Source organism: Corvus cornix, chromosome 1 (assembly GCF_000738735.6).
Source record: "Corvus cornix cornix isolate S_Up_H32 chromosome 1, ASM73873v5, whole genome shotgun sequence".
Taxonomy (NCBI): Eukaryota; Metazoa; Chordata; class Aves; order Passeriformes; family Corvidae; genus Corvus; species Corvus cornix.
Window position 1 is genome coordinate 89,959,062 of NC_046332.1, and position 144,179 is coordinate 90,103,240.

General features: G+C 40.8%; 2 protein-coding genes across 3 annotated transcripts; one reads left to right on the plus strand and one right to left on the minus strand.

Moving 5' to 3' along the window:
- The first annotated feature begins 18,405 nt into the window (after positions 1-18,405).
- On the plus strand, positions 18,406-37,167 carry ECRG4 (ECRG4 augurin precursor). The gene is made up of 5 exons (XM_010394273.4): positions 18,406-18,596; positions 31,241-31,363; positions 32,036-32,083; positions 34,566-34,717; positions 36,780-37,167. Exons 2-5 carry the CDS (start codon positions 31,273-31,275, stop codon positions 36,939-36,941), a joined length of 453 nt encoding a protein of 150 aa, XP_010392575.2. The 5' UTR covers positions 18,406-18,596; positions 31,241-31,272; the 3' UTR covers positions 36,942-37,167.
- A 7,549-nt stretch (positions 37,168-44,716) lies between these two features.
- On the minus strand, positions 44,717-101,975 carry UXS1 (UDP-glucuronate decarboxylase 1). 2 transcript variants are annotated; one of them, XM_039549269.1, is made up of 15 exons: positions 101,796-101,975; positions 89,739-89,766; positions 86,995-87,043; positions 84,848-84,891; positions 81,297-81,357; positions 76,375-76,555; positions 65,629-65,733; positions 64,215-64,274; positions 62,074-62,195; positions 55,356-55,475; positions 51,815-51,858; positions 50,711-50,771; positions 49,230-49,287; positions 46,816-46,919; positions 44,717-45,563 (listed from the first exon to the last, which is right to left on the minus strand). In XM_039549269.1, the coding sequence occupies exons 1-15, from the start codon at positions 101,890-101,892 to the stop codon at positions 45,432-45,434; spliced, it is 1,266 nt and encodes a 421-aa protein (XP_039405203.1). In that variant the 5' UTR covers positions 101,893-101,975; the 3' UTR covers positions 44,717-45,431. The 2 variants fall into 2 exon arrangements, with proteins under 2 accessions (XP_039405203.1, XP_039405211.1); XM_039549277.1 differs by lacking the exon at positions 101,796-101,975 and adding an exon at positions 101,337-101,528.
- Positions 101,976-144,179: the final 42,204 nt, after the last annotated feature.

The following is a 144,179-nucleotide window of genomic DNA, read 5'->3' on the forward strand; positions in this document are numbered from 1 at the left end:
TGTAGGTCTGGACAGTGCAGGTGTGGGGGCTGCACCCCCTGGCCCTTTCCCCATGTCCCAGCAGTGCCAGCAGCACAGTGTCTGCAGCCTTTCCTTCCCTCTTTCCGCCCAGAGCACCTCAGGGATGCCACCCTGGCACAGAGCTGCCTCCAAACCACAGGGGTGCTTAAGATGGCATGTATTTAAATGTTATTTAGCATGTGGTTTGCATGCTGTCTAGTCTTTTCTTGAAAGAGCAGTGTATAGGGAGAGAACCAACAAGTGACGCTTTTTTATAGTCCTGGAAGAGCTACAAACCCAACACCTCCAAAGTAACACAAGCCACTGATGAAAGGAAGAGCCATGTGTCAGTACTACAGGTGAGCAGCCAGGCATCTGCTTTAACAAGGAGTGTTTAAAGGCCCCCAGTGAGCACACCCTTGCTCAAGTTCCTATCAAACAGAAATTCAGTCTCAGGAGGATTCCTTTTTTTTCCTTGGGATGTTTTCCAGCCATATGGTGCCAGTCTCAAAAATTCATGTCTGAATCATTTATTTTTAATAGGTAAATATCTTCCTTCTGTCTCTCCTTTATTCCTTAGTGGGACAAGAACCTTTTTTTTTTTTTTTTTTTTTTTTTTTTTTTTTTTTTTTTGTAATAGAGAATGAGCTTCCCTGTCTGGCTCCCTTGGATTTCTGGAAGTTTTTCCTTGAGAAGTCTTGCCAGAAGGGGAAGGCAGCCATGCTTGTCCCATCCCATGGGGTGGCTCAAGGAAGTGCCACTCTCACCTCATATGCAACACAGGGCTGCTGACAAATATCCCTGCTGAAGCGAGGAAGTCCCTCAGAAACTTCATTTATGTGATAACATACTTTTGTTACAATATATGTGTCCAGCTCCTTTTACAAAGTTCACCGTGGTTTTCTTTCTGCTGCTGTATTGCAGCACCTTGGAAGACACACTTCATCATCACTTCAGTGGCCCTGCTGTTCTCCAGGTTGTCTGCCACCATCTCTTGCAAGCTGGAAATGAAACCTTTTATGTCATGGGAGGCAATACACAGATGGTGTGTGGGCCTGGATGGGTGTGGGTTTAAGTGCATCTCCTGTTTGGGTGCCTTAAACTCACCAGCTACACGAGAAAACCAGCACTGCATCTGCCCTCCCCTGGCTCCTCTCACTGGGCTTCACCATCTTAGTGCTAAAATATCCTCCCAACAGTAGGCTGAAAGCAGTGGTGGGAAGGTGCTTTCACGTCCAACCTGATGCACTGAGTCTGGGCAATAAAAGGGCCCGAATTACACCCTGCAGCTGGGTTGTTAACTGCAGCGATTAGATATGCACCTGCATGTGTGAGCAAGTGGATGTATCCAACTTTGGGAGAGATTTTAAATAGGCAGCTCTGGCAATCCTCTCAGTTTCTCTCAACATGAGGATATTCTGCTTTACTGGTTTATTTTCGGACATGCAGGCTGCAGAAAAAGGAATTTTGTTAATAGAGGCATGCAGTCTCATTTGTGAAAATAACTTCATAAGTATGGGAGAACATTGTGCTGTTTTACTTAAATCTGCACATGTTTCGCTGACTTAGAAGTTGGTACTGCATTTCAAAGACTAACTCACTAAGCCTGATTGGTGTCCTTTATCTTTTGATGTTTAAGAAGTTTTTCTTTCCGAAGTCTTCTTTTCTTTCAAGGCACTTCAATGAAAAGTCTTTCACCCACCTTCAGAACTGCACGTAGCATCCTTCAATTCTCCCTGATTTATCTTCTGTATTCTCTTGACTCAAGACAGATCATAAATTTACCCTAATTTATGATCTGGTATATATATATATATATATATATATTTGTGGGTTTTTTCCAATTCTGCATTTTCTGAGACATTTATTTCACCCTAATGAAAATAATGTATCTACTTGGGTATGCTTGTCCCTCTGAAAGTAAACTGTGGTGGCCTACCATGGCCATAGGGACAATAAATGCATCAACTGGAAGCTGAATCAACTGATTCCTTGCTGATATTTCATCAAGCATATGGACCTTTTTATTTTTCCCTTGAACTACTACTACTTACATGTTCAAGTGCAAAAAAGTGTGTTTAAAAATAAAGTGAAGGGTCAAACTCTGACCTTGTCTTCTGTGGGAACTGCACTGACTTGGTGCTCAAGACCATGTTCTGGTCAGAATTCCAGAGTAGAAAGAAGAGTCTTTTTTATTTTCTTTTGATGCTTTTTTTGGTGCAGCAATAGCTACAGGCTAAAAGATCCACTTAGGTCTTGTTTGAAGGCTTTATAACAAACCACAGTTTTCAGTGACAGTTCTGGGACTTGTACATCACTTCATTTTTCTACTTTTCTTCTAGCTTTTTGTCACCAAAGGTTTTGGCAGGAAAAGAGGATTATTATTACTATTAACTTAAAGAGGTCATCTGCTCCTGCTTCATATCTCTCTCTCCTGAAACCATTATTTGCTGTTTGTGACATCAAGTTGTTGCTGTGGTAGCAACTCAAAAATAGAAGAACATGACATCATGCAGGGAAATAACAGCTTATCTGAGGAACTTTTATAGGTGTCCTCATTTTCACTTTTTGTTTTCCCAAACCCTGATTTTAATCTGTTTGCCTGAAAAAATAATTTTGCAGACAATAAGCATCCTACCTACCTACCTACCTACCGTGTCCCTTGCTGACGTGTATGGCTACCCAGAGTTTTCCTGTTTCAATACGAGATGTTAAACACTGGCTAAAGGTTTAAGCTCCCAAATCAGCATTCATCACAAAAATGCAACTAGATCCTGAGCCACAGATTCCCTGGCAAAATGCTCCACTGATTGTGACTTCTGCCAGGGTGGGATAAAGATTAGTTAATTCCATTGTAGGACCCAGGGTGCATTCTGTCTTCCCATAATGCTCAGTTTATCTGAATATAGGGAATAGGGAAGGTTTGGACAAGATGCTGTGCTTGGTGTTTCTCCTCCATCGGGGGGTCAGAGACTGGCTACAGCAGGAGGGGGAGAGGTGGACAAGAGGCAAAGCTTCTTCCTGTAGGACCAAGAAACCTCATGAGTGATTGGTCATCTCTCTGGTCCTCAAACTCAGAACTGAGATGATCACCAGGTTAGAAACAAGAAGCAAATCAAGAGCCAATGAGTTCCCTCCAAAGGTGTCATCTGGGCTTTTTCTGCTGACATGCTTCTTACTCTGGCACTGTCCTAAGCCATTAGGACCCTCATTGCTACCTTTCTGTGGTCTTTTGGGGTGGCTGTACCATACTTTATTTCTGCACCGAAGATCTTGATTTTCTCATGGATTAATGAAGTGTTTTGTGGCAAAGCAAGGAAAGGGTGTAGGTCCTTCCTTTATATGGTTGCCTGTGACTGCCAAAAACTGGATTGAATCACTCAACAGGCTTCTTCCAGTTGTATTACTGATACTAGTAGTTCAGGCTGAGCTTGTAGGAGAATCGAGTTTATTGCCCTGACAGTGCTTTACTCGCTTTCAGACCTGGGTTGGGAGCAGGACTCTTGTAATGGGTTCTGAAAGTTGCAATTGACCCAGAGGAAGAAGCTGAAGGGAGCAGTCTACTACCTGAAGTCCACAGACATTGGGGATTTGAAGCCTTTTGACTTTGCATCCCAAATTCTTCTTCTGAATTTGCTTTTTTAGAGAAAGACTTTCTCATTCTCCATGCAGCAATGGAGTCCCTTTGCATATCACAGTCTTAAACTTGGCTGAGGCCTCTCAACACTTTAATCGTGAAACAGAAATTCAAGAATCAACAGTGAAGACTTTTGGCAGCCACCACAATCCTGCAGATACAGTCCCTTCCTTATTTTCTCTATGCATTTGCTGTGGAATTTGGCTGAATTGGCTGTAGGATTATTCCTTCATGCCTTCTTTTCTACTGAGGTTTTAGAGACCTCATCACAGTTCTACTTATCACCCCCTCCATGCCCCTGCTCCTCTGTTCATCATGTCTCTTTCATCACCTTTCATCAGGCAGGATCATGCAGTCTCTCAGACACTGGACATGTAGAGGCATCCTCACCCCACAGACATTTAACAGGTCTGCAGGGCTGCATTACTATTCTGGCCAGGAGGCATTACCCTGGCATGGGAACTGGAGAGCAAACAATCAGGGCACGTGAAGGGACTGAGGGAGAGTTACCAAAGCTGCTCTTCAGTGCCTCATCATGGATTCACATGGCCAAATGGGTCTGAATGCAGCATCAACTATGACAGACCAGGGGTACCACCTGCACTACACCCTCAGTACCTCTGAGTGTCTCGGTGGCTTTTCTAAAGGGGAAAGCACAGGGAACTGTGGTGCAGTCTTCTCAAGGTAGCCCCATGGAAGGTCTATGGGAGATGGTAAGATCCATGCTGGTCCTGTGGTAGTGAGCCCTGGCTTCTGGAATGACTTATAAGGAAGGAAGCCACCTCTGTCTACAAAACAAGAGAAGAAAATATGAGTCAAAGTGTTGCCACAGCAATTTTACAGGCCTGCCTTAGAGATAGCTTGATAGAAAAAGCAGGAACTAAAAACACACACTATAATGGGAAATAGAAGGTTTAGAAAACATCAATTGGGCTGCAGAGATAAAGACATGCCAGTGAATGTATTTTAAAAATGGGAGCTTTATCCTCATCTTTTTTATCTAATAGAAAAGTTGATTGCATTTTCTTTCATATGAAAAATCATAGAATCATAGAATGGTTCAGGTTGGAAAGGACATTAAAGATGATCTCATTCCAACCCCCTCCTCACCATGGGCAGGGACACCTTCCTCTAAAACAGGTTGCTCAGAGCTCCATCCAACCTGGCCTTGAACACTTCCAGGAATGGGGCATCCACAGTTTCTCTGAGCAAGCTGTTCCAGTGCCTCACCGACCCCACAGTAAAGAACTTCTTCCTAATATCTAATCTACACTTGCTGTCCTTCAGTTTAAAGCCATTATCCCTTGTCCTGTTACTACATGCTCTTGTAAGAAGTCCCTCTCCACCTGTCCTGTACACTCCCTTTAGGTACTGGAAGGCTTTTATAAAGCCTCCCTGGGGGCTTCTCTTCTCAAGGCTGAACAACCTCAATCTCTCTCAGCCTGTCTTCACAGGAGAGATGTTCCAACCCTGTAATCATCTTTGTGGCCCTTCTCTGGAGTCATGTCAGCAGGACCACACCCTTCTTATGTTGGGGCCCCAGAGCTGGATGCAGCACTCCAGATGGGGTCTCACCAGAGTGGAGGAGTGGGGCAGAATCCCCTCCCTCGCCCTGCTGGCCATACTGGTTTTGATGCAGCCCAGGACACAGTTGGTTTTCTGGGCTGCAAGTGCACATTGCCAGCTCATGTCCAGCATTTCTTTCACCACTACCTCTAAATCCTTCTCCTCAGGGCTGTTCTCAATCCATTCTCTGCCCAGCCTGTATTTGTGCTTGGCTTACCCCAGCCCAGGTGCAGGACCTTGGCACTTGGCCTTGTTGAACTCCCTGAGGATGAGCTCACATGGTCCCACCTCTCATGCCTGTCCAGATCCCTCTGGATGCCATCCCTTCCCTCCAGCATGTTGACCACACCACAGAGTTTGGTGTTGCCAGCAAACTTGCTGAGGGTGCACTCGATCCCACTGTCCATGTCACTGACAAAGGCGTTAAACAGCACTGGTCCCAGTATCGACTCCTGAGGAACACCGCTAGTTACTCTTCTCCACTTGGGCATAGAGCCATTGACCACAACTCCTGGAGTATGACCATCCACCCAATTTCTTATCCATCCAGTTGTCTATCCATCAAATCCATGTCTTCACAGGCTACCTGTTCTTGTTTCCACCCACTCTAGGCTTCCTTTTTGTGTTTGAGTTTGTCCAGGAGCTCCTTGTTCATCCACACAGGTCTCTCTCTGGTGTTTCTGCCTGACTTCCTCCTTGTTGGAATGCACTGCTTGTGAGCTTGAAGGAGGTGATTCTTGAATATCAACCAGCCTTCTCGTGCTCCTCTTCCCTACAGTGCCTTATTGCATGGTACTTTATCAACCAGATCCCTGAACTGCCAAAATCTTCCCTCCTGAAGTCCAGGATAGCAGGAGTATTACATGCCCTCCTCACTGCTTTGGGGATCTTGAGTGACTTTCATGATCACTGCAGCCCAGGCTACCCTTGGGCTTCACATTTCCCACCAGCCTCTCCTTGCTGGTGAGAACCAGGTCCAGTATAATATCTGTTCTCGTTGGGTGCTTATTAAATTTTCTTGTTTTGTTTCTTTTCTTCTTTGCCTCTGCCTTTGGAGCTCCTTTACTCAGAGTTTGGATTAAAATGCAGGAGATGCAGAGTTGTTCTTCAGACTCAGATGTTTATTATTTCTTATCTATGGTACAGCTGCACAGAATGTGCCTCTAAATTAACAAGATGGAAATGGCCTCTGAGTGCTACCTTCCAAGGTCTTTTAAATCCTTAACTGTCCAAATATGGAATGCCAACTCATTTATTTTTACTTATAATCCAGTAACTAATCATTCATGTTCCACATTGCAGGTTATTTGAACCAATACCAGATCACGCAGGCATGTGGAGAAGAAGGAAGAAGAATGAAGAAGAACTAACCTACACCCAAAATCCTCCATCTTGTTACATTATCCCAGAAACCTAAATGTCCTACATCTCTACATATTCCACCCAGTGATATAACTTTAATTAGACAGCAACAACCTCAGTGCTATCACATAAAAAGGGAAGCCTTTCCCAAGGCCCCAGGTCAAATGCATTGTGCTTCTGAGGATCGCTGCCTGTCAGCACTGAAAGACTGAAATTCTCTGAACTCAAGGTTCCAACAGGTGCTCTGTCACTTGGAGGAGGAAGTTATCATCAGTGCATTCAGGAACCATCTGAATTGCTCACACCCTGCTGTGTTTTCTCTCCAACAGATATCAGGGTGGTCAGAGTCCCCCATGAGGACCAGTTCTTGTGAACATGAGGCTGCTCCTATCTGTCTATAGAGGGCTGGGTCTTCTAGGTCAGGTGGCCTGTAGCAGACCTCCACCATACTGTTACCTGTCCCTGCCCTCCCTTTGTTCCTGACCCATAATTTCTTGATCAGCTCTCCATCCATCCCCAGGTGGAGCTCCATTCCCTCCAGCTGGTCACTGACACAGAGAGCAACACCTGCTCCTTCATGTCCCCTGCCTGTCCCTCCTGAGGAGCCTGTATCCTTCCATTCCAACACCCCAGTCACAGGAGCCATGTCTCCATGGTGCTGATAAGGCTGTAGCTCTGCAAGCACGCACACAACTCTAACTCCTCTCATTTATTCCCCGTGCTGTGTGTTTGAACAGAGGCATTTAAGCTGGGCCCCCTTATGAAGATGACTTACTGGCTGGGGCGGCAAGAATTCCTTTGTGCTGCCCTTCAGGTGCTCACCTGATGACCTGTGATCCTTTTCCAGGCTTTGGGCATCTCTTGCTGGCCCTGGCATCAAACTGGAAGGATGCATTGAGGTTCTCCTCCCTGAGAAACTTTATTTTGACAAACTTTTAAAACTTTGTTAAACTTCAAGTTTAATGAACATTTTAGTTTAAATAAAACAAACAAGTGAAAAGGAGGGAGTAGTAAACTGTTAGCCGCCTATTTAAAAACAAGGGAGCTGCAAACAGTTATTCCAAAGGCATTTGCTTCATCCTGCTCACTAACTTGTAACTCAAGTGGAATAATTAATTAATTTGAGGCACTCTGAAACATGCAAATGCGTTTCTCAGCATCTCCTGTAATCAATCACTCTACAGGGAGACAATTAATTTATCAAAATTAGGAATTCCTGACAAGGCTGTTTCATAGTTCCCCTACCTTTAGAGAGGAAAACAAAACAGTAATTAAATAAAAGGGAGAATTTCTCCAAAGCAATGACTCCCCAGCCAAATAAAATTGAACCTTTTGTGGTAATGAGTTTATTTTGGACTTGGTGAGGAAGGTGGTGATCTCCAAAGGCAAGCAGCTTCCACAGACACCAGTGCCCAGAAACTGTATGAGCTCTCAAACTGCAGTGTTGTTGCCAGGTGTCAGCACTTTCTCCTAAGCCGTTTAGCAACACTTTGAAACACCAGCTTAATTTTAAACTCACTTGCTCACTGATTGTGGAGGTGGCCGCAGCTACAGGACATCTGGGCAGCTGCTCCCTCCGCCCGTTGGTGTCACCCCCAGGACTTGCTGGAGGTCACAGTCCCCACAGCAGCCCTTGTTGAAGACATGACTTTTTCCTTGGCCCTGGCAGAGGGGGAGCCACCAGGCCTGAGGCTGCTGAGGATGGCTGCAGGGCTCTGCCGTCTCATAGGCTCCAGCAGCTCTTAGGTGCACATTCACTTACAAAATCTGATGTCTTCATGGATGCTTATCTGCATCTCAGCTCAATGGAACCCCCAGTCTGGGGCTTTTGAGTAATCCTACTCAAAATTTTAGATAACCATTTATAAAAGTAAGAATAGGAAAATGAACTAATCAAATGCTTGCCTCAAATTCTGTTGAAATCAGTAAGGCTTTTCCTTTGAAGCCGTTAGGATTTTGATTTGGTTCTTGAAATTGGTTTTTCCATGAAAGAAACACTGGAAATGTGTTTATTGCTCCTGCATTCATGTATGGGATTCTTCCACATTTTCTCTGCATAATGAAGAATTATAGACTTATTCCTAATCAGTTAGCAGCAAGGAGGGAACAGATCCTACACACTAGGCTGTATCAGAGAGATAATGAAACACACATGACATTTCAGGGCAAGCTTTGAAAGCCTTTTCCTTAGATAAGCTATCATGCTCTTTAAGCAAAATTGTTGTGACTATGGGTTTCCCCCCACCTTGATTTTCATTAACATAACTATTTGCATAAAAAGCAAGATTCTTGTTTCTGAAAAATCCATATTCTCCTGCTGCTTGTTTCCCCCCGCGCCCCCAAATTTTCCATTCTCTGTTGGCAACTTGATAAATCACTTCCACTAAACTCAATTATGGTATCACCAACACAGCTTTATCACTTCAGGTGATAAGGAATAACCAGCAAGCACAGCCACAAAACCTGCAAGAATACAGATTATGTTTCCATGTCATTTGCTCCATTAACAGCTTGTATGGAGTGTTTGAAAAAAAAAAAAGAAACAAAAAGAAGACATGATAGAAAGAGATTATATTCTTTACATATCTCAGATGCTTACAGCCGAGGTAATGCATAAATTATGAGCCTCAGGTAGGGCCTTCTGAGAGCAGTGGAAGGACTTTCATCAGCTTCAGTGCGTTTCAGATAGAACAACGCATTTGGAGTGAAGCAGAGTACCATTATATAATGAAAAAAATTGGAAAGAGAAAAAAAAAGCAGCAAGTGAGAGGAGAAAAAGAGGCTGCAGGCATTTTTGCTGACTTGGATATGAAGGTTCACAGCAGAAGCCGAAAGATCCATATCTAAATGGAAATGAGGAAACCACTACATCTGAATGAGATTTTGCTGATCCAGTCTAATTAACCTGGTAATGTTCAGATACTTTAGTAATTAAACTTTAACTTTAGAAGGTAAATTGCTTCTTAATAAGTTCCTGGGATTTACTTTTGGCATGGAGAACAACAGTATTCTTGTCTTCTACACTACAAGAGTCTGGAGCATGATTCTGACAGACATCATTATAGTCCAAGCCACCACCATGAACAGATTTCAAGAGGAAGAGACCCCTATTTAACTATAGCCGAGAAGACCTGTGCAAAAAGAAAAACATTAAAGAATTGTAACTAGCAAAATTTCATCTAGTATTTCAATCATTAAGTGCTACAATCAACTTGTGCTATAAAGTAAAATGCATTGTGGGAAGGTTAGGGGATGAAACTACAGAGATAATGACAGGTTACTGAGAAAGAATAATGTGTTGTTAATAATCGCCATCCAAACATGTTTAAATATTTCTAAAATAGACTCACATTGCAGTTTGGAAAATATAGGCATTACCTGTAAGACAGGAGAACCTGTCCCAGGCAGGCTGTGAGAGTGATTATGAATAGCCTCCTCAACACAGCTTCCCAGGGCAAGGTTGCACTAGAAGAGGAGCATCAAAGAGAAGCAGTCACACTGCTGTTTGTCTCTGCAGCATGCACAAGACCACTCTGGAGAGAGATATCCACTTATGAAGTCCATGCTGCCTGAAGAATGAGGAAATGAGTCCACAGAAAAACAATCCAGGTGACCCTTAGCCTGGAGACCAAGCCTTCCCAGGTATGACTTGAGGTAGAAAGGCTGTTGTTCTCGCCTAGGAGGAATCTTAGCAGCCTTATGTTCTTGCAGACCGAAAAATCTATGATAAGATAATGGTGGGATGGTATAAAGTTACAGACAAGGGGACAACAAGATCCAGTGGGTAGAAATTTAAGTCAGATGAATTCAACCTTAACACAAGAAGTAATCTCCTACTGCTAAAGTTAATGGGATGTTGCAGTGCCTGAACAGGAAAGAAGGTGGATGCTTCTGTCAGTTTGTGATAACACATGCCCTTTACAACATGCTGCTCTCTTTGGATCAACTGCACATAATCCATACAGAGTCACAGAGGGGCGAGTAGGCAGGAGGGACCGTGGCACAGGTGTCTTGGGGCGACTTTATGATGTTGTATCCCCTATCACTGCTCTATGCCCAGAAATTAACTTTGTGCCTTTCTGTGCCTTTAAACTGAGCCTGAGAGCAGGAAGAGGAAAAAACCAAGGGAACTTTTCAAAGCAGTTGTTCAGGGACACAGATACACACTCCTCTGCTCCTGCTGCAGCAGCAAGAGCGGAGGAAGCGCCCTGCTCGCTTTCCAGCCACCTTTCAGCTCCTCTTCTCCGGAGGGAGACAGAGAGTTGAACTTTGTTTTCCTGGGACTTCGGTTTTTCCCTTCTTCTCTTCTGGACTGTTTCAACATCAGAACACATCCGGAGAATTTTCCACCGAGGCCCCGGCAGTGGGCCCACACCGACCCAGCTCTGAGGAGGAGGAGAGAGACCACACCTACAGAAGGACTCTGAAATCTTCCCAGGTTTCTCTCCACAGTGAAAGGTTTTTTATTTAGCATTATTATCCTTTTCCTGTGTGTTTGTTAAATAAATAGGTTTTTTATCTCTTTCACTTTCCTCCGATGAATTTTTTTCTTTTTTCCTGAACCTGATGGGGGAGGGATGGTTGTAACCTGCCTTATCAGAGGATATTTTCCTCCAAATTTGCCCAAGCCAGCACAACAGGGCATCAGGTGCAGAGGGGATATTGGGGCAGATGAGATCTGGTACAGGCACATACTTGTTATTTGTACTGCTGCAGGTGGCTGCATGGATGAAAATGCAGTGATTGCTCTCTCTGGTGCCTCCTTGCTGCATGGATGAAAATGCAGTGATTCCTCTCTCTGGTGCCTCCTTGCTCCACAGAGAGGCTGGGAAAGGCTGCAAGTCAAGGCAGTGCCAGCATGTGCTGATAGAGCCATTAGTGCAATGAAACTCCCTGCATCCAGGCTTCGTGCAGTTGCCTAGGGGGTCCTGGGGGGATATTTTTATCCTGCCAACGTTTGCCTATTGTATATGTATTTCAGAGAAAGGCAGAAAGAGGAAATTTAACTCCAATGAGGCACAGCAAATCCAAACAGGGTGGATCATAGCACACCAAGGCAATCATTTGGTGCTGGGAGATGATATCAAGACCTCTTTTGCATTTTATTTAGCCCATTGACAGATACAGAATTGGGTCAGAAGAAACCTTTGGGTAACATCTGCTGGGGTTCAGCATTCTGAGGAGAGGCCACCATGGGCATGTTGACTCCTGCTACCCACTCCTGTCTGGCACCACTACAGCATCCTCGGCTGATGGAGCCCAGGCTTTGCTTTTGTCACCAAAGAGGAGAGGGCCAATGGGAGGCAGTGCCATGAAGGGAGTCATCTTGGGTTTCCTGCCCTTTGGGTACCTGAATGCTGAATAGAAATGTTTTCAGTTGAGAACTGGACTCATCCGGCTTCCTGCTGAACCTGGGTGCAGCCCTTTAATTAGTGGGAAATAATTGCATTCAGCAGAGGAAGAGGCTGTCAAGTAGCATGGGAAAAATATTTTTGATTTAGCAGAAGTCATTTTAACCTGAGGTGTCCTATAGGAAGTAGATGAAGATATGAAGCCAGCATTTCTGAGAGCAGGATATGTTGTCTTTTCAAAAACATTCCCCCTTCACTGGGGATGTGTCCTATTGGGACACTGGCTGAAAGACAAGAGATGAAAGGCTGCTGAGTCTGAGGTTTCCTACCAGCTGGCACCACTCCACCTTCCTGCTGCATCAGATGGGTGGCAGCAGCCAGTGGGGTGGGATCTGTCAGGGCATGTTTAGGCTGGTGTTGGACCTGAAGAAGGCTCAGGATGTGCAAAACCTCTTGACTTACTTGCTTATCAAAGCATTTAGGCTGAGCTTTCTAGAAGAAGCTGGCACAGACTGAGCTCTGCTCAGCCCCACCAATATCCAGGAGGAACTGGGCTCCTCATTTCCTGGACCTCTTTGAAAATCCCAAACTTCCTCTCCCCTCCTGCCCCTGGAGGCTGGGACCATCTCGGAGTGCTTACTTATGACTTATTTCGTAATGTAGCAAAATAATAATGATATGGCAGATCTTAAACTCACTAAACTCCAACAACTAGTGTAATGTGGAGTTTGAAGAGCTGGAGATCGTAAATGGTTAACTAACGAGTGTTTACAGTGCCTCATGATAGTTGCTGGCACTAAGACAAGGGCAGTAAAAAGTGGATTAGATGAAGATAAATGTGAGACACAGGCAGAAACAAGTACTCTAGCAGATGTGTGTGGAAATTAATGGGGTGGTGATAATAACAAATTCTGATTCGCCACACAGTAAATGTGTCTCTTGATAATCGGTTTCCAGCCGAATACCAACCAGGCATGCAAGAGACAGAAACCTAAATGGGGTGGCATCTCCACATTGCCAATGCATTGGATGGACACAGAAAACCTCAAAAAAGATAGCTGGAAAAGTTGAGGTTTTTTGGTTCCCTGCAGTCTTCAAGATTTTTTTTTCTGGGTCTGTGACCAAGTCTCATGACAAATAAATCCCCAGGGCTACCAGGGAAAGATTTCTCCCAACTCAAGCTGAGATCTTGGCCATGCTCCAGCCACTGCTGCAGATGTCCTGTCTGACGTGGGGCAGGCAGTCACCACTGACTCCACGTCTGCTCATCTACCAAACTGGGATGTGAAAGCTCCCACACAGCACAATGCTTTGCCAGATGTGTTGTTGAACTTCATGTGTTTATGTTTGCGAAGAGAACATAGGATGAAAGGCATTGCAGAAATGCAAGACATGATTTGTTATGATTTAAAAGCCATTCTGGTTTAGCAATGCTGCTTTCAAATATTTTCATCCTGCAGGCATTTCCAGATAAGAACTTAAGGCCAGCTTTTCTTTTCCAGTACCAATTTTTTTAAAAAGCAGAGTGGCTTTGGAAACGGAACTTTGAGCTTGCCTGCTGCAGCCTGTGTGACCACAGGGACCAGACTGTGACTCCACAGGCATGGAGGCATGGAAAGCAGTCCCTGCTCTTGCCTCTCTTCCCATGTGAACAGACCCTGTTCCTCCCCCAGCTTCACCATGCACACCCATCCTTGCAGGCATTGCAATGAAGGTAACACAAACCGAGCTGGGACATTTTCCCAATGTGTGGAGCTGGGGCTGTAGCAGGGCAGGGAGGGGAGGAGGGCAGGAAGCCCTGAAACTGGTGTCACCATGGTGGAACTGTAAAAAGGACCCACCTCATCATTGGTACTCGGAATTTCTTCCCACTCACCTGAAGTTTGGGTGAATGTGAGAATAAATCCTGTGGGATGTCTCTGAGCCCCTGCTAAAATCCAGTAATTTGAATAAGGTACAGGGGACTAAAGACAAACACAATGGAATGAACAGGTTTCTGTCCTACATCCTAAAATAAATGACATTTTCCATTCCCAGTGAAAGTAGCAAGTACCTCCTTGCTCAAAGTCTTCCTGCTCAGAACCCTCTGGCCACATGTGATGGTGCTGCTCAGAAACTCTGGCCCCTGGCCTCTTTTTCCTGGTGTCCCCATGTTCAGGCACATCAGTCCTGGGCCTCCTTGCCTCGGGCTTGGATAGTGAGGGGTCAGCAGCTGAATGCAGTGCCCAAAAAATCCCTGAAAGCAGTGAGTGGGGAGCTGCTGACTCCAGGCTACCAACAATGCAGCCCAATCAAATGCATCTAATTTCCCAGTCAGTGCTTCTTGCACACATGACCTGTTAAAAGGATTAAATTAAAAGAATTCCCAGAGCCAATCTAGAGATGATATGATGAGAGACAGGAGCTCAAGCACATCCCAGAGGTGACTGATCAGGTTTCCTAGGATGTATTATTTATGGGGCCATCTGCTTTAGACAAGCATTGAAGTCTGAAGGGGAGGAGGATTTTGACGGAATTCACTCATTTAACTGGGACACGGTGATGGTGGAAAAGATGCTGTGGTTTCTCACCACTCCACCACCCCTCTCCAAAAAATGATATTGTAGCTATTTATTCAATAAAGCTGGCAGCAGGGTACCTGTGTGTCGATGCCTTCAACAAAATGCTGCTGAGCTCTGAGAGCTCACCCATGTCCTCACAGAAGGGGCCATTCCTAGCAGGGGCCATTCCTAGCGAGGTCCATTAGCATAAGGGAGAGAGGTGCAAGTATGCTCCAGTCTGAGCTACTGGTACTGTGAAAAATACTGGAGTATAAACAGAGCCATGACTGGAATGTGAGGAGGCAGGGGGGCAGCCAAAAAGAGGCAAAGTCAGCAGGAGAACAGGAAGAATTTCCCCAAAATAGATTATTTAGTTACTATATAGCTCAGTAACTGCAGGATCTGTTTACAGCAATTATAGACAACACAAAGCAAAATCTCAAGTGTAAAAAAGGAAACTGTCTTTCTTTCTGATTTAGGCTGATGTGCTATTTAAATAATATGGGTCAAGCAATCTGAAATAAAATATCTTCATGAACAGAATTCCCTTCTGTCCATCTCCCACAGTGCTAAAAGTAGCCACCTTCTGCTGACATTTCCCCATCACATGTGCGTTACCAGATTTCTAAATATCGATGCTTCCTCAGGGTAATGTCTAAGCCTTTCTTAGTGATCAGGAGTGAAAGTCATCTCAAAGCTTTTGTTGGGAAAGTTCTACTAAACCTTTACACAGAAATTTGCTGGAAGCTACCTGTCAGTTTGCTGCCTACTTTCCAGTAATTCAGACTAATGACTCGTCAACACCCCCTTTTTTCCCCCTTTGCATCTGTCTAGAAGGAGCTTTCTGCTCCAGTTACTGGTTTAATAACACAAGGCTATGTACCGGGGCAAAATTCTCACACAGTCTTACTTGATTTGTCTCATGACTATTTTCCTAATCCTTATTTTTTAGTTTTTGAAAAACATTATCTGAGTGATTGGTTCTAGCTTATAAAGATTTGTTCTTCTGAATTGGGGTATTGCTTCAGAGCTGTTCTTCTGGCCACTGGGCTTATGCAGGAAAGTTTTGATTACAAAAAAATGCAGACTTAGAGTAATAGGCTATAAGAAAGGTGGCTGTGAGCAACATCAGAGATCCTTTCATGCAAAGTTTTTGCTTAGCTGAAATTTAGGTTTCTGTATTATGGAAGGTTTCTCCCAGAGTTGCTACCTATCAGTGTTTTACCCAGACAGACAGGGAGCTAGACTTCTGTCTGATAGGTGATTTGTTGTATCAGCCACATGCTGAATGTTCCGGCTCGGAAACGCAGCCTGCAGAAGGAGCCTGGATTAGGCCATGTGGCAGGGTTGCTCTTGCTCATGAGCTTCACTGAGGTGCCTTTCTGGTGTAGCTTCCATCTCACTTCACCCCTGGCAGTGGCACACTGGGGCATCATCAGGCTCTTCTGGCTGGAGGACAGTCATGAATCATGGGAAGAGGGAGCAGCAAAGCTCCCCCATGAGTTGCCTTCAGCCACAAGTGTAACATCAGCTACACCTCCATGAGGGCCTGTGGCAAAGGGCTGGGTGCCCTCAGCATCCCCTGCTCTGTGGCACCTGGACAATGAGGGTCAGGGTGCTACGAGCTGGGTGTGTACAGTACAGGGAGTCGCATGAAGCCCCATCCGTGGGGCCATGCAGGCACGTGTCCCCTGCGTACTGCCAGAGGTCCATGAAGGCAGCTCCTTGGCACATGCTTCAGTCTCTAAATAGCCAGCAAGGTGTGTGCAGACAGAAACCTGCATGAGGATGAGTGCCTGGGAACAAGCAAGGGCATGCACTATCTTCTGGCTGCAAAAGTTGGAGTCAGCAAGGTGATAAAAAGCAACCAAGCCACTGGAGTCCCTTTTTGTTCCCATTGCTGTAAAAATAATACTAGTGGCAGATTTGTGTCCCCATCTCCCAGCCCAAAAGTGTCCCAAGGACTGGATTCCTCTCCCAAACTACTCTGGTTGGCAGCCCTTCATCTACTTCAGGGAAATTACTCACAAAAGACAAGACTTTGGGGCCAGACAGAGGGCCAGGGATTTTAAAGCCCTTGCAGAACAAAATACTGGAGGGGCTTATCTTCTGTGTGGCTTTTGAGCAGGTGTCTCTGCAGAGGCTTCTTCATTGTCCAGGAAAATAGGCTGAAATGTGATGAGAGCTTCTTAAGGAATACCTACAGCAAGTGAGCCTCCCTGTGTGCTGGTACAGCCCTTACCACAAAGCGTCTTGCTGCTGCCACTGTGCAGTTAAAGCAGGGGTGATTCTTCCATTACTGCTCGGTTAGTTTTTGCTGGATTATTCTTCTTCCAGCTTATTTTTCTGATGATCTAGTGAGTTAAACTGTGCGGGTGAAGACACGTGGTGCTGGAGTCAAGGTGGTATAGGCAGTGAGAGTAGCTCCTGGAAGGGATGAAGGGAGGACAGAGGCTGTTCTTGGTGGTGAGACATCACAGTGTGTCTCAGTCTCATCTGACTTGGCTCTCAACACTGCATGGTGTTTTCCTGTTCCCTGTGCTGTCAGTGAGAGGGTGAATCAGGGGATCGAGTGAAATGATGGGAAGGTTGTTTCTACCTTTTACCTTGGGGTATTTGCTGCCAAAGCTCCTTCCCTGATCCGGACCACTGCATGGCTCTGTGAAGAGCTGTGTGGGCAAACACAGCAATGTGGGGAAAAGCAGGGCAGAGTTTGCTTAACCCACCTTTGCTGTTAAAAATGCATTCACCGCATCGGAGCTTCACAGATCAGCCCTGAAGCTAAATTTTATTTTTCTAAGAAGGCATCTCCTCGAGTAAGCACTGATGTTTTCTGTGGAGTCAACAAAGAAAAGAAAAGGCTTTTAGTGGCTTCCAGGTGCTGTTCGTTTAGGTTTAAAAATCTGTGCCAGGTGGACTGGGTTTTGCTGAGTAAACAGCAAGCCCCTGTGGTGGTACTTTTGAGGTCTGCATGATCATGTTATTTCCAAGTGGTGGCAGTAAGTAGAGCCTCTCCTCCCAGTACTCCAACATGAATGTGGACATGTGGCAGGCTGCCTGGAGGTGAGCCCCATGTGCAGTGTCTGGGCCCTTATGGACTGCATACAGCTGCTTTGCCACTGTATGTGATGGTATGTCCCATAAGCATGAATATTCACCCTAATGTGGCCAGACATCCTGAAGTATGATCCAAAGGGTACGTCCATTTCCACTGAATGTCTGGATATGTGTCCTGTCTTAGCCATTCTAAAAATACATAATGTGCCTCCAAAATACAGCTGCAACTTCATCAAATGTTTGTTTAAATTGATTGCAATTTCCTTGGGCCATTTGCAACATTACTGAGATGTCCCACTAAAAAGAAGAGCTTTTTAATGTACAGATGCCACACTCATTGTCTGTTCCTTGTTAGTTACATATTCAGATAAATTAATTTGATATTATTGACGTCCATCTTGTTTATTCCTCCTGGATCATCCACAACAAGAGGTTAAAACCACTGCACTTGTGGTAAAACACAGTTTTGCTGCTGCAGCCTTGTGAAGTTTTGAGCGTAACTGGTGTTTACCAGGAAAATGGGTCTTTATGAATCCCAGCCTTGTTCCCTGAAGTAAGGTGAGCCTGCTGGTCATGCCTTTGGCCTCTGACCCCAGGTGTGCCATCCCTTCTGGGTCTCAGCTCTGCTGCACCAGCACATACTGGTTCCCAGCACCTGCAAGGAATTAAAGAGCACTAAAATACTCCCTGGAGCTGGGCGCTCATCGTACAGTACAGCGGACACAAAAGCTGAAATTCCTTTCACATGAGAACATGGGTACATCTGCTTGCAATCATCTTCCTCCAGGCAGCCGGCCTGATCAAGGAGAAATGTGATTCTCCACACTTGGTCCAAGGAGTGCTGGGTAGACGCCTACAGCCAAGGGGCTGGGATTTGGGAGAGAAATAAACTCGCCTTTCACACCCGGCATCCCCAGCAGTCCCGTGGCTCCCGCGCTCACAGCCTTGGCCGCTTCTTGCCCTGCTTGCAGGAGGCAAGGCATGCTGGAATAAAGAGAAACTTGTTCTGTGGCAGGAAAGGTCATTTCTTCTGGCCAGGCATTCCCATCCTGGGAAGGAGACAGGAAGCATATTACATTAAAGGTAAACTGATAAAATATTTGTCTGCTGGAGGAAGGGGAGGAATGTCAAAAACATGTTAGTGTTCTTTCGAAAAAATTATTGTGGCATCTTACTCCTTCCCTGACAACAACTGTGGGTGTCATGAAGAAATGTTTCAGCCTTCAGTGATGTGTAGGCTTATGCTGGGCATTTTCCTTGCTGCAAGGATGCTCTTTGTCTGTCTGTGCATGCCTGCATGTGTACACACCGGGGTGTGAATGTGCTCCCTGCAGCGGAGGAAACAACTGAAAGTGTTAGAAATGAGTGGACATAGAGGGCATATTAGCAGAGTCTCTGGGAAATCTATTGTTTGTTATTACTTTCTTTGTTGCAGCTGACCAATGAGAAAACAACTAAAAAAATCACTTCTTTGATGAAATGTGCAGTTTGTAGCACAGATGTCTTATGGTTTGTGTACTGCTGTAGATTTGTCACATTCCATGTTAAAACTTGTTTTTCATGCTGCTACACAAGAGGACTGAAGAAGTAATTTATAGGTACAATTAAGAATGCCATGTTTGGGGAATAAAGGGAGAGTATTTGCAACAAAAGCAAGTTTGACAATTGAGTGGCTCAGCTTCACTCTGATTCCTGAAAGCAAGCTGAAGGCAGCAGCCACAGTGTACTTTTAATTTTCAAATCTGATCATCCATTAATATGTTTGTAAAGGCTTGGTTGCCCCACCTCCTCAGGCTGGTTTTTACCAGCTCAATAGCCTAGGTAGCCTGCAGACCTGAGCCAGGTTTTCAGAAGACATTAAAAACTCAGTGATGCAGTTGTAGCTGCAGTGCTCCAAGGACACGTGCGTCCCAACCCAGCCACAGCATCCCTACAGCTGGACTGATTAAAATGGTCAGAAGTGACAATTCACCACAACCCTGCAGGAAAATGCTGTGCTGCAAGCTGGGCAAGAGGACCTGGGGCAAGGCAGCCTGCTCTGTGTATGCTGTTTGGAGGCATGTGGTTAAATCAGGCATGGTCTGCTCCCAAACTCTTTGAACCGAACTGTTGCTAAGACCTGCTAAGGTCTTGGTTTCAGACAAGCTATATTCTTGGCGCCAAACAAGTGCCTAATAAAGAGGACAGTTCTCATGAATGAGTCTTACTTTGTACATTTTTAAGAATCTATCTTGTTTAGGGAAGTTTTGGTTGGGTGGAAGAACATCACCCCTTAGCAAATGCAGAGAACGGTGATGGACAGATAATGTTTTAAAAAAAAAATTGGCTAGCAGAGGTTCTGCATATTTGACCATTTCAGTTTATTCACATACATTCATGTACACATGCAGAGTTTTAAGGTGACTGTAGAATGTTCTGTGCTAGTGCATGAAAATTCAAAGGGAAACATCTGTCATTAAAAACAATAGGAAAAAGCATTTATTTAGCACAGGCTGAAATGCAGAAATGTTTGCATGCTGTGTTTGGCTTGATTTACTATAGGGAAGAGTTAACGATGTACAGAAGTGCTGTCTGTAAGAAACTGTGCGGGGCCTGCTCTTTTCTGGGGCTTCTCACGTGAATGTTCATTGGGTATTGCAACACACTGACACTCTGTAATAAATCCACCATGTTTTGTAAAAGCCTCACACTCAATGTATTTTTTAAATACGGTTTCGTTCCCTGTGAATACTAATGTGGATATACAGAGATGAGGAGCTTTCCAACGACAGACACAGATGGGATGCCTTTAAGGCTGTGTCAGTGGCCTCTGAAAATATTGATTACCAAGTGCGGTTACTGAGAAAAGATGCTGAAGCCTTTGGAATTGAACAGTTAACAGAGCGTGCATCAAACCTGGATTTTCAGTTATAGGAGGATAAGCCCTTATGTCAGTCCTTCCCTGCGTCAGCCACTAACTGATGGTTGGGTCTCAGTGTAGCTAAGGGAAAAGGCACATCTGTGTTCCTTTGCTTTGTGAAGGCTGTGCTTACGGAGAACATTCTTACCACTCACCACACAGATTTCATCCTCAGCAGGAGGATGAGTTTTCATCCTCGGCAGGAGGCACAAGTGCAAGTCTTCAACTTTGGGGACTAAATGGAATTTGTCAAGGCCTTGCAGAATCAGGTCTCATTCTTGCCTGTTGGTCTTTCTAATGTTATGCCACTGCTTTTGTCTCCTCTGCCTCTTACTTGCAGCCTCTCTGTTCCTCATAGCGCTGTCATCAGCTGCCATCCTGTTTCAGGTATTGCCTGAAGCCACTGCTGAGCAATTGATGGGAAAACAATAATGGTTAGATTGGAGGAAAGTTTGCTTCAGCAGGCATTTTTGTATAAATTCAGAGAAATCCATTTTGTAGGTGACTTGTAAATGTACAAACCCTACACTACCACCTGTCTTTTCCTTCCTTTTACATCCAAGAGAGATGCATTGATTTTAAGGCTAGAAGACATCACTCTGGGCTGACCATGTGCAAAATTCAGGTACTCTGACATCCCTGTATAAAATTATGTTTCAGGATCAAGAAGAGTACCTGTGACAGAGACTGTCTTTTGACAAGGAGAAAAAACTCTCCTTGATTTAGAAAGATCGTGTAGTCCAAGGCAATTCTTTTGAAGTTGTTCCAGTGTTGTTAACATCCGTCTGATATTTCCCCTTAGACTCTGAGCCCATTACACATCCAATTAAGCTAGAAGTGCTTCAGAAGGGAGGCTGCTCCACTACCTGCACATTCATTGTCCATGCACAGAATTCAAATATCAGTAAGCAAAATGCATTTGTTTCATAATTGTAATTGTTCTTGTCATAAACTCAGCCTCAGATTATTTTGGATAATTTGTTCCTGAAGCTGCCTACATAGTCTGGGAAGGAAATAGGAAGATACATTTTCCAACATATTTGCTATGCAGAAAATGTGCTTAGACCTTTGATTAATATTCCTAGTTTGTATTGTTTATTTACACATAAGAGTTTAGTTGTCTGTAATGAGAGCTTATTTTTAAAAGAAAATATATGATGTTTAAGTGGAAACTGCAGATGAATAGGAGAGAGACACCTCGGATGAAATAATAAGAGGTGGAATTTGTTGAAACCAAAATGAAGGAATTCTGTCAGCCTTTGTTTTAATCTGTTCCTTTTTTAAAGCCTTGCCTGGAGTTGCCTGTGCGCTCGCAGGGAAATCAATCTATGCCTTGGGCAGTGGGATCTCTCCATGGCTAGGGAGACTGATTGATTGTTTCATATATTGAGACTGTAGGTTTGATGGGAACTCTATAGGAACGGTGACAGCAGTGGAGATTTGAGGGTTTTGGCTTCTTTATTAAAATACATGCCTTACAACATGTGCTCCTTCTTACAAGATAAAAAGTCCTCTCTCCACTGTGTAGTTCTGTCTTCTTTCTGCTGTGTGTTTCTCTTCTCTTTTGTGTATTTCTCTCCTTCCTCTCCAAACATCTCAGTATGGATTAAGTGCAAAATAAAATTAGTAACTCATGTAAGATTAGTATTATGGAAAAGCTTTTCCATGGGCATATTTAGTGGCTTTGTAATGATTCAGTGATTTGGTTGTATTTGGTGCTTTTTTTTCTAAGTGCAAAATAATCCATGGGCATATTTAGTGGCTTTGTAATGATTCAGTGATTTGGTTGTATTTGGTGCTTTTTTTTCTAAGTGCAAAATAATTTCTCATAACATGGCCTTCTCAAACCCCATGACAAAAATTTCACATGAAATTATCAAGGGTAAAGTGTTGGTTTTACTAAACCCAAGAACTCTTAGATTTAAATCAGCAGAACCAGGACTTTTCTTATCCAGGTGCCTAAAATTTGCACAGTGGCTGACCAGGCTCAATCTCTGAAGAATGCGCTCCCATGATGGGTACAGTGTTTGATTTCAAAATATGGCTGATCTGTCATTTTCTCTTCATTGAAAAAAACCAAACAGCAGAAAGCTTCCTATCTGCTCCTATCTCCTCCCTTCTGTCCAGGGAAGCATTGGAGTCACCATCCCTGAAGGCTTTTAAAAGATGCATGGATTTGGCACTTAGAGACATGGTTTAGTGGTGGACTCGACAGTGGAAGGTTTGTCATTGGACTCCATGATCTTAAAGGTCTTTCCCTACTAAATGTTTCTATGATGTGGTGATCTTCTCATCTCTGGTTAACAAGTGATTATCAACAACTGAAATTCAGAAAGAACTTCACAGAAAGGGTTGTTAAACACTGGAATGGGCTGCCTATGGAGATGGTGGAGTCACCATCCCTGGAGGTGTTCAAGAAACAACTGGACGTGGCACTGCATGGTTTAGTTGACCAGGTGGTGATTGGCCAGTGGTTGGACTTGCTGATTTTGGATCTAAGGACAATATAACATCAAAGTTATATTGCTGCCCCTGCATCTACATTAACCAACATAAAAATGAGAAGTTTAAGTGACCATCTTTAAGAAGATGTTTGTATTCCAGTTATAACTTGAGTAAAAATAAACAGTCTAATACCACTGTGTGGCCTCTCCCAATCTATTATAGAGTCATTACTGTGCTCGTGCCATTTCTGCAAGGTACAAGAGGTTCTCAAAGGTTTGTCTGTGTGTTTACTCACTGCTCTATGGCTAAACCCTAACCTGGACACACACGTGAAAGAAAGACATTGGTGGCATCAGGGCATTACCCAGCTCAGGTCCTCCCCAGTTCCAAATGCTGTTCAGGAATATGTATTAGACTTGCAGCCCATTTTAATAAATAGTTACCAGGTGAAAGCATCTTTTCATTGTAGCCATTAGGTGGTAACATTACCTAATAAAAAGGCAGTCACTGTCTTTCACTCAGGGACAGTACTACAGATCTGCCATGCGGGATGTGAAAATGCATTAAACCAGGACAACATTCTTTAAAGCAAAAATCACTGTGGTCCTCTTTCAAATAAAAAAGGAGTCAAACACAAAGATTTATAATGGCAGGTCTTGAGAGAAGAGGAGGGGAAAGAATTTTGTGTTGGTTTTGGTAAAAGTTTGATTGAATTGCTCATTCCAACTTGAAGAATGACATCCTCAGAAATCCTCTTTCTGAAGCTGATTAACTTTCAGATTAAAATTGATATCTAATGCAGCCCAGAAAGTGAGAGATCTCACCCAGACCGTGGCTGTCTTGCCTACCAGGACATTTTTGATGGAAGGGAAACAGCATGCTGGAGATAGATGGCAGCATCTTAGCTCCTCTGTGCCATCCTGCATGACAGGAGTTCCAGGGCAAAAGAGCAATTATGCCGATGCCTTGAGGAGTGAGCAGGAACTCCGGAGGCCTGTCTACACTAACAAGTGCAGGCAGGTTCTTCTGCTTGGTTGATGAAAAGCCAGCATGAGTTCAGGAGTTGTGCAGTCCTATTAGCATGAGGAGAGCTAATGTGAGCTGGGCCAGGCTCCATGCTGTGATTTGGGATCAGAGACCAGCAGCCTTCCCTTCTGTCGCTCAGCAAACACAGGCCCAGGAGAGCAAAGAGATGGGGATGAAATGCCCACCTTTCCAGGGGAACCATGTTTTTGTACAACAGTGTTTTGTGATATCCAGACGTGGAGTGGGATTTAATCTTTCTGACATAAATGGGATTCCGTGGGGCTCTTGTGATTAAAAATGCATGTGTGCATGAATACTTGCAGGGAGAGTGCCTAAATGATCACAGCAGGCAAAAAAACCTCCCCTCGAATTTCCATACCCTGCAGCCACCCACCCTTTGAAGTCACTGGCATCCAGGGACAGCTGGGTGCAGTGAGGCTTCATGGGGGAAGATTAAAGATGTCATGATCTCTTACTCAGCAGCAGCAGAGAGAGAGTACAGAGAGTGCATTCTCGTGGAAACAAACCGACCAGTAAATCAAAGAGGTAATCCAACATCAGATGAGCAGAGGCACAGGCTTGTTCACAGGCAGGCCATTGGTGAAACTGGGATGCACAAACATAAAGCAGAGCCAGCAAGAGTGGCCACAGAGCAGATCAAGAGAGTTGTAAGGTCATATGTGATAAAGTCAGGAAGACAAGTGAGGTTTCTGCTCTGATAACCTGAGAATCACGCTCTAAGCTGGGATGCACTGCATGTTACTAAGGCTCCCAAGGGCTCATGTTTGACCCGAGGAGAGAGCAGTCACCTGCCCTCTGCTGCAGGTGACTCTGCTGTATTTCATATTTCAGCCTCAGGCAGGCTGGCAGTGCTGCTGAAAACTGCAGCCCGTGTGATTCTTACCTGCCTGAGAACACAGGCAGGGGAAAACAGGTTGTTTTGTTTATGCTGAAAATGCCTGCATACTCCAGGCGATGTTCCAGCTCCTCTGCTTTGAAACGTGGGCTTCACACTGAGCCAAGAGTGGCAGCAGCTCTCTGGGGTGTTCCCCTTTTCCTTCCCCATGAAAACGCACCCACTTTCTACCATTTCAAATAAATCCCCATATTTTTACGGCACATACTCAGCAGGCACATGCTGTGTCCCTGCAGGTCTCTGAGGCTCCTGGCCATGCTGGCGAGGTTGCAGTGGAGATGCGCAGGGCTTGCCAGAGCATTGCTGCAGGCTCCTGGTGCTGTGGGGATTGAGGCACAGGGAGGGAAAGCTTGGGCAGACCTATCACAAATTAACCTGTCACTGTGTCAGGCTCTTTGCTCCTCAGAAGGCAAACCTGTTCTGCTAGTAAACTTTCCTGCACAAGCTGAAATCCACTCCAGAACATGCCCACATTTAACCAGTGTCATCACTAAGGGGTCATGAAGATACTGATTTGTCCTGCAGGGACCAGTTTTAGGCACTGCCAAAGCCTCAAAATGCATGACAGGAGAAGGAAGAAATCAGGTGGGATGGGATCTGTGCAAGTCAGATTGCCTCTCTTTCTGCAGCCATCTGCTCTGGGGACAGTGCTTACCAAGCAGTGAGCTTTGCCAAACCAGCTTCCTGGTGAAGCCTGAGGAAGGAAGTAATGCTGTCATGACGAGGATTTGGTTGAGGGCCCAGGAAGACAGGGCAACCAGAATGGAGCTTCTGGCATTAGTGTTGGACACTCTTCAGGGAAGGGCTGGATCACTGGGAACAGTGACACGGGTGACATGATGTAGTACAAGGTCAGACAGCTTTTTTTATTATATGAATAACACCCACACCCTGAGAAAGCCCAGAGTTTTGGGGAAAGAAGAGAAACATGTACAAACCATTAGGACAGCAATGAGGTATAGGGATGCTAACACCAAATTGTTACATTTAAGATTTTTGAGACTTTGCATTTCCTAATCTTTGAGTAGGTGCAGCTTGTTTGTTGGGTGGGTCTGTCTTTTTGTTTGTTTGTTCAGGGTATTTTTTAAGAAAGTGTGTGTGCATCCTGGATGTGAATAATAAAATAAGGCAATGAACACAAGTAAAAAAATATCTCAAAAATGAGAGTTCAGAAAAAAAAGTTCTGAAGCATGAAAAATAGGTATCCCAAATGACAGCAGTAAAGGAAAGAATGATTTGAATGAAATCAGGCCATGTCAAAAAGACAGGTATTAATGTACTAGAGTCCCTTTCCATCTCCCTTCCTGCTAAATCTGACACGCAGACTTGCTATATGCTACCAGGTTTATCCTAAAAGTATGCTGGAGGCAGTGAAAGAGAAAAAGGAGAAGGATTTCTTAGAGAGAGAATGTTTTTATCCCTCTGTGGAAAGGAAGCAGCCATGATCTGATAACATTGCTGAACTAATCTGCTTCTCACTGAGTTTATCACCAGAGGAATAAGGTTAATTCTGCAGTGAGGGCAGCAAAGTGCTGTCAGTCAGTGAAGGAAGGAGGATGGACAGACCAACAGACACCATTTCTTATCTGGCAGGCTCTGACAGAAGCTGAGAAACATATCAGCAGTAGCCAAGCAGGAGAAAAAAATCCCAACAACTTTATTTTAAGCTGTTTTCTATGGAAAATATGAGCTCTAATATTCATTACTAAAATGGACCAAAGAAACAGTGCAACCAGTTGAGATGCAATGGCTGAAATGTGTCCCAAACCATGTGCCAAGGACAATGAGACTCACAGCTGACAATAAATAAACTTTTCCTGAAGAAAAGGTGTTTGCCCTGGGACTTTGGGCTGGTCCTGTCACTGTCAGTACATCTCTGGGGCAGAGATGAAACTCAAAATATTTTGGAAAGAACTGACTGATGATTTAAATATTCTTCCTTCTGTTTGGAAAGAAAACAGGACTCCTGCACTTTTCTTGGAATAGTGTGCAGAAAATGATTCGGAGCGCCAAGTGCCTCTACCCTAAGGCAAGCGACCAGGACAATATGGCTGAGAGATTTGTAAAAACCTTATTAGCAGAAAGTAATCATTTTCTGGGTGTTAGGAACACTGTTAAAGGCTGCTGTGTTCTTGATCAAAGGGATGATTTTAGTGGATTGTTAAAATCTGCATGGTGCTTCTTTGCAAAGGATGAAGTGTCATCTCCTGCACTCCCTGGCCAATTTCCAACTCATCTATTTTCCTACTAAGTTATGCTGATGTCGAGCCTCGTTATTTTATCTTAAGTCTCACTATATTTGGTGGTGGGGTTTTCTTGGAAATCCAGCTTTGGTAGTCCTGTGATTATATAAGCATTTAATCTACACTGTATTCAATAACATTATTGTGTTGAAACATTTAAAATCATGAAGTCTAATAAAGAAAGAGGGAAAGAAACCAAGATCAATCTTTTTAATGCATTTTTTTTTGTGCTTGGAATTACTGAATACCCTTGAATAGCCATTACTGACACTCTCTCTTACATTTTAATGAATAAACCACAGTTCTCTCAACAGCTGCTGTGATGAGAGGCAAAAGCAGAGGAATCTCTGCTATTCAGGGATTTCTTTGTACTTAATTTTAGGCAAAATGTAGTATAATAATAATAATAATAATAGTAATAGTAATGGTAAAACACTTAAAAACTTGGAATGCTTTGAGCCAGAGATTGCCCCCCTCCCCGCCCCCCCATTTAAATCAGATCAGTTAAAGAGCCACACATGCCCACACCATTTCAGGTAGCTTAATTTTAAACTGCTGGGCTTTAAACCAGTGTGCACAAACTCAGAGATCACACAGATGAAATGGGGTTGCCTGAGTAGTCGGCAAACCTGCTGCAAGTTGAAGAGCTGTTTAAAAATCTAGGGCCTTCTTTGCTTACCCCAAAAAACACACTAAGTCCTGCAGGCTCCAAAGACAAAGCTGGCCAGTAGCAGACTCGGCTATCAGAATTTCTTTAGTGAGCTCCTTGCCTTGCTCCTGACTAGTTTCTCAAAGTCAGGTTCAGAGTGGTTTCCACTGGATTGCTCCCAAATTTTTGCCTCAGGCTTGCAAGACCGTAGTCCTCAGTCGAACCCCATGCCATGAAAGTAATGATCCTGCCAGCTCCACCCTGCTGTCCTGCCGAAGGCATCCCTCCAATTCGTGATCTTTGTTATGCTGAGGGCTTGATGAAGTTTACACCATGTGTGAAAGGGGCCCTGCTCACTGCTCCTCATTCCAGAGCTGTCTGGGGAACAGTCCTGCTGACAGCATTAATTAACATCTTTCAATAAAATTTTGACATCAAAGGTCTACTACTGTCACCAGTGGTGATGAAAGACATTTAACCGAATGACATCATTAGTGCAAACTTGCTTACCTAATGCCCTTGGGAATGCTACCCAACCACGCCAGCAGAGAGCTTCCAGCACTGGTGTGCCAGTGGAGGCAAATCAAGCCCTAAGACAAGCCTTAAAGTCCTTCATGCTGAAGAAAGGGAGGTTTTAAAGAGAGCAATGTCACTGCTGATGGAGACATCCCAGGAAAACACTGCAGTTTCCAAGCTGTACACACAGCAACTGTGGGTTTCATGGCAAATAACAGAAAGGAGTACTGCAGGCATGTCAATAAGCTTGGATATTCACTTGGGGGTAAATACTTGGAATAACAATGCAGTAGCTGCAAGCTCAGCAGAAAAATATGTCTTACTACAATACCAGGGCAACACTGCCTTAGTCCTTAAAACAACCTGAAAATAAAGAGATTGCTACTGGGAAAACACCAGTCACCTTTCACCCTTGCCTTTGAAAAGAAGTGCTGTTATATTTTTCTTTACTTTATGTCAAAAACTTGTGTCCCCTGAGCTGAGAAAGTGACCTCTTCTCAAAGACACTGCACTCAGTTTAAACCTGAGCATTATAGTCATCTGTCAATCACTTCTTCCATCACTAGAGCAATGAATTTCTACAATAACCTTGTACTTGAGTCAATCCATTCTCTGGGTTTCACAAGATTGCATTTTATCCCAGCAGTTTCTTGAGTCATTATGATGCACTTGGTATCCAGAGGAGGTTCTGTGCTTTGTATTTCCCTGGACCAGAGCCACAAAGCACCTGAAGTTCTACTGAGCCCCAGCTCCCACACAAGGCTTGTTACAAACCAACCAGCTGAACACAACACCCTTTGCCATTACCAGTATAGCAGTAAACCATGAATATTCATGACTAATTCCCCTAGTTTTATAAATTAACTCCATCATAGCTTTTTCATGTAGCCTTGCATATGTGTTCTTCACTTCTGTCCCTTCTAGCTATACTCTGCAAGTAACTATCCCAAAAGCTCTGGTGGTTTTAGCAAACAGGCTGTCAGCGTTAAGCTGATGAAAGAGTGCATTGATTCAGGAGAAAGGGCATTTGCTCCAACACACGGTGTTGTCTGCTGACACTTGAAGCATGGGGCTACAGGGAAAAACCACTCAAAAACAGTGACAGAAACAGAAAAGACAAACTAGTTCTGGTTCACATTTGCATGGGAGTTGAGCTGGGACCCCAGCCTCCTATGGAAGTTCTTCCATTACAAGGATCGGGATGGTGCTGCTCCCTCCTGCTCTGCCTCTGTGGGAGGATGTGGCTCGTGCAGAGAGCCAGAGGCACTTTGGTTGAAGCTGTTGTTGCTGCCACTTGGTTGGGATAACAGAATCATAAAATGGTTTGGGTTGGAAGAGACATTAAAGATGATCCCATTCCAATCCCTCCCCACCATCAGCAGGGACACATTTCCAAAGATCAGGTTGCTCAGAGAACCCCATCCAACCTGGCCTTGAACACTTGCAGGGATGGGGCATCCACAACTTCTCTGGGCAAGGAGTTCCAGGGTCTCAGCACCCTCACAGCAAAGAATTTCTTCCTAATATGTAATCTAAACCTATCCTCTTTCAGTTTGAAGCCATTATTCCTTGTCTTGTCATTACATGTCCTTGTAACAAGTCTTCATAAAAAGGATGAGCAGAGTTGCCTCAGCTTTAGCTCAAGGGTGCTGGGGGATGAAGGGCAGCAAGGGAAAAACTTTGAGCACAGATCCAAGTAATTTGTTTCAGAAGAGGAAAGATGTGTGGGGCAAACAGGAGCGATTTCCTGGAGCGATTTCCTGGAGCAGCATTCAGGCTGGGGCTGGGGCACTGCTGAGGGACCAGCCCATGCTGGTGATCCTTCTGCATTTTACAGTGAGTGTAAAAGCGAGCCATGGGATCTGGTCCCACCCCCCACAATCAGCTGTACCTGTATGGCTCCCTCACCATGCGCTCGTGGCTATGTATATGCACACACATCCATATTCAGTATATGTATTTATATACAGTTGCAATATATAGACTGTGCGCTCTGTGTGTGTGTATTCATCTGCAACTGATCTGGAACCGATCCTTCTATCAGGGAGCCAAGGCCCCAGCACTTGCCAGATTTCTCACAAGTAGTTTACAGAGGAAGCTCAGCTCTCCCTTGCTCTAGGCTGGCACAGGTTCAGCAAGAAGGTGAGATGCTCATTATGGTCTCCTGAGTGCTGTGGGTCTCTGCTGCGAGGGAAGAGAGAGGTTTGTGTCTAAGGATGGGTAAGGAATTCATTAGGAATTCATCTGGGGTGTTTCTGGCATCTGCAGGGGAAGGAACTGATAGAAGATTAATTCATGGAGGGAAGGTTTAAGTCTGAATCAGGAAAAGGCAAGAGTATGTTTAGGCACCATTAGAGTTATGAAACTGCCGAGCAAGGGCTCTTAGATTGTGAGTTTAGCTTTTGGTCCCTGAGTTCCTACAATAAACTAAAACTGTCCATATGCAGAAAAAAATTTTCCAAATTATTTTTGAAAGCTAATCAGTTAAAATGCATTGAGATTTTCTGGGGGTTTGGATGGTGGGAGAAAGGGGGACAGAGAAAACCCTGAACTAAGTCACCTTTGGTTGATTCTGTTTAGTTTTTCCATCAAGGCAATCTCTCAATTTCCATGTGCTGTTCCAAGGATCTGACAAACGGGGTTTATATCGAGAACGATGTGCAGTGACATGCCACAGCCATTTAAATTTTTTTTTAACTCCCCTGTCAGAAAAGCCTGCATGAACTGCTGGAAGGTCTTTACCAGTCTCACTGGATTGATTGTGTGTAACTCCAAAAAAAGAGTGCTTCTGGGAAGCAGCCGAGCACCCGGGTGGGTGCCTGGTCCTGCCCGCAGGAATCTCGCCCCGCTCCGAGCGCAGGGTGCGCATTCCCACGGGATCCCGGGCTGGCTGCCGGTGCGGGGAGCGCTGCCCTCGCCCCCCCGGCCCGGCCGCATCCCCGCCCCTCCCCGCCCGTCGGACGGGCCCTTCCCTCCGCTCCCGCTCCTCCGTCCCTCCCTCCACCTCCGTCCTCTCCGTCTCCTCCCGCACAGGTGGGACTCCTCTCCTGGCCGCCCCTGCCGCGATGCCGCCGCCGTGTCCCCGCGGGGCCCTGCCCGGGGCCTCCCTCCTCCTCCTCCTCCTCCTCCTCCTCCCGCTGCTCTGCGCGGCCCCCGGTGAGTGAGCGCGGCGTGCGGGATGCGGGACACAGGGAAAGCATCACCCGGCACGTCCTGGGGAGCGGCAAAAAGCCTTCCCCCGGCCTCCCGCGTGGGTGAGAGCCTTGGGAAGCTGCAAATCTTGTGCAAGTTGGGCATCTTTTTAAAAAGGTGCTTGTTTGCCAGTGACTGAAGCATTTCGGAACAGCCGAGCGCTTGTAGGTCTCTTGTTGCGCTGCCCGTCTGGGGATCAGCAGGATGACTGCTTCGATGTGCTTTGGTGCAGGATGCCAGGCACAATTTTGGGGCAGTCTGATTGTTAGCACAGCCCTCACCCAGTGACCAGGGACTTCCAGCATTATCATGTTGCTCTGGGTGCTGGTACTGACACCAGCTGCAGTCTTCTGATGGAAAATATAATAATTTACTTGGTGAAGAAGGCCATAATTGGGCTCCTCTTGCCAAGAGAGCTGGGGAGAGGATGCTGGAGTGTCAGAAGCTTCCCTGCAGTGTATATTGGGCTCAACTGTGGAAAGGGGAGCAAAGAGAGCAAGTTTCTCCTGGGAGAAACTTGTCTGCTTTGCCTGTTGAGCTGACACTATAACAAAAATACTTCTGGCAGTTTTTGAGAAATAATCTTTTGTTGTTGTTATTTCCTCCTTAGTAAATGTATGTGTTTTATTTGTCTAGATGTTTCAAGGGGCAATAAGCTTAAACTGATGCTTCAGAAACGAGAAGGTAAGTAAAGAGACAGCAAAGTGCTTTCCTTTGTTTTCCTCTGACTCGGTTGCTGTCAGCCGAAGCTGCTGATGAGCTGTCCCTGTACCCCCAGCTCCTAGACTGCCGACAGAGCAGGAAGCTGCAAGCACAGGGACACTCTCACCACGGGCCACACAAAAACCACCTGCTCAGGCAGAGCCTGTGCCTGCGTGCCCGTTTGGGACGTTGGGCTGGAGGCTCTGCTTCCCACAGCTCCCTCTGAAATCTGGGGTTCCCAAGCTCAGGCAGCATGCCTGCCTTTAGCTCTGCACAGCGTGCAGCACCAACCTTTTCCAGTGTACACATGGCAGACGTGGCATTTATCTGGTTTATTCTGGGAAGTCACAAACTTTTCCAAGGAATTATAATGCATGGAAATACTGCTGGCTCAGGCACAGAGAAGAAAATGCGCAAACCTGGATTGCCTATGATGCCTTGACTTGCTCTTTTTATCTTGGCCCTATGTGTGCTTCCTTTTTGGAAGACTGCTCTCTTACGGGAGAGATGATGGCCAAGGGCCCAGCAGTCAGAAGCATGGAATGGCTCACTGGTTGAGGTAAGGTGGTGGAAACTAAGCCAGCTGGGAACAAGCTGCACCATGGCAGATGAAACATCCCAGAAGTTTTGGCCAGCTCCCCTCAGCCTGCTCTGTGGCTGAAGCAAAGAATTTACATCCCCACAGAGGGATGTAAAGCCTACTTTCTGCAAGGCTTTCTAATTTCTTACTGAGTTTTTTTTTCTGGCATCACTCCACACCTCTTACCAGCACTAAAATATAAATCCCACCCACCTCTCTTGTGTGCGGGTCCCTTCCATCACCATTCTGCAGTGCTTGTGTGCAGATAGGAACGACCTTTCTGCACCACAGCAGTGGCCACTTGTTTGTTCAGGTCCCCTGGGGAGAGGGACTGCCTGGGAAAGGCTCTTGGAGCATGCAGACAACATGGCTTAGACAGGAAAATCTGCAAAATTGATGATGGAGGGAACATGCAGCCCCTTTAATTCCAGCCTTGCTCCCCTTCTCTGGTTGGTTTCTAAAGCAAGCAGGCCAAGTGCACAGCACTGCTTCCCTTGCTGGCAGCATCCCTTGTGCAAGGGCTCATTCATGGGGCATTTGCTCAGCTATCCCTCTTCCCAGTAGTAACACCCAGTTCAAGCTCATGGTGAGTTATCAGTTTCCAGCTCATCATTGCAGGACAGCCTACTATTTCCCACTTACTGCAACACTCATCTATCACCTTTATCTCCAGAATCTCCTTCTCTCTGTAGTCCTTTTCCTTCCTCTGTGAGTCTGCCCAGCTCCTATTTCAGTGGTTTTCACATCTCCACTTGATGTCTCTGTCTACCCCAGCCTCTTCCCTCACATCCTCCAAAATTCCCATGCACATCCGTGGTCCTGATTTCTCCCTCATTGTAATGAACCATCTGAAGCCAAGACTCCTCCTACTCCTACACACTTCTTGTTTCACAGCCAGATAACAGCCATATTTTATCATTTCTGTGTGTGGCCTGAGGCTGGCCAGTCACAGAATCATAGAATTGCTAGATTGGAGAAGATCTCTAAGCTTAAGTTCAACCATTTACCCAGCACAGTCATGTTCACCACTAAACCACGTCCCTAAGTGCCACATCTACGTGTTTTTAGAACACTAGCAGGGATGGCAATTCCCACCACTTCCCTAGGCAGCTCATTCAAAAGCCTGACCACTCTTTAAGTGAAGGAATTTTTCCTAACATCCAATCTAAACCTTCCCTGGCACAAATTGAGGCCATTTCTTCTCATCCTGTGTAGTCCTCTCATCCATGCCTTTGGGAGGTGCATCGATTTGTCCAGCAGCCATGGCAAGCTGCTCTTAGGCATGGAACAAGCCAGACGGCACGTCTGTGTCTGGCAGGGTGAGGGCATTTCCATGCATCCCCCACGCAGGGTGCTATGAAAACCTGATGGACTTTTATTTTCAGGCATACAGGGCATTTAGTAGCACTCATTTAAATGCTACTTTTTTACACATCAGATTCAAAAATCCATCTTTTTATGGGTTTCTGACTTCACTCTGTTAGCAGTGTTTCTCCAGCTTCCTCAGTCTTTTTATCTTCTTATCTTTATCCCAATTACTGCAACTCTAGCACTTAGGGCCAGTCTCCTGTTCTCTCCTGAAAACAAAACACATTATGTATACGCTCATTGAGTCTGGGTGTTTTTATTTAAGTTCTTCAGTATGCTGCTGTACTTGTGCTCAGAAATGCTTTTCGAGAGTCCAGGAGAATGAGGGTAGCTGAGAAATCCTATTACATTGGTGATTCCTGGGTTTATTACTGTTGCTCTGCTACAGGCACTGCACTGGCAAGCACAAAGGTAATGGCATGATGTGAGAATCATTTTCTTACTTGCTGCAAGCAGTATGCTTCAGGCTGACCAAAAATTTCCTGGCATGCCTTTTGTGGGGGGAATTAATTTCAGCCCCTGCTGCTGTGAAGCCTGAGGTGTCAGCAAAAGCAGCCAAGGAGTTCCTGAGCAGCCTGAGACGCCAGAGGCGCCAGCTGTGGGACAGAAGCCAGCCCGACGTGCAGCAGTGGTACCAGCAGTTCCTGTACCTGGGCTTCGATGAGCAGGTAAGAAATGGAGAGCAGCATGGAGAGAAGGCGGCTTATAAAAAAAAGAGGGAGAATAGACAGGGATAGAACAAAGGGGATTGGGTTTAAATGAAAGAAGAAGAGATTTAGATTAGATGTTAGGAAGAAATTCTTTACTGTGAGGCACAAGACCAGGATGCCCAGAGACGTGGTTGATGCCCCAGTCCTCTAACTGTTGAAGGCCAAGTTGGATGGGGCTTTGAGCAACCTGGTCTAGTAGAAGGTGTCCCTGCCCAGATTTCTTCTTTTAAAGTGGCAAATGTCACACAGAAATATAAGCTCTGTTACTTGTTCGAGATCCTTGCATTATTACATTAAGATCCTGTATGGAGTTCCTGCCTGCTATCAAACTTAAGCTTAATAAATTGCAGCTGGACACATGAACATAGTTTGCTTTGTGAAATAGGTGGCCAGACTCAAAGCAATCACTCGCATTTCAGGAAAGTAATATGTCAGCCTCAACCTAATCAGCTTCTAAGCATGCTGAGAAATCCAAACCAAGCTGGCTGTGATTGGCACTCCTCAGTGAAATGGCACTGACATTACGCACCCAACACACGCTTGTGCCTCCACAGCGTGGGCAGCTCCTGACCATCATGAACACTGGCAGCTGTGCCTCCACTCTACATGTGAAAGGAAATCCACTGGATAATGTTCAGCCAACCTCCCTTCAAATGAGAAGGATACATTTTTTAAAAACAGTTTATTTGTAAAAACACTGGAGTGGAATCAAACTCTGCACAAAGCTCTACTAAATAGATGCTGGAATAGGGCAAATAAAGTGCATTTGGTTGCAGTCCCACATGCAGAATCATTTCTGCTTTTAATAAGAGGTAAAAATAGTTATAGATGTTGAATTCTTGGCTTCTATCAGCTGCATGAATATGTTTAATGAGATTGCATTGGCACAGGCAAGCTGGAATATATTTTGGAGCTTCATGCTATGTGGATTGCTTGGAAGATGAATGCATTCATTTTCAAAGCTGCAACAATTAGAAAAATAATCCTTTGCTTGAGTTGAAAATAATGAAGGGTACTTTTTTCTAAATTCTCCTGGATATTCTGTGGATAAAAGTCATTTCTTAACAGCATGGCTATATCCCCCTTCACTAATAGGAATAGGAAAAATAGGAAAAGTGGTTTTATACATCAGAAACTGAAGACTGGGGGCAAATACCAAAAGTAACAAGGACAAACCATGCAGATAAAGTGAATTCTCCTCTGAGTTCCTGTATGCATTTCAAAATCTGAAATGAGGCCTGTTGTGGGATACAATGAATCCATTTAGTAGCTTTTCTTGAGTATTAAGACACAGTTTTAACAATGAAATAACTGTTTGTTCCAGCAAAGGACTTGGTCCATACTTATCCATTGTGTATTTTGCAAAACTTTTTTTTTTCCCCAAACCTCAGCCAAAAATATTTCCAAAGAGTAATTCAGATGGAAAGGCTTTGGCTTGGCAAGTATTTGATATCCTTGCACACTATTTTTCCTCTACTGTTGGGAGCAGAACTGAAGTGCTTATTGCATTTCCATAGCTGGAAGGCTGCACTGTACCTTCGTTTTCACCCGTGCAAGGTGGGAGTGAGAGATCATAGACAGAAAGCAAAAGCCAGTTGTACCCCAGTCAGGGACATTGTGACTAAAGGCACAGGACAAGGGAGAATGGAACCTTCGGATTTTTAATTGTAAAACACTGACATAATTCTGCAGTCCACCATTGACAAGGTAATATAAATGTTAAAGGTGCTTAGTTCATGTTTCAGGTGACGGCGCTCTCAGTTTCAGCACTTTGCAGTGGGCAGGGGGTGTAGGGCTGGGTCCCAGGTGGGGCTAGGCAGGACAATTCCTGCACACAGGGTCCTGATAATCCCATAGAGAAGGTGAGTACAAGTCATAAAACCCCTTAGATCTAAAGATTTCCTTTATGACAATGTGCAAAGGATCATAATTTCTGAAAGACGCTCTTGCACCACTTCTGTTCCATCTCATCACTGTAGTTTCAGGCTGGAAAGCAAATGTTCTCTTTTTTTTCTGGCAGAAATTTGAAGATGACATCTCCTACTGGACAAACTTGGGGCGTGCCCGTAATGAGTACTATGGTGGGTACTACCAGCACCACTACGATGAGGATTCTCCCATTGGCCCACGAAACCCACACTCCTTCAGGCACGGAGCAGGCGTCAACTACGATGATTACTAATGCCATTTATCCTACTATAGCTGTGCCTGTAGGGCTGCACTGGGTGAGGCTGAGCCCTCCCTCAGCCAGAGTGACCCCGCTTTTTCTTCTATTCATGTCAAACAGCAAGAGTAAAGGAACAGCCAGACTTTGATGAAAGCAACATGACTTTTTTAAACTATCATTACTTAGTAGTACACTATATATAAAAAGTGTTAGAGAAATAAAGCTTTTTTGATAAAATAAACAGGTTGCCATTATTTAGTAGACTTCATAACAGCAAGTTTAATCCCAACTGTATTACTACAGATTCCTTTTTAAAGGGCTTTTTCATTTGCTGTCCTACAATCAATTGCAAAATTACATTGTGTCATCTACTTTGGCATATATAATACATAATATAAGCCAGTACATTTAAGATGTGCCTGCCCATTCACATTCCTATTAACAAATAAACCAAATTATTCTTGGGAGAAAAGAAAAAAAGGATTCCTGTCAATTGAAGTGCTGCCTTGTTGCCTCCTCTGCCGTTGCCATACCTACAGAGTGCAGCCCTCCAAGCCTGACAAGGCACTCCTGCAGCTCCTGTTGGGTCAAGGACACAGATATTCACAAAAGCTAAATTCAGTGCAGAGGAGCTTGCCTACCTACAAAGCCTGTGAAAGGATTCTCCAGGGAATGGGCTCAAGGCAGGAACTTGACTTCAGCAGTAATTGCTGAGGCGCAGAGCATCCAACTCGAGCAGCCCCAACCCCTCCCAGGCACGATAACCCAAAGGTTATCTTTGCTGAATACTCCCCTTTGTGTCCATTCCACTTAGCGTCAAGCTTTCAGCCTAGCTCAAAATAGGGAATAAAACAACAAAGTAAGCTATTTAAAATGAAGTTAGTGTCAGACAGCATCCAACACAATTCCCTGACATCACAATTTCCTACTGCAAAATTCCCTCTGCACCAATTCAGACTGGAACATGCACATTAGGCTGAGCATCAAAATATATCAGAGACTGGGCATCTGTTAGTGAAACACAGTGGATTAAAGGGGGATTTTTGGTGGTACCATGTATGTTAAGAATCCCAAAACATAACCCATTTTTGTATCACAGCAATATCAGCGTAGGAAGGAGATTTCAGCTGTCAGGGGCTTCAGGAGGAGCTCAGCAGAGGAAAGCACTGCTGGCACTTGACAAATGTAGAGGACAGGGAAGGGGCAGGTGAGGAAGGCTGCCTCCTCCATGACTTCTGGAACTGAAGAATCAGGATAAAGAGATTAAATATGTTCTACCAACTATAGCAGTCAGAGAAGGCAGCATGGATGCTTTAGCAGTCTCTCATCTAAAGCTTACAGGAAATTTCCAAAGCATGGATCATGGCAACACCACTCTTTACACTTCACTTCTTTCTTTCATAACTCTGAGTGCATTTCCCAATCTTTTGCTCAAAACCCTCGTTTTGTGACGGACTGGTGTCTAGGAGATGCAGCCCAACACTATCCAGCTCCCTGCAGGAACACTTCCCAGGAGACAGCTCTTTGCTGAGAGAGCCAAACTGAATGAACACAGTCACTTCTCTGCACACACGCATCCACGCTAGTCTAACATGCTCCAAACCCTCAGCCTTCCCTAGGCTTAATCTTGGCAGAATCCTTGCCAGTTTAATTGGCTTAAATTGGTGTGTTTCCTCACTACGAGAGCCTTTATTCCAAATACGGAATAATCATATTCTGAGTCAAGCACAGACTCTTTTGCACAGTTGGAAAACACCTATTCCTAGAAGAATATTTCCATTTTGTGTATTATCAAAAAAGTACGCTGAATTTGGCAATGTTTGAACCACACTGATAATTTCCATAATTTCCCAGAATTTACAACTGGGAACTCAGACCTGCTGAAATAGGAAGAATAAAAAAAGTGCTGTAAATAAAGACCATCCCTCCCTAGGCCTTTGTAAACTCTGTCCATTCCTGCAGGCTGACTCAGTCTAGTCATCTGTGCCTTTCAGGCTCACAACCAAGTCTACGGTCTCTGTCTTCTGAATTCTCCAAGAGAAAAAATAAAAAAAAAAGGTATTTTCCATTATATTGTGTTGCAGGGTTCAGTAGTGGGACAGAGTTAACTTTCCCTGTAAGAACATGTACGATACCATGTTCTAGATTTGTGACTAAACCAGTGTAGGCAGGACACAAATGTTTTTGCTTTTGGGTGAACAGAGCCTGCACAGCCTGTTTTTCACACTGTTCCCCAGCAGGCAGGCTAGGAGTGGGTGAGGGGCTGGGAGGGGACATGGGGGGGAGAGCTGACCCAAACATTTGGCCAATTCCAAATGATATAATGACTCGCTCAACACTAAAAGCTGGGAAGAAGACTAAGAGGGTGGGGGCTTTACCTTCCAGGGAAGCCATTTCTGAAAGATGGGGTGAGCACCAGTCTTGCTTAGGAGAGATGGTGAGTGGCCTTTGCATCACCTGGGTTTCCCACTTCTTTGCTTCACTCATTAAAGTACTCTTACCTCAGCCCTCAAGAGTAGTCATTCCTGAGTGTCTAATTCTCTCCTGTTGGGGCAGGGGGAGGGAGTGGCTGTGAGGGTACTTTGCTGCTGGCTGGGGTCACCCACCACAAGGCAATAGCTCTGAAGTGAAGGCACCGTCCTTCTTGCAGAGGGGTGCACCTGCTTGCAGTGCACCAGTTGCAATGATGGAAAACAAGCAAGGATGAGCCATCAGGCTTGGGCAAAAGGAAGAAGACTATTGGGGAAAAAATTTCATCAGATATGCACGGAGTACTTCAAAGTTTAATTTCCTTAGACTACTTCTGTCCCAAAACATAGACAGAACTGTGCACCTCCTCTCAGCACTTCCATTCTGCTATGCAGGCAGCACAGAGCCCTTCACGTCACCATCACCCTCAGCCATCCCAGCACTGACATCATGTAACATCTCCAGCAAGACAGAAGAGCAGCAATTGTTCATTGTGGCTCCCTACAGAGCAGGAACACCTTGGCCATGCTCCAGTGCTTCATGTTTCAAAGCCTGATGCTGCAACATCCCCAAGTTTGTTGGTGCCAGCCAGGCAGATCCATCAGACTCACAGGGCAGTGCTGCCTCCTTTGCTGGTAACGCCTGCCAGCAAACCCTTCTGCCAAAGCATAGAAGCATTGCTGCTGTGTCCCCACAGCCACTCTCATACACTTCCCCAAGCCCAGACTGAGATTGTTCTCTCCAAATTCAGTGTCTTCAGCAGCAGCCTCTTTTTTCTTTTTTTTTCTTTTTTGGAGGGTGACAGGTCATCATTCCCTTTAAGTTCTTACTTGTGACACAAACTTGTTTGGGATGGGGGGGTTGAGCGTGTCTATCCCAGGACTGTTTCCCAGGTGGAAGATGTCACCTTCTGTGCTTAAAGCAGCTTTCTCTGCAGTGGGGTGGACAGAGCCCAGACTGCTGTGCATGGCCTGGACAGCACTTAAGGACACTGTTCCCTGTGGCTTTGTGCTTTGGACCTTCCAGCTGCTTCAGCTGTGGTATGGACCACGGCATTCAGAGGATCCTGCTCCTTGCTGAAGAGCATGTCAGCATCTGGGGAAAACACTGCAAGAATAAACAAGCTGGTGCTTGTCCCAGGCTGTAAATGGCAACAAACCAAGATGTAGTAGGGTCCCTGTTCAGGCACCAACTTGCCACACCCATGCTCATGAATCAGATGCCGAGGCAGCGCAGCCGATCCCCGAGTGTCCCACAAGGAGTCTGCTTAGGGCAGAGCACGGATAGCTCTTGTGTCCTCGCTCAGCACCCGAGGCAGGTGTACACGCACACACACACAGGCAATCAGCAGGCAGTACTGGAGGCAAAGAAGTCAGATGGGCTCTTTGTGTAGGATTCCATGAGCAGGGTTTATTCTGAGCATAAAGGCATCCAGGGACAAAGAGCCCAGATTATGGAGGGTCCAGGGATTAAATACAGGGAGGAGTAGGGGCGGAAAAAGGGCCAGGGACCAATGGGACAAGGATCCAGGGGAGGAGCGTAGGCAGGGCCAGGATGCATAAACCAATGGGAGAACACGAAGGGAGGGGTTGGAATACAAGGCCAATGGGGTGTCGAGGAAAGGAGAACATTCTGGAACTGGAACTATGTAAGGCAGAAAGAGGTGGAGGGCCAATGGGCCAACCATCAAAGGATAATCTGCATAACAAAGGGTAATCTACATAACAAGAACGGAGGCCTAAGGGAAGTCACCCTAACCAAGAAGGCACCTCTATACACTGACATCTGCCCACCAGAGTACTGCTGCTGTTTTAGGGCCTTGTGGCTCCTTGGTCAACTCAGTGGTAGCCTGGACCACTGCAACAGACAAAGACTTGTCAGACTTGCTATTATGAAACAAGCGAGAGGACTGAGACAAGGAACAGAGAACCAAAATCTGTTTTTTTTGCAAGAAATAGGAAGTGTTATTTTAGCAAAGCCTCCCTGTTGCTACAGAGTTGCACTCAGGAGCCTCCTGCCATACAGAAGGAGCCCTGCTTTGCTTCAGAACTATTGCTGCTCTTCCTGGTAGCTCTAAGGAGTCAAGAGCTGCAAATAAGGCATTCTCTTTGGTCACCTGAAATCCCTGCACAGGGAAACGCTCACATCAGAGGAACTACGGCTTTGTGGCGGCTACATTCCCAGCAATTTCAGGGAAGGGATGTATGGTTGCTAGGGCTAGCAGTGTCGCGTATACAGTTCCCTTGCTGTTAACAAAGCATCTTCTTCCTGTGGACAAGTGGCCCCTGACCAGCCCCTAACAACCCTCAGGGACTTCCTGGCCTCAAGTAGCACTAAACTCAATACCAGTAAGGCTGGGGACTGGCTCAATCCATCAAACTAATCGAAGCCTCATTTTGTCCTCTGTAGCCTGTTCTCTAAGGCAATTATACCTCTTTCAACTTTGAAACTCAATTCAAACCCTGACAAAAAGTGAAGTTTTTTCCCCAATATACTACATTTCTAAAAACTTATTGAAAAAAATAGATTAAGACAATTTAATACCCAGGTGGCACTGAACTCACTGGCTACTAAACCCACCAGAGTCTGTACAGGTTAGGAGAAGCTACAAACACCTTAGACACAGAAACTATTAGATCATTACTTCCCCATATAGCAAAAAGATAGGCATGAGGCTTCTCTACACATTCATGGAATGACTTAAAATAAATTAGGTCTGCAAGCCCCTCTGTAGCTTGTCTGTAGACTAGCAATGTAACTGACAATACCCCTTAGCAGCCTACATAGAGAAATAAAGGAAAAGTACATCATGCACCAAAAAAAAAAAAAAAAAAAAAAAAAATCCAACTGTGGATCTCATGCTGTAGTAACCTCCAGAAGCAGGAGTGGTCCTCCTTGTGAGGATCAAAGAACACACAGCAGTGGGTGCCTTGCACACCTTTCCTTCTGGAAAGCTGGTCTCACTCACCAGCACCAAGCTGGCCAGCTCCCTCTGCTGCATTCTGTATTTCCTACTGAGAGGGGAGGACTTGTACCTAACACCAGCTGAGCTGCCCATTTGTACAGATCACTGTGAGAAAACAGGCACCTCAAGTTTGGTCATGTCAGTTTTACTGTGTCTGCCAGACCAGATGACAGCAGAAAATTCCAATTCTCAAGTTTTCCCGGGGGGGGGGGGGGGGGAAGCATATCTCAGCTTCATACACTCCCAAATCCTCTATTTCCAAGCTTTCAGAGCTATATTCTACTGTCCTCCATCAAAAGTGGCTCTTCTGGAGAGGCAGCAGCTCTTTCGTTCCCAATACAATTGATGCCTCTTTCTGCTGCTGCGATGCCTAACCCCAGATGGGAGCAGAGCCCCAACATGCAAAACTTCACCTGCCTTCTTGAAGACTCAGTTCAGACCAGACAAAACCTCAAAGTACCCCAGACTTTCAGTCTAAAGCACCAGCCGACTCTGTTTTAACATGATTCATGCCTTTCGAATCAGCCCCAAGGCCAGTCACTGGCTTCAAAGCCTAAGGGCAACAGCTGCCTCAGCTGCTGTTGTTGGAAGATACTATTTAGAAAGAGTATGGGAGCTGACCCAGGAACCTCTGAAACAGTATATGAGGAAAGTCTTGTCCTTCGGGCCCAGTGGGAGGCATCACACACACCCACAAATGGGTTGTACTGGTACCAGCCACTTGGCTCTCTTCAATTTGCTCCTTTTATGAAGGAAGTCAGCCTGTGAAAAATTCTAAAGAGCTTTTAAATCCTTCTTGGTTGTATCTAAAGGTTCAGACTTCCTGGGAGATTATTTTTCTTGAACATACACGTTTTGTGCTAGTTTGTAGCAGCACGCTTGTGCCTGTACAAGTTCACATACTTAGTACTGAAGTCACTGGATTAAATAAAAAACAGCCCTGGAAGTAACACGGCAGCCAGAGCTCCCATTTACTCTCCAAGGTTGCACTGAATGTTGGACCAGGGTTGCACCTGTGTCTCATCTCCTCACAGAGTTTGGTGTTCAATGGCACAATTTGCACGAGGAATGAAATCTAAGGAGAAAGAGCATCATCCCCCAAATATAATCTCCACCTTAAGGGTTTTAAAGGTTAAAACCACCATGCTGGGAGCTGATTAACAGTTCTCTCCACAGAACTGCTAAAGAAGTGGGCACTACTTTCACACATGTCCAGCTGTGGCTTCCAGTACAGGGAGAGGCTGTGCTTTGTGAGTGTTTCAGTAATGACAGGTTACAGGCACATTTGGAGCAGCACACCATGGTGTACTTTTCAGGCAATTTAGTATGGAATAAAGGCCCAGATCAAGTATCTAGAAAAAGGCTTCAAACAAAAAAAGCAGATCTCAAGCTGCTTGGCTGTGAAAAGATAGAGGTAATGTGTAATATCTGAATTCCACCTCTGAATCCAGACAGAAAAATGCACCCTGGCTCCCCATCTCAGCTGCACGGGAGATTTCCACTGGAAGAAAACGTGCACTTGTGAGCAAGAAAAACCCATTTTGTCTTAAAAGAATCCCTGCAGCCCCCACTCCAGGCAGGGCACTGCAATGAATGCAGCAACCCCACCATTGCTGGATTCACTGGGCACTTTACCAGACAGACTGGATGAGACTCCAAGCCATGCAAGCACCATGAGGCTCTGGCAGACAGCTCAGACAAAGGGGCCTAAATGCCACACTGCTCTCAGGGTCTTCCCAAGGCTGGGCATAACATCACCACTACTGGTAACTCCCAATTTACCATCAACCTAAAGATACTCAAAGGCTAATAAAAACATCAAGCTTTAATGAGATAAAGTCAAGTCACTTTGCTTGATGAGATTTTGGATTTTCAATTTTGAGTGGCACTATACCAATATATGTTTTAAAAACTAGGAGAATTATTAAAAATAAGGGGAATTGGAGGGGGCTTTTTGTTTGACTGGTTTGGTTGTGGGCTTTTTTGTTTTTTCCTAAGATGACAGGCATAGTTACCAAAGCTGAAAGCATTTACTGGAAATTTAGTAATTGCTTAAAATAGAAACACTTCCTCAGTGTTTCCTCAGGAAGGCTGAAGTTAGGCTCCATGGTTCAAAGAAAATATTACACTCCTGCATCACTATCAACTACCTGATTAGAGTAAATGAGGATGGTTTTGTCCAATCTATTTCAACAGACATCCTGCAGCCCTTACTATACATCTGTTAAGAGACAAACAATGCAAGACCAAAGTTAGTAACTTTGAGTGGATTATTTACAGGCTGCTACTTTATAATTAATACACAATAAATCCACAGATGTGCAAATCCAGAGAAATGCCCACAGTGAAACCGTGAAACTAGTAAACAGAAGTTTCAGTATTTTATTAAAATAGCATATTCAACCACTGTAACCAATAATACATTAACTTTATTCCCAGAGTACGCACAACACAGTAGTGATTCAAAATATCCTTATCCATGGCAATCAATGAAAATATCTCAAATTCAAGTGTACAACTAAAACTAAACCTTTGAAAAAATCTCTCCTTTAAAGAATACATAAAGCTCTCATACAGAATTCTTTTAAACTCTTCTATATGCAGATGTCAGTGTCTCTCACCTGACAATACCACTAGTTTTTTTCTTATGCATAGTAGAACATCTCATATTTTATAGTACCCATTTTATAAATAAATTGGCATTTTCCATCCCGTTTGTGTTTATCATCAGCTTCACAAAGAAACCAGTAAATAAAACTGTCAAGGACAGTCACAACAAAATGATCTCACATCAAGATATAAAACTTGAAGATACTAAAAGATGCTTCTACTCTATTTTACATAAAAAGACAGATTTAAAAAGTGCAAGGCAAGATTTGCAGGGAAAGGGAATATTTATGTTATTTTTAGGCACATCCACTTCTTTAAAGCAAGCTTCAGAATGAAATTCCAGTTCGTTCTTCATGATACCTGTTTTAAAGTCTTTCTCTCGCAAAAAGAAAAAAAAAATAAAAAAAAAAATTACATCCGTCAAATGTCAAGCAGGAAATTTCCTGTCCAACTAATAGTCTTCAGTTATGTCTTGTTCTTCCTTTTTTCATCCTTGCAGGTTTTGGTTTGGGAATATACTGATTGTTCGCCTGATACTCAAGTTCTTTACGGAAGTAATGAATTGCTTTATTCAAACCTTCTTCCAATGGGACCTGTTCCCAAAAGTGAGGAGAGAATTGTATCACTCTAGGTTCACACCAGGTTATTTCACAACAGTATCTTTTATAGAACAGTTATCACAAGGGAGCCAGGGAGTTTCAGTCTTAGCCAATCTAAGTATTAACAGCACCACATGCTGGTTACATCTCCTCACTGCTGATGCAGCTGACCTTTAAAACAGCACATACATTTTCTGACATAGTAAGTCAAAAAACCCAACAAATTTAAATCTCACACATGGTTATGACTGGTGTGTTTAGTATCAAAACAGACATGCATAATTCTACTTTCAATTCCTAATGCATTGAAAGAGACAAACACCCAGCATTTAAGCCCCTTCTGTTTGTAAGGATTAAAGATCCTCTTTTGCAGCATGGTATAAAGCTGGCATCCAGTATCTCATTTGATATTCTTAAATCCTCTACAAATAATTGTAATCCTACAAATTGCAGTGTTTAAATACAGGCATAGAATACAAAGACAGGAACAACAGAGGAGTTGTTTTCTCAGGAGCCATATGCTCTGACATGCTTGCTGACACCATCACCAGTATAGGAAGATAAAAACAGCAGCACAGAAACTGTTGGCCTTGCTGTACCAACACTGTACTGCTACTTTGGAGCACGTTTTGTTACTGCCTGTGCCAAACACAGAAGGCCAGAAATACAAAAGTTAAACCTTTTATGTTTGCAACACTTTGCTATCACCCTTGTGCTGTCAGACATGGTCTATTAATATCAGATGCCCCTGTGAACCCTTTCAGAAGGGTCTGGATCCAATTTCTATTATGAGGCTTACATTTACTAGGTAGGTTCACATGTTTCCTGGAATGATTTTTGTCTGCAAATTTAAAAAAGACTATAAACCACTGTGCTAGTTAGAATGGGAAGCTGGCAAAGAAAGCCACACCTTTTCCTGGGATTAGGCAGATCTTTCCTCTCCAAGCAAACCAACTCCTGTTGCCAGCTACAGGAGTGATGATTGCAGCAACACCAGCAAACCCATTGGCTATGGGCTTGGTAACGTAAGTAACTATGTGCCATATACTTCAAAGGATTTATCGGGCTTACAGAATGGTAAAATCTCATAATATGCAAGTGAAAAAGTTAAAATGTTAAAACTGCTCTGGAGAGGGCGTTAGGCAGATATTCCAGTAAGGGAAATTCTTGTTATTATGTGACTCTCCCTCAAGCCCCCTATGTTTCCTGGCGTTTTCTCACACAACAGTAATTCATCTGTACATACCACGGGTTCCCAGCCAAGCAGTAACTTGGCTTTTCTGATGTCAGGTTTTCGTTTTTGAGGGTCATCCTGTGCTTCTGAGAGAAACTGGATTTCACTCCCACTGCCTGTTAAACAAGACTGTGATTTATCATCTGCAATTCACTATGATTTCCATTTACATCTTTTCTGCCAACTGGAGCAGCAGGTCTTTCTGCAGCTCTCTGCTTCACAATTCAACCACTGAAATGCTTTGCACAGACACAGGAGCACTGCATGCAACAGCTGGGTGATCTACCTGTCCCACAGCAACAAGCGTTCACAAAGCATTTCACAAAGATTTCAGCAGGGACTCACAAAAATTAAGCTACGCTCACAGACCAGTCTATTAACCTTCTATGAGGAAATTACTGTTTCAGTAGCCAAGGGCAGAGAAGTGGGTATCACCTGCTTTGACTTCAGTGATGCTTTTGACACTGTCTTTGACACCCTCACTGAGTACTGGATGAGCAGTGAGGAGGACTGAAAACTGCACGGCCAGGCCCAGAGGGTGGTGATCAGTTAGAGACTGGTAACTGGTGCTATACCCCAAGGGTCAACACTGGATCAATACTGAACTGCTCATACACCAGAGTACTGTGCTGCCATCCAGACCTCGAGAATGGAGGCTGGAGAAAGGCCTCACAGGAACCTCATGAAATTCAACAAGTTCAAAGTCCTGAATCTGGGAAGGTACAGGCTGAGGACCAACCAGCTGGAACACAACTTGGCAGGAAAGGACTGGGGGTCCTGGTGGACACCAAGCTGAGTATGAACCAGTCATACATACTTGCCACAAAGAAGGCAAATGATATCCTGGACTGTAGAAGTGCTGCCAGAGGACAAGGGAGATCAGCTTTCCCACTCACCAGCACTGATGAGATCCATATCGAGGACTGGATCCAGTTCTAGGCTCCCCAGTACAAGAGAGACAGGGACATACAGAGAGAGCAACAAAAGGGCCATGGTGGTGGTGAAGGGACTGGAGTATGAGGAGAGGCTGAAAGGCCTGGGGCCCTTCAGCCTGGAGAAGAGAAGGCTATGGGGAATTTCATCCATGTGTATAAATACCAGATAGGGGGATTAAGAAGAGGGACCCAGGCTCTTTCCAGTAGTGCCCAGCGACAGGACCAGAGACAGTGGGCACAAACTGAAACACAGATGGCCCAAGAGGATGTGGAGTCTCTACCCTTGGAGATACTTAAAAGCCATCTGGACATGGCCCCAGGCCATTGCTGGTTGTAGGTTGCCCTGCCTGAGCTGAGGGGTTCGACCAAGGGACCTCCAGAGGTCCTTTCCAACCTCAACCATTCCATGATTGTCTGCACTTCGGCATTACAAAAGGGCTTCAGTTTCTCTTTGCCCCTAATCTCCATTGTGATTTAAATAACCAAGCACTTGCCTTTCCTCAGAATAATACACAGAAAGGGGCCAATTCTTCTAGCCAAATCTAGCAAATAGTTTACATGTCATTTTAGAACTAAACCACCTCCCTGGATGGACTGGAACACATCAAGTTGTTTGTGAACAGACAAACAGAGGTGACAATTACTCTGTGTGTCTGATGGGTTTGGTGCTGTGATTTTTTAATTTCCTTCCCTGATCTGTGGATTCACATTTTCCAGAGGGAACAGTCTTTTATGTTCCAGAGGGAACACCACATGCATCAGCTTCTGTGTTGTATGTTTGAACTCATCTTTTTTAGATCTGTCAGAAGCACTTCTGGAATGTACAGACTAAAAGCTCTTCGCTAATGGCAGCAGGATGTTTCATCTCATTAGGGTGCCACACTAGAAGACCAAGCACAACCATTTGCTTCCATTTTTGAGAGCTCCGATTTGCTACAGGCATCAGAGCAAGAATGAAGAGGAAGCCACAGTGTTTTCTTCCCAGGTGCTGTCAACCCTTTCAAGAATCACTGTTAGAAACAGTGAAAAGAACAGGTAAAGACTGTTGCCACAGCATGAGGTTTTTCATGGTAGTTGAAGGACCACAGCCTGCACAACTGAGAAGAACCACCTTCCTGAAGTATCCCTATTGCAGCTAAGATACTATGCAGGACATTTGCATTCACATGTTTTACATTTCATTTATGTATTGTCCTTGTGCCAAAACAAACCTAAAAAATTGCCTAAACACTATACAAATTAATGGGTATAGATTGCACAGATACACAAATTTATTCATTCTACTTTTCATGCAACAGTTTACAGACAATTGAGAGCATTTGGATTATCTTATTAATACTTAATGATACGATTAAATGCCTTTGATAAAATTATTAAGAAATCCAAAGACTAATTAAATTATCCACATATTACACACACTAATCAAGTAATAATTATCTAACGACAATAAGTACTTCATAAACTTTACAAAGAATTACTAATCATACTCACCAACAAGTTTTTTAATTAACTGGGCAAACTCTAGGATAGTGTGTTCTTCTGGGTTTCCCTACAAACACAAGAGATGCTCATTTCAATAACGATTAAACAGCTTACAACATGCTAGACAAGAGATGGTTCCAACAGGGGCATGTTAAACTCTGAAAAAGCTAAACATAAAGATTTATTCTACTTCATTGAAAAAAAAAAAAGCAACTTTGACAAGCTCCTTACTCATTAGAGAATTTGTCTTCCATTATATTTGCTTTGGTAATTCAGTGTATGTAGGGAGGTGTCCGTCATCCTCCAAAAAAGTCAGTCTGTAAAGAGTTGGCAATCACAGTAAAGGCCTATGTCACTGAGCAGCCCACACAGCCACATCAGCTGGAAATCTGGATTCAAGGACTGTGCCCAGTTGAGGACAGATATCATGAAGAAGTATGGTAAGTTCTTGGTTCATGCAAAGTTAGGAAACCAAACTCATTTATCTGCAAACAACTGCTTCTACATTTACTACAGCTTACATATCAATACATAAGGGCTACTTGCTTTCCTATACAATATTCCTTTTCTTTTTTTTTAACCAACCTGCAAATAATCTCCTGATCAACATTTCAGAATAAAATGCTGAACACTTTCTGCTAGCATTAGCTCACCTTCATCAGACTCAATTCCCTCCATCCCTAGCTTTCCTCGTTTCAAAACTCTTCTTTATCACATCTCATTTGACCTAAAGCTGAGCACTTAAGATACATATAGATTTAAATACTGAATTTTCTGAAGACAAAGCATGTGATAGAGTTTAACATTATCAGCCTTTGGATAGAAACCCTGAAATTAACTCATGGCCACAGGAGAAAAGGAAAATTAGTGAACAACTGCCCTGCAGAGTTGAGTATCTAATTTGGCAAAAGCTGGCATACTCAAGAAATTACTTGGGATATGCATTCTTTTTCTGTTCTTAAATTCACTGCTAAGAGTAAGCTGACAACAAACAGGATGGAACAAAAATCTTACTAGACAAGTTAAGTTCGAAGCATTTTAAACAATATTAGAGAACTATACCATAAAATACTATCACATTTTCCTCTAATCCAGAGTAGTATGAAACAATTTCTAATTATCTAGAGCTAAGTATTCCTTCAGTGCTTTTTTCCCACTAAAATCAGTCTTCAGTCATTTTCTTGGTGCACTTTGCACGTGTCCCCCCCACATTTTTTCCTTCATATTCTAATTACATACATCTTCTTGCTAAAACAAATGAAAAACTCCAGCAGATTTGTCCTGTTCTTGGAACTGGAAGATCTCAACACCTAGGGGCTTAGTCTACTTATTTATAAAGAGAGTACATAGGAGAATATGTTCTTCATAATAGGAAGACCTTTTTTGTTCCATTTATTTTTTCTAGAAATCAGTATCAGTGACAAGGAGGAAAACAGAGGTGATGTTGACCAGTGCACAGTAACTCCGTAGAGTGGAGCACTCATACTCACCAAGTTGACAGGACTGCTGACATTGCTGTTCATCAATGCCACCAACCCATTCACAAGATCACTGTAAAAGAAGGAAGAACAGATTGATGCAATTTCCACTTCTCTATAAAAAGTATTCTTGTCAAAAAAGAGAACTGACTCCTAAGAGCTCCAGTAAAGCAGATCAGGCAGCTGTGGAATGGTGAAACCAGATTTCAACAGGCACATGTTTTCTTGAGTGTTTGTATTAAAAAATGATTAATATTTCCTCTTCTCTCCAGCATCCAAGCATATTTGGAGGCTGATTTCCAAGGCATTTCAAACAGAATAGAGCAAGTTGTAATACAGAGGCACATAACACTACTACTTTGCAGCCTGTTGTTTGAATTCGTCTTCTTGTTTTCAAAAATTCTTAAACTAAGTTTGTTAAAAACAGTATTTTGGTGTTACTTTCCCCCAGCAATATAACCCAAAGTTATTTTGGATTATTAGCCACAAACTAAGCACCTTGGCCCTTGACACAGAAATCCAGATCCTTTTCATTATGACTTATAATTGGGAAAGGAATGGGTATGACCTGATGGGGTTTCTTCAACATCTACTACCACTGATACTACTTTCAGCAGAGGGAAAGAACATTTCCAAGCAAAGAATGATTAAAATAACCCAGAAGTCCAGCATGGGTTTTCTTAGCTTTTTTCTTGTGCATAGTTTGCACACCAACCACAGCAGTCCCAAAGACACGAGGTGGCAGCATTGCATTAAAATGCAAGGAGTGACGAACTGCTCAGCTCTAAAAACTCGTCTGTTACTTGCCATCTCTGGAAGGGAAGAGCACGTTAGTATCTCAAGTAAAATTCTAAACCAATTAATGTTTTTCTTCTTGGTACTTTTAAAAACTTCCGTGTGTCTCCCTTCTGAAAGTAAAGCTGGCTCCTAAGAGCTCCAGTAAAGCAGATCAGGCAGCTGAGAAATGCTGAAATCAGGTTTCAATGGGTGCATGTTTTTTTGAGAGTTTGTATTAAAAAATGATTAAAAAAAGTAAAGCAAATGCACATACATACAAAGCTGACCAGGCTAACAGAACCACGAAGTAAATTATCAGCCAGTACAAACAAGGCTTACCTGACATACTGGAAAGCTCTTGTCTGAGTTCCAGGTCCATAGACCTAAAATCGTATGAAAAATAGGAAAGTTAATAAATACAAAAGTCCTCTCTACCCTAATTATCTTTTCTTTACCTTTCTAGAAAAGTGGCTCAAGGAGAAACACTTGAGACACAAGCTCAATGTTACAGGAATGGAAAAAATTGTGCTTGCAGAGCCTTTGGCAAAGTATCAGTTCTTTGAAGGTCATCTTCCTCTTGGGTCTGTCTCCAGTAAACATATCCCTAGACATTTTGTTAACCAGAATTCTGCATGAAGGAAACATTCTCAGGGGTGTAGGACAGAGTGATGCTTTATCCTCTCCTGGAACACTGAAAGAAGGTGCAGCCTGCACTCAGCCAGCAAAGAGTGCCAAATATTTAAAGCAAACTTCAGGCTACTAAGATGTGGTTACGATGAGCAATTTTGATTTGCTCATTAACAACAGCCAGCTTCAAAGAGAGCACTAAATGTCAGTGGTCTCTAAAAAAATTGTCAAGAGAAACAGCACTGTGTTTAAAGCAATCAGGACAGAAAAAAACCAAAACCACGTGGCTCTAAATATTACTATCTAGGAAAATGGGAAGCAGAGTAACTTCTAGATTATATGACTTCTCAAGTCACCTGTACAGATTTGTATCAAAACCTTTGAGGGGAAAAAAAAGTGTCCGCAGGTAACATGCTGATACTTTGGAGCAAGTTGCTGAAGTTCAAACAGACATTAATTTATACTTAAAATGTACAGAATGGTATTTGACACCATTACATTTTTCACAGTTTAACTGAGTGCAGTACTGAAGTCTCTAGAACATGAATACTTATATTCTGAAAGCTGTGAGCAGGCACATTTAAGTGGTGAAAACAGTTTAACTGGGGACACACACATCTTATCAACCTGCTACAACAGAAAGGCTTTTGGAAGGACAGAATAGAAAGCATGCTTGTTTTCCTTGAGGACAGAAAGGACAGTACAATTGGTACACAGGCCATCTGTTACTTGGTAAGCCTTGTGCTCTCCGAGGCTGATTCAGAGCCCAAAAGAATTCACATTTCAGTACGCATTCGGTAAGATCAGGGGTCTAAGAGTTTACCCAAAAACTGATTCGGAGAGGAATGCACCAGGAGCACACTGACAGCCTGATGGACTCCCAAACAAACAGGAAGCAGATTTATGTATTTATATAGAGCTTCCTGCATTTAGCTTTACTTTTAGCTTGTGGGATAAGTTTTACAGAACTAAGTATTTGTACATGATTTTTGCAGAGTCACCCATGTGGTTATCTTTCCCACATACAAGCAATAGCTGGAAAGTACAATATCGTTTCCGTATCTCAATTTTTCTTAAAAAAAAAAAAAAAAAAAAAATCTTTCTTTTACAATAACAAAACAATAAGTGTCATGTTTCCATAGGCCACAATTTCTACAAATCAGTGACACGGGTCTCTCAAGAGATTATTTACTCCATTTGAATAAGTACTCTGAACTGAGAGACTGAAAACAGAGTTTCTAAAGAGATCACACACTTGGTATTCCTGTCAGCCAAATTCTGTGATGATACAGGAGTTAATTTTTTGTAGGTCTCAGCCACTGCTCATTGCTGATAATTCATTTTATTTGACCTGGTCAGCTAAAGAACTCTCCCCTTCTTTTCTCAGATTCAGTAATTTTCAACATCAGACAGTTATTCCCTACAGAACAGTGATGTTGGGCAAAACACTTTATTTTAACCCCTATTATAATTACATTCTTGCTAAATTTTAGACAGCATGCCAATTACAGAAATAAAATAAGAGCTTCCAGTGTTGCCTCCCACAGAAGAACACGGACTCCAGACCCCTCTTATTGATGCTCTAAAATATCCCATGGATTGTATGTTTTAAAATAAGGTAAGTCCTTCATATTTTGTAAGGCTTCACAAAACTTCCAGTTAGTGTTCTCCCTCTGTTCTTATAAAAGATTACAGCACTACTGCCAATAAAAGTTGAGAAACTATGCATGAAATAAAAAACATTTGACAGGCCAAATATGGCAACAGCTTGCTATATGCACCGGGGACCAAACCTAAAAAATGGAAATACCTTCTGATCCTCTATAAGCCAGTAAATTTTCTAAACAGCATTTAGAGGCTCAGACTTTATGCCCAAGGATCCTATCCTGGGAACATTGACACTGACTGATCAGCTGATAACTCCTATTTCGATACAAGCAAGGCCTACAAGGATCCAAAGTGTCAAACCAAGAAGCTCCACCTTCTTGTCTGCTACTATTTGTTTAGTCTCTTCCAATAAGCAAGCCTGGGGAGACACCTGGGTAAGAAAATTAAACTCTTTCTGCAGGAATTTAAGTTCCCTTTTTTTTTCTGTTTTGACAGGAAAAAAGCACTGACCCACATGGCTGCGTTGTCTATGTAGTGCTGAAGGGACTCCTATCAGGGACTAGGCAAGCTGGGCTTGTTCAGTCAGCTACCCAAGACTAAGCCCCAAGATCTGCACTCTTAATGCTGACTTATATGGCAGCCTAAATGTCATATGCCCCAGTAAACACTGGTCAGTAAGTTACAGTCAGCATCACACAATAGCTACCATACATCGAGCACTAACAGTGATTTCTACAAAAGCAGTAAATCTCTGGGGGGAAAAAAGAAATCTTTAGGAGAGGTGGCAAACACAGCATCACTGCAGGCTTGTTACTCTGAAATAACAACAGGCCTAAACCAGAAATTTAGCAAAGGCTATGAACAGAGTAGCCAAGATTCGTAACTGATGACATTAAAAAATAGTAACAAATTGCCTAAGTGACCAATCATTGTTAAATTGCAAGCAAGTAAGCAAATGCTGACCTCCAGAGAAGACCAGTCTTTCAAGAATTATCAGTGTACTTAAGTCAGGTGATGTGCATTGCTTTGCAGAACATACATAATTTGAACTCCTTAAATTTTCTTTCTTTGTAAAGAGTTCTCGATTTCAGTCTGACAGTAGGGTAGTATCTACCACCAAAGTTTTGCAGGGGGTAGCCATACTTTAACACACTATTTTAAAAAGATTAAAGTTAGAAGAGATCTATCACAGGACACCAAGCTTCATCATGCTTGGGCACAACTTATTCCCTGACCTAAACTCTTCAACGCTCTGTCCAGTTTCAGATTTTGCTCTGCAAGAATTACAGTAGTGGGCGTTGCCACAAAACTTTGATTCTTTTTCTCCTTGGATTGTCTGCTGCTTCTTACAGAAATCCCTGACTGAACTCTGGATTTTGTTTATATCCCCAATACAAAGAATGCTGAAATGCTTGTGCAGATTGCAACTGATAGCCTTGTTTCTTTCTGTGAAAGAAAGATCAACCCCATCAACAGAGCACATCTTCCCATATGTTATTCCATACATTTACGTTTGGTATACTGGACCACTACATTTTGAAGAGGGGAACATCAATATTTTCTAAAATCTACCCTCATCTGCAACACACGAGGACAGGATATGAAGATGAATGGTTCTTCATATCACCAGGAGGTCATCACTTACTGTTAGTGGTTCTCCCTGGAGAGCTTGTAGGATAAAATTACTGACAACTCTTCCATCATTCATATGCATTCGAGGACCAAAGGTATTGAATATTCTGGCAACCCTCACTTCAACTCCTTCCTGTAGCCAAAGAAAAAAGAATCGTTACTTCCTTAATAAAAGTGTCTTTATCCCTAAAAGTGTAAACTCTCCCCTGTCCAAACGCTTTTTAAGAATCTCTCTTTCAGCTTTAAAATGCATCGTTTCTAATAATGAAACACTTCAAATTTCTCCTCAGCCCTCCCGAAAAATGTAGTGCATACACCGAAGTAATTTACACTAGTTCTCAGTATTTGTAATGCAAATCTAAATTAGTGCTAGAACAGCTCATGATTTTGGCACATGCATTTTCTTCCACAAAGAACTTCAAGATTTTTCAGTAATATCCTTCCAATAACATCTTATTTCACCTGGGACTTAGCTACTTTTTTTGCACATAGGCGAAGTCTCACAATCACCAGATATAGTACCAAGGTAGCATTTCCATAGATCACAAACGTCCATAGTTTAGAAAAGCTTAACATGTCAGAGAAGTATCTTTTACAAAAGCCATAAAGTAGTTTTGTAACCACAGCCACAATGTTTTCTAGTGCCCTTATTAGCCTGTGTAAATGCATGCATTACAATCAAACTCTTCAATGGCATAGTTTTTTCCAAGAAACATTTTTATCATTTCCATAAGTCCTTCTACAGAATATTTTGCAAATCTTCAAGGAAAATGTAACAAATATGTGAAATTGGAACCTTTATGGACAAAGCATTTTAACAGTTAGAGACTGCAAACTGAAGTAATCTCTCGAGTTGTTTTGATTGACCCATTCATTTGGACAAGCCACAGTTTATGATAAAGCCTGTGAGAAGGACGTTTGGCCCTTGTGAGCTAAAACAGGATACTGCTGAGCTGAGTTCAGAGCAACATGGTATGCTGCAAGCAGACAGATGTTACCATCTGAGAGTGACAGTCACAAGGTAGGGGAGAAGGTGTCAACCTCAGCGCAGGCCTATGTATCCTCCTCTTACTACCTGGTCCTCCCACCTCCCAGAAAAAGACATCCTTGTATCAGTTACAGGAAAAAATTTGTCTGAAGCAAACTCTGGGTGCTCTGATTCGACTGAAGTCACAAGCACAATGTTCTGGAGCTGCAAACATTCATTCCGTAACTATTCTTTCAGAAGACACACAGAACATCTTGTATTTTCCATGTATTTTACTAAAGCTTAGACCAATGCTTGCTGGTGTCCTGGAAGAGGGTGTATGTGGAAGAAGTGTACTGTTGGTACATCCGTGGCTGAAAGCTCAGCTCACATACACTTCATTCAGAAGAGACCTGGAAACACATTTTTCTTGGAAATAAATGTAGCTTCACGTACAAGAGACACGTGCAGGAAAATGTGATGTTCTCTCTTAGGTCTCCACGTGATTCATGAACAAACGTATCCTCAAAGATGTTTTGTGAAAGCAGTAGGACTAGCTTTTTACAGGTAAGAGACAGGCAAAAGGGACATTAATATATCACCTTGGTGATATATTGGTGTTGCGAAATCAGAAACACCAAGTAGTACAAGTAAAGCCCAACACCTCCCAGTACAGAGAAAGTCAAACAATGTTCAATATCATTTAGCTGCAGGTAAGGTTTCATTTGTCCTGATCAAACCTTGCTTGCAATTGCAACTACATGGTAAACTAACAGTAACAAGGGAGGTAACTATTGTGCCACAGGAAAAGATACAGTCTTTATCCAACAAGCTTGTATCCACAACAGAGCCAAAAAAATAACCTCACAACAGCCACTGGGTCCTGCTGAAAGAGACTCCGGAAAGAGCAGAAGTCCCTTTCCATGCAAAATGCATCAGCTGGGAACATATTCTATTTCTTGGTAGCTAAAAAAGTACAGCAGTGTAACATTTCAAATATACACTTCCAGCAGCACATTACAGAACCATTCCCAAAGCCTTCACTGCATTTGGAAAGACATAGAAAGCTTCTCCTTCCTTTGTTTTGCCCAGCACTTTATCTTAGAAAGGACACTGACCCCTTCAGGAAGGGACTGTATTTCATGTGAGCTTTCCAGATACTGCCACTAATAACAAGTGCAGAAAATAAGGCACTTGGAAGCTAGTATTCAAGATAAAAATAACTCATTCAACAATGCTGACCAAAAAGACACTCTTGTACTGCACAAGCTACAGCAGAAGCCTTGTTTTCCAGTATTGGTTGGAAACTAGCAAGGGATCTAGAAAAGAAAAAACAACACAGGCACTTACTCACAGTCACAATGAATCCATTATTTCTTCTCCCTTCTATTTACTCACCTCACCCCACTGTAATGTTGTCTTTTAAAATGAGTAACTTTTTATTTATAGTGTCATCCAGCAAAGCTTTTCTCTGCAGCCTACTGCTTTGAAAAATCTATTTTCTATGCAGCTAAATTTTCATTTGGCCCTTTAAAACTGTCTTCTCAAAAGAAACTCTTCCACAAACGAGATTTTGGAGGCAGTAACTTAAAAACTGTCACAAGTCTCCTTTCGCTGTTTCATGAACACCTCATTTGAACACCATCCTTTTTACATACTGAGTAACTCTATTCCTTTTTGTATTAATTGTCTATGTCTTAGCTACATCCTGTTACTCTGAAATTATCAACAACATGTAGTAATGACTGACTACCTCTACCATATTCCCATTATCAAACTCAATTACTCCCCCAGGTTTGCAGCAGTAAGTCATGTACGGTATTTTATTACATCCTAGAGAAAGGAGAAAAACCTCTTTGGCTCACATTTATACTGCTAAACAAAACAGAGCTTGAGATTTATCCCTAATGCTGAGATCAAATGTGATAAACTGCCTTTTGTCCTCACAGTTTAAGACAGTGCCTTCCTACAGCAGGTTGATGAGAAAGAAAATTCCTTGAGCAATCCAAAAAAGAGCCTGAGACCAAGATCATACAACGCAGGATTGTGGGCTAGCAAAACACTTCAGCTCACTCTATTATTTATCAGCATGAATTTCTTCACAGAGACTGTGCTTGTACAGATGAAAAGAAACAGTAAAGAAGCAGGACAGATTGTTATGGCTTACGGAAATACCTCCTCTGAATAAGTACTCAAGACTATTCTACAGCTGTCAGGCAAAATGTAGCATTAGTTATCCAGTCTCCTCTGCAAAACAAAGCTGTCCTGGTTTTCAGCATAAGTCTTTGCCAGTGCTTTAGTTCTAGAGATCCCAGCTCCAGAAAGTATCAAGGGTATTAAGGATGCTACAATAACTTCTTAATTTAAAAAGACGTGTTTTAATTTTATAAGCATTTTAAGAAAAGGTATCTCCTTGTGTTGACTGTCTTAGAAAACAGATCAATACAATTCAAATGCCAAAAGTTTCTTTAACCAAAACAACTTGAACATGGTATGTTGTGGCTGTAATTCACAAGGGTATCAGGCAAGCTTCTCCTATTAATTACTAGTCCTTCTTTCTTTTGCAAAGTCTGTGGATCTATCTGAACAGCAAATATGAGTCAGACCTCCCTGCATACAAAATCAGGAAAGGAAAAGCTACAACAAATGTCTGCTCTCCAGCAGACAACCAGAATTTAAAAAATCTGCCGGGGAAGTCCAGACAGTAACATGGGTATCACTGTGACCTGATACAGATCTTTACCAACGTCTCAGCTAAAATTATTTGAGATTATTGCCTGCATTCCTTGCTCTAATAGTCACTTTCTTACTGATTCATATTCTTTCCCATGTGTTTCGGAGACCATTAACTCTCAAAATTGTTCCCAAACCCCTGAATTGCAATCACAGCAGAATTACTAGCACCGTGTTCACTGGATCCATCTATGATGTGTTTAAGCTACAATACTCTACAATGAGGCTGGGTCCAAGGAATTTTATTTACATGTACTGTCAATTGCATAAACAAAATGCCATTAATACTCAGTTACTAATAGCTTTTTAGTATTATTTTGCAAAAACAGAGATGGTGAGATCTGAATTTCGTAAGCACTAAAGCTCCTAAACAAGCTAGGAAGGACAGCCTCAATCGTCTGACTCTTCACTTTGGGCATAATGCAAGTCCCTGAATACAACCTACAATTTTATGGTGGAAACATTACCATGCTTATACCTCAACACTTCAGCTATTCTAAGGTAATTCCAAAACTATCACCTAATGTGATAGTTGTATCACAACAAGCCCATTTGTTACCACCAAAGCTTTCAGAGTCGCATAGCTGGTACGAAAAAAATGGATGAAGAAAGTGGAAGGAGAAGAAAAATTTTCCTGTAACATTCCCTAATGACCTGAAGTGTTGCTTCAGCTCTGGAGAATTTCCTTACAGGTCAGTGGCATAAGGAAAGAAGGAAATCTAGTTCACAAAACACCCTTAATATGCACAGCATTTAAAATGCTGTGTATTTGTATTTGCAACACACCTATGCAGATAATGTAAATCCCTGCCATGAAGGTAGTATCAGATTCTGGTCAGTATTTAAATTAATCCAGAGTATTGGAGCAAACATTAATACCTAGATTTCCAAATAGCTCCAGAAGGCCAGATGTAATTTTTTAAAGGTTGAACAGATAACTGAATGGCAAGTCCTGAACAAAGCACAAACGTAACACTGCGATACTATATGCTGAAACTGCCTTCCCACTGCTTTCTCAGGTGATAAAGTCAAGAAATGCTTAATTCATAGGGTCAAAGTAAGTGAACAAAACAACACTGCCAGCAGAAAAGAAGGCTCCAAAAATGCCTCGGTCAGGCCAGGCTACTGAGGAACTCCGACAACAGCAAACAGTCAGCTTTGACTAGATTCAAAAACTGTTTGGATTCAAACAGGCTGTCTGGAAGTGTAAAACGTAGAAGTTTAGTTTCACTTCACATTTTTGGAAACACTATTAGGTGTCTAAGGTACCTAGCAATGTGCATAAAGATGGAAATCTTTGCAAGAAATGACCAAAAAATGCAAAATAACTTTGCCTGTTTCTTCTTTTTATTGAAGCTGAGAGATTCTGGAAATATTTTAGCCTGAAATACTGCAAATCCTACTGTTTAGAGCTAGGTCACTCCTACTGAAAATCCTCTTAAAAACACAATGCTTATTTGCATAGAGGAAATCAGACCTTCCCACTAGCAAAAGATTTACTCCACTAATAACAGCATATCATCTAAACACTACCCACCCCTCTCTTCCCCCACACCAGCTCAACAGTATTTCAAAATATATCTGAACATGGGACAAGCTTCATGAACATGGGCAGACTTCACTAACCCATAATAAAGTACAGGAAATATGTCACAGAGCTGCCCCTAGGACAGAGAGCTCATTTGCATTATGAGTTTTTACTTAATGCGTGTGTGCACTGCAGCTCCACCTTACAAACCTTAACTATTCATTGCAAATCCTGCATAAAATTTATGAGATGCTATCATGACTCATCCTGTGGTTTTAAGATACAGCCCATGATTTTAAAAATTACCTGCTCATGCCCTTCTAAAAGAATACTGCAGTGCATACCACAAACCTACAAAAAAAATGCAACACCCTACAGCACGAGAATTTCTCATAAAAACTGCAATCTTCAACTGCAAATGGATTTCCAGACTGACAAGGAATATTCTACTACAGTGAAATATTGAGTAGCCTGGACAAGAGCACTGTCACCATGTTGGACCTTAAATGATTTAAAAGAGAACAAAGGAGACAGAATCTCTGCCTTCTCTGTCTGGTAGAAGAGATAAGACAAAATTACTACAATCTCTATACTAAAATACCCTCTCTAAAGTCTTATCACTTCAGCTTGATTCTGTTTTCAAGGTTTATAAAAGCACTTAGAATTTTATAATTTAAAGGTTTAAAATTCTATAGAATATCCTATGTTTGATTTATAGTTTTGTACATTAAGGCTGCAAATAACAAGAAATACTGATACTATTTTCTTTAGTGTGCCACATTTGTTAATTAAATAGTCTCTCAGAGCCTAACTGAACCACAATTAAGCAAGATTTACATACAGGTAAAGAGTCAATGCTATGTTAGTTAATGATGAGTTTCTACTTGCTGGTTATGAAACCCAAGGAAACTGGCATGTATAATTTCCCAAACATATTTTAAATTGCATTTTTATCTTCATGCTACTGTCTTTGTAAACAGGCATTACATAGCTAGGTATTCATATCTTTCATTAAGTTCTGTGTTTATACCTACATAATTTTAAGACCTTTCTAAAGTGCTTAAAATACATTGCTTCTGTATAAATACTCATTAAAGACCTTCCATATTCTTACTTGTACATTCTGATTTTGATTATGCTTCTTCAACATTCCACATTTATCAGTAATGGCCCTATTCAGCCCCATTGACTTCTCAGCACAGTAAGGTCACCTCAGTTTAATCTGTCTGAAAAGTATTTACTATCCTGAAAGACATATTATACCTGCAAAGGAGACTAAAGCACATTTTCTACAAGAAGACTGCTCATCTGAAAACACACAATAGATAGGAGCAATAAAACCTTCCCATTAAAGAAAACAGATTTTGCCACAACAGAGTAAGTGTTCCTACTCAGTATGTTCTCTTTTGCCCTCCTACCCCTAAATACACATATTCCAGTTTTGTGATACACTGGCCTTCAATAAATACAGAAAAACCACCAAATCTGATTCAAGTTTAATACCTGCTTCATGTATGCATAGCACATGGTCTCTGCAACCCGCTTTCCTTCATCATAGCAGGCTCTTGGACCTATTGGATTCACATGGCCCCAGTAATCCTCATTTTGAGGGTGAACTTCAGGATCTACGGGGGAAAAAAACCACCTTAGATTATGATATATCAAAAGATGACTATATATGACGAAACTTTCAACAGAGCATTTGTGTTATAGAAGTCAGCACGGCTTGTCTCTGAATTCTGAATTTTAAAAAATCTTAAATTTGACCACAATTTCTTAAAAGTGCAATCACTGGAACCATGAAAATGGCAGTAACAGAAGATGAAAGCTCTTTGAGTACAAGCAAACAACAGCCAGCAACTGCTTTCCCTAAGAGTGTGTGAACAGAGGGTTAAATTCAACTCCTCTCTGCAAAGACAGACTACCTCAAGGGCATAAATATGATTTTTACCTAATGTGCTTCAGAGGAAACATTACAGGTTATGTAGGCAGCAGTCATGTAGGAGGCATTATAGGTTACGTACGAAAGTAAAGCATATTCAAATTTCATAAAATAGGAAACAAGGAAAGAAAAATGGAGAAAATAGAGATGTACTGCACTTCTTAAAAAGGCACTTACATTTCTTCTGTTTCACCCTAAGCATTTTTACTAGCTATCACTGTGCTATCAATCATCAGGCTAGACAATCCTTTGGTTTGATCCAGTATAGAAGTTCTTCATTATAAAAAACAACCAACCAAACAACAGCCACCTAGGAAGCTTGATGGTGTGTGCTTTATATGCTTGAAAAAATACAAACACTTGGTTAAATTTCCCCCTTTGCTGTCTTTAGGACGGTATAATTTCTACCTGGTTTGAAGTTTGCACATATTACTACAGAACTTCCTAGTATTGAAAGTTAATTTTTGAAACAACTTTGACAGTCAGTTCTGATTAAACCTTCCTGATTTTATGCTGCTCAGATGTGATAATGGATGCATTTGTGCCATATGAAAGCCACGGAGCAATGGTAAATGCATAGAAGTTTTACACGATTATGAAAGCCCACAGCGATCTTAAAAGGGCCTGAAAAGATGCTGTGGGAAGGGAAATACTCCAGAAGAGAGCTTGTTCAGTTACAGAAGAGTCCTTGGGGCTACCATTTTTCTCTGTAGAGCCTGACAGTGGATAATTTAAGGCTCGGGAGGCAGTAGGAACACTGTACATGCTCAAGCCACTTTGGCTGGCCAATCATCTGAGTGATGATTGCTTGGGCACTTACTTTGAATCTTCTTGACTGAAGTTGCTCCACCAAAAGTGCACACCTGGAGGTGTGTTCTTTGTCCTTCCTCACATTTTGCTCACAAAGCTGTGTGTCTTGTAATACAGGTGACCATTTTTTGTTCACTTGTTTGTTCTTTATAGCCAAGACTCTCAAATCTATTCCCCTTAAGCAGGGTACTGTGCTTGTGCATCTCAAATAATCTTGCAAGACTGCTATTATCAATTATGCAATAGTTCAGAACAGAAGGAAGTTTCTCTAGCAGGCACACGGTCTGTTACACGCCCAAGGAAATACTAAGGAGTCTTGCTGCATCCAATCACCATTCTACCCATCATTCTTTCACTCCTTCACTTCTACCAGTAAGAGGAAGACAGAGCACTGCTGAATATTACATTTTAAGAGACACCAGAAGAATCTGCACGCACAACCAGTATTTTCTTAGCTTGGAGGTTATATCCTCGTCTCTTACACACCAGGGCAATTACTAAATCTTAACAATACAATTCCTGTGTGATGGGAAAAAGATACACATATTTACTATTGGAATGATCTTTCTTCTCAGGTTTTCATTATGGCATCTGGACTTTAAAGTACAACACTCAATTTCCCACAAGCCCTTTGGAAAAAGAGACCTAAACCATGACATGGGAAAGGTACAGACAACAACACAAGTCTCCAGCTACCATTCCTGACTAGAAACATAAAGCAAGCACTGTAAATGCCCTTCTCACATTTTAAACTGTAAGAAGAACATCTCATAAAAAAGCAAGCTAAGACAGAGATGAAAATCTATCATTCTGGTATCTGACAAAAGATGTGTAAATACCCTTTTACACAGTCATATCTGAATAGCTCTAATTATTGTTTTATTCTTCTTACCTCCATAAACCTCTGATGTAGAGGCCAGCAACAGCCGTGCTCCAACACGTTTAGCTAAACCTAGATTTTGGGCAATGGGGAAAGAAGAACATAATTACAGCAAGTGCAAGAATCCTTCATTCATGTTAGCTGTTTCAGTATGATCCTGTTTTACATGTTTTTAAAGAGAATTTGATTTTTCTCACTAGGCAAATTTAGCTGTAAATCACATCCATAGCTCCCACTTCCAAACTAAAAAACTTAAGAAACAGCAGAGTGGCCCCTGCATGTGATGTGCTTGCTTCTGGGACTAGCAGTTACACTGAATCAAGATCCAAGAACTTAATTTATTACAACCTAAATAAAGGCCAAGGAAGCATTCCACTCAGGAAAGCAGGATTGTGAAACAACACAGTATGATTACCAAATCCTTCTTTACATAGATTAAAGACAAGCTATTTAAAAAAACTTATACAGACTAACATGTTACAGGACAAAAATCAATCATTTCTCCTTTCTTATGTCCTTTTAAACTGCTTGGATGGTCCTACCTACCACTGGAGATCATTCTGTATTCCATTTCAGAGGCTTTCCGGTCTTCAAGTTGGCATGGCAAATCAAACAAATCTCTCACCTATGCCATTCTGGTACCTCTATAGCTTCTGAATCACTTAATTCTCTGAAATGTACTCACTAGAGCATCACTCAAGAAACTCAGCTGTGCTAATGCCCAGGAGTTTTTCAGACTCATAACTACCCTTAGGATCCCTGACACACAGATCAGTCTGCATCATATACCAAATGGCACAAAGATGGGAGGAAAAAGTAGCAAAGGCTTGAGGTCTTCTTTTCACAGATCCATTCCCAGCATCAAAACTAACAGACAAAGCTGAAAACATTGCCATGTAATTATTCACCACGAAGCTAGACATTAAACACTCTTTCAGAATTTGCCAGCCAAGGCATGCACAAGAGGGTGCAGTACTCTTGATGTGTGGAGTTTACAGAACCAGTGCAGTTCCACCTAGTTCAATGTTTGCTGAGGTGCAAAGGAACAGTCACTTATGGTAACCGCGGGAATGTTCCACAGTCACCAAAGCGAAAACTGCAGTCATGAGCACAAATGTGCTATAAAATCCCATGCTCTTAATTGTTCTGATGACTTCTGTAATTACTGCACACTCCATAGCCAACTTACAGGCACAAAGTTCTTGTGCTTTGACAGCCATGTTGCCAGTGTTCATCTGCAGACATATTTATAGGAAAAAGAAAAAAACCTTCAAAGAGGGTAAAAATAACCCCAACCTTATTTTGCTTAAAGAAACGACTTTTTAAAATGTGCAACTCATTTGCTTCATCCTCCCCTCTCCCCAGCAACTCAGTTGGGATTATATGATGACTAACCAAGTTAAGCAATAAAAAAAATTCCACTTACCCAGCATGTTTAATGTCCCAATAGTGTTGGTCTTCAATGTTTTAATAGGATTATACATGTAATTTGGAGGAGAAGCAGGAGATGCTAGATGATAGATCTGGTCCACTACAGAAAAATGGAAGGGACAGAATTATTATTTTCCCACATAACATATTAAATGAGAAAGCATTAAAGCCAAGAAACAAGTATTCCTTTGTGCATTTCCTAGCACTGGAACTCAGCACTTCCTGTATTGATACCTACAGATGATATGTACACAAACCTGTTGTAACTGTAAGAAAAACTTAATTTTTAGTAAAAAAAACCCTAGAGCATAATGTAATATATCAACACTGTTGACATGGATATAGATGTCTGCGTTGGTGTTCACACTTTCCACTTTTAGTTCAGAAATGTTTAGAAGCTGCAAAAGTATTTGCAACATTCTGTTACCCTCAGGTTTTTAAAGTGGCTACAAGCTTCAGAGTATTTTTCTAAATAGACTGTGAAGCAAAAATGGTAGAAACATTTTTTTCAATATGATGAAAGACTTTTTGGGAAAATTAAATACTGTATTTTTATTTCTAGACCATCTGTCAACAAAACATTAATGGACATTTATATATTAAATACATATGGCAAGATACAAGTATGCAACTTTTGTGGGGTTTTTTCCTGTTACTTTTATTATGTATATGCAATGCTTTGGATAATACAGCATTTTAGCTTTAATTAAAAAAACAAACACACAAACCAAAACCCAGTACAGAGATTTCAGCACACTCCTCCACTCCCTGTCATGAAATACAATTAGCACTAGTTGAAACTCATTGTCTGATATGATTGAAGGTTGGAGGTATTAGAAACACAAGACTGTTGGAAACAAAGATATTTTTGTTAAATTATAATAAAAACAAAGCAATGAAAACTGGATTCATTTTCGTAGGCAGTATCTGATATTCAAAGGCTCAACCTGCAAGCCTTTCATAATCTGACTGTTGTAAATATGTAAATGGCTTTCTGTCTTCTATATAACTTGAATCACAGCAAGCCAGAACTATGTAAAAAACCCCACCCATAGATAAGTAACTGCAAAAGAAAAATTTAAATGTAAGCTCAAATGAGAGATGTGATGTTTAAGAAAGAATAAATCCCCCACACCAAGGTCATTCAAGAAAGGTAATCAAAAGGTAATGAAATAATTAGAATAGCCCAACAAATGAAAGGGAAAACAACTCCTTTGTGTTTCAAAAGAAAAGTTTGTTTTGTTTATTTTTTTAAGAAGACTCGACACTGAAATCAGAAAGAAGCTGGAGAAGTCAAGGCTAGCTGCTATTCTGACAGAAGAAAATTTTGTGTGGCATAAGACTGTCTTGCCCTAGAACAGAACACTACTGGTCAAACAAATGTTTTCCTTTTAACTACTTCCTTAGGTGTTTTATTACTAAAAAGCAGTAGCAAATCACACCATTAAAAAATATTTTTATTTTGACCACATATTGATTTCTCTTAGCCCTCTGCTGGAGGCTTTAACTTTCACAGTATCTGTGACATAATGAACTTCTTCCTCCAGTTTGAAATTACTTTTTGTACTTAAAACAGGGTACAAGCATCCCTGACTTTCAAAGAAAAAAAAAACAGAAACAAAATTTTCTTTTTCTCCATTTAAATACAACTATACTTGCTTAAACAGCACAAGCTGTGAATTCTATCTAGTAGGGAAAAACGAATTCAGAATGGTTTGAGTTGGAAGACACCTTAAAGAACACCTAGTTCCCACCACCCTGCCATGGGCAGGGACACATTCCACTCGACCAGGCTGATCAAAGCCCCATCCAGCCACTTTCACAGATGGCGCATTCACAATTTCTCTGGGCAACCTGTTCCAGTGCCTCACCACCCTCACAGCAGAGATTCTGTTTCCTACTTCTAACCTAAACCTACCCTTTTACAGCTTAAAGCCATTTCCCCTTGTCCTACCACTATATGAAAAAATAAAATATCAACTATGAAGTTATCACCTGCTTTCAGTGATAGAGTGTGAGAACACTGAAATATTAGAGGAATGTGCTTCCTGTTGAAGACTTCCCTTCCTTCCCAATTATCAAATTTCATTTGATAAAGCAAGTACACAAACCTTTGCTTTCCGACTTCTAATATATATTAAGAAAAAGCAGAGTAATAGGGCAAGAGCATATGTAAGTGGCTTGAATTATCCATGTGAAGTAATCCCTTACTTTTCAACAGTCTATTGAGCAATGAAAAAATGAAAAGTAGGTAAGTCTTCAAAGCACAAGCATTTCCTTTACATTAAAACATTACATCCTTTTTAAGATGTGTTCTGGTAATAACGCTTTAAAAATATCAGCAACATTGGCATGGTAAAATACTCAACCTACTTTCTTTCTGAATCCCTAATGAAGTGTGCTTGTATATAAGTTAAGTTTTTCTAGATTAATTGTTGTGTCTATTGTCTACTGGGCAAGCTCAGCTCCTGACTTTTGTGTAACATAGCTTGGATAAGCACACACCGGATCATCTGTAGGAAGCTTTTCAAAGTTTGCCCCATACTGCAGCCTGGCATTATTGCTGCAACACAACAAAGCCTGCAAAATAATTTATGATTACATTTTATTCACTGATTAAGCTCACAATGTCAGTAGTGACCAAAATAAGGAGAAATTATTTCAAGTCATATCTCACCCAATTAACTATCAACATGAAGATACGATAAGCACCTAAGGCAACCTGCATGACTATCACTCTAAGTTTTACTGTCTTGACAGAGTAATGATATTTGACAGTATGCTCACGGAGATGCCACAAAATGCATCTACTTGTATGTTGCCATGCTCTCTTTGATCTACAGCTGTTTATCTCCAGAGCAGGGATAAATAGCTGCCTAGAAGATGTCAAAACAGCCCAGAAAGCTAGAGAGAGACAGTTCTGGCAGATGTGTAATGTTGGTGAGTATTTATTCTCACATAAAAAGGTGCAGAGAAGTAAAATTTCATGTAGCAGATTGTCTGGTATTTACATCTGTTCTTGAATGATCAGGAAGTAGTATATCCAACCGCTATCAACTCTGGCGCAGCATCGAGAGAGTTTGTCACACAAGGCACCTGCAATAACAACACAAATAGCATCCAAAGATTGCCTGATGCAGCAAGAGCTGGCGGAAGAAAACTCCCAGCTCATGCTCGATTCCAAGCCCTGCCTGCATTGCTAATGCAGCTGAAACTTTTAGGAGTCTGTCTGCAACATGAAGGTAGTTAATTGTTCTGCATGATGAAGTGTGACATAGAATAACTACTCCTTACTTAGGTCCCAGTTGACACTGTAAGCTTAAGCAGTGAGTAAAACTGAAATCAAACTTTGTGCTGGGGAAATAATGCAAAAATGTAGCATGGGGTAAATTTTAACTGGTTTGTTGAACTTTCACACACTTCCTACAGATGAGTTTTGAATATGAATAAAATATGTGACTGCCTCAAGTTTCGCTTCTGAATGTAAGTATCCCCTTCCCACAGCATGGTACTGTCATGAAACCAAAGACAAGGACTAGACTGGAAGCTGGCAAAAGGAATGCTCAGTGAAGATGCTGACTGATGCTTGCAAGCAGCAGATAACTCAAGCACAGTGGTGCAGAAAAATGAACAAAGCAATACCTGAAGTCACCTATAGCCGACTCAAAGCTGAACTCTGATCTAAGTTTTATGCTGTTTCTTTCTACCTATTCCTTCACAACCCTTTCTAAATCTAGTTTTCAATCATCAGGTGGAATTTTTGCAAAGAGAAAATGTCACTTCAAAAGCATTTTGGTCTGTTAGTAATTTTACTGCCCAATTCTAATCTGTCAAAGCAGAAAGGAACTCTTTCCTGCCTCCCTCTCCACCCACTTAATTTTATTTTGTTTTGTGGTTTCTTTGGGTTTTTTAAAATATTGCTAATTTTTGATACACAGCAGCTCATACAGGAATGGTTCCTTTAATGGCGTGTGGCAATTCAGATACAAAAGGTCAAAAATCTACCACTCCTTTTGCTCCACAAGAATACAGCTAGGCCTGTGATTATCCAAGTGGCCATATAACTGTTAGCTAGAAACAAATGCATATAAAATACAAAACCCCAAAAGTTCCTTATAATCTTCAAGTTTATTCACTTATTTTTAAACATGAAACTAAGTGTACGACACAGTGAAAAAGAAAGCTAGAGAGCAAGAAAGAAAGCACTCTCCGCCTTTTAGTCCTTCATTCTTCCTTTTGTTTCCCAGCCAGCAATTGTTTTAAATGAAACAAAGAGAAGGAGCTCGGGGAAAAACAAGGTTTTCCTTGCCAAAGGTACAGTCTTGCCTGTCTCATTTGACTCAAGGTGCTTTTCCCCCATGCATAAAAGCAAAAATCTACCCCTGTATGGAAAAGGTGCAGCAAAAGCAGAACTGGCAGAGAGATAGAATATGGGCATTTGCCAAGAGTCAGATGGCTGTCTTCTGGATCAGAAGGATAGGCAACTAGGCAGCTACAAGACCTCTTTCTCTTGCCTGGGAAGGACTCTTTAGTATATCAAGCCTCAGACCAATGAAAAACATCAGTTTTTCCAAAACATTTAGAGAATGCTGGACATTTCAGTAGGGTGAAAAGTTTCTACCACAAGCTTATCATATTTGATCCATCATGATGACAATGCTGGAACAAGAACAATTATTTCTCATTCCACCTTCCCTCTATTTATTAACTGTCAGGTCTGAGAAATACATACTTTTTTTTTCCACCCCAGAATTTCAGCAGGCCAGCTAGACAAAGCCATCTACCCAGCTTGGTTGACAACCTCATGTCTTGTAGCACAAAGCTAACAGTTATTTAAGACAGCAGGCAACTTAACTCTTGTTTCAGCCAGAGCTGTGGAAAGCAATCCAAGCTACAGCTTTTTAAAGGATCAACTGTTTGGGTGCCTGGGACAGTATCTACTGAAGGACAGAAAGAAATACATCTAGTAATGGACCTCCACAACTCTTTCTTGTTACATGAAGTAAAGAAAGAAGTTTTACAACATTTAATAAGATGACTTGAGCTAGCTTTGCAATTAAAGCCATAGTGCAACTACTTGAAAATAACCGTGCGAACAGGTGTGCAAAGCATTACGTTAAGGACCACAACAGAAGAACAAATGATAACAATAAAATTCTGCAAGTTTTGTGTGTAACTCACATGGGGCACTAGAATTGTGTAAACCACTGTGAACACGGCAGCAAGTAGTTTACCAAGGACAGGATGGTAGACTAGTGATAAAGAAACATTAAATACATTTGTTATGTTACAATTTTACTGAAAAAAAGGGCAAAAACAAGGAATCAAATTCATTTCAAAATAGCATGGACACAGAAGCTGGCATAAACATTCAAGCCAGGTACACAAGGTACACCGAGACAAATACAGAAGACTGTGCTCAACATAAAGTTTAAGTAACATATTGCAAGATAAACAGCAACTAATGTTTGTCAATTATGTCCTTCTCTAAGTGAAAAGCTAAAAAAAAAAAAAAAACCTCCCTAAAATTTAGTATACATGGAATCTGCAACACCTAAATTTGGACACAAACATTCAATCTTGTGTTTTCCTTAATGCTAAACAAGAACAATCAGTAAAACCACTCCTACAAAATACTGCCATAAAACTACTTTCCTTCATACCATCTTTATTTTCTAGCCCTAATACTGCATGTGTTCTCCACGCTTCCTAAGTGAATGGTAAGGGAGAAATCTACCACCTTTCGTAGGACAGGAAAAGACCTTCATCTTCAATTTCTGCCTTCAACATGTGTCATGGTCCCAGAAAGGACTAAACAGGTCACTAAGTCCACTAAGCACCTGCATCCATCACTGTATTTGCTAGTCAGGAAGTACTGAGCAGAAAAGCTTTGATCAGAAGCATACAAATAAGTTTCTACAGCTTGAACACATGGACTTCTCTTGTAAAAACAGCAGCTGTGCCAATTTCATCACTAGAGGTCAGGCCAGAGAAGCTGACCCCGTGAAGTGAGACATTTCTATTGCCCTAACTAAAAAGGACTACAAATACAAGTTCATTTCCCTGATACTAAAAATGTTGTCTGTAATGTCAAGCAAACTGGAATAACTTCATAAAGATTTACCATATTGCTCATACTGGAGCAGTTTTGGAGAGACCAAGATCAAGGCACCACTGCACTTGGCTCTGGACAAACAAAATAAAGTAGCATATGTTACCCTCTGCTTTGCCATAAACTTTCCTGACCATACAATTTAAAACCAGGAAGCAGAATGTGTTAAGCACCAAGAACAAAGTCTAGGAAGGGAAAAATCTGGGAAGTATGGAAGCAAAAAAAAAAGCTTTAAGATACTCCTTCTGCTTGTATTTGTATGTGCTTTAAATTACCTGTGAGATGACTTGAAGACTGAACAATTCTGGGATACTGTAGAACACTGTTAAGTAAAATGTTACCATCCTGGTTTCTGGAAGGATCTTAATCACAAGAAGGCTACAGACTATTCTTTTGACCAATTTTGTGAGACTGTTGGTCTTAGCCTTAAAAATCAACTCGGACCCACAAGCCAGCCAAGTCTTTAAAAATAAAAGTTTTTTTTAGTCCCAGTCAAGCAAATGATTTATTAAAATTCTATAAATGTTATTTTACTTACCTATGTGTGTAACTAGCAACTACAACACCTCCTGAAAGCTCTGAAAGCCAGTATCCTTGTCACTATGTGTATCACATGCTTACAGCATGTCTCTCAACTTGCAAAATGCGTTTTTATTAAATCACTTTAAAAGCTTTTTCAGTGGAAGTTGAAAGAGCCAAAACTACCTTTGTGTTCACAACAGTCACAGAAATTAGAGCCAGCATTTAAGAAATGTTTTTCCAGAAACTGGACTGCTGGCATTAAGAATTAAAACAAAACAACAAACCGAGACCAAAACCAAACAGCTTTAGATAACTGAAGATCAGTTAATCTCAGAACATGAGCGATAAAATGGTTTATCTTTACCTACCACTTACACTTCTCTTTCATTTCATTTTATATTAGTTAGGTAGTGCACATGCACTTGCTTTAAAAAGTTTTTGAGCATCAGAGTGGAACTGCTCTTCACTACTCTGCCCAAAAAGAGTTTGGGCAGCAGTTTCAGCTGCCACAGACTGCAATTTTAGAAGTATTATACAGTATTTTTCAAAATATACTGTGCACTTCCCTGTGATTAAGGAAGTGAAATCAACTCAACTGACTCAACTGTTTCCACTATTGACTGTGAATCTGTGGCATTTTCAGGCCTGTGTTTGCTTCAAATTTGTGAAAGGTGTGGTAAAACCAAAACAAATCTACAAACAACACTACCAAGCAACCGAAAAGAAATGCAAGGCCTAAGTGTGTTCCTGTGAATTGTGAAACAGTTCAGCTGAGGACATCTTTCAGATACAGGAGGTAGCTGAGTTTGAAGGAAATTTGCACCTATCACTTTACAGAAGATTAAGGCTTCCAAAAGTCGCTGAGGAAGCAGGAAGGAGAAATGCCAGTGGGAGAAGGATATGGGCTACATATACCTGATGTTTTCTTCCAGATTTATTCAACTGCTGTGTGTGCCTAGGGGTAGTTGAAAACTGGACCTCAAGACTGAAAACTGAGAGGCATTTTGTTCCTGTTTAGGGGTCCAGCTTGTGGAATGATTGTGTGTCATCTTATGACATCACCTTGAAAGCGGCTTGATTTTTCATGTGTGTTTTTTGGGGGATTTGGTGGGCTGTGTATTTTTGGGGTTATTTTTGGTTTGTTTACATGTATCTATGTTTTTAGGTTGGGGTTCTTTTTGTTTGGTTGTTTTGGTTTCTGGTTTGGTTTTTTTTTTTTACACATGTATTCAAGTATAACAATATTTCATAGTAGAAATACAGATTTTGGCACTTTGAAGTTATATAAAAATAAACCCTTACTTTAGACTACAGAGTCATCTCTAACGCAAAGGTGGGTATAAACAAGACAGCACTAATGCTCAAGTCACTATGTAAACCAAATGCATTACTAAGAACGTACATTTATTTAATACAAAATTTCCTTTGGCATTTTCTAATGCAGTTTTATCTATTACCCTAAAGTGGGGTAGATCACAGTAACACCAGATCAAGCATTCATTCTCATTTGTTCTCTAATTAACATCTATGTGTCTTTACACTATGGTTTGTATGAACATGAGCCACAGTGCTCTCAAGTGACTACTTTGGGGCACTTGTAATATTAATGAATGTAGAGAATGAGGCAGAAAAAGTAAAGGTGTAAGTAAAGGTGGGTTGCTGGTTTTTTTTTCCTGATAATACAAAAAGAAGAGTAAGAGATTCTTCTCTTTACAGACCAGCCTTCAGAAAAAAAATTGTCTTGCTGTACCAAAAAACTGCCCATTTTATAGTGTATTAAAGCTCTACATAAGGGTTAGGCTGAAATGAAAATATCATTAAAAACACAGAAGTCAACTATAATAGGAAAAAAAGGGTTAATATAGCTATGTTTTTTTTTTTTACTATTTTTCACCGTTCAAGGTTCCTGAATTACCTTTATTCCACTAAAGAATTCAAAACCCTTCTTCTTCTGCTTGAAGAAAACCACGTGAAAACTTGTGCATTTCCCACTGACATTTCCAAATGCTAAAGCAAATGAAATCCTAGCAGAGGAGAAGAAAGACATTCAGCACTAGAGTTAACTATGGTTGTCCCAGGGCTAAAAAAAAAAAAAAAAAGTGTGTTTAGGTGATTTATTATTGTCTCTGGCCAACCTAGATCAAGATCCAAGAATGCTGAGTGCCACTTCATGTCACGGATCAAAGATAATGACACAGCCAAGGCAGATTGTGCGTAGGCATTACTGTGAAGCTGACAGCTACACATCTTGAGACTAAATTCACTTTTCCATATCCAAAGTGAAAGCACTGTTCTTTCTAGACCAGAAATGAGGTCTCTTTCAGAAAAAAAGCACTGATTATTCTCTCTGGAATTCAACTGTCAAACAACCTTATATAACCCGGTTTAAACAGGACAGCAAATACAGAGAAATTCTTTAGACACAAACCTACTTTTTATTGTGACTTCACAGTCATTCCAACTTCTATTTACAAGTAAAAAGGAGAAACTGGGACTAAGAAAAGAAGTATCTGATCTATATGCCAACTTGCTGATCTGTTCCAAAAACTATCCCCCATTGCCTCACTGGACTATAAACTCTGCAATGAAATCAAATTTTATCATGCTCTTACTGTATGAAAGTTAATTTTATTTTAAAACTTAGCCATTCCAGCTTCAATTTACACTGTTGGAAGATGAAAAGACATTCAATGAACTACCCACTGAATAACATGTAATAATTAGTTGTCAGTACTAAACAGGGAATTGGTGTCTTAATTACAAAGGCCATAGGAAAGGTAGCTGAAGGATCTCAGAATTCCCATTCAGTAGTGCCTAGTTAGCTGGGCAACAGTATTAGCAATGATGGTAATTCTCTGAGAAAGTCTCGAGTGTAATCAGTCAGAAAGAAGGTAATGCATGGAAAAGATTAGAAAAGCTGACAAACTGAACCGGCTGAGGTATGAACTACCAGCACCTGGAGTCAGTTAATAAGATCCTTGTTCTATTATCCTGTCAGTGGAAGGAGAAGTTTGAAGTAAAATAACACGCAGTAACCGAACCAGTGCATTGTCAGAACAGAGTAGGAGCATGTGTTTTTGCAGGACTGTTTCAGTAGTATTGCCAGGAATTCATCACAAGCAATAACACAAGAGATACAACTACTAAAGATTTTTCCTGTGAAATTCCATCCACTAGAATTCAGCAGGAATTTAAAACAAACAAACAGAAAGCCAAACTGCTCAGTTATTTTTTTTCCCCTTAAAATGAACAAGCACATTGCTACAGAGTTTTAAAAGGATGGAGCACACCCACCAGAACTGCAGTGTAATTTGAGCAATGCTTTCACTGACTCATTATATAGTTAGATACTCCCACAGAAGTCTATAAATGCATGTCTCTCTCAAATACAACAATGTTAAGGGTGCCTTAAAATCTGGCATAATAGTTTGAGGTTTATGATACTTCAGATGCTGAGCCACTACTTTGAAGCAGAACATACTTTTGTTCGTTTGTTTGTTTGCTTCTTTCTTTAGGATTGGTGTATTTTTTTTTTTGTTTTTCCATTGAAAACTAGGGAAATTCTGTGCTGCTGAATTTCCAACTCTACAGGTTGAAAAATGCCTGTACCTAAAGTGGAGCAATGTTTTCTACAGAAGACACTAAAGGCAACTAAGGAAAGTTAATCTCCTCTCAACTGACCATACACAGTTGCAGGATGCATGTCTAAGTAACTGCAGCCCAAAATTAAACTTCAGTTCATGAATTATCTGGACCACAGACTCTGTGTGTGTAAGCTTGTCCAGGCACACAGGAAAGTGCAACAACACATGGGACAGCAGACCAACCCACTGCCATCTTGCATTCTCACAAAATCAGTCACATCAGGATGTTTCTAAGGTCTCTTTCCTCCCATCCACTTGGAGAAGAACTAATTTCCATGACAAAAGTACTCTGAACCTCTTACTCCATACTGATCACAGAAAATAGGCTAACTGTAAACAAAGCACACAGATATTAGATAGATCAACCCAGAACTCAGTGCATAAATTTCATTTCTTTACAGACACACACACTTAGAAGGGAAAAGCACAAAAAAGTGCAAATACCAAAGCAGAGCCTACCTACCTTCAATGTACAGGGGCTCAACGACATCGTGATTTATCAGTTCGAAGTTCTCATGACCAATCCAGTGCTCCACATTTCTTTTCCTGCCCGTAAAGAAGTTGTCCACAACTGTAACCTCATGGCCATCCATCATTAGTTTGTCAGTAAGATGAGAACCCACAAACCCTGCTCCTCCAGTTATCTGCGTTAGGACAGTTGGTATGAATTTCTTTTTCTTTTTACAGAAACACTAGACAAAGTCTACAAACATGAAGACAGAACAGTAGGTTTCAGCTCTTTGCTTACTCCAGGGGAAGCAACTCCATTTCCATGTATATCTTTTTTCCAAGATTTACAGCTTTTAAAATTTTGAGAGACATACTTGACATATTTCATCACTGTCAGGCTAGAAGGTCAGCTACCTATTCACATCAACAAAATCTCTTTCTCAGATTACATTATTTTCCTTTTTTTCCTTCGAATTGGATTGTGCTCTTCTTTGTGACAGCAAAGTCTGAAAGATGCAGAAAGGCAATAGGAGAAATTTCTGCAAATCCCATTTCTCAGAAAAAAAAAAAGGTATGACAGAATGCCAGGTTATTTTCATGTCAGGCTTGTCAGACGTGTAAAATCCAGTTTTTGTCTGGTTTTAATGGAATACATGCTGGGTGTTCTAAGTAAATACTGTAAGTTTTCACCCGGAAAGGAAGAAGGGAATTCTTCGAAGACCTTTCATTTTAATTTCCTGCTTTCATTTTAAATCACTCCTTCTGTGTTTTAATGCATCCATAGCTTACATCATTCTGGCCTGAGGAGGTCAGGCAGTTGGATTAGATGATCTTTGTGGGTCCCCTTCAACTGAAAAAACTCTGTTCTATACCATTAGCTCTGACATGCAGCATTTGCCTGTCTTGGAACTCTGATGTTCTACTGCAGAAACAAGCAGAAATAAAATATTTAAAACCCTGTATGCCTGTTTTATTGAAGAAACAAGAAAGTTCATTAATTTTTCCCTTTTTGCACCACAGACTTTAACAGCAAACAAACTAACAAAAATCACTAATTCAGTACTGAAGCAGTCAGCACAATAAGTAGAACTGCAAGTTGTGTGACACATCCAGACCTATCTACAGAAGCAATTATTTTCTCTGCATTTCATAAACTGTTTTCAAGAACGAAGACACAACAGATCATAACTCTCAAAGAGTGGACTTGTAAAAGACCTCAGTGGCATCAGCTATATCATATAGCTGCATGATTAAATTCACATTTTGAAAGTGATTCAGCTGTTGACGCCCATTCTTCAGCTGTAGTGACAACTAACTAAGCAATGAAAGGACAAGGTGGAATCAAGCAGGAATCCAATGAATGGATGGTGTACTACAATAACAAAGTGCTGTGTGGAAAAGGATGAGATGCCTTAAGTTCTTCCACTTCAGGTTAGTCAAAAGTTAACCATTTCTCCTGTCCACTACCCTGCCAGAGCAGGTTTTTTTTTTTTTAACTACAAAAAAAGCAAAAAAAAAAACCTCCAAAGATTGAAAAGGAAAAAAACATACAAAAACAACATCTGTTTTCTTTTGTAAAAACTTGAATGTCCACGTCTTGTAGTCTCATGCTTCTTTTTCTTATTAAAAATTCAGGGACACTAGTGTGTCAAAGCAACCGTATCAGTTAATAAAAGAATAGTTTAGTTGGTCTATTTAGTATTCTTCTGAGTTTGTCAGGGCTTCCTTGTAACAGATTCAACATTCCGTTCCCTGACAAACCTGAAGGAGAACCAGGATTTAGGAGAAAGACAGACAGACAGAATGAATGAATCTCGAGGCTCCCATTATGCTGCAATAGAGAAGAAGCAAGAGCAGGATTTTGGCAGAATGCTGTGAATGAGGAAAGAAGAGCAGTAACTGAGGGAGAACAGCCCTTTGCCATGTCTCACCACTTAGCGGGGGGGGAAAATCAAACTCATGCATGGAAAACGTAATGCCATGAGTTTATCCTGACTTTCAAGCAAGCTGCAGCCTTGCTGAATGTTACAAGGGTTTTGGCTTTTTTTGGTGGTGACCAGGATAAAACTCTTCTATAGAAGAACCTACTCCTGCAACTGAGGCCCAAGGAAATCTCCTGCTACTATTTCTATTTCAAGATTCTAGAGAAGATAAAATCAATGCTTGCAATATATGTCTTTGGTGCAGTAAAAGGAAGTGTCTTCTTCCCCTTTTGAAAAACAAACCATAACAAAACCAACCAAAAAAAGGGCAAAAAGCACAAAAACCCAAAGGAAAACAGCATACAAAAAGAAGAAAAAAAGCACCAAAAAAAGGCAAAAAAAAGAGCACAAACCAATTTTGTCTGGAAAGAAGTTTCCAACTGCCTTAAACCTACCAGTAGTTTTTATGATAAATCTAAGTTGGCTTTATTAACATATCGCTTCCACGGATGTTAGACAAAAAACTTAAGAAATCATGAAAAAGGAGTTGAATTTCCCCTGGAAAAGTAAAAAACTGTGTAAATTATGTTTTTCATCATTACTTGAGGCAACATTTAAAAAAAGATGATTTATCACTGAAGTTCTTTGTACAACCTTCCTGTAATCACTCATAAATGCATAATTTCTAAATATTACTTCCTGCAAATCACAATGACATATTAATCTACATAATCATAAGTTGTACATGAATCATATCCACATCAGAACTGGAACACCAGCACTTGGGTCTTAAAACAAATTCTTTATTAAGGCAACATTAATAAAAATATTTAATGACTTAGTAGTGCAAGTATGCTTGGTAACTTCAGCACCCAATAAAAGGCACAAATATTACTGATAATTTTCTTCACTAGAGGCACTTAAAAGTTTGTCTATCTATTACACAAGTTCATTGCTGCTGTGTGCATTCAGATTCAAAACATCTTATGTCCTATAAGGAAATTATATTAATTTTCTTGTTTTCTGCTTTTATCAGTTTACTATACATTCAATTCAGAAAAAACCCCACCCAACAGACTGAACCAACGGCAACACCATCTTCCACAATAACATAATTCCTTCTCTTGCATGTGAAAGCCTCTGGTCCAGTCACTTCAGAGAACTCAGGAAATAGATAAATCATGCACAACAAGGTGAGTATCTCTTTTCAATGAAAGTGACAGGACATCTAGTCTTAGCTGAGATATCACCACTACTAGAAATCATCTCCAAAGAGATGCAGTGTAATAGAAAATAACTGCTAGAACTGTTGTCTGATCAGGACAGTGCTGTGGGGATCTCCAGGATGGAGTTGGAGACTGCAGTCAGAACAAAAAAAAGTAAAATCAAATGAAGAATGAATTCTAGGAAAAGATTTAGTATTAACAAAATACAAAGCACATGATCTAGCAAAATTCGCTTGGCTGGCCAATTCTTGAGAATTTTGAAGTGTCATGCAAGGTTTTTATGGGAACTTCAGCTACTTCAGCTTCTTCAGAAGAACATGGATTATTTCCCCTAGGATTATGACAGCAATATTGTAACAGAAGGGAACTGTCCACATGGGCAGGAGGCCTATGAATGCCCATCTGAGTTGGCACAAAACTGGTCAGAACAACCTGCCACTCCTTTTGGCCAGCTTCCTCTTCAGTCATTTAAACTCTACAAAATATATGAGGAACCCAAAAGCTATTCACCTCCAGGTCAGCTGAAAATACTCCTATTCCAACTACTTGCCATCTCTGTTGAAGCAACAGATTTCAACAAAATATACAGTATTTTTCAGTGGCAAAGTCTGGAAGTGAACATTAAGAGCTCCACAGCCTGTTAACAGCTTTCACTAACACTTTTCTTGAAAGTACATTCTCACACAGAAAACATGACATTAAGGTTACTTTATCACCCTTGCAAATACATGAAGTACACAATTTAGGAATTTTTAGAATTAAACCTCTCTCTATTTTCCTCAGTTTATTTTCTATATTCAACAGGGGCACTGGGAGTCTACAGGTCTCCCTCCTTCAGACTGTCATAAAAATGACAGAACATCATTGCAGAACTAAACTAATTTGGTAACGCTTAATTCTTGGTGAAACTTCGCAATAGCAATGAAGACTATTGCCTAACAATGCAGTAAAATAACTTTATCTGCATGTTTTCAGTTTTTTCTTCAAAATCTTGAAGTCAAAGCAAACAAAAGCACCAGCTAAGTTAGGCATGCTGCAGGGTTTTGTCCTAGACTTTACTTTTTACTAGAGAGGCAGAAGTTCATACTCTATTTTACACATCTCAAGTAGCTATACTTTCTCTGCCTTCAAAACAGGGGGACAATCCCCCACCCCCCCCACCCTGACAAACAGAAACAAGGAAATATCTAGGTCACAGATAACTTCAAAAGTGTTTGCAGACAAAACTGTAAAGTTGATTTGCAGCACAATTCACTAAGTTTAAGAATGCCTTGGACAACTACTTGTCCTGACTTAACCTGCCATCCTCTTCCATCCTCAACTGCTTATGAGGCTTCAAAATAACAGGAAAAACAGAGAAGAAACAGAGAGATGACCATTCCCTCCATAGCAACTTCTTTTCTAGCCTTATGACTAGATTTTGCCCAGTTTGGCCAGACAAGGTTCCTGTCAAGATGTGCTTAAAAAGTTTCCTGGTCTCTGCAAGTTTAAGCCATCTGGGAGCACACACAGAGACTCTTTGGAAATGTGATCCTGAGAAGTTACAAGGAGAGCAGTTTAATTGGCAAGTCAAACTTCAAAAGCAGAGTCCAACCAGAGTTTATATGCTGAGTTTGAGAACATCAACACAAATAAGTGAAGCACTGCCCTAAAACCTGTGCAACACATATGACATCCAAGGTAATTCCCTTTATCCTGTCTTATGTCTTTAATCCTACAAAACAGATTACATTCCACAGATATTTTGGTATTTCCCCAAAACAACCTCCAAGTAAACACCAACTTACCAGGATTCTTTTACGATCCTTTTCTGATAAAAATTTCACTGGTGGGTATTTCTGGGTGAAACTATAGAACATTTCAAAACAAAGAAGAAAAACTAAGTAAGTTTCAGCCTTGTTTCTTCTTCCACATACTTGTCTTTGAAATGTGAGAAACTACTCTGAAAACCTCCTATTCTTGAAGTTCTGCTAAGAGTATATTTAGTCCTTTATTCTAAAAAAGGATCTGGATCAACACAAGACAATGCCTATGCACGGTGAAATATCAAAATCCATCTGCAAAGAGCGCTTTTAAAATTTCTGCCTGATTTTATGTAATGAATCACTTGACTTCTACCTTTTGAGAGCAGAACTAGTGCCAGGCATGACATCACACGAGAATAAAACAATAAAACATGAGCAGTGATTGGACACCTCTTTTTAAAGTTTTAAAAGGCAAGCAACATTCTTAAAAGCTCTGGAAAAGAAAGCAAGTTGTATTGACTTACCGCATTGACTTCAAACACTTCTTGAAGTTTCAATGTGAAACTTACAACATGAATTCTCCTTAAAGTTTTACAAAAACCAATATAAAGTTTACAATCAGAATGCTGAAAAAATACATTTTAAGATACTTCAACAATTTCTATGAGAGAGCTTATTCAGCATGAAAACTGATCTTAATTTTCTTAGAAATAGCTAGACTGCCATTTATTTGATGGTCTTCAAGCAAATGTAATTTAATTTTTGCACCTTCTTTACAGGAACTTCAACCAAAACCACCATAAAATAAAATTATGTGACGTATGAATCTTAAGTGCTCATCTCTTGATGCCTCAAACCTTAGATGAACTTCTCTTCCTCCCTGGCATGCATTCTGCATACAGCAACAAAGTCCTCTGAAAGAAGGTGTGAATTTTTTTTATTTATTTCAGTAATTAGCATCATAGTCTTGGCAATTTATTACCACAGATTTTTCTTAACTAAATATCAGCGTGACACTGCACAAAAATCAAACTATGGTTACTCTTCTCCCCCAGTAAGTCCACAGGCTAGAGATGCAGCCTGATGTAGCACACAGGAGCCAAAAATGACAAGAGTTATTACATCTTGCTATACTCACAAACAGACGGTGACTGAACTGACCCTACAACTGTGATCTTGAAGCACCTCCTCCTCTGCTTCTAACCTGCAGTACTGGCTCAACAGGAATTCTTCAGTGCCAGAGCACAGATGCTTTTGTACTTTATCCAATTTTCATCACAGCATGAAAGCTGCTTTCAGTTTCTTGGATAGGGGAAATATGGCAATGGAACCTTCCAACATTAGCCACACACGGAGACTCAAAAAAAAGCTACCTACACTTGTCTTACATTACATACAGGTCACTAACAATTTCTTTGATTTATGCTGAAGCAGTGAAAGACAGCAGTGCACAAGCACAATGCAGACATGTAAAACACATCCTTTCTGTGACAGAGAGGACAATTCACTCATAACAAGAGATTTATGGAGTTCAAAAAAAGTTTAAGTGCCAAATAACTAGATGCAAGGCAAGTCTCTCTCCTCCATTTCCAAGACCACTATTTTAAGGTTGCATTAATCCATCCTGGAGTCATATTGGTGCCACAGGGACCTCACAACCATTTTTGCTCCTTCCATTACACCAGTAGCAGTTTACAGACAGCAGGATAGAGTTTGGCAGACAAATGATGAACTTTTGGCAACAAAATGGAGTTTATCTTGACTTAATGTTTGCTTTGATGATTACGTGGCAATGCTTTGGCTGTTAAATTCTTAATAAAACTTTACAGCTCTAGCTTCAGTTAAACAACCTCTTGTCATGAGACTAGCATTATGGAATTCTTGTCTTTCCTGCTTCTCAGAAGCATGAAGATGGATTGCGTTCAGGTTTTATCAGCTTATGAGGTAAGAAAACATTGACACTAGAGTAAGCTTTGCAAACTGGATCAGCTTTCAGGCATCTGACAGTGAGTAGTTATTTACTGTCACTTCACACAGATATAAAATTTAAAAAATATTAATTGCAACAACCCACATTCAGCTGAATCACCAGAGGTAAATGCCTACATTATTTTATACATATATTTGAAAAATAATAATAAGACAATATTAAGAGCCCCCTCTTTTGTGAAAGTATAATTTCCAGATTGGTTCATACAGAGGTAAAAAAATATTTTGATTCTTTCTCATTTTTCCTAGAGGTCTGAAACAAGACTTATCAATACACATGAAAAGGCAAGAGTATTTATATAGCTTCTGGGAGAAGTATTAACTTAATGGTTCTGCTCAACAACTCGTATTTTTTCAAATGAGCAACAATTATTAAATAAAAAAGAGCCAATCAGGATACCCTCCCACAAAGGTCCTCTGTGAATGGCAGAAGAAAATACCTGGATTACCCACAACTGAAGCTGAAGGTTTCCTGGACTATCAACAAAGATTAAATAAATCAACTGAATGTTTTGTCAAGGTGGTGACACAATCTGCAATTTGTTTCATATTGCCAATATATGCCTAGTTCAAACTATGAAGTTCACATGCACATTGAGAGATGAGCAATCAGATCAGTATTCTCACTGAAATAAATGGCATGTGGCAGGTCACTGAACCTTTCAAACCAATTGTAAAAAACAGAACTGAAATTTTTTCTCCTTTTTTTTTTCCTTACAGCCCAGGAGGGGTGGGAGGAGGAGGGGCAGCTGCTCACTGACAAGACAAAACTCTGAACACCAAAGCACTGCAGGTGTCAAGCATATCCCTGGCCAGCCACAATGGTATTCTGTCCCCTCTCCAGAGGAGCAGCACACAACCACCAGTATGCAATACCCCACGAGGGTTACTGGTACTGCTTGGACAACCCAGCCTCGGCCCTTTGCAATGCAGCACTCTCTGCTTTGCCTGGGATACCAACAATGTCACCTGCAAAACAGTACCACTGGCAAAAGAAACAAGTCCGTGTCAGAGCTGACAGTTCCCACCCCTATACCAGACCTTATTTTGTGATGAAAAGCATCTGTCCATGAGGACGCCCAGATCAGAGAACTGATCTGATACAAAGGCAAACAGGCAGAGTGAGGGATAACACATTCCCTTACAAATCCTGAGGGAAGCAGGTCAGTCAGGCTCATCCAAAGCATATACAGAGACTAAGATGCACAAGTGAATCACTGTACAGTAGCTGAACCACAGTAACTGATCACAAGTGTGGGAAAACTGTGGTAAAGCTCTTGAAGATGAAACCAGAATGTCTTAGCAGACATAAACCACAGTAATCCATTCATCAGCTGGACTCCAAATAGCAAATTCCTCCACAGGATTTGAACTTTACAAGAGTACAGCACTCCCAGCTTGGTTTGGTAGGATCAATCAGCCTGAATACCTTAACCATTACTGTCTTAGCATTCAATGCCCTGTCCTCACTTATATATGATAACAACTCAAAGGTGCTGAAAGTATATACAAAAATTTATTTCAAGCTTACAACTACAGAACTGACTGCTACAGAAAAGAAATTGTGCCTTTGAGCTGCTTCCCAAATTCAGCAGATGACATACCTTTTTTCTAGATCTTTGATTTTCTCCCTTAGAGGTGCAACAGCCTAAAATAAAGGAAAAACATTTAATCTTTGAAGAATTAAACAAGATCCACATCACAAAACATGCACATAGGAAGTTGCCTTAGAGCAAAAATCATAGCGAACAGTCTCCTATGCAGATCTTTACTGAAGACATTCCAGGAAACTTACATTTTATAAGCCTCCTTTACATAAAAAGAATCTTGAACCCTTTCCACCAAAAATCAAATCACCTATAACAGTGTGAAATGAAATCCCTCAGCTTACCACTGAAAACAAAACATCTCAAGGCTACGAGTACCATAGTCTTGACAAGGACATTCAATGTTATGATTCCTATTTGGCAAACTGGAGTCATAAGTGACTTGTCTGAGGTTGTCAAAGGTAGTCTATATCCAGCAACAGCACAGTGGGACAGTAATTTAAACCTCAACTATTTAAATGGACAACAGGTAAGCACACAGAGGACACAGGCACAGAGAGAAGGACATTAGCTCCAGTGAAATGACTGTAGTTCTCTCAGAACATGCTATGCAAATTTTAAGATACATCGTGTTTAAATATCTAAATATGTTGTACATCATGATTTGAGGGTGTATTTAGGCTTAAGAAAATACTCAAAGAAAATCTGTTAGAAAATATGGTTCACCTACCAAGTTTTCATGGCTTTACAAGAGAGAATCACTTAAGCTGGCATCAGTTTCAGTTTCTTTATCACAGGACCCAAATTTCTAACAGTCTTGCTGAATTTCAGCAGGAGTCCCTGAACTCTTGTTTTTAAGTTTACTAAAGCCTTGTCATAAAATTTAGCTTCTAGGGCTATACATAAGTCAAAAGCTGTCAGAGGTTCTAACTGGTACTAAGTGGCAGCACATCAGTAACCATCACCAACTTGTTTTATACAAATACTTCTGATTAGAGCTAGACAATTCAGGAACTTCATAAACTGAATAAAGCTGCATATTTGTGTTAAAAGGAAATTATATGGTATTGTCATTTATATTCATTAAATATTTAGCTCTGGAGAACAGCAAATAGTTCTTGAAACAGTTATACTTATTCTGATAGTGTAAGACATTATACAAATACAGCTTTAAAATAAGATCCAGAAATGCCCAACTTCTCAGACCTTACAGTAACTCCGATCTACACATCGAATTTCAAGTATCTCACCATTCTTAAAACAACTGGAATTTTCACAATGCTTGTTGCAACACTTACCAGAATTAAAAAAAAAAAACCCAAACAAAAAAACAAAGAGAGAAGAATGCAAAAGATAAACTAAGAATACAAGCTCTCCATTGATTTTAAGCAATTTCAGTGGGCTGCTCACTGTGTCCAGAGGAACAACTGCTATATAAACCTGCTGGAATACAAGACACTAGGCAGACCAGACTACACTAGTACAGGAACACACACCCACACAAGGGTAAGGGGTATCAACCTCAAGGACTTCTCTATCTATTTAATACTTTGTTTTATTGTTGACTGGAAGCCTAAAACATTTGGAGCAAGATCTGTTGCACACATTCTTAATATTTCACAACAAACTGAGGCTGAAATGGAAATTCAGAGGTATTGGTACAGAAGTTCAGAACCACTAATATGTTCAGTACCCATGTCTACTTCAGAAATTGCCAGGACTTGTGCTTAAAGCATTGGCACTGCATGCCCTTCCAGCCACAAACATTGCTATCTTTGATCATTTGATCATTAGCTAAGAACAAACCAAAGCAATTTTGGACACCTTCAAATTTGTAAGGCACCTTATATATACTTCACATTTTGTAAGGGAGTCAGAGGAAAGAATGTGGGTACATCCTTTCAGTAACAAATAAAGCAGTTCTTGGGAGGATTCTACCATAGTCTCTACAGCAAATTCATCAGCAGAACTACCACTTTCAAGAAAAGTTTTAATGAAAATAAAGCAGAGTCACAGATCAGTGTTAGAAACTCCACTAGAGCAAAGAACAGTTAAAAACCAGAGGTACAGACAGAAACCTAATGCTTTGAATGGTTTTAGCATAATGAAGAGTAAGGAGAGAAAACTAAATATAGCCCTTCAATATGAAATGAGTGAAATGGAGTCCTCAAGATAAAACAGATTACAACTATTAGAAAACTAACCTCCTCTATTCTACTTTCCACCTTCTGATCCCCATTTTCTTGAAGAGACCTGTTGGCAAGAACAGAAAAAAAGTAATCCATACCTAAGCAATAACAGCTCCACTGCACCTGCATCACGCTAAAACAGCATCCTCAAAGCATCCCGAGTTAGTATTATTTCAAAGACATAATTAGAACGACTTAAAGTGGATGGTCTAATTTCCATTGAAATCCATCAGTTTGGCAAAAACTGAACCAAGCCCACAGGAAAGAACAGTAATAACAAAAATGACATTCATTTTACATAGAAAATAAACTTCATTTTAGAAAAGTGTCTAATTATTGGTTTTGAATGTAACTTTATTGTGCAAAGGTCTCTTTGAGGGTCTCTGCTTACTGTATGCTGACAAAACATTTTCCCTTAATGCCACTACAGTATCAATCAAAGAGAGAAGGGCAAAAGTATCTCACTTTGACTTCGAACTTTTCCAAACACATGGGAAAAAACCCCCCAACTGCACTAAAATGTGTCTTCAGCAACCGCCTGATGGGCAATACTGACTTTTCACACAAATGTTACTCATTTGAAATGAGGCCAAGGATGAAGTATGTCGTGGTAACTTGTGAAAACAGAGTACTGTCTAAAAGGCCAGTGTCTTGCACAGATCTGTGTGGTCTTATTTAGCACCTGATTGTGTAAAGTGTCTCAGTTGTGTTCACTCTTGAGTAAATTTGTAGAAATGTAGAATATGTATTTTTAAAGTCTACCTCTTGTATCAAGGTTATGCAATTTTCCTTACACTTGTGTAATTATATATTTTTTTAAATGAAACCTTCTGAAAGGGGAATTATTTATCTCACAGTAGTAAGTTTTTGCATACTAGAGGATTCATGGGTATCCAACATAAAATGGAGTTCTTTCAAGTGAAAAACAGAGGGCCTTTACTTGGGACCTGAACTCATTACACCTACAGGAACAGAAGATCCTTTGTTAAGCAGATATATTTATATATATACACCACACTGTTACAAGTAAGAGCAACGATCCCCTTCATAACCCTCTGTAAAACTCTCACCTTTTTAAAAAGTCAGCTCACCTATTACTGAGGCAAAGACCTTACCAGCCAGATTTATTTTTATCTCTAAAGAATACAGTAAATTCCTACACTAAGACAAACATTCCCTGAACTATCTTTTCAAACCAAGTTGTCATTTGTTGCATTAGTGGCAAATAAAACTCCTGCAGCTTCCATAGAATGAATTTACTATAAGGAAGCAATATTAAGCTATCCTGGTGGATTTTGAAAATGTTTTCCCAAGTAACAGAAATTTACAAAAAACTATGCAAACAACTGTGGAACAGATAGCCTTTCCTGTCTTATAAGTGAGCATGGAAAATTTGGAAAAACCCTCAGAATTTTAAAAGGTCCCCTCAAAAATAGTTCCTGCTATTTTTTATTCACAAATCCTGGAACTCAAGGACTGGCACTCTGCAGTTTATTTTTTAATGAGAATTTCCTCCTAACAAAGACAATCCTTGTTGGCTGAGGATCAACATCAGACCTTCAGAAATAATTTTCCCCGTCAACAGCTCTATAAAGGACATCTCAAATAATAATTCAGATGAAGGTAGTGGCAGAATTTGTAAGGATGGCTTATCAGGGAATAAACACCCTGGATCCCACACCCACCCGCCCTCCTCAAACCTCTCTCTGAGGTTCTTGTCCTTCGTTAAGAAATGCTCAGCTGCTCATGAAACAGCTGCTAAGCTGCCGTAGTTCGCTGGTCATGACAACATGGTAATCTAAATGATATTCCCATCTGCAAGCCACAGCAGCCCAGCAGCTGTTTGCCTGACAGCTGAGCACTCTTTGCAGCAACAGTGGGAAACTATAAGAGGAGCAGAGTGGACCACTTGGGATAGGAACAGACTCCAGGGTAAGCTGTCCTGGGTGAATTAGAGCCTAGAGAAAATTCATATTTTTTCTTATATTGTCTCAAACTTTCCTTACTGTGTGCTGCTAAGCGTAGCAACAGAATACCAAAACCCTTTACTAGCAAAACAGCATAGTAAAATATTTTGTCCTCTATATACAATGACTTTGCTGTAAGGAATAAGCTGTCCTCATACTCTTCAATTTCTTTTGCAGCTGTGAATTTTCCTGGAGGACAAACTCACATGCAAGCAGAAATGTGAAAATCTGAATGTTTTGCAAACATATTGCTTGTCTTTCTATTTCTAAAAGAAAAAATTCTAGGGGACAATGCAGGATTTTCTGCTTTTCAGCAGTTAAACCACCAGATTCTCTACCAATTAACTGTGGAGGAGGAAAAACTCTCCAAAGCACATTTCTGATTCTAGGTACAGAAATATAATAATAGCAAGCAGTGGAGAATGTGCTGCTCTTCAAAATTTAAGCCCACATTATCACTGAGGTACAGCCACATTTGTGCTGAGGAAAAGCAGAATCCAAGCCCATGCAACCAGGTATGCCAACCAACTGGCCAAAATCAGAAGATGAATTTGTGCAAAAAAAGGCAGATGATGAAGTGTGAGTAAAATCCTGGGCGAGATCTATAGCAAACATTCAACCATTTTTGAGACAGAACACTTTGTATTTAAAAAAATGGTATCAGCTGCTTAGCAACCACCCAAACAACAGCGTCAGCTGCTGTTTTTCTCTCTACTTTGTATATATTGATAGAAAAGGTAAGTTAATTTTATTACACATAAGGATATTCAATACAAAAATTATATACATTACCTCATATTGACAAAGTTTCCCCATACAGCTGGAAAATAAGAGAAAAAACATTACAATATCATATAGCAGTACATGAGGTCATTTTTTTCCTATTATCATCAGAAAGCATTTAAGACAATATTAAGTATGTTAATCACAAATTATCTAAGTAAGTTACATATACACACCCCCCAAGTGTCTAGAACACAGTTTTAGAGTACGGGTGGAATTCTGATGAGATTACATGAGACGGTAAAAAATATGCAGGAATTATCTAAACTGTAATTTGTTACTGCACACAGATTAAAAAAACCAGAACACTCAACTTATTTATTACGGATGTTGGAAAAAATGACAAGAACACTAAAGAAGCCTTGTAGACCTGAACCACACAAATTGGAAACTGCAGAGTCACAAAAGACTGGCCACTACAGGTGAGAGCTGAACCAGTCCAAAGAGGTGCCACAAGAGTCCTGCATTAAAGGTAGCAAGTGCTTGTATGCACATATGTTCTTTTAAGCAATGCAACTTTTAAAATGCCTCAGTAAGCAAACAAAATTTCTTTATTACTGTTTGTATGGAAAAAGTTTTATAGAAAGATAAATCACAATGTAAAATTGAAAACCAAAGATGTACCAGATGTTTTTAGGTTCACAAAAGATTCAGCTGCCCAAATTACTTTCTACTAGAAAAAAAAAAGTCTGAAACTGATCAGGGTTTAGGTGATTATAAGACGATTATCAGAACATTGAGTTTCCTTTTAACTTTCAACTAAGACACAGAATACAGTTTAAAGTGAAAAAATGAGAAGCCATAAACCAGGCTACACTGCCAAGGAAGACTTGACAATTTCACATCATCAAGATAAAACAAGGTTAACATGGAACAGTTATGTAAGGGACTCTGCAAAACAAGCAACACAGGAAATATACCCCAAATATGTCCAGAAAAATCATTCTGGAGTTGCTCTTTAAGAGACGAGGCTCAAGCTAAGGAGCCAAATTACACTGGGTCTTAGGGAGTAGCCTATATGCAGTATTAACATACATACAGAAAGCTTCTGAAGTGTCCACAGATTTTGCAAGCTGTATTGCAGGTCTCGAGTAGCAGCTAGTAAAGTATTTTGCCTACCTTTAGGCTCTGCACGTACATTTCCATCACTATTACCCAATGAGCTCAAGCAGAGGATGAGGTGTTACAGAAACAAAACAAAAACCACTGCTACAGTCACAGGTACCTTCCAGGCAAGAGGAGAAATGAAACATTCCCAGGAAGGAGGAGTGGGGAGGACACAAATGAGGATTCAGTAATGCAGTTGTTCTAGCCTTTAGGGGATGGCAAAGCTACTGAACTGTTCCTAAGTGCTGAGTGCTGCTGAGTAACTCAAAGTGTAATTCAAAGGAATCCATGACAAGACTATGAAAGAAGCTGTAGGAGGGCCCTGTGATATCTGTAGTGATATCATAAAACCTCCTCTCATCTTCTGGGCAAAAGATAGGGAAGCTTTATATTAGAACAAATGATTCATAAAATCCAACTGAATTTTTAAAAAACCCTGGATTTTGTGTTAACTAGATAAAGTAAATTTAATGTGGGGGAAAAAGGGATACAGTGCTGAGCACAGTTAAATTCAAGTTATCTACCCTCTGGCTAGGATTTTAGAATTATGTATGATAACATTAATGGAAAAACACTTTTGTTTCTTTCAGTGAACAGTGACGATCTGGCAGTTACAGGTACAGAATTCTCCAGTTAAACACAACTGAGCTACACTTACAATGAATAATTTTTCTGGGCTAGAGAAACCCATACAAATAATCTAAGTGGTTATGCAGTGGCAGGAAGCATCTGGGTTTAGCTGGTAAAGTAGGAATTGATTGGGGAAAAAAAAGAAAAAAAAAAGAACTGCCAGCTGCAACACAAATACCACCCTCCCAGTTTTGCTGCAAAGACAGTGCAGCCACACTGCATACAAGGAACTGGCTTCCTAAAGAAAACATGTGACTTGCATGTACTCAGCGTCCACAGCAGGGAAGGGATTCACATCCTTCCAGAAACACTGTTTGATATCCTAGTTCTGTTGGAGTACATGACTAGTTGCATTAAACTTTTACGAAGCATATCTGGGTACCACTGAAAAAAAAAAAAATTAAAAATTGCAAAATTAACCACAGAGGAACTATCACACAGAGCTATCTGAAGAACCCTGAAGTCTCTCATGTGTAGAGAGACATTGCAAAAACTCGCTTCAACATACTGACTGTCCTCATAAAGGATTCTGAATGCACAGTTCTAAAAAGGATCTTTTTGGCTACTGGTGCTCACATGGAGCTTACACCAAGGTTGAAGGGATCAGAGCTAAGATTTCTGTACAAGAGTGGAAATAAGGTTTGGCTGTTTTTCTTCCAAATACACAGCTGTTTATATAACGAGCTTACCCAGCAGCAGAACCAGCAGCACAACTCTGGCTCACTGAGGATTTCCTTGTCCTAAAGGTTATGTCAAGGCCAGTCTGACATTCAGGCAAGAATGATGGAAACATAGAGGTAAGTAGGTCCAAATCAACAAGCAGAACGATGAAAATCCTTACAGGCATCACAAAACCACTTGACAGGCTCACCAACTTCAAGCCCCAAAAGCTGCCAACATGGATGGTTAAAAAAATCTTCCACATCAGCAAGGTCGTGAATTGGGCATTACACATAAACCCAAGTTTCCAAAAGCACGAGAGTCCTAACGGACCATCTTTGACCAAACACTAACAACCCAGGAGCTCACTGTAAAAAACAGTTTTAAAAATTCAAGTCTAAAGCCAAATCTTTTAAGCCAAAAAGTATTAATCCAGGATAATAGTCCTGTGCCAATTCTCAGATTGTAGAGATTTAACACCCTCACCTCGCACAGCCATACAGTAAATCCTCTATGAAGATCTTCCTACTCATCCAACTAGAGAGCATTCACAAACAGTCTTCCTGCCATCTACTGAACCTCTGTGCAAGGGAAGAATTCATGATTCATTGGACTAGACAGAAGCTTGTAACCTAACAATTAAGACACTCACCTACAAGAAAAAGAGACAGAGGTTCCACTTATTCTTTCAAAAACTGATTGTAAACTTCACCCAGTGGCTGATTAAGGTCATAGTAAGTTGCCATTAGGGAAGTCGTTAGAATATCTGAATTGTGGTAAGACACATTAAAGCCTGGTTTAATGGCCTGTAGGAGGAGTCAAAATACGACTACACCTATCTGTTTTGAGGTGTGTTTTCCCCTTTGCAACCTTTCCAAAAAATGAGAGAAATAATTTTTATTGAAGCATTTTTTCAAGGTTAAATTGGAAGTACCATGAAGAGCAAAATACATTAGTCATTAATCATTCCAACAGACATTACACTTTAAAGTGATAGCTTCCAGAGAAGAACAACACACCTTGAGTGAAATGATGAAGAACTCTCTAAAGAGCCTCTTCGAGAAAAAAGATTTGTTTCTTAATGCACTAATTGCAGTAGTGTCATTAAAGAGGTATCTGACTAAAGATTAATCACTCAGGGTTTTCAGAAAACCCCAATATTTTTTTGTTTCTTTCCCAGCCTCTGAGGTTAAGCTGTAACTATTTGGCAGGCACAGCCTTACATTAAAATTGTTGTAGATTTTCCAGACTTCTCAAACCTACCTTAAACAAAAGACAATTAGTCACATATGAGTAAAGAATGCCGCCTTTTTTTTTTTTAACTGAATATATTTACATTCCTGGAAATTGAAAAGTTTGTTTAGTTTTTCTCAAGAAGCCTCTTTCTGAAATGATGCTGGATGCAGAGGAGTGCAGTGACTGGGATACTGTCAGCAAAGGAATATTCCAGGAGCTATCCTTTGGATACAAACCAACCCTGCCTGCATTAAGTAAAAAAAACCAACCAACCAAACAAAAAACCCAAACAAACCAAACTACAAAATCTATTAAATCACACTTGAAAAATACAACAGAAATCCCAAGCACTTGGCTGAAGTTTTGCTGAGTATCTAATATTAAATGGACAGTACCCTATCACAGTCAGACTTTTAACTCTGATCAGCTGCACTTCATAGCAGGCAAATGTTATCTTTCCAGATCCTCAGAACACAGGATAGGATGTATATTTTCACCTGAATGTCCTTTGCACCTGTCATCTGCAATAATACTTTTTGTACAGGTTTCTATAAAATACAGATTACTACGCTACGAGAACCTTGCATGTTGTATTTAACTCATCCACAATGGGTTGGGGAACCAGAAAAATAACACTGTCACAACCTGAAGGTGGGAAAAAACACAATCCTAAAAGAAGTCTATACCTTTGTCCCTCTTCTCTGAGTCTCTTTAAAAGGCATTAAAATCAAGTCATAAACTATCACAAGTCCTCAACAGTACTACACACTCAATTTGAAATTATAAGCGACAACACTAGTTTCAGCATCACATATATTTTAAAACAGATGTTTTAAGAAGCAAAACTATGATGCCCATTAGAGAGCCAACTGTACCAAAAACCAGATGCAATTTCTTTTAAAACCATTTTCTTTCCCAATTGCTTTGTTGTTTGCATTTTCAGGACACTCTGTTAAAGAAACTTTTACACACACTTTTTTCTAAGTAGATTAGCATTTTAGCTGAAAGCACCGGAATTTTTCCCTGTATCGCCCTCTTTTCAACTTCTGCTCCTCAGAATAAAAAGACTATAAGGTAATGTTTGCTACAAACAGATTTCGCTATCAACAGAAACAGCATGGAGGAATAATATGAATTGATATACAGTCATAATCTGAATTTCTAGAGCAAATTCATAAGCTCTGAACAGCCAAAGTGAATTGCTTCAGTCAAACTTTCCATTTCAGAGAGGTGCAATGGCATTCAAAAGAGTGGGGTTATTTTGGGGTTATTTTGACTCTCCACAGTCACTCAGCAACTTCAGTCTCCCAGAAAAAATAAGGTTTTTGTTTCCAGATAAAGTAAATAATGTAAAGAAAACAATTCTTTCCTTTAGGAAACTTACTTCCCACACAAGACCTTGTGGCTAAATTGGAGAAATATGAGTTTGATGGACTGCTCAAGAGATGGCTGCTGGGTGGCTGCATCCAGGGCTCAATGCCCAAAGGGAGATCAGTAACAATTGGTGTCCATCAGGGGTGTGTATTGAGTCCAGTACTGCTCAGCATCTTTATTAATGACACAGACATAGCAATTGAGTGCATCCTCAGCAAGTCTGCAGATGTTAACTGAGCTGTTAAGGGTATTGAGGGAAGAGATGCCATCCAGAGGGACAGTGACAAGCTTAAGGAGTGGGCAAACACGAACCTCATGAAGTTCATGGTGAAGTGCAAGGTCCTGCACCTGGCTTGGAGCAACCACCAGTATCAGTACAGACTGGGTTACAAGTGGACTGAGAGGAGCCCTGTCAAGAAGGTCTTGGGGGTACTGGTAGAAAATTTGGACATGAAAAGGCAACATGCACTTTCAGCTCAGAAAACAAATCATATGCTGGACTGCACCAAAAGAATTGTGGTCACCCCATCAACTGAGGTAATTCTTGCCCTCTACTCTCATGAGACACCACCTGCATACAGCTCTAGGGCTCCCAGGACAAGAAACACATTGACCTGTTAAAGAGGGTCCAAAGGAGGGCCACAAAATATAGTCAGAGGGACGAAACACCTCTCTTATGAGGACAGGCTGAGAGAGTTGGCTGGGAGAGCCTGGAGAAGACAAGGCTCTGAAGAGACCTTACTGTGGCCTTACTTAAAAGGGGTTTATGAGAACAATGAAGAAAAACTTTCTACCAAGGCCTGTAGTGACAGGACCCTTAAGAGGCACTGGTGTTAGCCTGAAAGAGAGTAGGTTTAACTAAGATGCGAGGAAGCAATTCTTTACTATGAGAGTGGGAAACCACTGGAACAGGTTGCCCAGAAAAGCTGTGGATGGCCCACACCTGGAAACAAGGTGAGGCTGGACAGGGCTCTAAGCAACCTGTTCTACCGAAAGATGTCCCTGCCCATGGCAGTGGGGGGCAGGACTAGATGATCTTTAAAGGTCCCATCAAATGCAAACCATTCTATGACTTGGCCAATGTATTTCAAACTGCCTTTATAGTCTATATTCCATAACAAAACCGTCTCAGTTGTATTCCATTTGTAATTCCAGCAGTATGTTAATTTGCTTTAGAAAATTATTTTACTGATGAGAGTATTTTGCAATATTAGTGGAGATAACAACATTCAATTACTAACCATAACTTTGTATTAAGAAATGTCACCTTCCTGAGTGAAGTTTATGATTATGCCTTCGGGGAACATACAACAACTTGAATATTAAAAAAGATTAAAAAAAAATACACCTCTGGTAAGTCTACACAGACCTCTGTATGGAAAATAGTTCTTCTTGGTATATTCCCTGAACTGATGCCTTGCTCAACAGTAAAGTTCCTGGCCCAAATCAAAGACAGCAGATAGGAACTGTAGCTTTTCCCACGTGAGAAGTATCTTACACACAAGGACACAGGGTTTGCTAAGGGAAAGATGCTCTCTATCTTGGACAGGACCACCACCACTCTGTGTCAACCCTTCAGCTAGTCATCACCTAGCAAAACAAAGGCAATACAATCACCAGGAAGTTCCTCTACCCTCTCTTAAGAACAAACACTTAAACCTTGGCAAACCAATACCCTCCTACAGCTGTGAGATATAACATTATGCAAATTTTCTTTCTTTACAAGAGTTAATGGAGCTTCATACTGGATGGGAAGGTAGCCAAGGATACTTTTTCTTACATTTCAATTAGCATCATCACTTTATGACTGAATTTTGCTCTTAGTTTCCCAGATGGAAAATTCTCCTGAAATTTTCTATTAAGTCTTTTTTCCAGCTCTCTGTTCACTGTTACTACTCCCTCCTGTTTTGTATCTTCAGCATATCATTCTTTACCACTGCTCCTCCACTGACCCAACTGTTGACTGCTAAGATTGTTTTCAGTGGACTCACAGAATGTTCCAATGGTCAGCACTGTAACTGAAACAAACTCACTTTTCCCACCCCCCTTTCACAAACCCCTTCAGGAAAGTTGGTGCAATAACCCCCACCTCTCCCTCTCTACAGTCCATAAACGAGATGCTGAAAACTACCAGTTTCAACCAAACTCTGCTTTGGTCAACCAACCTTAGAAAAAAAGAAACAAGCAATATAAATGTCAGGGAAATAGCCCCCTTTGCAAAAAAAGAGGGTAAAGATGGTGAAAGCTCTAAGAGTGCTCATCCTTGAGTAGAATGATGACAGCATTGTCTCCTGCACATGCTGCAGAAGAGACAAATACTAAGTGGAGATAAAAGATTAAAGACAAATATTAAATGGAGATAAGAGAGGAACTATAAGATTAATTTCTCCAGGATGCCAAAAATTATTTTAAAACATCATGGCTAGCAAGGCATAGTCAGAGTCCATCTATTCCTGACAAACAACTGAAGTGTGAACAAATTTTCATACGCTACACAAGTACAGCTAGTTGCAAGCCTGATGAACAGGGAACTGGAAGCTGTTACGACAGTGAACTTATTTACATAAACCCACAAATGAAAGGCAGCTCTGCAGGGCACAAACCCAGCCAGCAAATGTTTTGGGTTTGACTTGTTTTTTGGTGGAGAATCTATGGCATGCTGACACTAAAAGAAAGCAAGCCTGATGTCCTATACAACCATTTCTAACTCTTCCATGGCCAATCAATCCTGACATCCAGTTATAAAATGGCTGGGGAAGAAAAATTTCTGATGTTGAATAACATTGAGACAGCATGAAGCAATAGGACAGGGCCAACTTGATAACTGCTTTTCTATTACAAAAAGTGGAAGTAAAAGCTTATCAAAACAAAACATTAAGTAGCATTTAACCTTTGTTTTGAACATATGCAAGACAAGCAACATGTGAGGGGCTGGTAAGATTCAAACTGAAAAGCTCACACACACCTTGATATTTTGAGAAGAGAACGTTGCGTTCTTCCTAGCTGATGAAAATCTGACAAAAACAAATGGCTAATCTTGTAAAACGAAGGATAACAACCATGGAAACTAACAATGCTGTGAAAAGTCAAGCCACTATACTACAGGATGTACTTCCCTCACATTATTTTGACATTTCATTTTTAAGTTGTTCCAATAGTTGTGCTATAATTTATCTTACAAAGGAAATGAGGTCTTAAGCTTGGATCTCATGACAGCACCCTACTATTCCATTTTCCCCTTGGAAAAGGAACAAGGCTACTGATATACTTCCCGAGAACCATTTGATCTACAAATGAGTAAAAAGAACTGTTCTACTTTACCAGAAATAGAGCTCTTAACTTTTTCATTAAGAACACGCAACTGCTGTGTCATATGAAAACATCAGTAGATTATTTACAGTAGCATCAAGATTAAAGCAAACCATGCAGACTGATGAGCTCTGGTCTTTAAATCCCGGCTACAAGATTTCAAGTGTATTTCCAACAACTGAAATAAGCTCCTGATTCTGCAAAGACAGTACCACTGAAGCATGGTAGCATGTCCATATAAAGCTGAATAAACATCTAAAACTTCCAAGGGAGCTGAGTTTAAGGCATCTATGTATTGACGTTCCAACACATGAACAGATGGGATTTTTAAAAACAAAAGAAAACTCCTGGCCTGTATATAAGTTATTCATATTGTGGTGACACTGAAGTTTTTTAACATTATCCATTTAATTGACTGCTATTTTATGATCTGTCTATATTTCCCATTACAGACAATAAAAATCAATTAAACCCACTTCACCTGTTTATAATCACCTCATGTTCTGAAGCCATGGTTTTACAACAGTTTTAAGTTGAAGTGGAGCCCATGACTGAAAGAACTTGTTTCAGCCACCTCCACATGCCCCTCCACCCTACTTTGGTTAGCATTAGCACTCCTGCACTATTTTGCTGGGGGTTAAATCAGAGGAAAGTTGGAGCAGAACACTTTGTCCCTTTAAAAGGGCAATGCAAATTCAACCTCTGAGCAAGGTTTCCCACTATATGTAGTACAGTATAGCCGTGCAATGTTCACAGAAGAAGACAGCACTGAGGGTGAGTCAACAAAGCTAATTATGAAGAGTATTAAAAAAAAAATTGAGTAGCAGTCTGACATTACAGAGCAATCCAGACAGCTTGTAGCTGCAGTATCTCCAAATTCATCACCTGGGCAATGGGGAACAACAAATCCCCTTTCACCCAGGGCCTACAGGAAAGGTAAAGTGAAATGCTAAACTTTATTCACTTCATTTTCCCAGGAAATAGTTGCTTAAGTTATAGCAGTTTTTAATTGCCTGCTGCATAGAAATGCTTCTTTTGACTTCTATTTTTATACATACAAAGCATGCATAGCACACTGTTTCAAGTGAATGATTTTTTAAAATTAATATAAGTTAGATTTACAGAAATGAGGCATCAAATGCTACCTTAATCCAAATTCAAATCCAAATCCAAAGCAAGGATCTTTCTGGCTCTAAGTGCTACTGGGGAAACCAGTGAAGTCTATAAAAGAGTTCTAAGGATCTTTAATATGATCCTGACTGTGTATCTCATGCCATGGCGGTACTTCCACCAAAGTAAACAAGACTCCTTCAGAGAGAGTCTCCTAACTGCAGACCTGCAAAGCACATGATGGCAACACTGCCAACAGCACTGCCAGCTTCCCATTCTACCACTGTGCACCACCTCCTCAAGGTGGGCCAAAACAGCTGTCGAATACCCACACTGTCAAATGGCTGTAACACAAAAGGGGGATCTCAGTCCAGACCAGTTCCTTCATCTGGTCCACAACAAAGAAATTTCAGTCATTGTATGATGTGGAGCAGAGATACCCAAGACAGCCCAGTCATCCACCAACTTGTGGGACATTACCAAGAGGGCCACTCAATGAGTCCTGAGAGTGAAATAGTTCACAGCCTTTCAACCGTCTGCAAAAAGTTCTTTCTCTAGTTTGCAAACTCGCACAGAGAAGTTCTTCAGGCATCTTTGTAACAAATTTGCATTTAAAGGCAAAACATTCCTATGAAGTAAGACATTTTTCTAAATGATACTCCCAAAACATTTGCTCAGGGTTTCACACACAGGCTGACAAAATGGCACTATTTAAAAAGTCCTATCCTCTAGCTCACAAAAAAATAACGTACTTGCCAACTATTTCATTCCCTGTAAAATGTGCTCCCAGTCTGAATGCCCATGCCCTAATACTGAATGGAAATTCATGGAAAGGAGGCGCACAGCCTAAAAACACTTAGTCATTTGGAGAGTACTTCAGAAAGAAGGAATGTGAGAAGTGCCAGCACATACACCTACACCAGCAGCTCAGTTTTCTCAGATTCTATGCTATTTCAGTTGGGCATTATCTGACTCCAAGCAGAGCATAGTGATGATTCAGTAACATTGTGAGGAGTACTCTTTTAGGAAATGTGAATGGGATCATAAATAATCACTCCTGTAGAAAAGCAAACAAAAAATATTCTCTCTAGAATCTGACAGACCAGTGGCATCTGCTACCATATTATACTGTGTAGCTGACACCTAAGGATTCCACTACTTTTGATCTCTAGTCAAAATACGGAAAAGCACAGCACATTAGATTTGCAAAAAACACATTCCCATCAGACACCAACGTATTCTCTTTCCAAGCCATTTTTTTTGCCACGCTGACCTGCAGTCCCTCTCCTCCTCCACTTTTTTTCTGAAACCCAAAGAACAAGTAGTCTGAAGGCTTCTCCTTAAGGCTAACTTTTACTCACAAAGCTATAAAGCAAACACCAACTACTATCCACAGAATGTAATCAATAGCTAGGTCCCAATGAGCACATCAACTGCCACTCAAATCAGTATTTTCACAGCAGCCTATTAACTTCTGCTTTGAAAACTATCATTTTTAGCAAAACATGTAAGCCTTTCAAAGTAAAAACAGACACTAAGCTGTCAGGATGCAAGGGATCTGAAGTCACTTGGACAAACAAAGTGTCCTGAAAGTCAGAGCTGAAACATAACTTCAACGGTAACAGCAGTATCTAAATAGTAAGGTCCAGTAAAGACAATAACACATGGTAATAATGGGAATTGCTGTGTTTCTGTGTTAGGAAACACCACCCCTCTGACATTACTTGTGTTGTACCTCTCCACCTTCCCAAATCCAAAGGGAGGATCCTAAATGGGATGCGCACTCACCCCCAAAGCTAGCACACCTATATGTGCTTTCAAGCATCAAGAGAATCACTTGTTCCCTACCTAAACTGACAAGGCATCTACATAGAATCTACCTGAGTCTGAAAACAAAACAGGCTAAAATAAAATAAATTAAAAATACAACAGAAAAAAACAAGAAAGGGCAGAGAGTTGACAGGACAACGTTTTAAATCCTTTTAAAATCTATCTGACTCACTCCTAGTAAGTGAAGTCATAAACATCCCCGTCACTGGCTATTCTAAGATTTTCTCAAGTACCTCTGTGCCTCTCTCCCGGCTCTTAAGACTCCAGCTACGCGCTGAGTTAATAAACAAACATTTATTTAGCCCCCGAAGGACTTGGGAGGATTTTACAAAAACCAGACACGAGGCCTACCCTGGAAAAACTTCCCTGAGGGCTGCTCACCGCTACCAGGTCGCGATCGGGGCGGACAAAGCGCGGTCTGAGGAAAGAGCGGCTGCGGAAACACTCCCTGAGCCACGTCCCGCTCGCACCGTCCCCGCAAGCCCTCGGGACGGGGCAGGGGAGCGACGACTGACAGGGACGCCCGGCGCGGCTGCCCGCCGCACTCGGGAAAGTTTCGGCAGGTCAGGGAAAGGGGGAACCCGGAGCCTCGCCGCCCAGAGCCGCGGAGAGCCCCTGCCCCGCCGGGGCTTGAGCAGCCGCGCTGCGGCACCCCCGCAACCGCGCAGCGCAACGCGGTGCGGGAGGTGCCGCCGCCACATCTTCCTCCTCCTCCTCCTCTCCCCCACGGCGGGCGGGGAGCACGGGGGGCGCCGTGCCAGCGGGCAATGAATGGCCGGGCCAGACCCGCCCCCATCCCCGCTCACTCACAGGCGACGTAGGCGACGAAGGCGAGCCCCATGAGCAGCTTCATCCTCCTGCGGTTGATGGCGGTCAGCAGGCGCAGCAGCGGCCCCTTGCTCACCATGCCCCGCGGCAGCAGCACGCAGAGCGCCGGGCACCGCCGCGGCCACCCACGGCTCCGCTCGGCCCCGCTCCGCCCGCCCCGGAACCGCCCGCGCAGGCGCAGCGGCGGCGGCAGCGCGCGCTCGCTCCCCCGCCCGCCCCTTCCCTCGCCGGCCGCGGACGCGGCCGGAGCTGTGGCGGCGCATGCGCGCGGACCGCGCTTCCCCGTAACCCCGGTTCGCGGCCGGAGCGTGTTCCCTGCAGAGCGCCCGCTTCCCGCAGAGTGTGCCCGGGGAAAAGCAGCGCGCCCGCAGCCTCCCCGTGGCCCTTGTGTGGTCTTTCAGGGTGCTTCAGGGTCGGGCGGGCTTGGTCCCCTGTCGCCTCCCACTGTGGTGGTCCTTGGGTGGTGACCTGCTGGAATGAACAGGCAGACGAGGGCATATAAATAGACAACACGTGTGTCACGCTGGCACCTTCCGTGCCTGATCTTTTGAAAGCGCCATTTCCCTCGTCCCGATGTGCTTTCCACATTTGCGCAGGTATCTGTATGGTAAGGAGAACCAGCTGGATGCGGTTCTGCAGAATCGCAGAGCACTCTTTTAAGTTGGAAGGGACCCACAAGGGTAATCAAGTCCAACTCTTGATCCTGCACAGGACAGCCCCAAGAATTACACCAAGCCTGAGAGCATTGTTCAAATGTTTCTGTCAGGCTTGGTGCTGTGACCACTTCCCTGGGCAGCCTGTTACAGTGCTTAACCACCCTCTGGGTGAAAAACCTTTTTGTGATATCCAACCTAAACCTCCCTGACATAACTTCAGGCTATTCCCTCGGGTCCTGTCATTGGCTGCCAGAGAAAGGAGGTTAGTGTGTGCCCCTCCACCATGTGAGAAGTTGTAGACTGTGATGAGATCTCCTCTCCAGGTACACTAGGATGACCCTGTTTGAGCATGGAGGTTGGACCAGATGACCCATTCTGGTGCCTTCCAACCTTGCCCTTTCTGTGATTCTGTAAATGAAAAATGTGAGGATTTCCCCCTTCTCCCCCACACCCCTACCAAGTAATAGTTTATGAATTTGCTTCTGTTCAGGATAACAAGATTGCAGTTGCTTTAAAACAGCTTACATTTTTACTGCAGCTTCTATCCGAAGTCCTTGTGACCTGTTGCAAACTGCAGATTGATATTTGCCTGGCATGGTAGGCACCTTCCTCATGTCAAAACATGTTCTCCTGCCAGTAGATAACACTTAATCCGAAGAGAAATCTCCCTCCACAACCTGACCTTTGCCTTAAGTAGTATGGCCTCCACACAGTTTGTAGGAGATATTCTTTCTCACACTTGCCTCCCACAGGAGAACACTGTGAGAGCAAGTGCTCTTGAATTAAATTCTTATTTTCGGTGTAGAAATGCAGCTTGTTTACACCAAGTAACTATGACCTCAGTCAAAAAGAGGCTCACACAGTTAACAAGAGTTAACCACTTCTTATTATAAGGAGTAAAGTCAGTGAAACAAATGTGTGTCAGAAGGATAAGCAAGTGATTTAGAATATCCCCCCTGTGTGACCCATGGAAGAAAAGGGACTTTTTCAGGAAGCCTTGAGAATTGAGATTTCCTAACCTTGGGCTCTGATTATAAAGCCACTCCTTTCCTCTTGATTTTTGTTTCTTTGATTTGTGTTTGCTATACCTAACTTGCAAGTTCATTCCACTGCTTCTTGCTACATGGAGTAAAGGGAATAATAGATCATAATTTAAAACATCATCTAGCTCCAAATGCATCTTGCATAGTAATCTCTCAAAAAGCAGCAGAGTTTTATACCAGCAGTAAATTTGGCCATCAAAAAGCTACAGTTGAACAGTGCTGCATGAAAGCTAGAGAATATTACAGGATATATTCATATGCACAGTACAAAATCCACGAGCCTGTAGGGGTACCCAAGACGCTTTTAACAGTTGCCCTGCCCTAAGCTGGGCTGCACAGTCTGTGACTCAATCACACTGCCTGCATAAGGCACCTTGCTTAGTCTTCAGGCCAGTTTTGCTGCAGAAACATGTTGAGACAGGCTGCAATTGGTGAAAATGTGAAAAGGAGAGCAAAGGAGCAGGATGCACTGTGGAACTTCACGGTGGAGGAGACTTGAACTCCACAGGAGGCAGGCAGACCATGCTCTCTGCAGGGCCAGCTGTTTGTCATGTGTGACACCAGGGCCAGCTGTGTTTATGTCACTCTGCAAGTGAGACAGAATGTGTCTAACTTAGCTGCAGAGGAATGACTGTAAGTCTGTCCCATCTCAACTATAACTGTAGACATGTACCTTAAAAGTACTATAAATTTCTCCAGACTCATGATGGTCAACAGCAGGGGCATTTATTTCAGGGTACAGCTGGTCACATTCACAGCCTTGTGCCAAGGACTGGCACCAATAGCAGAGGTTCTGGTATGCAGTGGCTGCTAGGTATGCCAAGACAGGGATGATACAGTTTTGAGTGCTGAGTCTTAGTGTGCTATAAATCAGGTAGCAGGCATCCATCTGCCTTTGGGTCATTATCTTAGTCAGTCTGATTGCATGACATCAGCTAATGGCAGTCTTTACTGAGATGGTTTGCAGGCAGTACACCCTGTCTTTCACACTGCAGTTTTCAACTTCAGTGATGAAAGTGCTTTATGAGAGCATTTTGATTTTTTTTGTTCACTAAACCACAGCCTGTAACACAATGGGAGGTTTTAAATGATGGAATTTTAAAATAGCTTTCGATAATGATTAAAAATATGAATACACAGGTATATCTACCTGAACAACCAGTATGAGTTTAGAATTCACAGCACCCCTGCAGTGTACTTTTCTTTGATACCAGATCAAAGCTATGCAATTACCTAGCTGTTGTTCCAGAACCAGGGAAAAAAAAAAAAACAACAAAACACCAAACCAACTGCTGCAATTTGCAGGATTTTCACATGATGCCACATGAGGGACACTCTTCTGCCATGTGGAAATGCAGGGAAAATATTTGCTTTCTGTCCCACTCGTGTTTCTGCAAGAGCTAACATTCCACCTCATGATGTGAGAGACATAAGTGGACCCTGGGCACTGAGACCTGAGCAGAGAGAATTGCTGTGTACAAGATAACAAAATGAGTTACAAAGCTCTGAAAAAAATGCAAGAATAAAAACAAACCATTGCCAGCACACTACTTTCATCTCTTGTAACTTTGGTCTCTGCATTAGAAAGCTCAACACAGCCAAGAAAGTAAGATAGTGTTGCTCGGCTACTTGAATGCTTCCTCACCATTCAGCTGCATCCTACAGCTAGTGATGCTTCCTGGGAGGAATTGTTGTGGTATCATTATCCTCCTCTAAAAATAGGTGATTCTGTGGAGTTACACTGTTGTACTGCACAGGCACACCAACTCAGGCCATACAAAGCCCAAGATAATCTTGAAGAACTAATGATGTTCATGCATGCACAAATTGTAAAATGTGATTAAAAAAAAAAAAAAAAGAGAATTGGAATGTGATTATTTGTTTTGTTTTGGTTAGTTCTACTTTTAACAACAGATCATAGTGGGGAAGGGGACTCAGACAAAAGTGAGTTAAAACTAGCAGTGTTTCTTTTCAGGAAAAGTTAGAAGTTTGAGGGTTTGTGGTTTTTATAAAGGCTAATGAAAAGAGAACATGCAGTTCTGGGAAGGGAGTCAATTCTTTTAATATTAACATCTCTGAAGGAAAAGAAAGCTGCTAAGTGCTTCAGACAGTTATTATTTATTATTTGGATGGTAATAAATGGTTTAAGATACAACTGGATCGTAACAGTTCTAAGCAGAATTGAGACAATCCCAGCCATTGAAAACATACAAATTAAGAGACAGATCATCCAGCGAATGCAAGCAAACGAGTAAGTGTCAAAGCATGATATGAAAATGACTACTTAAATATGGATTTGCAGAAATTAGGTGAATCATTTAATGATTTAGACAGTTACTTGCAAAGAATAAATTACAACGTATAAGGAAATAATTGTATTTCAGACTACAGTGGGGCCTGTCTATTTTGTTAAGCAGTTTCATTCATATGGGAGTAGTCCTAGTATTTCAGTCTGTAAAATTTGAGGCTCTTTTTTTACATCAAGCATATAGAAACCCAAGACACAACACTATTCAGAAAAGTTGCTTCAGGCTTGAAATTGATATACTGACTCAAAAAAAAAAAAAAAATTAAACAACATTCCTAAATTGACTGGTAGCATTACTTACATAAAATACTTGTTCTTCATGATGCATTTTCCCCCTGAGTTAACTGAAGGTGGCCCCATACATTTTCAAAGTTGGAAAAAGATTTTAAGGTTCTTTATCTATTCTGAAAATGCAGAGGGCCACATGCAAGATCCTTTGGTAATTGGGTCAGAATGAAATAGTAGAGATAGTGGCTAAATTAGTGATCATAAAAACTTGTGATCAGTTAAAACCACTGTTCCTCAAGGTTCTTTTATCCTCCATCAAAGAAGTTTATTAGGCTGAGTCAGCAAGTTACTAATTCACTGCTGTTTTACATTTCATGATTTCCCAAGCCCTTTGGGACTTCTTAATTGGTGTCACTCTACCCTAGAGCACTTTGGAAGTATGACTTAGAATGCATCCATTTTGGGTTGTATTCAATTCAGATCAAGATGGAATTAGTACTGAAGAAGCCCATGACTTCCTCTGATGGTATACAGCAGTCAAATCTGTATGCCCCTGTTTATATCACTGGCCCAGAAAGTGAACAAAAATAAACTTACCTTGGGGTGCGCGAGGGATGTATATGCATGTAATATGCATGTGACACAGTGGCTGAGGGCTGCTCCTTGTTAAGAAAAGCCACTTGGGGTTTATGCTGGAAGTCTGTGCTGGCCACTGTAGCACTAGGAACAGGGAAACCCTTTTCCTTCAGCATCTTTACTTGCAGTAATATTAGCTGAATGGGCCTTTACCCATGTTAGTGGGTGCTTTGTAAAAGGTCCGCCTCTCCTTTCCTCATGCAAATCTCAGGCAGATGACTTACAAGCTAGTTACTGATAGTGTTTCTGTGTCACAGCAATGTGAGGATTATCATCTTAATTGGGAATAAGGAGCTGATGCTAAGTAACTGCAGGAGCAGGACTGCAACATGCTGGAGAGTACATCTACTCTGCAATCTAGATATATCTATTGGTGTGTTCTTCTCTGAGGCAAGGAAAGTTTTAGTGCTGTTCAACTTTTCACACTCAATAAAGCAGAAAGTAAACGAGGTCATTAAAGATGTTCAGGAACTTATACAGTTGAATTTATAGAAAGACATTACTGAGAAGTGTCTGTATCATAGTGCAGTTGAATTGCATTTGGAGTGCAAACATTCCTACTGCTGTTTGATATCATTACTCTTCCACAAATTTCCCTAGCTGTAGTGTCAGAGAAGTTGGATGGATGACAGAGAGGACATGTACACACATACATTTCTGGAAATGTAGCACAGAAGCATTACTAAGTTTATGTAGTCCATAGCTATGACAGTCCATGACCTTATGAAGGGGACAGCTGCAAAGAGAAGAGCATCATGTATCCGAGTGATGCTCTGAGCTTATCTGAGTGGTGGGGCATAGTGTATCCTCAACATATTTGCAGATGACACCAAAGTGGGGGAAGAGGCTGATATGCCAGAGAACTGTGCTGACATCCAGAGAAACCTTGCCAGGCTGGAGAAATGGGCTGACAGGAACCTCTAAAAGTTCAACAAGGAGAAGCACAAAGCACTGCGCCTTGGGAGAACAGCTCCAGGCGCCAGTACAGGCTGGGGGACAACCAGCTGGAGGTCCTGGTAGACACCAAGTTGAACATGAACTAGCCATGTGCCCATATGGGGAAGAAGGCTAATGGTATCTTGGGCTCCATTAGAAGGAGTCTTGCCAGCAGATCAAGGGAAGTGAGCTTTCCTCCCTCACTCAGCACTGGTGAGGCCATACCTTGAGTGTTGGGCGCAGTTCTGGGCTTCCTAATACCACAGAGACATGGGCATGCTGGAGAGAGCACAGTAAATGGGTACCAAGATGCTTAACAGATGCTCCTAATATGGAGCATCTCTCACACTAGGAAAAGCTCAAAGAGCTGGGACTTTTCAGCCTGGAGAAGAGAAGGCTCAGGAGGGATCTCATCCATGTGTACAAATTACTGAAGGGAGAGTATAAAGAGGATGGAGCCAGGCTCTTTCCAGTGGTTCCCAGTGACAGGACCAGAGACAGTGGACACAAACTGACTCACAGTAGGTTCCCTCTGAAATTAATAAACACTTTTGTACTGTGAGGGTGACTTAGCACTGGCACAGGTTACCCAAGGAGGCTTTGAAATCTTCATCCCTGGAGTCTCTCAAAAGCTATCTGAACAGAAACCTAGGCAACTGGCTATAGGTAGCCCTGCTTGAGCAGGAAGACTGGACCAAGAGACCTCTACAAATGTCTGCCAACCCCAAACATATTGTGATTTGGTGTTTGCAAAGCAAACAAGAGCACAGATCCACATATTTTACTTAGATGTGGGGTTTTGTTCTTTTCCAGGATACAGCTGAATAGATACAAAACCAGGCGAGTGCCTACCTTTGTAAAAATCAGCTTTAGTTATCTCAGTAGAAATATTCCTGTGAGGAGGGACAGTAATGAACAGCCTTGTGTATAAACTTACTCTTGTTTGCAATTATAGGCTTTAGAATCATAGCCTATGGTCGAGGCTATTTACTGCATCAAATTTTTGTTTTGAAGTAAGGAGGATTAGGAATTTCAGATAGGTTTTCCAGTAGCTAATGAGATTGAACCAAATAAATTTTCATTGCTGCCTTCCAAAGTTAAATTATGGTCTTACATAAACAGTAAATTCTCCTGGTGAATACCAGTTAAATGAATTTGGAAATAGTTTTGCAGCCCAACAACCAACCAAACCTAGAAAAAGAACCTTTGAATTTTCTTGTTATACAGAGAATAAATTCACTGCTGGTGAAAGCAATATCCCATAGATTTCCAAATCACCTAAAAGCAATGTGAGCTTTTGAGTATGAAACCTACTCATAGAAAAAATGACAATTCTTATGTGCACACCTTGTGCCTCTCATTGGCACTGAAGATTTATTACTGCAGTGCTTACTAAAAACAACCGGCAAAAGACCGCAAAGGTCTAATGTATACAGCATTTGCATTATTAGATCAAAAATAATTATGAGAAATTTATCTTTCCATGTTATGCCAAGGCTTCCATGGGAAGGTTTAATAAATAAGCAAGTTTACATTTATCGTGGGCTCCACGCTGGGCACTTAAACTAATTTGATTAGGCCAGGCCTGGACTAAGCATATGACCTTACTGGTTTGTGCAACCTTCTGCTTTTAGCTATGGAAACCATACTGTGAGGTGAATAATGAATTGAGGAAGAAACGCAGTGAAGGCAAAGCTGGAACATACACCTGAATGACACTTGGGAAGTATTCCTAGCTCCCAAAATTTCAACGTGTGCACTACGTTGAAGCATTCTGCAAAAGGTTCTGGAAAAAAATAATTCTATTGTCAGATTTACATCTGAAGTCTGGGGGAGGCTGTAGATCACAAGGGTTTGGAAATGTTTCTACTATGCACACATGATAGGCTGACTAGGTAGGAATAGGATCTCAAACTCTAGTGCATGTTGAAAGGAAAATCGTTATGTTGAATCAAGTTATTGGTAATTCCAACAAATACACGGCTCAGGAACTTGTCTACTGTACGTACAAAGGCATTTTGTATATACCTAATTGTTCTGGATAGTACGGTTAGTTGCACTTCCAGATTGTACAAATGTGCCTGCATAAATCATATTAGAAAACTACCCCCTTGCCAAGATGACTTAAACTAATACCCTGAAAAGAATCAGGCAATATCAGTAAGATGAGCTGTTAATGTAGATTTTGCCCTAGTGGCTGTGCTGGTGATGGCTGTGATTTTTTTGCCCAGGAACATGCCTGTATAAATGTATGTACACATTCCTATGTCTCTTTATGTCCGCCTTCCTGCTCTCCTGTCTCTCTGGTCCCTCAGTAATTTTTTAATCAAGTTTGTTTCATCTGAAATAGCATAGGTCTTAGAGATGTTAATTTCCCCATACCTTTATTTGTGGTAGACAGATGGGAAGTATGTAAGTTATTCTTAAGTTTTGTTAAGCAGCAAAAAGTCTATGCAGGAGAAAGACATATGAACACTTTTACCATGAGAGTTTCAATCAGAGCTCACAATTTGTTAGATGTGAAACAATCCAACCACAAAACACAAACGCTTTGGAGACCAGGGTTAATTAACTTTCCTTTTCCTGGAGTTACTAATCCTTGTAGCAAAACTTAAGAGCAAAGTTCACAGTGACAGCTTCCTGGGAGAAAGGAATAAGCCCCCAGAAGAAGAGAAATCTACAGAAGATGGAAAGTACTGTGGAAGGAGGCAAAGGAAAAGAAAGCAGTCTGTTGAAACTGTGCCCAAATATCTTGAAATAAAAGCTTTAATTACCCGTGTTTCTCTCAATAGTTTTGAGAACAATGCCAGATGATAACAATCTAGATTTCTGATCCCTTTTTTTTTCTCCCCACACGCAGTACTCCATGGCTTTACAAAAAGAAGAGTTTGTTCATGTGAGGAGAGTGGAATGAAGGATGTCATCCACATGAATGGCACTTGTGCGCCTTGGCTCAGCCCACCCACACTCACCCAAAATGAACTTGGCTGTAGAGACTCCAATTACTCATTCATCTCACACAGCCTCCATTTGCTAAATCCAGCCAACTGGAGAGCAAGTGCAAGTAAAACCAGTTTTGTATTCCATCTGTCAGGCCATTCATTTGTCTTCTGTATGGTTTTCACATGTCAATGGACGGTGCAAAAGAAAATGCATTTGAAGGCCTTGTTTTCCATTTTCATTTTTTAAAGAAAATGACCGTACTGAAATATCACATCAAGAAGCTTTGTCTAGAAATTAGTGTGTTCTCCAGAAATTCCAGCAAGATATTCCTGACTACCTTTATAATTTATTTCAGTGTTTACAGCAAGGTAAACTTATGGTTTACAGCACCTAAATTAATCTTGTGAGACTATAAAGTCTGGAATACTCTTAGAGCTTCCACCCTTTACATTTGTCTAGCTTTAGAAAGGCTTTGCTCATACATTTATGGGCTGAGGTACTCTATGTGATTGCTGAATGAAATAGCTACGCCTGAACAAGAAATTTATTGAAACCCCAGCTATTAAGGACCTCTGATGCCCTTCAACGTGGTCATGCACTTTGGGAAATAGTTGCACTTTATTACCGGGGGCAAGGAAACCTCTCTTCTTAGCTGTAGTTGCTGTCTGTGTCGCACCCTGCAATTAGGTAAGATGCTGTCTATAGGACTATTGTCCTCACCGGGAGCTGAAGTACCTTGTACCAAAATCCTGTTGTTGCTCACTGTTTTCATCTCAGACCACGCATAAAAGCATCATTAGAGTGCAAGAGCTGTTAGAACAGCACAAAAATTTTTGTGCTCTCCAGCTTTCATGTGCTGTCTAGTATGTCCCACTGCTGGTCTTGATGACTCCTATGGGTTCAAATGCTCACAGAACTACCTGAAGGGCGGCCAAGTGCTGGTCCTGGGGACACCGTAGTCAAACAGTAGGGAATGGCAATAATCCAGAGATGTAAACACCTGACATAAATTTTTATCTTCCCTACATAAAGGTAAGCTAAGATACTGACCAAAGTAAGTAAAAATGAAGACTCTTTATGAAGAGGGGTGCAGAGCTGTTGTGGTGTTGTGGGTTAATCATTGGAGATAGCTCAGCCCCATGCAGTTGTTCGCTCACTGCCGTCCCACCCTCCACCCCACCGCCTGTGAGAAGGGTGGAGAATCAGAAAGATAAAAATGGGAAAACTTGTAGATTGAGATAAAAATACTCAAATAGGTAAAGCAAAAGCTGCACATAAGCAAAGTAAAATAAGGAATTCATTCAATACTTCTCATGGTCAGGCAGGTATTCAGCCATCTCCAGGAAAGCCAGACTCCATCACACTAATGGTTACTTGCAAAGATGAATGCCATAACTCCTAATATTCCTTCTTCCCCCTTTCCCCCCTAGCTTTTATATCTGAGCCAAACATTATAAAGTCTGGGATATCCCTTTGGTCAGCTGGGGTCAGCTGACCCCGCTTCGTCCTCTCCCAATTCCTTGTGCACTCCCATACCCCTCACCAATGGTGTGGGGTGGGAAACAGAAAAGGCCTTGACACTGTGCAAGCCATGTCAGCAATAGCTAAAATACCCCTGAATTATCAACATTCTTTTGGTCACAAATCCGAAACACAATGCCATATGAACTGCTATGAAGAAAATTAACTGTGGCAGCCCAAACCAGTACACATGTGCAAACAAGTGCATGAAGAAGGGCCTAGGAAAGGTGTGGGATGTTGACTGGGTTTGTAGCATAGGCATCATGGCCTAGTACATTCCATGCTGTCTGTAGGTGTGACTAGACCACTGAGAAAATGGGTCTGCAAAAGCATGCTCTGTGGTCTCGAGTGGGGCTTCCCAGCTGGGGTTTGTACACGGACATGGCAACAGCATCTGGCTGTTGGTTCACTTGGCCTGGAAACTCAGAAGGTCATTAATATTCATAAATTGAACAGGAAAAATGCAGGCTGAAAGGAGAGGGAGAGGATACTGGGAAGAGTTTTAGTGCAATAGTTTTCTGTACTTCAAATTTTTACTTTCATTGACTTTGTCTGCAAAACACTTCTTTCATCACTGAGCCCGTCCCTGAGTATTGTTTCTGCTTGAGATGATTTTTAGTTTTTCACTCTTCAGCTTTTCATGTGTTAATTTTCCTCTGAACACACAGACACTTCCTTCCTCAAGCATCTTTCTTTTTTAATATACCTGAACAGTGTGGAAAGACAGAACTCTGAAAACAGTGAAGTAAGCTAGGTAAGATTTTTACATCCCTGCAGTAAAGCCAGAGCAAGACTAGAGTTTACAGCTCATATCTTCGATTTACCCAGTGAGATACTTTGCCTTGAACCTGCTCAGGTTTATTATTGGAAATCAATCACTAAAAGTGAGGCAGGGGATTTTTTCATCCTTTTGATGTATATAGTACTTTCACTACCATAATGCAAATGATCATCCCAGTTTACAGATCAGACAATCTCAAGAAGGTAAGTAAAGCCTTTAGAACAATTAATGCAAGACGCTGAAAAACTGTTCATGCTTCCATTTTTTTTAGATTTCAGTAGTTTAATTGCCTCTTGAGCCTGATGAGGTGTTGGTCTCTGCTAGATTGCAATAGCTAAGCCTCTGCTGGCAGTAATTTAGAAATGCAAATGGGGTAATTATCATCTGACCATCCAGTTTCCAAATAAATCCTGGAGAAATGTTATTTAAAATCTCTTCCATCAGCAGAAGCAATCCTATGGTTTGTATAATTCCACTTCAATCTGATAAAATTAAGAAGGGTCTATTTATAATCTACCTACTCACTTGATTGGTTTGCAAAGAATATTTTTTTATTTATGTAGCACTCTCTCACTCCAATCATCTAGAAGCAAGCCAACTCAAGGGGAGGGAAGACAGCAGATAAGGGGCTGCTACTCAGAGGCTTCAATATGCTATATATATATATATATAGCATTTATATGTCGCCCTTCTTCCAGAATACACTTTTCAATAGTCCTTCTACTCCCTGTGAATTTTATGGGGGCTGTACATACAAAACATGCCTTTTATGAATGTGAGTCATTGAAAAGTCTGTAAAGACCCTCATACATGAAACCAGGTGAATTCCTTGAGGTACAAGTTAAAAGTAAGGAAGTAAGGAAAGCAGATTTCAAAAAGGTGAATCACTAAGTGATTTGCTGTAGACACAGAGTTAAACCACCTGTTTAATGACCATATCATAGAATGATTTAGATTGGAAAAGACCCTTAACATATCAAGTCCAATCATAAACCTAACACTGCCAAGCCTACCACTAAACCATATCCCTAAATGCCATATCCACATATTTTTTGAACATTCCCAGGGATGATGATTTCACCACTTCCCTGGGCAGACTGTTACAATGCTTGATAAACCTTTTGTCAAGAAATTTTTCCTAATATCCAATCTAAAAATCCCTTGGCTCTACTAGAGGCCATTTCATCTTGTCCTATTGCTTTTTACTCGAGGAGAGAGACTGCAGTTCCCTCAGATGTTTATCATAGGACTTGTGTTCTAGACTTTCTGTCAGTTTTGTTGCTCTTCTTTGGATGCAGTGTAGGTTCCAAGCTAAACACTGGATTGGGAGATGGATAATAAAGGACCCCTGAAGGCTGAAGCAGAATCGTGTCTGGCTATTCTAAGGAAAACCGAATCACTTCTGTGCAGACCTTTTTCAAAATAAACTTTGAAATAGTAAATGCACTACCAAACATGAATTCCAGAAACCCCTAGTCTTCTTTACTTTCCACTGAAAAAATGCATTTGCAGAATGATGGTTCTGTTGTGTTTCCTAAAGGCTGTATCTGCAATTCACATGTAAGCATGTGTTAAAATTGTGTTAAATTCTTTGTGACCCCACTTTAGCTGTAACTGTGTTGCAGAAGCTAATAGCATCTACTAAGTTGAAAAATCTGAGTGGACTTTTCACCCATCCAACACCATTATAGCAAAATGGTTCATATAATACAGGTGAACTCCTTGAAGGTCCTGAATCTACTGGGAACACAACTTACCTGAAACCAGGACCACGAATCACTTTATAGTTCATTGTTTGGATGGACTTTACTCTGAGCTAGCCAATTCTCCTCATACATTGTGCAGAGAATCCAAGGCACAGATGTATAGCTTCAATTTTGGGGTCAGATGTCTAAGCATTAGTCAATTGTGGGATTCAAGTTGCAGGTGATTAAGTCCTTTAGCAGCTCTAGCTCAAAATATCTACCAGGTTCCCACAAGAACTAGTTCTCTTTTGAACATCCTTCCTTCCTTTTTGAGCATCCTGAATGGCCCTTTCTTGCACCAGTTATCATCATGGGATATTCCCCCTTATTTATAGTGAGAAAGAGGAAAAATGGAGCAGCCTATAATACCCTGGGGCTGCAGGTTGGAGTAGTTGCACAAGAGCTAGCAAAATCAGTATTACATGATTGAAATAACAAAAGTGACCTCACTAAGCTTGGAGGAATGCCTACTTTATCGATTCATGGGGGTTTTAAAAAGAACTTCATAACAAGGCTCTTATCTGAGTCTTTCACTGATTTTTCCATCTAAATTAATTTGGTGGTTCACCTGTACTCAGCTAACTAGTTATTTAATTATAATCTCACATTCTGATTCAATGTTTTTCATTGACAAGGAGTCTGAATTCAATACTAAGAATAAAGACTTGTCTGAGTTTGATTGTGTGAATATATATTCTTTTTCCATCTGTCACTGAGAAATAGGATGCCTGTCACCTAAAATACAACAATCTCTATCCGTTTTTGAACACAACCAGATGGCAGTTTATTTTTCCATTTTCTGAAATTCAGTATCCTCAGATAGTGTGGTTTACAAGTCTTCTTACAGCCACGTCTTTTTTGAACATAGAGTGAACAGTAAGATTTGCTCTAAAAGTATATTACAGTCTTTCTAAAAATACATAATTCCACTTGAGCTCTGTTCTCATTTCTTTCAAGAGAGATCACCATTTAGAAGGAGAACCCACACTGAGTGCTTATGTTGGAAGTCCAGAGGGTATCAACACACTCCCCTCCTGAGAGTTTGCCTGCCTGGGCTTGTTGTCAAGAGTTTAGCTGTCTGTGGTCAAGACTGGCTCATTGAGAAGACCTCTTGTGAAAAAAGAGATGGAAGATGCCTTGTCTGAGGGTCCCCATTCCTTTCCTTCAGAGTTGCTCTTAAGCTGAGTCTCCTGCCCTTGTCCCCACCTGAGCTACCTTGCAATTGTGCCACAGTCATGCCCATCCCCAGCTGTGGACACTGCTGATCCAAACTCTGGTCTTGACATGTTGGCTTGACTCCATTACTTGATCGTTCTGCTTTGTCTCTATGATCTCATCTCATGATCCGAGCTCTCAGCCTAAGCCAAGTACTGTCACCACACCTTCTCTGGTTTCCTCACTCAGATACTGTGGGACTTGACCCTTGCTGTCCTGGCCCCTCTGTCCACCAGCTGCTTCATCATGCTTGGTTTCCCACTGCTTTTTCCTTATGGCACAGTTGGACCTTGCTGCTCCCTGACAGGGAGATTCATGGCAGCAGGCGTATTCTTTTAGCAGTAGCCTGGGTATCATACCATGCAATGCCTGCCTGAAGAAAGAAGAGGCATCTGAGAGGTGAAAAGGGCTCTTGTGCAGGATAACGAATAGTCATGCTAAGACCTTGTATATACTTGACAATTTTTCCCTTTGTAATTGTGCCAGAAATAACGTTCTATCTTCCCCTATCACCCCACCCACCAAGATACACTCTCAGCAGGGTATAATGTTACTATCTGTCTTACTATGAAAGGCTGAGGAGTGTGTTCTGGAATGCACGAAATACGAAGACCTATAATTTTCTACCATGGCAAAAAAAAAAATCATACACCCTCTCACCACTCTACTTAAAAAAGGCAAAATTTTAAATATGCATTGGACTCCAATTTTTACTTTTGATGTGGTTTGGCTGGTATTTGAGTTACCCAAGCAGTGTTTCTGTGCTCCTTATCAGTAAAGTCAAATCCGGGCACGGGAGAAAGTTTGTCCTATAATGCTGCGCAAAGATGCTTAGAGGTACATATACAACTTCTTCTTTTTGTCTCTCCAAGTGGTTTTCAGTCACACTTTACACTGCATGAGTACAACTACCTAACATGCAGGTGATAAAATCCCACTGGAGCCAATGTGATGGGGGGCAAGTGTGGATTACATATCTGATGATAAGTGAATAGTTGTGGGTTTACATCAGCCCACAAGGCTATTTTCTGCCTATTTTCACCACTTCTATATGACCTTGACTACTACATTTTAGGATTGACCTTTTGGCCTTTTAGAGGTTTTTAGGCTTCTTCTATATCTTTCTCTCCTTTAAATTCTTTTTACCACTTCATTCTTTTCCATGTTAAAAAACTTGTTTCTAGTAATACCTTCTTAAAGCTGAGAAGGACTCTAGCACATGCTATGTATGGCTTACTTTTAAAAGTCTAGACAGCTGTTTTCAAAAGCAGTTTAGCTGCCCAGGGCTCAGTCTGTGTCAGACTTTATTTGGAAAAGACATATTAGTGATCCATCAACAGTTACTGGATTACATTTATAAACAAAATTATTCACAAAGAAAGTTTTGCTGTAGCAACTTCCCAGCAATATTCAGAATTTACACAGGCCACATCATCACAGTAACAAAGTACTGCAAGCAAACCAGCTCCACAGCGGAAATTTTGCTGTGAGACATTCACTCTAAATTATGCATTCTTTATATGTTCTGCATACAGAGCTGGTGTCAACCAGGGGGAAATAAAAACATTTGAGGCAAAAGCAGAAAGGTAGGTACTGCAGTGTGTGGAAAGAAAGAGACACCTTCCTCTGCTTTACTTGTTCTGTAAACAGTGTAATTTTGGCAAGATATTACAACACTACACAGCAAGATCACTTCTGTGTTGCAACCCTTCCCCATCTGCCAAGAGGCTTCTGCCTCTGGGACTGTATTACACTAGGGCATCGGCATACTGTGTGTATTTACATTTGTCTGGAGGATTTCCCACAACCACTGCAGCTCACTACTCTCATAACTATTCTAATAGCCTGCCTTCACGGTAGAGTTAACCCAATTGCAAACATAGTGAAAATATGGTATCGGACCACTCCGATTATGTTAGGTCTGGAGGTCTTCATCCTTGAGACACTGTAGTCCAGACCACTGTGACTATGTCCATAGAAACACTGTCCCAGCACAAATGTGTTGAAAAGGACTGTTCAATGAACTCATTCACAAGGTGCTCTCTCATCTGCCCAGAGATGCTGTCTATGGCAGTGACATGAAAACAATGCTTCTTTTTCCAAGCAGTTATTCATTATTAATGCAGACAGTTCTGACAGCAAAAGCAAACAGCATTTAGCAGCAAGAACTTGATAAGAATGTCATTAAGGAATTCAGCTTGCCAACCAGCGAGTGCTTTGTAGTGCAGTGAGCTAACTTCCCTGCCTCTTTGCCTCTTTTTTTGGCTGCTAATCATAAAAATGTCATTGTAAGTATATTTTCCCTCTTGATGTGTTTTACTGGTACCATACCACAGCTTACCAGAAGATTTATGTCAGCTCCTGGCAATCTGTATTCTCTGTTGGTGTCTCTGAGATGGAACAGAAATAAAATGAAAAATGCACAACACAGGAGAAATACAGCAAAGCAGTACAAACCTGATAATACAGGGGTTGGAACAGGAGGACTAGCGGTATCAACGTTTGTAGTTTCTCTGCATATTCACTGAATGTATTTGCAAACACAAGCCGTTATTTGTGTAGGTGCTTTGCAGGGTATTAACCTTTGACAAAGAGTAGCTGATACGAATGATTCGTGATGAAAACTGTTTATATTTGCTTTACTCATGCTTATTCAGTGTCGCAGAAATGAAATGTGTTTAAGATTACGGGAATAAAGTAATTTTTAAAACCCCATGGCTCTGTCTTGACCTGGACAAAGTAAAACATTTTTATCAAATGGCTGGAACAAATTGATATATTAGTTGCTTTGGAAAGGTTAATCTGCAAAATTGGCATGTGGCACTGACTCTTGGCATGCCACATACCATCCCATGTGGCTGTACAGAGAGAAAATGTAATTTAGTGTTCTGGTCTTGGTCCAAATTTGTCTGACTTTCGATCAACAAGTGAGCATGCATCTACTATTTCACTACAGGGGATCTGCAAAGAAGTGTATCAGTTCTCTTAAAAAAAATAAAAACAAAAGAAGAACAATAAAAGGCCTCATGTTTGGAGAATTAGCAGCACTTTCTAGAGACCTTTTTCTGGCTTTATTTTATAGTGTTAGAAATCAGGAACAGTAATCTTGACCCTTATACTTTTGGTGAAAGATCTATTCAGAATTTAGTTAAAAGAGCAGAAGTGTTGAGTGATTTACACAGATAGTATTTCTTGTGAATAGTTTAATTAATGTAAACTATCTCTAATTAAACCCCAACAAATTTCACCACTGAGGTGTCTCAAGCAGTCTGAGTAATGATCTCATTTGCTTTACCTGATGAGCCTGATTTTCTTGATATGTCATATCACAGCCCTGCCATTTCTCTCCATTTTTTTTAAAACCTATGGGTGCATCAGAATTGTGAACTTCTAGTTTCCATGATTTTTGTTCTATATATGTCTATGTATTGAGCAGTTAGATTAATAAATGGCAATTTATTACTGTTTAGATGACCAATGACTATCTAGTCCAGAGAAGATACCTATTTTCTTCTGGAATATCCTGCCTATCCTACTGCATTAGATGCTTTAATTGAATTAACTGGTTTATATTGCACTTCTTTCAAAGATTCCTTATGGGCAACTGGATTCTAGCAATGCTAGTGAGAAGGCACTACTACCAGTACCTTTGACATTTTTACACATCTTCTCTGACTTTTTTTTCGCTGTTGCTGAGAAGGTAAGGTTCATATTATTAAACTTCTTCCCACTTCCAAAAATTTTTTTTGCTCTAGCTCTTCCTTCGCTGAATTTCCCATGTTTGTAGTTAGTGTAGTTTGAAGAATTTTCAGTTACTAACCCAGTTACAACCCCACGGAAGGGCAGGGTGATTCTGTAGGAAAGAAGTGCTATCTGTACTAATAAGCATTAGTGACACTCAGGAAAACTGGGTGTTCTGAGGAAACTCTGCATGTTGCCAGTTCTTTCTGCCATTCAGCACTAATGAAAGAGTTGATGACCTTGCTGCAGCTAACAGATGCTGCAGGAAAGGTTGCAAGGCTATTAAATTAGAAACAGAAATACAGTACATTAAGACTAATTGAGCATGCTGGTTCCTGTTGCGACTGTGATGTTGCTGGTTTGATAATGACACCTCTGCTGACAGTTTCTGAAGCCTTCCAGAGTTCTGACATAAGAGCAGATGAAAATTTAAGAATAGCAGCAGTTTCCAAAGTAATGTTAATGGCAGCACTGACAGTTCTGGTGACAATGAAACAGGGAAGAACAGTCTGCTAAGCACTACCACAATCTCAGGTCTGCTCCGCTATGGAGAATGCTGGATTGCTGTCAGAGTAGTGTGACAAAGTGAGTTGGAAGGAACCTTTAGGATTCACCTATGCACTTGCCTAACCTTACATTTCTGGGAATTATTTGCTGAGTGCCTAGTGAGGACTCTGAGTTCTATATGGAGTTGCTGCACTAGTCCCATTCCTTCAATGTAAGGGAAAAATTATGTCTCCAGTACGCTTGATTTTTCAAAACACTTTTTATTTCTACACCAAATTACATCAGGAAAGACAATGTTTCCCTTGAACCAACTGCTTTCCATAAAGATTGCTTTTCAGGGAGGAAGGGCTGATTCAGAAACTTCGGGAATGGCAGTGATTCCATCAGCAGAAAATCAGTTGCACTAGGACAGCACAGCTGAGCTCACAGCATCTTGTGGTATTACACTTTTGGAAAGAAGAAGCAAAAATAAGTAACCCTACAAATCTCTAGTGGCAAGAATTTCAGAGACAAGGAATTGTTCTTTCAAAGCTGTTTGAGTTTTGCACAAGGAATTGTTCTTTCAAAGCTGTTTGAGTTTTGCTGCAGAGAAATAATTGAAAACTGGGTCTTCTCTCCGTACTCTGTTTTATGGGCAGATTAGGAATACCCACTCACTAAGAAGTTCTCAGTTGCTGAGGGGCAAGTTAATCACACAGGTCACCAGGACCATGGCAAAAAAATGATGTAGTGCACTAAGACTCTTCTCTGCCCTCTGCCCTCCCCTGAGCCCTCTCTCACAGACATCTAGAACATAGAGAGCTGTTGCATATACTGCAGTTTGGCAATTATTTCTTATTTACTGACTTGGTCTGGTCATTACAGACTGGAGAACATCTCACTGCTGGGTGGCACTTGAGTAGGTCTTGTCTTTTCAGAATTCGTTGTCACACAGCAATTATTTTGATATTACAAATTCTCTACAAGAGGCACTAGCTCTTTCTTTAAAAATTGAACGAAGGTTGTTTTTTAACAAATTTACCACCATAGGGAAGCTAATATCTCATTCACAGGTTGCAGCTCTGTATTTCTCAAAACTTTTCAAACTGTAGCATCCGTGAAGTGGACAAGGTCAGTCAAAAGTGATGGAGAAGGTAACATTAAAATATTCAATAGCCCCATCCTTTTACAGGTTGTCCATCATTTCTTCTCCACCATGACGCATTTCCCTCAGCAGACGTCTTCTTTCCAGCCATTACTGGCAGAAAATGTGGTATGTGTAAGCATACCATAAGCAACATGCCTTGTAGCAGGCTCTGTAATTTACCAGAATTTAAGATACTGCCTTCACAACAACAGAGAAGAGAATATTTGTCAAGGAAAATGGTTCTTGTGCTGCAGAACACACACATTGTTCATTTGCTGTTTTGTCTCTTTTAAACTTCATTATGAAACTGCACCACTAAAAGCTGAAACCACGGTAGATTAACCTCTCTGGAATTTATGTATGTCTACTTGATACTGTGAACTCAATGAATCCTTGAGGACATTTAACTTTGTTTTCTATCATTTCATGCCAATGTTTTTAGGGTTTTTTTTTAATTATGGAAGAATTAGACAAAAATTCAGAAATTCAAAAATACTTTAAAAAATCTCTAAGATTACTTCAGAGGTACTCAAAGGAACTGTTGTTAGGTTTCTCATGGCATGCTTTTCTGTATAGGTGAGGTTCCTTGATTCAGATAAAGCCCCATCTGTGTTTTCTGTTTTTCTATCTTGGTAAATCATCCGAGGTTACACTGAGAGTAGCCACATGAAATCCATACTGGGAAATTGAATCATGCTTGGGATTTCGACCTAAGGAAAACAAGGACACTTGAGACAATGAATTCTCATGAGGTTTAATGATAGGAATTCTTAAATAAGATCCTTCTGATTACAGAAATATTTGGTTTCTCAAAAATGTAATTATGTTTTACTTTTCAGTGGTTTTTTTTCAGGGAAAAAGGCGAGATTTGCTGATGTTCATGATTTTGAAAACTTTGAATTGAAAATTTGAAAAACTGGTTTTGTTCAAAATTTACAGAGTTGTTTTAGTCAGCAGAAAGTATGTATGATGAATAGAGCACTGATTTTTAATGCTTCTTAGAATATTGTCTTCCCTGCTTCTATGCTCCTAATATGAGTGTGATGGTAAGCAATGCTGACCCTTTGTGTAGTCCATTAGTTAAATTGGAAGGTTATCTTGCATTTATTAATAAATGGTTGAAGAACATGTCAACCAAGTATAAGCTTGAAAAATCATAGCATCTAATTTTTCACATGGTAGGTGATAAGAAAAGAAATATATATTGAAGAATAGACTTGCTGCTTAGTCATTATTTTCCCCTTTCCACCTTTCCACCTTGACATTATTTGATTTGTCATCAGTTGCTCAGCATATTTGGCTGTGCTGACTCAGAAAGGAAACAGAAAATAATTAATTCCACTTGCTGATGCATCTTTCCTATTCTGTTCATTTTTCCAGGCAGTGTTCAATCCACTGCTAACAAAGCAATTTTATTTTGAGGCTTTGCAGATAATGATGAAGAAAGTTTAAATATGTATTTTAAACTGTAGTAAAATGTGACTCATTACTCAAATTGAAGCAGAAATTAGGAAATCAGATATGTATGTATTTAAATCCAGTACTGTTAATACCAAAATTAATGGATTTGCTATAAAACATAAGAAAGCCAAAAAGCCATATATTGAATATAAAGGGCAACAATAGACTCTGATCCCAAACTCATACAAAGAGAACAAGAAGCACACAAATTTGGACTTTGAAATGCTGTCTCCACCAAAGAAACTGAAACTCTGCAAGCACTACTTAGAATTTGAGAATTTGAGAATTTTTATTTTATTAATTTTTTATCTTAATAATGCACAGCAGCTCTCCAGAAGTGTCCCAGAAGTTAAACAAGAACATATTTTGTAGAATTAGTAATGGAAAGAGTGTGTCAGAGTTTGGATTTCATTTCCAAGCTGAGAACACATTGTGGAGACAAGAAGTTCAGCCTAGAAAAAGTTCTCATATGGCAGAAAAGTGATTTATTTATTTTTTAATGTGACAGGCAAAACTGATGACAGGCACAATGAGTAACCTCTAAAGCTTTTCAAATTGGAGAGCAATGCCTGAAGAATTATGCAGTTTCTCAAAGAGATTATCTATTCTGCTTTTAAAAAAAATTTCTGATAAGTTGAGCTTTTATCCAGTAAGACTTATATACATGATTTCATGTCTGTCCAAAAATAAATAAGAAACCATGAAGTTGTGTTAGTTTTACTGTGACTCTTAACTGAAATAGTGGAATTCATCTCAATGGTCCCCTTGTCTCCCCTAAAGCTTCTTATTTTCATGAATATTTCACATGCTTACAAAATATGAAAAAGGAGTAATGTTCATGTCTGAAAGTTATGTTTCAATCTCTGTTTTTCTAATGGTTCTATACTAATTCTCCTGATGTAAAGACAAGCAGGTCATAGGAGACATTACTTGCCATTTGCTGGACCATATTATGGGGATCTGTAGCTGCATATACATTACACTTTGCTTTGATACATAGCTAAAGGCACGTGGTGACTTCCTCTAATTATCTCTAGCTGTATGTTGGCTGCTTTGACTTGTAGAGCAGTTGGATGTGTACAAATGCGATTCAATTAATATTAAACAAAGCAAATCGAAACTTCGATTAATATTAAACAAGAATCTGTGCTCCTACTGTGAATCAAGTGCACTCCAACCCCTAAGAGACCTAAGGGTCTAAATCAATCATGGTCCTTCAGACAACTTCAGTCCACTGCCAGAGGGGTGGATAAAGGTAGATATCCTGTACCATCTTGTACAGCTATTTCAGACAAGCATTGATTGCTTCCTTGCTGAGCCACTTCACACCTAAGTACTTGCTAAAGTTGATGTTATCTCTGATTCTTCATTTCCTATGAAATGTTTTAATCTAATTTCACTTTCATCTCTTACATGCCTCTTTGTTTTCCTATTTTTTTAATTTTTTTTTAAAAAACTAATATAAGCAAAATGGCTCAGAAAGCGCTCAAACCCCATGGGATTTTCTAGTCTAGCAGATGCTTTGCCAAATCAGTGCAATACCTTCATATATTGACAGCTTGTTCAGACACATAGCATTCCAGTTATCTAGGACAACAATCCCTGGGATGAAAGAAGATAATTTCATAGTTTTTTAAGAATCTGCTTTCAGTTGTCTGATTTAGAGGGAGTGCAGTAATTTAGGATTTACTTAGTGCATTAATGCTGAGCCAAATCAATGTGACACATTTATTCCCTTTAATCACGTCAGTGTTATCTTGACAATTAACCTTTGATGATTCAAAAGCCTTTTGAAATGATTAGTGGCATTATAATTCTATATTTAGATCTAATTAAAGCTTTTGTTCTGAACATGATTTTCCCTTTAATGCCAATTGCATTACTATATGTGTTACAAATGCAATCATATAATTGAATGTTTGAAGTAGTAGCTTAAAAAGAACAAATGGACAATCTGAGTGGGAAAACACTTCAGGGAAAAACAAAATGGTAATTAGTTGGCTAGCACAGCATTTTTATATTATTTTATGAAAAGCAGCATGTTGACACGTTTTGTATTTATTTCATCATGTCACCTCTGGCTTTGGCTATTTATATTTTATATATATATTTTGCTCCTTGAACTAATCTACATCTAGGTCTTAATCTCTTTTTTTCTTCAAAAGAAGATTCTAAAATGAATATTACTGCCACTCTTGTAGTGCAAGTGATTGCTGAGCATGAGCTAGATTTAACTGAAAGCAATGGAATGCTCTCTCTGGAGGCAGTATTTTCAAGATATGCAGAAGGCTTAGTTATTATTCCAAATTGTTACCACTCTTAATTGTTTCCTGTGTTCTAATCTTATCAATTCTCCTTTTTATTTATTTTTAATGAGAAAATTTCAATTCAATTACTAAATTGAACAATATGGTTCATTTACATATTGCATGTATTTATAAACATTGAAAACCCACAAAAATACCTATGTACACACCTCCCCCTCCACCCCTAACCCCCATAAAATACACCGTGACTAAATGAATGCTTTATCTGATGGCTATAAATTAACTGTAGCACAAATAATTTTGGAATGTGTGTTTGGTAGCAAGTGTCAGCACACAGATTTCATTTAACAGAGCTAGGAGAACAAGCAAATTAATGGAGAAGTCATCAATTTAATTCTTTCTCTCTCTCAGGTCCTGGTCAGGATGACCTTTCTGTCATGGTGGGATGGGGGAGAAGAAGGGACAGAGGAGGTGGAGTGGCTTCATTTGAGTGCTTTCCCCTTCCAAAGGTAATGGCACCTGAGTCAAAAGGGCAGACAAGTGAGAGGGAAAACAAGGCAGAGGGATGGTATAATTTCGCTTCAATGGGCAAGGGACTGAGTCAGTTATCATAAAGATGAGAATGTCATTTTGTACTTCTTTATAGGTAGTGTATGACATTCCCCATATGGATGCCATCCCATTTGCCTTTCTGTGTCTTCTGTACAGATTTTGTAATTGCAGATAACGAATTGCTGCCTGGGAATGATATACCAAGGGGGAACTAAGTAATTCCCATGGTTTTGAGTGGGGGTTCACGGGGGTTTGTAAGACCTGCTATGCAACTGAAAGGGGCAAGTGTTCCTGGCATTGCTGGGTAAGCTGCTCAGCTGTGTTTCTAAGCGGACTGCAATGAGTTTGTTTCATTGACAACTCTCTATTTCCAAGGGAAGCAGAGATTTTATAAAGCAGAGGAATTACAAAAGCAAGAAGTACAGGTGCCTCTCAGATGGCCAGCAATGATGTGTTTGGCAGTGAGAACTGTCAAACAAACTAGCAAGAAATAAACCTCTCCCTGCTGTCTCATGGTGAAATATCTCTTTGCTTCAGGAGTGTGGTCTTTCTGCCAGTGATGAGCAGCAAAGGTGCAGTGAATAGAGGGCCATGTTACATTGAATAAACTAACTGTGTAAAAAGATGAGTACACAAATATGATGTGAAGTTGAAATAATTTTCTTACCGGAGGTTCAAGCTTTCATAGGAAATCAACCATTCTAGACAGATTTTTGCAACACAGTCTGACAGAAATGGACCCACTCATCTCCTAAATTGCACATAACAGTTTGTTTCCCTGAGGTGTCAGAAATCAGCTAAGGGGACTAGAGAGTCTTGCTTTGACTTGTGCTGTGATGGCTCTTCCTTCACTTTAGATATGGATAACATAGCAACTTCAGGATGGTTTGGAGGTGAAGAAAGCCATTTAGAAAATGGTCTAAAGGCAGCCTTAGTCATTCAGTTCGTGATGGGACACAGGACAAGGTATTTTTATGTGATGGTAGTTCTAATTAGTTCTTCAAAGGCACAGGTGTCACAGTCATCTCATTGGGGATGAACACTGCGTCTGGTAAGACCATCTGTCAATGAACACATGAAAAGCAAGTAATTCTGTGCACAACAGAACTGAAGTAGCTCAGCTTCCTGTGTTTCTTTCTCTTCATCTGCTTTCTCACCCCTATTAGAGGAACTTCTGGTGTCTAATGAAGAGTAAAACCACCCCTTAATGGGAGCACCAAATACACAACATGACATGACATCCACAAGCTTTATTTCCTTGTACTACCACAGTACAAACTGGCCCTTTCCTAGTTTAAACAGTTGATTACAAACTATTACCAAGGGCAGCAGTAGGGGAAGAAGAAACACTGCAGAAACATTAATCTTTGTTCATGTACAACAGTGGAAGTCTAGCATTGCACTGGTCTCTGAAAGGACCTCCAGATGGGAGTTTACCTGCCTGAAGATCTCGCTGTTTATCTCATGGTGTATTTCATTTTGGTTTTGTTTTTGATTTGCTCCTGTTCTTGCTGAGACTGGATAATGGAGTACCAAATCCAGTGCCCACAGGGAGCCTATAAGAAACAGAGCTCTGCCCCCATGGCCTTGGTTACAAAATTCCAACCCTCTAATGCAATAAGGGATCTCAGAGCTGACTCATGGCAATCTATATGGTTTTCTATATGCTTACAATACAAAATTTAAACTCTTCAAAGATGCATTTGCAGTATTTCTCTCTCCCTGGGAAAAACTATATGTTTGGTGAAGCCATAAACAGATCTAAATGTGAAAACAAATAAAATTTGCAATTTAACATTTCTCAGCATCACTTAGGAAGGAAACGCATGAATGCATCAGTGTTCTGAAAGAATTAATTTTGTCTTCCATTTGATTCATTTCATATAGTTTAGTATTGTTTAAATGTCTGTGTTTCACTGGAGCTGTAATTTTAGCATGATTTTTGTATAATATCATGTTTTTAAGAGTTTGCATAGTATCTACTGCTAGATGAGGTTCCGAAGGGAAAAGGAAAGAAAAGAGATCATTTTATACAAGACCAGAAACAGAATGTTTGTGATTGTGGTTATGAAATTTATTCTTTCACTTCACTAAACATCTCCAGTGTTAGTGCTTTGCTATTCTGCTGTACATTGTTGTACTTTATTACAACATATACTTTTGCACTCCTTAATTCTCACAAATGCACTGTTCATGCCATTATCCTAACTAAAATTGTTTTATGAACAATGGGAAGAAGTCTGTATTATTTCATTCACAAACATAAGTCTAAACCTTTCTTTCCGGGAAGCCCAAGGGTTGGCATGGCACAGTCCATTTCCTATTCAGTCCCTTTTGCCAACTGAGAGAATGCAGATCTGAGTGGCTGGACAGGAAGCAGAAATTTTGTGTCAGACTTGGACTGGAATTTGCATATTATGTATAAAAATACAGAGTGGGTGAAAAGCAGCACATGCTCTTAAGCCAGAAGGTGCCAATGAGGATGGGGAATGGAAGCCCTGTACCAGCTGTTCTGGGCTCGCAGCCCAGAAGGCCAAACTTGTCCTGGGCTGTATTGAAAGCAGCATGGCCAGCAGGTCGAGGGAGGGAATTCTGCCTCTCTGCTCTGCTGCATTCTATCAGTTCCCACCTTGAGTGCTGCATCCAGATCTGGGACCCCCAACAGAGGAAGGACGTGGGCCTGTTGGAGAAAATCCAGAGGAGGGCCATGAAGATGGGCAGGAGGGGTGGAACTAGGTGATCAGTAAGGTCCCTTCCAACGCAAACTATTCTGTCATTCTATGATTCAATCTATGATTCTATGATTGTATTCCCAAGATACTGTTCAGCCTTCAGCATTAGCCACCAAGGTCTGCCTGATATAGATAGTAATTCACACTGCACAGAAGTTCTTTAAGTATAATTTATGAAAATCTATTGTGAAAGAAGTGCCAGAGTGAATTCTGGCTAAATTTTTAGTTTTCTCTTAGTGAAAGTTTTTAATTTATTGACCTTTTCAAATGAATCAGGGCAAAACTTAAATCTGGCCTGAGTATTTAAGGTTGATTTTAATGTGTTTTATTCAGAGGAATTTACACAGCATCCTCAAAACTGTGAAAAACACTCAGCAACATATCATCAAAATCTATTTTCAACTTAGCTGTTGAATGCATTTTCAAAATCCCTACCTGAGTCAATAAGTCGCAATCACCCAGAATACACATGAATGATTGATGTTGGCATCTGAAATGGTATGATTATAATAACAGAGAGTAAAGCAACTGTGTCATTTTTGCCTTGAATGGCTCTTAGGGTAATAACACAAAGTAATAAACTGTCTAGCGCAAATAATGAGAACAGTTAAGTTTTCATGGTCTAAACAGCACGCTTTGTGAGGAGCAAGATTTATAAAAAGCTTATTTAGCAAGATATAGCATCATCAACCCATATGATGACCTATGTAATCATGATTCTTACTTTCAGCTCACAGTACTCAGCACTGCATTTTGCATAATTAAGGTAGCATAGGCTGCTATGTAATGCTCCTCAGCTGGCATACGTACCAGTTACAGAAAGGCTTGCTATAGTAAAATATGTTTGATATTTCCATAAATATCAAAAAGAAAGTGCTTCAAGTCTTTGAGCATAAATGGTTCTTGTCAAGTCAGTGGAACTGTACCCCACTGAGCTCAGCTCAGCATATAGCCCATCACATTAGTACTCCTGATAAACATCACTAAAGTAGCAATTAAGTTTTTCTGAAAAGTATGACAGTCTTTTTAGCAAGTGAATCAAACATTTTCAGAGGTAGTTTTTTTTCTTTTTCTTGGCTTACTAGGACACTGGATTTATTTCTTGATGGTTTTCTAAGTCTATTTTACAGTTAGGGAAAAACAGTCCTAGAATTTGTCATGATTGTGTCTGTTCATTTATAGTTTCTCAAATGCCCAGAGTAAATATGGAAATACAAAAGCACCTATTCTATATCAGATTAATTCCACTTGTTTCCCTTGTTGTCTTTGCCCTTAGGTGCTAGAGCAACATCTTATTGAGCTTATCTTTACAATCCACCACAATTTAATAATTTTCCCCATCTCTTCATGGTCCTTCCACATATGACACAAAGAGCTGCTTTTCATGATGAGCTCTTCAATAACAAAATGTCAGTACCCATAACAACATTCTGGTGGCCTAGTCAAAAGGGTATTTTAAAAACAACAGCAACCTCACAAGAGAAAATCCCTGCATTGCAGCCGAAAAATGTTGGGATATTGTGAGCCTAAGGAAGTTGATGATGTTTGAATTAGATTGTGATTTTCTTGCTGTTTCAGCCAGTTTTATGTGTTGCAATTTATATTCTTCAGAATGGATAAAACACTGAATGTTTTCAGTTTCTCCATTTTGCTAGCTGTGCCAAAATCTTCAGGCTGTTCCCAGACATTTTAGAGAGGAAGAACTATTAAAAGTTTTAATAACACCACTCAAACAAATCATAGAACAAAGAGATATTTACATAACCAAAAGTTGCTGAAGGATGTAGAGGCTTGGTTCTGCAGAACCAAATGGAAAACTTACAATGTAAGCCCACTAACAAAAACACTTCCAACCAAGAGTATTTAATGCATCAGATCTTCCTAAAATCACAGCACCTTAATTGCCATTTGTTTGTTCAGAGAATGAATGGAAACAGTATTGATCCAAACTACCATGGTACATCTCTGGGCATGCTTCTTTTCTGGGTTTTTTAGCTTCACTTCCAGTTCCACCAGTCTGTCATGACTGGAAAATATAAAGAGTGTATATAAACCAGAGTGGTCTAATTATGGCAGAATGGGGAGTATTAACAATAGATAATTGGGGTCCTTTTTATTACTGCTTTTGTAAACTCTGTCAGTGTTTCAGCTTGCTATTATTTTTGTTTGAATCACTTTCATTTGAAATTACTTTTATTGCTTCTTCTCCACTTCTAGCATCTCTGGCCAACGTGCTGCGCAATTATTAAAGGGTCACTGAGAAACAGGCCACTTTTATGGTAGCTGTCTCAAATCCTGTCTTTAATTTGATTTCATGCAAAAGACAGAACTTCTGAAAAGAGAGGCAGGGGTTTTCAAGTGTTCCTGAGGGATTTGCCTGCTGAATATTGTGGAATAATGTATAAGTTTAGCATTTAGCTTCTGTAACAGTTGCAGGCCACTCTCAACATCACTTAGTGGTAAAGAGCAGATACTGCAGGAGTCACATCTGTTCTACTCTATTAGATATTGTACTTTTAAATATTGACTACATATAATTAAGTATTTATCCTGGTTCAGAAGTGTGCAGAAGAATCATGACCTGTTTCACGATAGAGTACAAAAAGATGCTAAACAGAACCATTTCATCATTCATCTGAAAGGAAATGGAATGTTGTCTTTCAATACAATGTTTTTTAAAACAGGATGACAGAATAGATTTTGTCACAGCAGTATGATAAAGGGATGTCAAATTCGTGCTGCTGACACTTTATAAATATTAGTATGTCTACCTTTTTGTTTACTGAAAAGTCATCTTTGGGAGAAATGACAGGCATACGTTAATAAACTAATTTTTTACAGGTTTGCATTGCCAAAAATATATGGCTAGCTGAAAGCTGCAGAACTCAGTTGTGCTGTTGCACAAAAGAATGTAATGTCATTAATTCTAGGCCCTTTGTAAACAGGTTTTCTTTAAAAGAAGACATGTATCTCAAAAGGGGCACTTCTTTGACCAATTTTTATTAAGACCTGATTTTTTTAGTTATGTCTAGAAATATTTTTGGGTTTATTTCTCATATCTCAGGTTTCTGTTTCCCTTTTCATTCACAATTTTAGCTTGTTTCCATTTTTTATGTTAGTATTTGAAGTATTTCTATTAATTGTTTTCAGTGAAAGCAATTTATTTTCAATTTTATTTTATTTCATTTTTAAAATATGGAAAAGTTGATGTTCAGTTCTAGGACAGTAGCTGAAGAAAATTTTGACAAAATATTGTGCATTTTCTTAAGTTAAAAGCAGATTTTTTTTTTCATTTATCTATATCATCTCCAATGTTTTACTCCAAATCTTGTGTTTCTCTGGTATGTAGAGCACTTGCATGTTTGTATTCCCTCTCCAACACTTTTCAGACCCAACAGAGTTGTGTTTCCATCATTTGCCTTGCATAGCAGCTGGAAGTTTTCCCTATCCTCATCTAGTATTCCTGTGTACAAGATTTTTCATAGAAACACAGAATCACCAAATATTTTAGTTTATAAAGGACCTCTGGAGGTCATAGAGTCTTCTCAGCTTCTGTGCAGAGCTGCTGCCGAGACAGCCAGCCCCCAGGCTGCAATAGTGCAGGGGGTTGTTCTGTCCCACGTGCGGGACCTTGCCTTTGGTTCTGTTGCACTTCATAAGATTCCAGTCAGCCCATTCCTTTATCCTGTCCTGTAGGTAGGTGAAGGATGGTTTTCCATGCAGTCTGCATACAAGAGGATGAAGGAGATCTTTGGCTATTTGTTGCTTAGCTACAGACAGTTTGAAAGGTATCTTGCAGACATTAACAGGAGTTAGGGTTAGATTTAGCACATATAGTTTGACCTAGGTTTGAAGACTAACTTACTGCTTATGTGCACTGTACAGAGTTTGGGGAGATCTAGATGCCTCTAGTGATTCCTCCTGTCTTCCCATTCAAAACCATGCATATTGTGTTCTGAAAACATCTCTTTTGATCTCTCCCTCTCTTCACTTAATGCAGAGAGAAGCTCAGTAACAAGGCTCACCACTATTCGGTGTTTGGTGGCCTTGGGTCTTACCAATCTGGGTCATGCTGGACTTCTAGTAAACTCATTCCATCTGTGGTCAATAAATAGATATTAGGTGCTGAGTACTAGACTCTGCCACTGATCACACCTCCACCTGTGCAAGTGTTTTAAGAGCAGCTTCCTTCCTTTTTTCCAACTCCTAGCAAGAACAAAGATGGCTATGAATGCATTGAGAAGACTCTAGCTAGCTACTGAGGCCAGTCTTATACAGAGGGTCATTCCTTCTGCTATATCTGCTTTCACTTCTGCCAACTTGCTTATTTTCCAAATAAAATTTGATCTTGCTGAAATCATTATTTCTACTATCTTCTTTCTCTGGGGCAACGATATAGATGCAACGATATACAGTCCTACTGGTGTGGGAAAATAGATGACACAAAGAGCTGTGTGGTAAGTGAATCCTAAAGAAAGAAGAAAAAAGGGTAGGAAACACTGCAGGACCATTCCAGCCCAGTGTACTGTGCTGGGCCTTTATAGATGGAAGCGAGAGCTCACGCCTCATGGTTACACATTTTGCTGTGCTCTGGTTTAATGTGTGACAGAGATCACCCCGCTGGGGTGCACCCTATATAAGGAGCCAGGCACAACTGCTGTCACATACACTTCAGTGCCTCCTTTGCTGCACTACTTGGTGATGTAGGTTGCTGCCCTGCGGATATGTTAAAAAAAAAATACAATTTTGCTGTAACACTTCTAAATTAGGGTTGTTTATGGCCACCTTCATATTCATGTGCCTGTATACTACTGATTGCTATTTCTACCCACTTGCTTTTTCACTGCTAAAACTACATAGTAGTCTAACAGTGTATAAATAATACATTGCATATGGCAGGATTGACTTTTCCTTCTAACACTCTGTCACTGAGGGGAGGCAATATAAAGTGCATTTCCATTTTCCTACCTCTAGATTTCTTTATAACCATTTCCAGCACCACCCCCAAGAAAACCTCAAAGCCTTTCATCTTTGCTATTTCAATTTATGTGTTCTCAGTTATATTTTAAGTTATATGTTCTCTCATTATTACCCAATGGATTAGAAAGAGTATATGAATGGTCTTTCATGAATCTACATGTAGTGAGAATGAAGGAGCAGTGTGTTGCCATATTGGATGAGGTGATCAAGATGTGCCTCCCCATAGGTAATGGTATCTTAAACATCATCTGTTCGGTATATTTAAGGCTGGTTGATAAGAATGAATTCAATTCCATTTTACATAACTTAAATGTAGGTAAACGTGTCTGGATTTCTTTCAGCCCCAACATGGGATTTCCTGCTTCACCCCAAGGTCTTTTTCTACTTAGTAGCTGGTGCAACAGAGTGAACAAATTAAACTTTATGTTTTAGTTTTCAGTAATTCCTTGTGCTTTGAGCTGCTAGCCCAAGGATTTTTTTCATACCTGTTTACATTGTGCTGAAGAAAATTCTGATAGAACATCTGACACATCCAATTACGTTTCATTCTGAATGAAATCACTCCAAGCTATTTTAGAATGCAACTTATAGGACTTCTACTATTTATAAAGGCATGTAGGAATGGGACTTTATAAAGCTCTGGCTCAGATTCTGAAAACAAAATTAGACTGCAGACTTCTTTTAGAGCAGATAATTCTTGCTGCTGACTTCTTCATTGTTGCAAACAGACAAACCCAAGATCAATGCATTGGCAGCTAATGGAGATTGTGGGCAAAGTTGTGAGTTTCATTTGGCATTTGTTCTAAACTCCTCATTGCAGCAATACTCAGGTACCCTCTTTCAAGGTAAAAGCCAATTACCCAAATTTTATTAAATTGTTCATTCAGAGAAGGATTACTGATCTTGACAATATGATAACAGTAAGCCCTAAGTGAAGCCAAGCAGGACGCTGTTCTCTTAAGGATTGGTGAGACCATGATGCCTACATCAAGAGTAGAGCAGACCTGTCTAGATTTAGCTTTTTCCCTGTTTAATAGGTTCTTTGAACCCTGTGGTGGAAATTCATTTCGAGACTTCAATATATATTTATCAGAGACATAAAATTTTTGTATTGCTTATAATAGATGATCTAGAAGAAATGGTATATTAATTGGGCTACTGCCACAGTCATGTGATTCAGTATGTATGTTTTATTTCCTTCTCATAATGTGTGGATCATTAATACTCATGCTTTTTGCAACAAGAGAAATAGCATATCATCAACTGACTTGATTGGTTTCATCTTACCCCCAGTGACTCTGCCCTAGATTCTTGTTCCTCATCCTGCTATTCTGTTTTAACTGATGAAAACTTTGATTTGTGATCAGTTTCCATATGGAGTAGTAATTCCAGGTACAATGAGAAGCAGAAGAGCTGAATGCCATAAAGAACATAGTTGTTGAGCTGTTTCCTAGCTGGGCTGGTAGACCCTTGATTTTATTAAGCATATTCATTTTGTAAGCGCAGGGGGACTGAATTCAGAGGATGGATTCCTGTAGTCATAGCTGTATTCAACTTGACCCATGTGTGTTTCCCCTCCATAAGTCTTTTGTATTTTGAAAAGATGCTTGGGCATCTCCTGGGACTGCCAGGTTGCCTACTGGGGCTGCATTAGCCCCTAATGTGCTTTTGAGTATCTGTGCCTCAGAGGCACAGAATAGGAAAGAGGAGCTCTGGCATAACTCCCCTCTTATCCCAGTGCCAGAAGAGCTGAGCTGAAAAAGACCATGGCACAGTCCTAAAAACACTGTCTACCTAGGGGTTCCCAAAGCTGTTAGAGAGTTTAAAGAGCAGTAACAACAAAGGGCAACTTTTGGTCCATTTCTCCCCAGGGCAAGCAAGGTCACTATGAAATCTCATCAAAAACAAACATAAAAGCCATGCCTGGGCTTTTTTGTCCGACACTTCAGTACCAGGAAGGTCACGCGAGCTGAGCACTGCTGCAGCCCAGGGAACATAATTAAAATGTAAAATGACAGCAGGCAATATTACTGTCAGTGGAAACTTTGTCTGACGGCTGCCTGCAAGTTGCTCTGAATCACTTCTGAAATGGTGACATCAATATGAATGTTCCCAGCAGCAAGATTCACAGTGGAAAATGTTTAGAACTTTGCCTAATTTCTGACAGTTAATGAGACCTAGAGGGAATAGTCACAGAGCAAAAAGCACCTTGTTTTGGCTTGTTTGCTTTCTAATGCAGAATATTTATTGGTCTCTAGTCACTCCCTAATGACACTTTTGTCTTTCAATCTTCATCCTATGCCATTCAGGATATAAATAAATAAGTAGAAAAAGACTTTGCAGACCATTTTTAAAAACTGTTTCTTTGCATTTCCCCTGTGGGACCTCTTTGCTCTGTTTGTTAAGATTGTGGAGCTGTTTACCTTCCTGGTCTCTATCCCAGGACAGCCAGGGGGTGTAACCCTGAGCCATTTTCTCCAGCTTCCATGCAGAAAAGGCCTTAAACGATACACCCTGTCATGTGCATGGATTGTCATGTACACAGACTGCCAAGGCAGCACTATGGTGCCTGGGGTGGGATGCAAGGGTGATGGCTCTGCCTTGTAATTTTTTACAGGCTGTGTTTATTGAAAGGGTGGCATGGAGAATCCTCCCTGTGCAGCCCATTGTGGAAACACAGACTAAGGAGGAAGATTTTGTTCTGTAAATACGTTTGTCCTCTTTTGGTATCTTCCCAGGACAGACATCCTTCTCAGCCTGCCCAGGCTATGTACAGACACTGCCTGTGGCACTGACACACACACACGGTTACCGAACAAACTGGGGGTCCCACAGGGTAGAATGGTTTGGGTCTTGTCTGCAGGGGGAAGGAGTGGGAGGGGAGAATGAAGAGAGTTGTGAAGCTGGAGGTTACAGTAGAAGGTCAGTACTATGTGTGTGTGTGAAGGCACAGCAAAGGGAAAAAAACCTTTCAACGTTACCTGTTTGTTTGAAATTTTAGTAGTTATCAAACTGAGTTTTATACTTCCTTTTGAATTAGTCCTGCTATGTCTAAATTCACTCCTCACACTATATTGGTGTGATTGACTATTTTGCAGAGGAGATACTTAGCAAATCTTAAAGAAAACTGTATGATGCTCTAGGGATACCAGGTCAATAGACCTTCACAGACAAAGCTGTATGAAGTTTAGCAGTTTCCCTTGGCTAGAATTCTTGAAGTATTTTGTCCTTTATCTAAATGATTTCAACTAGAAAGCAGATTTTTTTACCTAATGGAGAATTTCAGAGGAAAGTTCTTTGCAAATTTCACTTTTGACAGATTTTGTTCAAAAGGTGATTACAACAGTGGCAATATTTTGTTTCTAAACTTCAGTTCTGGAGTTTTTATCCCAAGGTTACTTTGTACTAAACTAAACTTCTTTTTCTGTTTGTAAAGCTCTGCAAAACACATGGGAGGACAGACCTGAAGTGAAATGGATGTTATTTAGCTTTGGATTGCATTGTAAAAGCTTTTCTTATCCTGTAAAAGCTTCTCCTCCACAGAGAATAGCTTTCTATTCCTTTCAATTGACAAAAGCTTTTCAGTTGTGTTTGCATCATAAAATCTTTAGTATAATGTGAAATTCTGCATTCCATCTTTGTGAAATTATCTAAAAAACAAACATATTCAAGGAAGTACATGTGTTTTAAGTTAAAGAGGTACTCTCTTTCTGGAGCTATTCCATATCTTGCTTACTTTGGGGATGCAGGGGAAGATGAACCTAATTCTTTGAGTACCAGAGACTGCAGAAAATCAGTAGGAGTGGGACTAATTCTGTAACACATAAAAGACATTCAGATCTTGTGATTGGATTAAATAGGATAAGTCTCTGACACATTTTTCCATCTCTTATTTTGCCAGATTGCAAATCTTCTCAGATAGTCTTACTAGAGTTGACTCATCTTTTGTTGACACTCTTGAGGAAAAGCAGAAATTACTTATAATATAAGTAACAAAAAGTAATTTTCTAAGTGTGTTACCACTTTCAAATTAGAATATTTCTTCCTGCTTTGTTTGCAGCAGAGCTACAGATAAATTAAGAAACACATAACAAATTTGCAAAGAACTTCTTTTCCATATGGGACTGCATAGCCTTTCAGGCCTCCAAACACTACATATATCACAAGAGAAGAAATCTGGACCATCAAATCATGGAATTATTTAGGTTGAAAAAAAGCTTGGAGGGTTGTTAGTCCAGCAACTTTCTCAAAGAAGACTCAGCTATCTGATAAGACCAGATTTGTTAGGACTTCATTGTCAGGTCTTGAAAACTTCTAAGGACAGAGATTTTACAGCCCCTGCTACACTTTAGGATATTTCTCCATTGGCAATTGCAGTAGAAATACCCAAGAAAGCGCACGGAAACCTTTTCACGTAGCACAGGATTATTCCATTTTAATTTGTGCATGCTGCATCCTTGCAACGTGCCTTGGTGAAAGAAAGATATTTCAGATCATGTTTACAGTTTTATTATTTTATTTCAAATAATTAAATTTATTTGCTTATCTAGATCAAACAACTTCAGACATAGGCTGGGGAAACTAAGCAATGTTTTCTTAGACTTTTTCCCCTCAAGTTGTATAATCTTAGGCACTATAAATAGCTTTGACTTTCATGTTTTGTTTTTATGAGCTACTGTTTTCTAAAGAGCTTGTATCTTTTCCCAGTTGCTCCAAAACAAAGTATTTATTCATTATTAAGCAGACTGGATTTTCTGTATGCTGTACATTCTTGAGTGATATGTTCTCTTATGGAACTGTCATGTATGTAAACACTTGGGGTTGTCCATGTAAAAAATCAAATCCATTTGAAGACACCACCTTTATGAATAGATTCTATAGGATGTTAATGCTGTAAATATTAGAAAGTTGTACAATACTTCCAGCGTCCTGGGCTGAATGGGGAAGGGCACTGTCAGCAGATTTTGGGAGGTGATTCTTCCTCTCTACCCAACATTGGTGAAACATATCTGGAATTTTGGGTTCAGTTCTGGGCTCCCTAGTAAAAAAAGACATGGGCTGGAGTGTGTCTAACTAGGGCCACTAATATGATTATGGTACTGGAGCACCTCTTGTATGCGAAGACACTGAGAGAATTGGGATTGTTCAGCCTAAAGAAGAGAAGGCTCAGAGAGTCCTATTCAAGTGTATGAATATTTGAGGGAGGAGCTAAAGCAGTCAAAGACAGACTCTGCTAAGCGATAGCCAGTGGCAGGACAAGGGGGAGTGGATAAAAACTAAATACTGAAAATTACAATTAAATACAAGATTCGTACTTTTTTCAGTGGAGGTTATCAAACACTGGAACTCTGATGCTCTGAGAGGTTCTGGAGTCTCTATTTTTGGGGATATCCGAACCTTTCCTGGTCAGTGTTCAGTGTTGCTTTAGCTGACCCTGCTTTGAGTGGAGAATCAGACTAGAAGGTCTCCAGCACTGCCTTTCAACCTTAACAATTCTGTGATTTGGTATTCAGATTCTTTACCCTAACCCATTATTATAACTTTCTATATCTCATATTTTTCATAAAAAGGCATTTGCTGTGATGGGGCTATACTCTAAACGTTGCTCTATCTATGGATGTATAGCACACCTATGTGTGCTAAACTCTATGGATCTATGGATGTGCAAAACAAGGTAAAGCAGTTGAGGTGTTAGCATAGGCTAAAGCCACGGGATTACTTCCTTTCATCAGAACATTTCCGAAGAGATCTATCTTCACATGTTGACCCAAATGATTGAACTGTGTTCAATGAACATAATTCGGAGTGAGAGTGTGGAATTTCCACTGGCATTAAGAATGAAAGATGAAACCCTTGATTATCAGATCACTACTTTTCAGTTTATGGCATTCTGTCTTGGTTTCAGTCTGACAATAGATTGCTTTAAAAAACCACGACTAACTCTCAATTCTTTTTTTTAATTAAGAGGAGAGCGGAAAATTTAATTTCTCCCTCTAACATAACAATATTGCTTTTGCTTTCTTTTGGCAACCATAAATGAAGTACAGCCAAATTTTGAAGATGAAACTTGGTGCTTCACCTCCCTCTTGACCTAAGTAAAATTCTGAATTGTGAGAAACAGGATTGTGCAATATATTGTTATATATGCCAGTGAGTTTGCCCAAGAAAAAATTTCTATCTCTTTTCATGTAATAGCAGAACTTTTGCCTTATTTCTGGACATTCTTTGTGAAGTGTAAAAAAAAAGACAATTTTGAGTTTCTTCCTTTAATAGCCATAGAAATACTATCATAGCTAGATGAGTAATCATGAGAACTACCATAGCCACAAAATCATAAACCTGTCATTGTAACTTTTGCATTAGTTCTTGGGTTTCTCCTGACTGATTGCTCCTTGTTATAATTTAAAGTTTCTGCTCAATTTCAGTATAGCAGTTTTTGATATTTGTCATTTGAAACATATGACTGGGAGGTATCTGGGCCATTGCACAGACAAATCTGAATGTAACTTATTTGTAACTACCCCATTTATATTTTAAATCCTTCTCTGATTTGTTTTTCATGGGCTATGTGGTAGGAAGTGAAAAAAATTATTTATACCTTCCAAGTCCATTTTTATCTCAAAGCATCTATCAACAGAGATGGAAAAATCCTTCACACTCAGATCAGTCTATAAATTTTAAGGGCCACTCCTCCTCTTTTAGGAAAAGAATGCTTTGAGTACATCCATAAAATTGTTATGAGCTCCTTCAGACTAATTAATGAGATCCTTTAGGCTGAATCCTCAGGGGAGCAATTGGAGCTTCATGTCCAAGAGCTGAAAGGGACACATTTTATGTGTATGAGCAGCTAGTGTATCAGGGCCTAACACTAAAATAGGGATCAAGCCAAACTCATGGTGTATATGCACCCTCTGATGGTTGTTTCAATGCACCATTTAATTTTTATTTTTTGGGGGAGGAAGGATAATATGACTACCTGTGGTAGTTAGTCCTTATTCTCTCTTATTATATCCTTGAAAATTGAAGTCTACTGTTTTCCAAGCACAGCTTTCCTTGAAAATCAATCTAAATTACCTTTTTTTTCAAGTGTGAATTGAACGTACTGCAGCTATTGCTGATTAGCTGTATGGGGACATACTGCTGCAGAGTCATATGCCTATATGTGTTCATCTTCATTCATTCTGAAAAGGTCAGAAAGGAGAAAATCCAGCATAGAGGAGTGGAATTGATTTGGAATGGCAACATGAAGTGTTGTGATAGGAGAAGTGCTAAAACCAGCGAAAACAGCTAAAAGGGCAGAGACATTTATAAAAGCACAATGTGCAAAGTGTGAAAAGAGATAAAAGAAGCCATGTCTGGCTCAGTCCTGTTACAATGCTTTTATGGTCACCAGTGTCCATGCTGGCTGCTGGTTGTGACCCTGACACAGGATAATGTGTGCCAACTCGAACATTCCTTCTGGTGGGGCAGGCTTCTGTCTGGGTGACCTCAGCTGTTGGTTTGTCTCTGCCTGCCAATATACCTGCCACATTTTTTTAATTCCTCTGGGATATTCTATATTGAGAATGGTAATATCTTCAGTGAAAATATGTTAAAATAAGGGAATTGATTTTTCCTTTATAATCATGCTCTATAAAATGAATCTACTCTACTCTACTCTAATCTACCTGATATGGGTGGCCAAGCCACACCTGTCCCATGAGTGCTAGCTAAATTCAAGTTTCATATTAGTTTTGTCCAAAAATAAACAAATTCTTCTTGTTTGTTTTTGTAGACTAAAATACTTAAGAAATTCAGTGCCAAAAGTTACACTGAGGATAGTAATTAATAATCATAACATGCAAGCCCACAAATCTGCAGAATATTTGCCTCTTTGTTTAAGACAAAGAAATATTTATTCTGCAAATAGTGTCAGAATAGCGTTCAACAGCTTGTTATACACACAACCAAATAGAAATGCTATAACGTTTCCAAACCCCCCTTAGCGTGCTTAAGATCAGCAATTTCCATGCATACATTAGCACCAATTATAAAAGTAATTCTTCACTGCCATTTTCCTGAAGAGTCCACTGTTTGCTTATAGAAAGCATGTATTCAGTGTCTATATCTCTAAAGTGCAGATGCAGAAGCAGGAAAACACATGAGAAGAAAATGAAAAAGACCTTTCCAGCTCACTGAGTGAAGGGCTAGCTCTATTTTGAATGCCATTACTGCATCCAAAATTCTACTTCAGCTGTTGGGACTCACCTGAGGAGTGATGTCTTTAATGAGACCCTTCAGCAATCTTACTTGCAGTATGTGCTTTGTCTTGTAGTGCTTTAAGTCACGAGTTTCTAGCAGGCAGCACTTACTTTCTTTGTCATATTGAATTTCCCTAAACTTAAGAAAACTTAATGTAAAAGTAAAATTGCTAGATCAAAATGCTTACCCAAGTTCATTACTCTTTATCCAAGTTCAGCCCTTGGTTAATGAGTCAAAGCGGTTTGTTCCTATCCCCACTGGGAGCCAAAGCCCTGTAGGGTGCCCTACCTGCATGGAAAACCTGCAATTTCTTCTGTCCCCTCTGTCATGCAGTCTTTCTTGCTTGCTAACTCCCACATAGCTGGTTTCAGCTTGTGGTTTGGACATCTTCTTCAGGAAATACATCTTATTTACTCTGTGTCTCCATGGCAGGTAGGAACATGTACCTGGTGGGGAAACACCTTGTGATTGCAAGATGTGTAAATCTGTTTGTACGTTGGTCTGGTACGTGCAGTTGGTATGTGAAATGGAGTTTTGGAACGACCAGTGAATCAAGCAGAAAACTGGGAAAAACTGACCTCTGTAAATAGGCAGACTTGAAGGAAGGGGTGGGGTGGGGATGGGAGACTGTTTATGTGCATTTAGTCTGGCAAACACGTAGTAATTTTAATTAGCTGAATGAGCAATACTGGAATTGTAAGTATTTGCTACAAAGTATGAGCTTTCACTTTTGGGAAGTTATCACAAGCCAGCTTTTGTGGAGTTTGTGGCAAAGGGCTTTCTGTGGCAAGGGTACTTGTCTGGCTTCAACTCAATGACCATCAGGACATCCAGGTCCTTTTCTGCATACCTGCTTTTCATCACTGGGTGGTCCCCATCATGTAATGGTCCCTGGGGCTGTTCCTCCCCAGGTAAATGGCAGATGCAACCTAGTTACACTAAACTCCTTGTATTTATTATTTGCTATTTCAGCTGCATCCATCTTTCTTTTTTTTTTTTAACTTCATTATCCTGTAGATATTCCAGAGAAGAAAGTAACATGGTGAGTTATAGTAGAGACCTCATCCAACCACTCCATGGGAAAGGCCCTCAGCTTGGGACTGTGTGTCAGTGGCTGTGCCCAGATAAGAGGGAGAGTCTTGAGTGCTGGACTGATGGGTCATGAGTCAGTCCCAGCCTTAGTAATGCATATTACCAATAAAATGCATGACAGCTTATCAACATGGAACTAGTCTAAGCGTGTTAGAATCTACTGTTTTGAAAGGGGAATAATGTGTAATCCAAATTAAGGTACTTGTTATATACTAACAGGAATGAATAACAAGATCACAGACAGCCTGTTGGAGCATTATTCTCCCTGTGTCTCCTAAGTTTTACTCGGCTTCAAGGAAAAGTGCAGCATGAAATATGCTGTAGCATAATATTGACTTCAGTGTGATCCATCTGGGAAGTAGGCGTCAGTTTTGGACCGTGCTCAACTCTGTGCCACTGAGGCTTGGATTTGTTGTGGCCAGTAGTAGTGGCCAAAATCATTAGAAAACTCCAGTAACCATGTCCAGGATTGGCACTTACACGTTATCTTCACTTGTTGCTTCGACATTCCTGCAGCAGCCTGGATGCTGGCCCCTGTTAACTGCAGTTACTGTGACAGAAGGGAAGCTCTGAGCACTGCCTTAGCTCCAGGAGGGGGCAGTTTGTCAGCACATCGTGTATCACTGATGGGTTTGTCTCTTGGGGATGTTCATGAGGCACAATGCATCAGGACAAGTCTAGTGCAGAGGCGGGCTGGCAGAGGTTTTCATCCTCTCTTGGTAAAATCCTGTTATCAACTAAAGTGACATCTTAAATGAAGAATTTTTACTCATTTGCATTCTATTTCACAACGACAGGACCTTTTATTTCTTCTGTTGGTGCTGCAACTCTTTGCATAGGTTTACTGATTCAGTCACAATGTGTCATTCATTGCAATTAAAGTCTCATTTCCTCTCACGTTTTACTCTCAATTATTTCCTGCCAGCAGGGGTCACACGGCTACCGCAGCTTCTCATCACTGCTCTGCTCCAGTCTGATGCCAGAACACCGCTTCTGGCTAAGAGACACACGGAAATGCCTCTCAGAGGTATTGAAAAGATAGCTTGTAATGACCATCGTATTATATATTTTCTGGGATATTATATTAATACATATAATATTTTCAGGGAAAGAGCCCATCTTATCTGTAGCAGGGTTTTTTTTTTTTTTTTTTTTTTTTTTGGAAGCTCAGGGGTTTTTTTAATAGTAATAGTATTACTATCAAGTGTTGTAATAGTTCAGGTACCTCTGCCCATTATGCACTTTGCTGTGTTCGTGGGCTGCTACTGCTTTCCCACTGCTCAACTTGACTCACAAATCTCTGCTACAAATGAATACAAAACTTCATCTAGGAAAGGAAAAAATGAAGCAGTTGGCTGTTGGAACTCCACTAGGAAAAGCAAATTTACAGTCAGGATTTTAAATAAAACATTAATGCTTTCATATCTGATATACACGTTAGAATTGTCTCCTTGGCAAATTTTGCTTCAAGGAAAAAAATTAACAAAGGAAAGAGCAGTTAAAGAAGAAAAAGTTATTATAGCATTTGAAAAAAACCCCATTAATTGGATGTAGTGTGAAACCTTTAGCCTACTTTTGCATACTATTGGTATTTCAGCTGGAAAAAAATTAGGGATTCTACTGAGGGACCAGGGTTCCCTTGCAAAAGGCACTTT

What these genes read in the sequence shown, in the direction of transcription:
- ECRG4 (XM_010394273.4), top strand. Translation starts at nt 31,273, where the DNA reads ATGCCGCCGCCGTGTCCCCGCGGGGCCCTGCCCGGGGCCTCCCTCCTC. An exon ending in GATGCTTCAGAAACGAGAAG is followed by an intron (nt 32,084 to 34,565) that starts GTAAGTAAAGAG and finishes AATTAATTTCAG; the next exon opens with CCCCTGCTGCTGTGAAGCCT. An exon ending in ACCTGGGCTTCGATGAGCAG is followed by an intron (nt 34,718 to 36,779) that starts GTAAGAAATGGA and finishes TTTTTCTGGCAG; the next exon opens with AAATTTGAAGATGACATCTC.
- UXS1 (XM_039549269.1), bottom strand. Translation starts at nt 101,892, where the DNA reads ATGGTGAGCAAGGGGCCGCTGCTGCGCCTGCTGACCGCCATCAACCGC. An exon ending in AGGATCGTAAAAGAATCCTG is followed by an intron (nt 76,556 to 81,296) that starts GTAAGTTGGTGT and finishes GTCCTAACGCAG; the next exon opens with ATAACTGGAGGAGCAGGGTT. An exon ending in TCCAGGGAGAACCACTAACA is followed by an intron (nt 51,859 to 55,355) that starts GTAAGTGATGAC and finishes ATACGATTTTAG; the next exon opens with GTCTATGGACCTGGAACTCA.